Genomic DNA, 121,173 nt, shown 5'->3' with positions numbered 1-121,173 from the left:
TTCTCTCAACACATATATAGCCATGTGCAAAATTTGAAAGAAATCCATTTTTTTGAGTCTGCCACTCTTTTTGATATTTCTTTGATTCTTACAGACAACGGCTCTTAATACTTTGATCAAAAATTGGAAAATTATTTACATGCATACTGCAGGGAGTTGTTATTAACAACTCCCTGCATACTGTAAATCATGCAAGGTTGGTTAATATGCAAAATAATTTACCAGTTAATTGAAATTCAACTAACAATTTATTTCATCAAACATTTTACTTTACATTTTATTTGTGAATTTTTTTAGTTGGGTTCTATCTGCAGAACCATTAAAATTACAGTAGAAATTTATCATAAATTGTCAGTGTTTTTTTATTTTTCCTGATTATGTTATTTTAATACTATTATTAATGTTAATATCTCAATTAATTTATTAATTAACAATTTGTGGTACAGTATCTGCTCTTTTGGGGAAAATAATCCATATCTTTGTTCAATCAGGTCTACAGGCATGACCTCAAATCTTGTTTAATTTACTGGATACCAGAGGATCCTGTTTAATCGGAAATTCAGAAATATGTAAATAATCATTAGTAGGCATATTGAGTACAGGTGTTACTGATATAGGTGTTACTTATACATCAAGATGGAACCCACTTCAAAGTGAGAGAAAGGAAGCAGGAAGAACGAACCTAAACATTTTTAGTCATAACATGCATCGTCACATCATGACTTTGTCATTATACTGGTTAAGTTAGTAAGGAAAAGGTGGAAGTATTTTTACCTGTGGCATGTGGACAGGGAAACAGATGTAGGTTAAAGGGTCTTCTATCACCTCCCATAAATTTTAAAGTGAGCTATAAAGTTTATCACAACTAAATTGACTGGCAAATTGCTTTTGGCAGAATCATTTACCCACCCACAATAGAATCAATAATCCCACCCAAAAGAGTATGGCGTTCAAACTGATGTTTTTTTTATTATTGTATGTCATATTATTTAAGTCGGCATTAAGTTCACACAGTACTCAGAAGTTTGGTCAAGTAAGGTAATGATTCTATTTCACCATAAACACTTTTACAAATAGATATACAACTATAATAATAATATAATAGTTCATTCTTATATAGCGCATATAAGCAATCTCTCAATGCGCTGAACATTATTACCCCTGTCATTTTTTTTAATCAAACACGTATGGAAACATGCTTCCATAATGCAGCTAGTAATCAGCGCAAAGTTGTGTCTAATTGATCTATAATAATATACTTTTGGTTACACTTCAAGGTGTTTTCAAACAACGCTATAAAAAAACTTTCTAAATATATGGAAAAAATATGCTAAAAAAGTAATAAAAAAAAAAACAGTAGGCCACTAGATCACAAATATATAATACACAAAAAAGTAAAAATACTTTATCATATGAAAGTTAATATACAAATATGAGTATTCAAACTCACTTAAATAAAGATAGTTTGGAACACATATAAGATGAGGGACGTATTTGATGATAATACTGTATGATTTAATTGAAAAATAATTTATGTTTTTAGGTCATTACCCAATTTTTTTTCCATAATTTAGAATAACACAGTTTCAAGAAAAATGGTAATTTTTTGTTTTACCATATTTAATGAGGATGATCCATCCAGCAATTGCTGATCAGTAGGGACGCTCAGAGGTTCACAAGACAAACATATACACAAGATGTTCTTGAACCCAGGACCCTTGGAGTGGTAGCCAAGCATCATTACCACCAAGCCACAACTCCACTCCTTAATGAAGATTATTGTAAAAGTTGTGTTTTTAATTTCAAGCACATTATGATGTCATCACTTTAGCTCAAACTTCGCAGCCCTAAAAAAATGTATAAACCTAATGCTGTAGTAATAATAGCAGTAGAACATAGTGGATAGCAAACAAACTATTAGCAGCCTAGAACTTGTGACCACACAGTCAAGAACCCTATATCTTTACAGCGAAAAGGGAAAGAAATAAAAAAAGGAAAACAAATATTGACTAATTAACAACAACTGATTTAAAGCCAGGCTGTCAACAGGGGATTTCCTAAAAACAGCAGTTTAATATCCATCCATCAACAGCTAGCAACTGTGTACACTAAAATAAGTAAAAGTTGTGCATTTTTAAAGAAACGATTAAGATATTTTATTTTGGCAAAAAGGCCTATAGACGCTATCAAGCTATCATCAAGAACTGGACAAAAAACATGATACTTGTTGCATTAAATAAATTTGTTTTAAAATGTTTGATTTCTGTTCTGTTCTTTTACTTTTTTTAAAATTGTTTCTCACTAATCTATTGTAATTATTTGTTCCTCAAGATCTTTATTATCATTCCAGCCTCATTTGATTCATTATCGAAAATCTCTAATTTTGTTGGTAGTGGTTTTTTTTTCTATCCTTTATTTGATGTATCATCAGTGATTTTCTATTTCCATCTTATTGAAACTATTAAAATTAAGAATTACTCGTCGTTTTCCCCATTTAGAGTAGTGTCAGCAGCATCTCTATACAAAGTTTACTCATTAGGCTATTATCTAACTACTGTAACTAAGTAAGTAACTAACTACTGCAACTAACTAACTTGAAACTAAATTTGTATATATAAATATTTGTTGATGGATTCAAACATGTACTACAAATGGATAGAGGCATTTAATACCAATAGATAAAAGTGTTGGTCCTCTCTCCTTCATCTTTTTTTTTGTGTGTAATGTATTATACCATATGGACAATTTTCTGAAATAAAAGTTGAATTGAATTGAAAATACCTAACACTATCTAATCTAATTGTGTATCAGAATAAGATTCTAAAAATTAGATTATTTAAAATTAGAAGAAAACTTGTGCTGTGAAAAAGATGAGGAAGCCGACAATCATCTATTAATTCATTTTATTTGACCTAACACTCTTTAGTTCATTGGACAAGTGGATAACAGTTTGACATTGGACAGGACAAACTCAAGTGGATCTTACTACTGTACATATGTTCACAGTCTGTTTGTCAACATTGCAAAATATATCTATAAAAACGAAACACGTTTCTTGGAAAAATGTCTTTCTTACTTTAGCGTGTGGGAAAATCTGTAGGTTTTACTATGCTTTACAAAAAGATAAAATATTATGCGTCTAAAGATAAAAATGTTATCATTTTGTAAGGATAAAAAAGTATATAATAAGCATCTTTATAAAAAAGATAACTACAGTATTTTGTGAATTAATCAATTTAAAAGTAATACTAATAAACTTGAAAAAATCATAAAATGCATGTTATGAACAAAATTAAATGTTACATTTATGTGTAAACCAACTGACAATAGCAATTTCCCATTCCTATCCAAATTTTTACAAAACATATCTTTCAAATAATAAGAATTTTACAATGAAATTACCTTTAAGTGGCAACTTTCGTTGCTGTTGGTTTTGATGAAATAAAATAAAATAAAGTAATTGCAAATTGAATAATAAAAATGTTACATTGTGACACTGGACATTTAAATACTAAGACATTGTGCAGATGAATATATAATACCAAAGCATGAGTTTCTAATGTTCTTCCATATATAATTAAATTTCAAATTCTCAAGCCAATTTCCATTCAGAAAATCCCTCTAATTTTCTCAGTCACTTTTTTTTATTTAAAAGACTGTAATTTGAGGTGTGATAAAAAGTCTTTGGGATAATCAATAGGAATTTAAACATGAGGCAATAAAAACATCAAATTTCACATGAAATGCTGTTTTTTCAACTGATGCTAATCATAGTTCAGTCATTACTAATTATAATGACAAATTATGATTGGCCGTACAATATCCGGTGATTAAACAGCCTAGTTGAGATAATATTAGCCTCAGGGTGTCTGAACAGATATGCCATCATTACGCAGTGAACAATTTGGTTATTTGTGTGAAAAGGCGATAATAGATTGATACGGTTCAGGCTTGATGAATTAAAAAATGGATGGGGGGTCAGGTTGGAATGTCCGCATCCTTAAAGATGATCGTTTGATGTTTGTTCAGGACCTGCTATTTAGGCATTCACTATGGGAAAGCTTTGATAGCATGCTGTGTATGTTTGAATTGCTCAAAGTAGAGGGCAACCCCGCCAGCGATAGACAAATTGCTCCAATTAATGACTTGTCAGCTTTTAACTTGAATGATTTCCAATTGTCTCATCTCTATTAGTTTATCGCTGCCAAAATCTCGGAGTTTCTTTTATCCGAACGTGATTGCATTTTCACAACTGATTCAATCTATTAATCAAGATGGCCTTAAGAATTGAGAATTTAAAATGAAAACTAAACGGACTTCTCAAACACACAAACATATCATAAACTGAAATCTCTCTGTGATATTATTGCTCAACATGCTCCTATATCAAAAGATGTCCTTGGAAATAGAATTTGTAAAATAATGATAGTTATGTGGATTATAGAATGAAATTTAACCTTGTATTGGACATACAATTTGTGATATCTTTAAAAACAGATCTAAAGTTAAATTTCAGGAAATATATAATTTTAGGAATTACTGATTTCAGTTCATTTTCAGGAATGCGACATCTATTACTTTGCTGTAAATAAACGGTTGTAATGGTTCAAATTTGTTGTAAGGGAAATTCTCTTTTTGTAAGTATCATACCAATGTAGGAGAGTACTGTAATAGGTTTTTACTCGGTAAGTTGTGACCTAAACAACGAATCAACTTCTGGTTAGTAATGTTCGAATGGCAAGGCTAAAACAAAAATGAATACGAACAAATTTATTCATAAAATGATAAAAAATATTTAAAAGTACAACAAAAGAAATTTACCGCTATTTCTCACAAATACTTATTTTTATTATTTATTAATACAACAAAATTTAAAGAAATTATACTTCAATTCAAATTTGAGTTAAAATATTCCTTAATTTCCTTTTAATCTTAGATTCAAACAATTTTAATTATCGCAATATTTTCTTAAAGTTTCCCTTTGACTAATAGTCATTGGGGCTGTTACTTTTTAACAAATATTAAATAAAAAAAGGAATAATTTTAACAAAGACTAGTAAAAATTAGAAAAAGAAAATACAGCATGAATTTGAAGTGAAAAAGAAAATAGGAGTTTCTAATTCAGACAAAAGCATTTATGAATGAGTCAAATATTTTAATTAATTTCTGGACATTAAGAACAGTTTACCTGACAAAAAAAATAAGCAGATTTAAACAAATAAGAAATGACCTTATGTTATCAAAAGTTAATTTTAGGCCTGAAGCAAAGTGACTTTTGATGTTGGTGACATCCCCCTGCGAGGTGTACCTGAATAATGCACTCCTAAATATTTGCTGACAAGTACGGCCTAAGGGCAACTTGTACTCTCATACGACCTAACTTCCTTTACAAATTTTTAATATTTACCTCATAAGGATCTAAGCAAAAACAATAAAATATTTGATGAATCAAAATAATGAATTGCACTATTTAAAACGACTTAAAATCTAACTATTAAAACAACTCAAGAAGTCAATGGTTACGCATCAAAAACAAGATTTCAATTGTTTTTTCTTTATTCAGATTTTATTTTATTTTTTTTTATTTCATTTAATTTAATAATCATCTAACCACTGCACAAAGAGCTATGGAAAGGCAGATGCTTGGAGTGACAATTAGGGATAAAATCAAAAACACAGTAATAAGCAAATTGACTAAAGTCAAAGATATAATGAACAAAATAAAAGAAGCAAAATGGCGTTGGGCGGGACACCTGGCAAGAAGGGATGACAACAGGTGGACAAAACGTATGACGGAATGGCAACCAAGAACCGGCACAAGAAAAAGGGGAAGGCAGAAACGGCGATGGAGGGACGACATTACAAAGTATGCAGGCATCACGTGGGCGAGGACAGCACAGAACAGACGGGATTGGCAGAAGCATGAGGAGGGCTACATCCGACAGAGGATGATACAGCTAAACTGTAGTGTCAAAACAGATGAATCATTTAAAATATATATATATATTATTTGCAGTTAAAATGGTTCATATGTGCAAAAAATTAAATTATACCGTATCAATTAGAATTTAATCAATAAAAATAGGATTCCAATAATTAAAGTGTTTGTACAGTTCAATATTTCATGATAAATACAGTAGGAACCTTATATGTTGCTTTATAGCATTTTCTCTATTACAGCCCTTCACAGTGGATAATGCACTTTATACAAACTAGATGATATCACATACAACACTTTCCTTCTCCCCATATGGTCCATTCATTCTGAACAGCAACCAAATCAGTCCATGATGGAGGCTGAGATGGACCAGTGCACTCGTGTAACCCCCTACTCTTCCGAAAGGTGCACTAAGTTCTTAAAGTACACACAAGTCAGATGTGTACACTAGACTTCCAGTAAGTCTGGAGGAGAGTCTTTATAATTTTTGACAATGGCTTCTTACAATTTGACATGACATGTGGCAGTTTGTTTATAAATTCATGAAGTGGTGTTTTTCTAATTAATTGATCAGAAATAAGCAAATGGAGTAATTATTTAGAATCTGCCACAAACAGGAAATGGTTTATTTTTGTTTAGCTTTACCTGCGTGCAAGACGTTAACAGTTTAGAATGCAATATCCATTTTGATTTCAACCTTTCCATTTGCCGGTCTATAGATTTTAGTGACCCTTAACCATGGAGGATTTTTTCCTCCATGCCTTAACCTTGTGGATTTGACTGAGAGAAGAGGCAATTTTTTAAACGAATTACTCAGCCAAACCAATTTGTTATTTTGTGTGTTTATGTAAATCAATAATAAAAATTCAAGTTTCGAATTAATTTGTATATTATTGTCAGGACATAACGACTCATCGGTTTGCTAAATGAATTGTCAGTATTTGAATTGTAATCAACTTATAGGTTTGTTAAAATAAGTTATTGCAAAAATGTTCAATTGTTTATTAAAGATCATCATCCACTTATTTTACATATATATAAGCATATTTATTTTACTGCTATTTACTCTTTTTTGCTGTTATTAGAGTGTGATGGTCAAAACCTGGCCTATTTAATATTTAATCAAATGTTATAGGTTTTTTTTTTTAAAAGACACACATACAGTCTCTGCTGACTAACATTGGAAAACAAAATCTCCAAATATCTTTTCATTTGATCATAGAGTAGTGTTTATTTACATTTACAATTTTTCTATGTTGATATAAAGTTTGAATTGAAATGTTGATTTTCTCAACGTTTCGCTCAATAGACTTCGTCATGCAAACCTTCAAACAAATTTTTCTATGAATATCAATACGAATGTTAGACCAAAAGAGAGGGAGTAATAATAATTTGGTAACATCACCTTAAACACTTCGGTGAAGGACTTAAAAAACTCTTGAAAAAATCTGTAAAAGCAGCAGCTGATATAAACTACTTTAAAAATTGCGGCATGTTTCCAAAATGAATAAGAAAATAATATTGAAAGCAATTGTACTTAGTTCTGATTAACTGTTCACTTCCTAATGGCATGATACGTGGGCGTTTACCTATAACTTATCCTATCACACAGACTAGGAAAATAATTTCCTTAAAGATTATTTTACAGAGAATCAGCCTGAAATCCTACTTTTCATTTTAAACAAAATATATATATTTTTTTCTTCTTCCGCTGAAACTTTTTTCTTGCATGTAAAGGTTAACACAACTTGCTATGTCTTTCTTCAAATGTGAATGTTTTTTTTTTAATAAATAAAGTACAATAATATAATACATAATTTTGCTAAAATGTGTTTTGTTGTCAATTTACAACTGTACTTAATATCAAGTTTGAATATACTTATTACATGGGTCAAGTAAATAGTTTTAAAGTTCATGCTTATTAAACTATAGAGGGAGTACTCACATTTGTACATTTAGTTCCTTATGGTTTGTGTAAATATTACTGATACAAATTGTTGTGACATTTACCTTTTATATTGGTAGCACACAGGAAAGTGGTGCATTCAACCTTTTAGTTTAAAAAAAAAGATAAGAAATTTTAATGTTAATGTAGTCACTTTCAATACACACTGATACAAACATGTGGAGATTGAAGTTTTGTATTGTAGTTGAACAAATATCTAATTAGATGTATTAAGTATATGCCTATGAAAAAGTAGTCTTTAAAGCTCTGTCTACATTATAAAACTTTATGTGACAAAAAAATATAAATGTTCCTATATGTGGACACGATGACATAATATCGCCACCATATTTGGGCACATTACATATTTTTTGTCAAACTAGTTTGTATGGATAGAGCTTAAAATATATCAAATAAAGCCTCAAATAATAAATAAATCAAAGATAATTTTCAGGATATCATAACGACATACCAATTATTTACTAATATAATAACCAATGGGATGTGAATAAATTACATGCAGCATTTCTAAACCGTTTAAATATACATGGCATTGTCAAAATAATGGTTAAAAAATCTATCAATTTTGTTGGAACACCATTTTGTATGTAACGCAAAATAATGTCAGAAGTGGTCGAAGATTTTACTATTTTTTTCTTACAAAGACCACACATATGATTTTGAATAATACCACTTATTTAGAAAGAAAAAGGTGAAAAAAAGTAAAAATGTAGCTGTTAGTATCTAAATTAAACAAACTCCAACAGCAGACAGTGATCAATCTCTGTTCAAGCCACTGGGTTGTCGAAGGTGAAAAAGTGGTCAGGTTGAAACCTTACCAACTGTACTGGTGGCTATGGCCCTGGCTGCTGGAGGGTAGTACAGAAGGGTAGAACAGAAGGGTAGAGCAGAAGGGTAGTACAGAAGGGTAGAGCAGAAGGGTAGTGCAGAAGGGTAGATCAGAAGGGTAGTGCAAAAGTTAGGCCAAGCACCTTCTTGAAAAACTGTTTGGGGAGTCAGCTATATGAAAGTTTTTGTACTATGTGGTCCTGCAGGACACTGTGACAGTCTCCACAGACACCGGGATAGTTTTAAAGAACTTCTCCATAGAGTGGCAAACTCAGGGTTTTTAAACAGAAGTTTGTAAAAGTAGACTAAAGCATAAACAGCCTTTATAATGATAATGGCCATGATCTGATTTCTTTACACAGTATAATTTAAAAGGGAACTGGGTTTATGATTTAATTATGTATTCCTAGGTTTTTTAAGTTAAAGTAATACTAAACAACGCTTGTGATGACAGTTACAATTTAGCCTTTCAACCCTCAGTCCACCTCCCATTTGAACCCAGCGCAACTCTTATCTCAAATTAGGTAACCACACGAAGGTAAGGAGTTCACACCACTGTCAAAATAAATAAATTATTGTTAGCTTTTAATTAACACAGGATAATTTGAAAGGGATTTGGGCTTCACTGTTTAATTACGTTCCTCTGGTATTTGTACAAAATAGTTGGCATTAGTATAACCAATCACATTGAACAATCAAGTGTCTGTTATCTTTTAAAAATGTAACGTATGATTTTACTACAGTATTTTATATTATTTGTTTGTACTGCTATTTCTTTTTATGCAATATTCAATATATTTTGATTCATTAATTAAATGATATTTTGTTTATGGTGTATTAATAATGAAATTAAAATAATTTGAAACTGTGAATTGTTAACAAACGATGTACACTAATTAAATTAGGGTCATATCATTAATATTGCATGTTTGATGTGTTGATTGATTTGAGGGCAACGTGCTATCATTGATCTGGGCTACTGTTTGTAACAGTATAAAGAAAGAATAAATATATCTACCGGTACTCTAAATCATTTCAAAGGCAAACTACTAACAAAAAAAATGAGACAATGCTGTGGGTATCAGTGGCTAGATCTCAATAGAGATATACATAAAATAAGCTAAACAAAATACATAAGTAAAACAGTCGGAAAGAACATTCAAGCTTTAGGAAAACAGTGTTCCTTCACCAGGGCTAATGGTTTGTTACGTTGTCTTCTGGTTTGGTTAACCCCTCACAGAAAGTTCACACTACTGTCACTATAGATCAGCAATGGTTGGTAATAATCAACACAGGATAATTAAACTGGTCTGTATTTCATTATCTCATTAATGTGTTCCTACTTTAGGTATCATAGTACAGAGACACTTTACAGTAGTAGTAAGGCTTCCTTGGGAGACCTTTGTTCAGGGGACACCCCTAATTAGGGGACACTTTGATTGACTCTAATCATAAAGTAAAGCTCTGTCTACACTATTAAACTAGTTTGATGTGTGATGTACCCAAATATGGTAGTGATATCCCCAAATATGGTAATGATATGACATCATCATGTCCATGAGCACATCACATTAAGTTTGATAGTATATGCAGAGCTTTAAACACTATACCGTCTATTTGCATGTTTTTTAAACATTTATTTGTAAACAGAAAGTATTTTTACTGATATGAAATGACATGTATGTATGTAATGACATATGAGATAATTTCCATCTCATTATTATTAATAAACAGTTAATAGAATTATAAATAAGGAATGTTTAAATTAAAATGCCAGGCCTTCTCGATAACTTTAATGTCCCATGGTGGCATATGTTTATAAGATGAATTCCTGTGATAGTAAATTAATATACATATCCTGTCACTCAAAAATATGATTTCTACTTTCTGTATCATTTCTTTTTATGTAAGTATTTTACATTATTTAAATTACCATTGCATTTCATCCTAACTCCTACTAAGGGGACACTTTTGGGACTCAATAAATCTCATTAATAAGGGTGTCTAACGACTAAGGTTGGCTAACCCCTACAAGGTGTCTACTTTATAAAAGATGTCCACGGAAAATGTTGGCTACCCTTACTAAGAGGACACCTTAGGGAGCCAGAAACAAACCCTCTTCTTAATAAGGGTGTCCTCTGAATAGGGATAATAAAACCTCATTAAATAGTGGTGTCCCCTGCATAGGGGTGTCCCAAATTAAGTGTTCTACTGAGATCAATGAGATAAAGTTCCCTTTTTTTATTGTGTATTTTTTTTCTTCAGATCATTAAAACTGACAACACTGCCTACTATTCATTCTTTTAAATAATAACAAAGTTGGCTTCACTACCCTTAGGCCACAAAAATGCACCCAAATAAGCAACAGTTGTCTGTCACTGTCATATACAACAGGAACACAATTGCATGTGTCGACACCAAGTCTATCAAGGGTGATATCGACAACAGATTGGTTAAATACTGAACTCATCATCATCATTAAAAGTTAAACAGAGAGGCAACATTTTATCTGTTAACAAAACTATTTATTTCCAGAAAAATATATATTTAATAGAGTGCTTTAGATTCTTTGCTTTTGGGTAAAAAAAATTTTTTTTAAATCATTTTCATCAAACGTTCCAATTGTTACATTTCACAATTTTCATAGAGTTTTGACCCTTTCACGGCTGAATGCATGGCTTTTGGTCATCCTTCAAACCCTTGCACGTATACCACCATGATTAATTCATTCCAAGCGATCCTAACGTAGTTTCACAACAATAGTGTATTGAAGCTCGCCTTTCCTGAATTTCCATGTATGGTATGATTTTCAGCAAATGCCTTGTGGACACACAGAATGTAAACATTATCAGAGACATAGCCACCACACAACTTAAAGTGGTGTGGTTGCGAGATTCATTACAATAAAAACCCCTCCCACCCCACAACCCTTTCACTCCCTCCCTTCAAAACAGCAATTAAATATTACTAACATTTTTCAGCTGCCAACGATATTCTTAAATAGAAATTGAAAAAATGTATCAATTAATCTCTAGCAGCATAATCAATGTGCCCTTTCAAAAAGTGGTCAGGTTGAAACCAGACCAACCATACTGGTGACTACTGTCCGGGATAGGCATATACTGTATTCCCAGATGAATGCACGACTTCACATTAAAATACTCGTGTATGACCCTGAATTTTTCTCCAGAGTAATTGAACATAAACTATGACTTCCAGAATCAAAAATTACATGTCTAAAGCAGGAATTATGATTCATGTTGTAAATGCGAAATAGGATGTGTGGATGTTTAATATTCACCAAGAAGGAGAACCAAATTATTAAATATGTAAACATTAAATTATTATTAAATTAATACTCTATATCAAATTAAATTAGCATTGGTTTTAAATCATTTCAATGTGTACATGCATTGCAGACTTGCTTACTAGAAAAAGAGAAATTGTTAGGGAGGTAATTACTTCATACATAACACATGGACTTGTATGTAGGAATTGCTAACAGATCTGGGTGTGGATGTGTCTACATATATGTCCAAAAAAAATTGTTCTGAACAAGCTTATTTGCAAGGATATGAACATAAATTTTCACAATATGATTGATATTTCATTATATCATTTAAAATAACCGATTTAATTCAATGGTTTTCAGATCTTTGGAGAATAAAATGGGTTTGGTACTTATTTCTTCACGAAGAACATTTTTTGACAACATCTAGAAGACTTGTTTTCCTTTAGCTAGCTAACGTTTAATTGTTAATAATACATCACAATATAGACATCCACAAATGACACTGGCGACATATCACTACATTAGATTTAACAATGTATACAGTAAAGAAAACATTAGCTTGGTATTCATGACTTGAATATATACAATGGCTACTCATTTATCAAAGATTCTAAAAAATTCCTAGCAGAATCAATGCATCATGATTCGTTAGCTTTTCCTGAAACCAATTGCTGAAAAAATAAAACTGAGGAAACTACTTGGCAAAATACAAAGAGCAACAAAGATTTTAGGATTGATTTACTCAAGATTTAATAAAGCTTTTGTGTTGTCATCAACAAATCAAATGTCTTTAGGATGATAACTTGAAAATTGTGGATGTTATCTTGCAAAAATCTCTAAAAATACAAAGCAAGAATACGGTATACTTCTTCTTAGCATTTGAAATGTAAAAAGCAACCAAATAAAATAAAAGGGTGAAGAAAAATTAAAGCATTAATTCAAATGTAAATACGAACTATACTATAGTGAAAGTTAATGTAAATAAGACATTATTATATGAGTGAGTGAGTGGCCGAGCGGTTAAGACAGTGGAACCGTAATTACCTAGCCATAACAACGGCAGGGGTTTGAGGCTCACTCATCGCTCCATGGTTCTGGTGGTAGAACGAGTCTTCTCGGATAAGGACTATAAACCGTAGGTCCAGTGTACACATCTAGCTCATGTGCACTTTAAAGAACCTAGTACATCTTACGAGACAAATAGGGGGTTACCCCGGTGTATTAGTACATCACAGCCACTGATCACCAACTGGGCCCTCTGGGAAACCAGTCATTGACTGAAGAGGTTACCCAGTATAAATATATATTTCAATTTGTTCTGGGGAAAAAAAAGCAAAAAAAATAAACAGATCTAATTTTTACAAATTTAAAAACGAAATATGTTTTAGATTATAGCTCCCTTTCTTAAAATATTTTAAATATTCTTATAATTTCTTTTTTAATTCTAAAAGGAAATCATTAATTTTTACACATATCAGAAATGACAGACGTTTGGGCATTACATTAGAATTAGAGAGTTTAACTTTCAGTTTTATTGTGTTTGTGTAGCTAAAAAAATGTAATAAAATGAAGTAACAGACGACATATGATTCATATACAAATCTATTAAAATATTTAATATTATTAAAGGTTTCTTCTTAATGACAGATTCAAATCTGACATCACATTGCATGACATGTACAAAGTATTTCAATTATACAATATCTTTGAATGTATATAGCTCTGCAGAAAAAATTCTGCCGCTTTTAGTCTTGCTGATAATATACGAATGTATTGAAATTTGAGTGTTGCAATAAATTAATACTAAAGCTTGGTACACTTGGATGCAAAGCAACGACGTAAGCATAACACAAGAGATTTGAAAATCGTGCTCCATTTTGGTAAGGTACACTTCTCAACATGCTCACATGCTACAACATTTTTCTTTATTTATTCTCAAATCTATATAACACTTGTGAAATTTAAATGTTATATTTAAGCTGATAGCAAAAATCAACTCAAAACGAATTAGATACAGATGTAATGTTCTTTTTAAAATACGACAGCTGTAAATTGGCCAATCAGATGCAAGATTGAAACTTCAAACTCTGCTACAGGTCATGTACCACTATGCCTGCACTCTGCGCCTACCAAGTTACAAGAATGTAATACCACAATAGTACTAAATTCTAAACTGATCCTCTGTGCAAATAAGTTTTACCAAGAAAATATTCATGTAATTGTCATTCTAGAAAAAAAATTAATCTGCAAAAAGTGTATTGTATTGTCATGATTTATGTGGTTTGTTTATAATACTCATTTTGGAATTTACAACAATCTTTGTTGACACCATCTTCTAATTTTCTGCTTCCACTAGAGCTCTTTCGGATATTATAACGCCACCCGTAATATTTCAGATTCAGACAACAAATAGCTCTTCATAATATAAAACCACATCATGGAATTTTTAAATCTCAATTTTAGTGGTTGATGAATTTTAATACTATGATTTAGCAGTACAAATTTCACACTCAAGGTGGTAGTTTCAAAGCATAACCAGTACCATATAAGCCTTGTACAAGGACTTGTCATTCTGCAGTTGGCAAGTATCAAGCAAAACCACCACAATCAGAGTTTTGTACCAAGAGTTTAGTAAACTTTGCCATCTTGCAGTTTGAATGTTATGTAAATAAATAAGTACAAAAGATTCATTCAAAAACATTGAGTACCAATATCATTATGACATCATAGGCATTCCATACATCTCACCTGGACAGATGAGAGGACAGCTTCTCATCTCACTGCACATGCTCCAACTTCAGTTTATTAATAGCCTGATTTTTCACATTTTTTTTCAGAAGACAAGTTTCTTAACCATATGTCCTACTGAACCTAAATTGGAGAATAATTAATTAAGAAAAAGATAATTCTTGGATAAAAATTATAGTTGTCATAATGTAAAAAGTTATTTTCAGTGCAGTGGGGTGGAAGGAGAGAGGTTTGGGTGAGGGGGTTGGGGCTTGACTACCCAAGGAATATGGATGTAACAATTGACCATTCCAAACACTAGTAATGTCCCCTATACAATCACGCACTACTAAATCTGTATTACAATGTGTAGAATGATAGTTATAGCAAATTTATTTTATAGATTTAAAACTAAAAGTACATTTCTACATTTTGATTTGTACAACTATGTCCTGTTTTAGAAAAAAAAATATATTGTTTAAAGTGAAAAGAATCATATTATAGATAATCAAATGAAAACCAAAGTAAACAGTTACTAAAAAATATTGAGGATATTTATTTACAGATATTAATTCCATTTAATTAATTCATTTAAAATATGTCACTTTCACCTATACAAAGGTCTTGTTAAAGATACAAAACATGACCTTTAACACCTGCCTCTCCTGGCTTTGAGCCTCCCTTCATTTATCCTCAAGGCTTTTCTCTCCCAATGGACCTAACGTCTATCAGGTGGTAGACATGTAGACTATCATTATCCCCGGAATCTATAATTATCCCTTCTCCATCCAGAACGAGACTCAGCGTACTTTAAAAGTACTGATATCAATTAATTTCCTTGAGTGTAAATTTAATTATTAAGTACTGAGTAACATCTAGATCGCATGGCAATAACCTGAATGACAAAATTGTTTGTACTTTAAACAATTTTATCATTATCAAGAATAATCTCCTTTAAATGCCCTTGCTTCCTACTAGCAACTCATTTTTTTCTTGCAGTAGTGTTAGATTCTTTTTTTTGTCGGTATAGATATTTAACAGCACATTTTAAAAAAAAAGTTTCTTTTGCTCTTAAGTTTAGCTCCAAGTTTAAACATTTCTATGATTTATTAAAAAAAGATTTTTCATCAGTAGTAAGTAAAATGATGATAAACATGATAATGTACAAAAATATAAAAAATTATTTTTCATCAGTGGTAAAGATATTTAACAGTACATTAAAAAAAGAATTTTGTTTTGCTTTAAAGTGTAGCTCCAAGTTTCAAAATTTTTATTATTAATTTGTTAGAAAAAATCTATTTTCGTCAGTGATAAAGCAGAACAAGATAGACAATTTAACAAAACCAAGCAAGAGAAACTTCATTCATAGAGCTAACCTAACCTTTTTTATCTAGTTTTTCATTATCTATTAACAATACACCAATTTAATTGTCGTAAACTTTTATGGTATTTTAACTTGCTTTCTAAAATTGTTTCAATTCTTATAATGGTTTATACATGTATGTACTGTGCCTATGAGCAATCATTGATTGGATATATAGAGTATCCTGGTGTGACGTCACAACGATAGAGGGCGCAGCATAGTTGCTAGCCAACCAAAAAATGTGTTCAGCGCTACTATGTTGATAAACAGTAAAGATATGTATTTCTATCAAAATTATGTATCTTAGCTTGATTTTTTTAAACTTAAACTGTAGTTGAAGAATCTTTTGAAATTTTAGTTTGTTTTTATAAAAAATTATTAAGTTTTAAAATGACTACTTCAATAAGCCTATTCCAAACCATTGGTGACCTTGGAGTCAATCAGGCAGGCTGAACGCATTTTTGGTTGCGCTATAGCAACCACGCAGCGCCACCTACCGTTATGACTTCAGCACCGTGATACACTATGCATTATTATTATTATTATAACATTTCAGAACAACATCAAAACGGCCTTGATAGACAAATTGTAAGTTTTTTTTCTTCAATCAAGATAACATTACTGTTGATGACCTATGGTCAAAAGTACTAGCAAAATAAATATTTTATTTTGAGGCAGAAACAATAACTTTTTCTGTTTTATTTTTATACATGATCCTGCCTATGCAGCACCTATTTCTTTCCTAACATTACTGTAGGATACAAACGCAAGAAAAACTATTTATTGGCAAAAGGCATCAGCAACCCGCATTGACAAATAAATGTAATTACATTTTTGTAAAGAATATTATGAGTGTTATATTCTCCAGGGAATGGTGATACAATGATGAAGCAAATATTTCATATCTTCAAGTTCTTAACAGCAAAAAAATTGTTTGAAATATAACAAGTTAATTGCTGTCTGTCTGTTTTATTTTTATCTTTCTGTTTCAATGAATCATCAGTTATAACTATTGTTATCATCTATTTTATACACTCGATCCATATATTCATATATCTCTATTTTATTTCAATTGTCTGTGAAAATGTAGTATTTGTAACTTCTTTGTAATTTCTTTATGTAAAACGGTAAGCCTGAATATTGCGGAACAGGAAGGCCACCTGAAGAGTGCACCGCTCTGCTTTCATGGCCATAATCCATGTGCAATTTTTGCAGAGCTTTTGACAATCAATTCCAAAATGGAAGCCGATTATTAGTGTTTACTCTAGAACAGTAGATGTGTTAAAAAGACTTTTATCTAATTAAATCGCCTCTTCCATCTTTAATCAAAATCTAGGCACACTGAATTCATAAACAATAACACTTTTTATAATAAATTCAATTACCTGCTTCTTCCATAACCTTCCTCTAATCAAAATCTAGGCACACTGAATTCATAAACTATAACACTTTTTATAATAAATTCAATTACCTGCTTCTTCCATAACCTTCCTTTTAAGTGAGGGTCTTTTATTGTCTTCTTCTTTGATGACTGCTATTGGTTGTCCAGGTCTAGGCAACTTATGCCCTGGTGTTGGACCAGGTTCATTGCTAAAAAACGCCATCTGTAAGGCCTTTAAATACAAAATTATTTTAAATATACAGTTATTGAGATTATATTATATTATTCATATTTAGAGTGGCACATTGTCTGTTGAAATTGGTAAGGAATTCCACAGGATTGGAGCTGCCACAGAAAAAAAAATGTCACCAGGAAATTAACTAATTTTTTTAATTTTTTTTAAATTTTATTTTATTAAATCGAAACCAACAATACCGCCACTAACAGGTTTGATACAAACAAAGCCAGGACTGTTTAAAGCACCTTGATTGGTCCTAACATTGATCAAGGGCTTCTTTTGTCCAGTGTCCACCTTGACAAGAGGAAAGGAATAAGCCAATACGTCTGAGGCACTTACTAGATGCAGGGGCTGCCACAAGAGTCAGCAATGCTGATTTCAATGCCTAACGGGACCCTAGCTCCATATACAGCAATACACCGATATTCCCAGATGGTCTCCCATCCAAGCTCTAACCAGGCCTAACGTCGCTTAAATTCGGTGATCTGACGAAAACCGGTATTTTAACGTGGTAAAACCGTATTAAATAAAAACTTAATGACTTTCACTTCTTAACTATTTGACTTAAGCAAAATAATTGATAAATGCTAGTTATTATTCAACTTACCTGGGTGGCAGTGCATCTTTGCGAAGGATCAAGCTTTAACAGTTTATGTAGTAAATCCAGCAGGGCATCATCGGCCGCAGTAAATATATCTCTTAATGGCGTACCCGGGAACGACTTGTATGTAATGTAATCTGGTAGTAAAGACATTCCCTTGAAAGTAAAATTTTAATATAATAATAATGAGAAACATTTTAAAAAATAAGCAATAAAATATACACTAATTTCAACACTATGAAATGTCATCATCATGTTTTAAAGACCTATTTATTTTGTCATACAGCTAAAGATTCTAAAATGTTGACATACTGAACCCTAATTAAAGATTAAATGAATGTAGAGCGTAATTCACAAACAGATGTCATAACGATAAAATGGATTAGTTGGGAGCAGGAATGCTAGTAGACCAAACCCACAATCACTTGGGAAATTATCTGATACAAATTCAATGTACTGTATCAACATATTTAATAATAATAATACCTGAAGATGACATAATTAATGTTGAAATAGTGACTCTTATTTTTGATGACATAATTAAAGATTAAAGTGAAGATTTAAAGTTAATGTGCTTGCCTTCCAATCCTGACCTAGTGCCATGAGGGTTCAATCCTGACCTAGTGCCAGGGTTGTAACTCATGACTCTTTCACCTCCACTCTCTAATCCTCAAACGACTTAGTTTATAAGCAAGATAAATTATAAAATAGTTTATCCATCCTGTAATTGGTGAATTACTCGCTGTTGGATGCGTATGAAAAAAAAGAAAAACTCACAGGCCAGTCTTGCTCTGTTGGTGTACCTAAAGCCTCAAATATTTTACCAAGTTGATCAATGTCTGTTTCACCTGCAAGGAATGGTACTCGTAGAAGCAGTTCAGCTAAAATACATCCAGCTGACCAGATATCAACTCCAGTACCATATATCCTGGCACCAAACAGCAGTTCTGGACATCTGTACCACCTGTAATATGGTAATTAACTGATTTGATTATTGACCTCTCTGCAAACATTGAATGCTTATGAGTTAAATGATGAGAATATTTCGGAATAAGAAGGTACTCCCACACCAAACGGTGAAATTATAAAATCAACCCCATGGTTTACACTACGAGAAAAGTACAAATGGCCAAGAAATTAAATGTAGATGTATAGGTGTTCAAACAATGCAATAAAATATTCTTAAAAATTCAAGTAGATCACACACCTAGTAACAACTTGATGTGTGTAAACTCTATTTGGGCTACCAAACGTTTTGGCAAGTCCAAAATCAGCTAACTTCAGGACTCCAGCCTCATTCACAAGTAAATTATTGGGCTTCATGTCCTGTGGTTGAAAAAAAAACACTAAAAGAATTAAAATATGACAAAAATAATGGAAAATATGATATATATATATTGTTTAAAGGTTTGCATGACGAAATCAATTTGTTGATAAAAACTTTGGCCATTTTATATTTCACAACCCTTTCTAAACACATGGTTTTTGTTTCAGCCAGTCTCCACTCGGTGAACTTAACTTATAAATAGATTGATCCATTGGTGTTTAGTATTTAGCCAATAGATAACCATCATAAATTTGTATATTACAAACACCATGAACCAACTCTGTATGTACAATACTACCACCATCTTCTGGAGACAACTCGGTCATTATTAAAATGGAATAATCTAAGTTCTGTCTACACTATCAAATTAGTTTGACAAAAACGTGAGATGTGCCCAAATATGGTAGTTATATGCCCAAACATGCTAATGATATGACATCACCATGTCCATGGGCACAGTGTGTAGCTTAAAGTTCTCTTAAATTAATGTCAGAGTTCCATATTACTAAACACATTATTACTGGCTGGAGATATTGTTGATTGTCAAAATAAAACTTATTAGATAGAATTTATTATTTTGGAAAAGACTCACCCTATGCAATATCCAATTATTATGCAGATATTCCAGTCCCTTAAATGTCATTAACATATAAGCTTTTATATGTGCTGGAGTGAGAATAAGTGTAGTGTCTTTAATCAAAACCTAAATAAATAGGAGAATATGAGAATGACTGTACTACATCAATTTAAACAAACTTTAATTCATTCAACACAATAGTATGCAAATAATGAATGGTGAGAATATTTCCTGATTTGAACGATTGACTGCTCTATTTAATGAGGCAGAGTTAAGTTCTTATTTTTGTGTTATTGTTACCATATCGGTTTCCAAAAAAGGACTATATCAAGTGCCATTTTGAATGTTAATTGACAAGCAAAATAGGGGACGCTATAACAAAAATTTTGGCTGTGGAAAAAGAACAGTTGAGGAAAAGAACATGTTATAGTCGATAGTTTTTTATGCATGCGAGAGAAACTTTTTTTTACAAAAAGCTGAATGTTCAGTTCATTTATCATCATCATTATATTTTATTATCATTTCCTTTTGAACAATAGAACCAGGAAAGAGTGAAATTACTGTAATAATAGTAATTTAACTCTTCCCTGGTACAACTAATACCAAACAGCATGTGATAAATAATTAAGTAATCATTAATGGTAATGAATACCAAAGAACTTATAACACAAGAATCTCCTGAATTGAAGAAGAATGTGCAAAAAAACTGAAAATATAGGCCAAGAAAACTACTTTGCTTTTTTTTACTTTCAATAATTAATTAATTTCACCTTAAGCTCTGCCCACACTATCAAACTAGTTTGACAAAAAAGTGTGATGTGCCCAAATATGGTAGTGATATGTCCAAATATGGGCACATTACATTTTGTATGATAGTGTAGACAGAGCTTTATTCACTTACCTCTAAATCTACATCCATGAAATCCATTACAAGACTTATATTAGACTTGTGTCCAAACACATCTACAAGCTGTAAAATAAAATTACGCAAAATAACATACACATTTGAAATTATCTAATAAATTTAACTGAACAAATTTGTTGAACCAAGGAAATCTATCAACAGATTTCTGGCAGTGACAATTACCAACAGTACTGTACTATGTACATATTCTCTGTGGTGAGCAGTGTCTGTTAAGGGGCATGGAACTGATCGTGTTGCAGCCACAGATAAACCCTTAGATTTCAGGAGCTCATCATCCTGTTGTTAGATAGCCTTGGTTAAAAACACGTTCTCTACGTTTTTTCCATCTACTTTAAGATCAAACAAACTGCATTTTATGTAAAATCAAATACTATTGTAGGCATATTGTGATAATTGTTTTCATATTTAAATCTTAAAAATGTGTAAGCCGATTCAAATAATTTAAGTTGCCCGCTATAAATACCAGCATGCAGCACGCAGATAGATTGATATTTTAGTTTTGCTTAGTGTGATGCACCTACTTTTGATCAATAGTTAAAGGAAAACAAATAAAAGCACCACATTTTTTTAGCAATTTAATTTTTTTAAAGTAATATTTATTACATACATAATTTTTACAAAACGACAAAATTGCAGGTAAAGTGTTTTGAAATTGATTCTGAAAAACATGCCAATATACTTATATTAAAGTTATCATCTCATGCATAAAATCTAAATTGGCAATTACTTACACCAATAATGTTTTCATGATGCAGTTCTTGTAGAAGTTTAATTTCTCTTAGAGCTGTTCGGTTCACTCCATCTTTTGCTTCTGACCTATGACCTAATTTAATCTGTGTAATAATATTGAACAAAAGATTTAACTCTCAGTGTACAGTATGGCAAATCAGACAACTTAAAAACTTCCGCCAGAATGGCGTTTGTTTCTGTCTATATCTGTTAGTTACCAGGATTACTCAAAAAGTTATTAACCGATTTTCATATGATTTTAAAGGATGGTTTCATAGCTGTATGGGAACACGTCATTACATTTTCATATGCCTAGGCAAAGGTTTGCACTCTCTGTGTGCCCTTCTAGTTTAATAATGAATTTTATGAATAAAGGTAACTTTCCTCAACTAAACTGAAACAAATTGTTCGAGCGGTAAAAGTAGGTGTGCCCCAAATCATAAATTCGGCACAAGTTCAAGGCTCTTCTTGACCATAGTTCTTGTGGTAGAAGAATTCTTCTCGGATAAGGACTTAGATTAGAAACCAGAGGTTTGTCTGGCTTGTGTGTTTCAAAGAACAGTTTTGAGAAAGGTTAGCCCGGTGTACTGTACTTCTCCATCTCAGTTCTTATCATCAACTATGAACAAATGAATGGTGCAGTTTGGTGGCATTGTATGACACAAAAAGAAACTTGAGGGCTGGGGGATGAAGAAGTTGTTGTATTTGTCATCCACACTTGTGCGTAATTCAGATCAGAAGGCTACAAGTCACAGGATATTCTCCCGCATTTTATTAATTTTATTTATATAAAACATACTTTTTTAACAGCAACTATATTGTCTGTTTCTACATCTCGGGCTTTGTATACTGTAGCAAACTTTAAAAAAAAGAAGAAATAATTCATTAAAAAATGAGTAAAAAGGGTGAAGATTATGACAATTAAATAATGGCCAAATAACAAAAAGTGTTAGATTTGTCTAGGCCTACTACGCAGCATAGTTTCACAATGATTGTTGTTATCTAGCTTTTGTAACTTAAAATAAACTTTTATTTAGGCCCTAGGGTAGTTAGTATACCTAGTGCTATTAATAATAACATTATTCATTATTAATAATATAATAGCTAGGCAGGCCTAGCCTATTCTATACGAATTACGATCATCGCGGTCGCGTTTCATTTCGGTCGCGTGTCAATTAAGGTCAATTTTCAACAATATCGATCGTGGTGTATGGCGCGTCAATTATGCATAAAGCATACGAAAATGGATGCTATTGTAGGATTGAGACTTAACTGTCCGATTTAACTCTCTTTCAGCACTCGGTACGTGTAGCAGTTCGAATTTATAAACCTGTTTGCATTTGTAACGATTTTTATCTATATTTAAGGACACAACAAGTAGCTTACGAAGACGACTCCAATATGTTAATAATTATGAATGAGTAAAATGGGAACACCCAACTTTTATCGCAAAAATCGTGAATTTATGTTTATTTATTTATCAATTTTTTAATTTTTTTTTAATTCATTTCTTTTTTAAGGCTCGCCCAACACAATATATTTGTCTTCATCCTCCAGTCTGCCTCAAAGTCTGACCTCATATCATTTTGTTATTGCATTGTACGTTATTATCTTTTATGCTTGTAAATAAATGTTACGAAACTAGTGTCAGCTTTTTAAATAATCTCCCGCTTTTTAGCTTCTAAAAGGCACCGCATGCATTTATACATCTTACTTCTAGGACGTCGACCTTGTATTCCAAAATGACAGTCTTTTCACACGCGTTCAAGAATTCATCAATCTCTTCTTATCGTTGCGGCATGTTCTTTGATCGGCATATCAGTTACCGTTTATTACTGATACGTCATTCTTGAGACGTTTTAGTGGGGACTCCACCCCCACTAAAACGTCTAAATAATACGTTATAGGGGGTCTCTGTTTTCGAGTTTTTCTCGAAAATAGAGACCCCCTATATAATGTAATATTGAGACGCTTTAGTGGGGGTCTCTGTTAAACAGAGACCGCCTATATAACGTATTATTTAGACGTTTTAGTGGGGGTCTCTGTTTTCGAGATTTTCTCGAAAACAGAGACCCTGGGTCTCGGGTCTCTGGTCTCTGTTTTCGAGGTCTCTGTTTTCGAGACACCCGTATCACAACAGACTGAATCGAAAAGGACGACGTGGTAAGAAAATTACTTTTCAATTATAATATTATGTATTATGTTGTTAAAATGGACCTGAAATGGAATTTCGATTTTCAAGAAATTCACACATGTTATTTAAATGTATCAAATTAACACAAACCCACACAAATAAAAACAAAATGTAAAGTATTTTGAGTGAAAACGAAATTTTAAGATACCATGGTAAATTAGCGAAAATTACTCACGCCATTGCAATATTCTATTTCAACGGCCGTCGGAAGCCTCTATATTCACGACGTCACATATACATACGATGATATCGAGAGCGTGTATGCCGCCCGATAGTCAGTGAATGATCGACGGCCTGGAAAGATACGCGAAGCGTTGACACTAATACTAATTTATTCAATATCTAATGTTGTTGAAATATAGGTCCCTAAAATGTACTTCGTTTGTTCTAAAACCCGAATTTAGAAGGCCTACCTCCCAAACCTTTACTAGGCCTAGGCCCCCAATAATCCAGAGCGCGGAGTCGATCCACCACCCATTCATGCGGCGAGGCTCCGTTTCATGTGTATCCAAGGACCAAAGCGATATCAACAACTTGCTGCGCTCATTGTCAAGCCAAAGTAAAATAAGAATAAAATTCGTTTTCGAACTGCCTGATTCGTGAAAAATAAATTATCATCTCATATTACTAATTTAATTCTGCTAAACTAAAAACTAAAGAAACTAACAAATTTTAGCAGTACTGTATAAATTACGAACGATATACAAAATACACGAACGGAAAATATGGATACGCATCATTGCGCACGGAGCTGTATCCCGGACAACGTTGCCAGGCCAACTTCGGTATTGCCAGAAAAAAACCGTTGATTTTAAGATTTTAAATCGTCATTTACTCGATGAATAACCGTTTATACGGTAATAATTTTATCTAAAAAAATTCTAAATACGTTTCTGCAAATGCACAAGCATTTTTTAGAAAATACTCTATAGATTTCAAGAGTTATAGCCAAAAAACTGCAAATTTTCCATTGGAGGGATAGGAATATATTCGCAAAGTGACGTCACCCGCGAATTTTTTTGATTTTCAAATGGGGCTTTCCCCAAAAGGGCCAATTTATATTTTGTAACAATATACATTCTAGCAACACCTAATAGCCCCCAAAACATCATTCTAAAATGAAAAAAATCGAAAATCCATTTCAGGTCCATTTTAACTTGCTCATGATAATTATAGTATATCGTTATTTTTGTTATTTCAGCAAAACTTCAACTCTACCTCTTAATCGGGCTGCTGCATGAAGAGAGTCAGAATGTTCACATCACAATGGAATTAGTTCATCGCGAAGATGTTGACCGGCTTCAGCGACAAGCTTACCGACGTGCAACTAGAACGCTCTTACGCCTCTGGGACGAGTATCGCGCAGGCCAACGATCAGAGAGATCGCTCCTTACGCTGGATCGCGCGTTATATCAAATGATGTTCGCGATTTGTAGATGAGATAGATGTAAATATTGCTAATAAATAAAAGATTAAATAAATAGATAAATTAAATAACGTCTGTAGATGTAAATAGAGGTAAACATTGTTAATGAATAAAATATTAATACATAGATAAATTAAATAACGTTTGTAGATGTATTGTAAATAAAAAGGTTTCAATTTGAATGATGAATGTAAACATTTGTATATGCGTTTTTGTTTTAAAAATAAAAGGATTGAATTGAAAAACAGTGTGAAACGAGTTTGTTTTGCATTACATTAACGTATCTATGTTTTGTTTTTAAATATATGTAAATATTTGTGTATATGTTTTTGTTTTAAAAATAAAAAGATTGAATGATCATTGACAAAAGTTTAAAGTGAGTTTGTATGTTATTTATCCCGTCAGAAACAAATAGAATATTTACAAAATATATCAAAATATAATGCTTATAAAAACATTTAAAAAAAAGTTAAACTAATATTAATAACATACTGTTTTTACAATATTTATTTAAATATAATGATTATTATATAAAATCATTTTTAAATAAACACATAAAAAATAATAGAGACTACACTTCGATCTTTAATTAGAGCTACAGTGTACAGTACTGCATTGATCGGCGTTCCATAGAAATCGCCGGAAGTTCGATTTACCGGCGGAAGCGCGACCGAAATGAAACGCGACCGAGATGATCCGATACCTTCTATACTATAGTTTATACTAACTAGGCCTAGGCTAGCTAGGCCTACTACTATAATAGAATACTGAATAGGCCTAGGCCTAGGCTATTTTTAATTTCCTCATAATCCCATTGAATTCAGTAATAAAATTACAAGTATAAATTTTCCATCTAAATTGGCGTTATAACACTTGGCCTGACGTATCCTCCTCATAGTCCGGCCCTAGCTAGGCCTAGTTACTTAGGCCCTTCCTAGGCCTAAAGGGCTAGTAGGGGTCCTTCCGTCTGCTGATTGCTGCCCGCGGCTGGCTAAAAAGGCACACCATTAGGCCTAGCTATATAGAGGTTAGCCTTAGTTATATATTTTTATAGAGAGCTAATTGTATTTAAAAAATAATAATAATTTCACTACTTTGCTTTACAACTTTACCTGCCCTTCTCCGAGAAATTTAATTTTTTCGTAGCGATCTGAACGATCCACACCGCGCATGGAAGCCGCCATGTTGTTGCTGAGGCAGCGTTGCCAGCTATAAAATTTAATCTCAAATATGACAGATTTGGCGAATAATGACAAATCCACAAAATATGGCAATAAATAGCGCCACCGACGACGGTTGTATGCTTGTAAAACGTATTCTACATCCAAAATGACCCAATATAAGGCCTAATATTCCCATGTTGTTAAAAATTTATATTTTTAGTTTTGCGTGTAAGCCGAACGAGGGCGACATCCCGATACTAGCTTGATTTGCATACACGGGGTATGCAAATGTTAACGTGGGACCTCGACGCCGCCCGAACTGAACCGGTCCTTGCGTTACGTTCTAGGGGAACCAAGCTTAAAGCGTGGTTCCCACTAGCGACGCAACACAAGGACGTAACGCAACGCAAGTGAATTGACCAATCACAAGCGAAGTTATAGACAGTTTGCAATCACAAGCGAATAAGCCATCGCCTGTGATTGGTCAATTCACTTGCTTTGCGTTACGTCCTTGCGTTGCGTCGCTAGTGGGAACCACGCTTTAGAACGTAACGCAAGGACGTAAACGCAACGCAAGCGTTTTAGCCAATGACAAGCAAAGTTATAGACAGTTAGCAATAACAAGCGAATAAGCCATCGCTTGTGATTGGTCAATTCACTTGCGTTGCGTTACGTCCTTGTGTTGCGCTGCGTCGTCGCTAGTGGGAACGAACCACGCTTAAAGCTTGGTTCCCACTATATACTAGAACGTAACGCAAGGACGGAAACGCAACGCAAGCGTTTTAACCAATGACAAGCGAAGTTATAGACAGTTAGCAATAACAAGCGAATAAGCCATCGCTTGTGATTGGTCAATTCACTTGCGTTGCGTTACATCCTTGTGTTGCGTCGGTAGTGGGAACCACCACGCTTAAATGGCTAATTTACCTACTTTTTCTTCACCTCTACAGATGATGGTGCGGGACCGTTGTATTGTTTATGTCGCCAGCCCTGGGCCGGTTTATGATACAATGTGACTATTGCAATGTGTTGTATCACGGGGAATGTGTGAAAATATTGCACCATCTGAGGCCTTGGACGACATCGATCTGTATCGATGTGCGAACTGCAAGTCCTGAGTTAGCAATTAAGTACTAACGTTTATGTTCTCTTCTTCCTAAGATATGGATCATCAGCTAATACTTTTTGACCTCCACGCCACAGATGGAGGAAGAGGTGCTCCTGGCCAGTCCAAAGGAGTCCGCAGTGGCTGGGGAGAAGGGAGAGGCTTGCCCGGTGGCGATACCCCGGCCGTGCGGAAGACGTCATGCCCTCTGGAATGCGGTCCCCGGCCCAGAGTGGACAATATGCGGGCCCACGTGATAAGGACGCATGCTCCGGCTTGCTTCAAACCACACAAGAGCGGAGCACCCGAGGAGGGCTCGAGTGCAATGACGGGCACACGGAGAAGGGAGGACACCGGAAGACATCAGACGGAACCTAAACGTCCAGGAAATGATGGGTGATAGCACCGACGTATTACCAATAGATAGGAAAACTCGTGGTGCTATCCAGATGATGGCATATCATGGGTGTGATTAGTAGGGGAAAGAGGCCCGCGCCGCCTCTCACGATAGCTCCGGCTATCAGTCACTCGTCGGCGGCCCTCATAATACACTGGCATCGTGTGGTGAGCCTCGTCGCCTCGTTTGGTAAATATGTGGTAAAGGAGTGGTTGTCGGGATGAGGAGGAGCCGGCCAGTGGACCAGACTTCGACCGCAAAGCAGCCGACGAAAAGGGAAAGCAGCAGCCACCACTGGCACACAGAACACGGAGAGTGACCGACCAAGCTCGATGCCCCGGCAGCGATTTTTTTTTTCGTACATAAGTTGGGGACCCCATCATGAAACGTCACAGAATAAACATGAATAATTCATCAGTTAAATTTTCTTGTTCCGTGTGCACCCAAGCGTATAGCAACAAGAAGTGCGGTACGATTCTAGGCCTATCTCCGCTGATTTCATAATAGAATAGCGGAGTTTTGTGTGGATTGTCGAAATAATCAGCCTTTAGTTTATGGTGTTTTTAATATAGTTTATTACTAAAGAATTACGTGTTAAAATTATAGTTTCTATTGATACTATTAGGCCTAATTACTAGTCTCTAAACCCCTGTATATTCTAGTAGTAGCTGTGTGGGTGTGTGTGACTTGTGTCTTTGGGCTATGTCCAATTACTACTTAGTTTAATGTTTTGCCTAGCTGTCGATTAGCCTCGACACATTTTGCATAGTGGACGTGTGTGTGAAGAAGAGTGCGCGAAGGCAATCACGTGAATTGACCTAGAATCCTAGGCCTATTATTGTAGAAAGAATCGTATCGCAGTTGTTGTTCCGTGTGCACCCAAGCGTTCTTGGACATAGCCCAAAGAAATAGTCTGGGAGCCCAGAAGGTTTTAATTAGCAATTTGAGTACAAAAGGTTTGAGGTGTGGAGTGTGTAGATATGGTCTATGTGACCCAGAAATGGCAATTCTTAAGTGACGGGTCCTGTTCAATTTTAGGGGGGAACCACCCAAATGACCCCTAAAATTGAATTTAATTAGCATATCGAGTACATCGATCAAACCAATCCTAAAATGTTCTCCTAACTATCAGGAATCAAGATCCATAATTCTTAAGTGACCATTCCTGTGCTAAATTAACTTAAGAACGCACTTAATTAGTGCTACAGTAATTAGACATTTAATTAGCATTTTGAGTACATCAACGAAATTCACATGACATATACTTATGAACATACTGATTAAGGATTCATCATTCTTAAGTTTGAAATCCGGGGCCAAATCCACTTAAGAATGGGTCAAAGGTTAAAATAATTAAAATTCAAATTTAATTAGCATATCGAGTACATCGACCAAACCAATTCTAAAATGTTCTCTGACCTATCAGGAACCAAGATCCATAATTCTTATGTGACCATTCCTGTGCTAAATTAACTTAAGAACGCACTTAATTAGTGCTAATTAGACATTTAATTAGCATTTTGAGTACATCAACGAAATTCACATGACATATACTTATGAACATACTGATTAAGGATTCATCATTCTTAAGTTTGAAATCCGGGGCCAAATCCACTTAAGAATGGGTCAAAGGTTAAAATAATTAAAATTCAAATTTAATTAGAATATCGACCACACCAATTCTAAAATGTTCTCTGACCTATCAGAAACCAAGATCCATAATTCTTAAGTGACCATTCCTGTGCTAAATTAACTTAAGAATGCACTTAATTAGTGCTAATTAGACATTTAATTAACATTTTGAGAAATTATGAACATACTCAAAGAACATTAGTTCACTTAAGAATGGGTAAAATATCAAATAGAGTATTCTCTGATATATTCAGATCCAAAACCAAATGTGATTTGTGGGCTGTCTGGAATTAGGACAGGTCCTTTGCATCATCATATTTTATCTTATTGTTTAAGTGAATGTCTCTGGAATATATCAGATACAGGAATTTGTCTCCATGGATACATCTATCTAGGCTTGGGTGTCCAGCAGGAATTCCATCCCCATGTGCTATTCCATTATTTCAAAATCATTGAACCAACATTACCATTTGCTAATTTTACTCTATAGTATAGATTAGTAGAGTTAACACAACAGGATCATCTTTTCTCAGTATTATAATTGCTATATGTTTATGTTGTGCGTGAAGACATCAAATTGTAATGGAAAGCTTTACGGACCCAGATCAGACTCTTGAAAGTAGTGCTGAAACTCAGATGAAATCGTCCAACGTTTGCATTCTCCACATTGAAAAGCCCAAGCAAAAGTCAAAGTGGGGAAATATCCTCTCATTCAGTGATAAACATTGGAAAGCGGTTTTACTGGCAGCAGAAAGTAGACGTAAAAAGTGTAATTTTGTGGAATCTGTATATCACAACATTGTGCAAAAATTACCGTCATCTCCTGACGAAAATGAAGGTTATCATGTGATGTGTTACAAGAATTTTACTGCTATACCGTCAGAAACTGCATCCACGGATAAGGCACCACATACACACAAGTTAGGAAGCACTGCTGAGAGTCCACATTTACGTTCAGCTACACCCGAAAGCGATAGGTCGCTGTCATCAACATCTGGTATTTTCCCTCCTCAATGTATATTTTGTGGGAATGCAAGAAAACGCAAGAAAGGTCAGTATGAAGTAGCTGGTAGTTGTGAGACAATTGAAGCTGGTCAGAGCATCCATGAGGCAGCTTCTGCTTTAAATGATTCCAAACTGTTATCCAAAATAAGTGGTATTGACTTAGTAGCCAAAGAAGCAAAATATCACCACTCTTGTAAAAGTGCATATTTGATGTCGGCCAAAAGGGTTTCAAGTCAGAGCGAATTGGATTCAAATGAGTCATCCAAACTAACCATGATACAAAATATCCATAACTATGTAGAAAAAGCAATCATCTGCAACAAAAGACCTGAGCTTTTGACATCAGTGTATGCCAGATATACTGATATGTGTACACTTTCTGAAACAACACCCATAAATAGTGCACAGAGTCTTATGCGTAATTTGATAAACAAATTTGGTAAGAAACTACGTTTCCACACAGAAACAAAGAAACTGGGAATTATTATTTACAATTCTGACACTGCCGATAAATCTGTACGTGTTGCATATGACTATGCATCGGATGATGAACACATTGTTACCAAGGCAGCTTTTCTACTTCGTAAAAACATATTTGGCATTCAAAAGAAAGACCTTCCTGAAAATCCTACCCTGGATGATTTAAAGGAAGGGGATGCTTTTCCCCCCAAGTTGTTATCCACATTTTTCACTGCATTGTACAGTGGAGCAGAACAAACTAAGTGTTCTGAGCAGGTGAAGCGACGTGTTAAATCATCTTGTGATGATGCACTTTTCATTGTCAAAAGAGGTAAAGTGAAACCAGCAAAGCAAGTGGCATTGGGTATGGCTGTAAAGACTGTTACAGGTAGCAAAAAGTTAGTACAGGTTCTAAATAGGTTTGGACATAGCCTAAATTACAACTGCCTTGAAGAACTTGAAACAAATACGGCTGAGAAAATACAAGAGAGGATGCTGGCATGCCCCATTGGAACCGTTAAACACATACCAATGGGACTTGCATTTGATAATTTTGATGAAATGACTCAGACACTTTCGGGTGCCAACACACTTCATGACACAATGGGAATACTATACCAAAATATATCAGACGAGCAAGAAACTAATGAAACAAATGTCACAGAAGGCCATTCCTGTGTAACTAACAAACAACAGAAAGGTAGAAAGCGATCACTAGCGCCACAGATGTCTGCTCTAGAGCCATATCGTAAGAAACCAAAAATGACCGAATTTAACTACAATGTTACAGATATTTCTAGTCTCCCTGATGTCAGCGCAGTGGCATGGAATATGGACTTCCTTTGGGTGTTAAAACATGCCTTGAAAGAGAATTACATTCCTATGTGGGTCGGTTACAATGCTGCATCATATTCAGACAATTTGCCAAAACAGGCAGTTCTATATATGCCAAATTTGCAACAACCAATCACTAGGTTAGATGTCATACAAGAGACACTCTTGATAACCCAAAGATGCACTAATGAATGTGAGCAGAAATTCGGAATCGTGACTTACGATTTAAATGCAGCAAAGCCAGCTATGCAAATACAAGCAACAGAAAAACCAAGGTTTGATGACATATTTATTATGTTAGGTGCTTTCCATGTGGAAATGGCCTTTTTTAAAGCTGTTGGAAAGCTTCTTTCTAATTCAGGAGGTCCTGATATGCTTACCAATACTGATGTGCTTGCTCCCGGGTCACTTAACGGTTTTCTAAGTGGAAAACATTTCAATAGATGTAAACGTTTACACCCCATATTGGCTCTTGCTTTTGAAATTCTACATTTTCGGGAATTCATGAAAGACTATAGCAACAGAGAACAGCTAACGGAATTAACCAATGAACCAAGTCATGAAGAAGCCATCAACTCCGCTACATTTAGTCATGCATGTACAGCATACAAACAGTTTGCAGATTTGACACGTTCGGGAGCACATGGATTCACTGCTCAATTTTGGCTTATGTACATTGACTATATCCGTAGCTATCATAACCTAGAGAGGTCAATCCGAACCAATAACATCAGTCTTTACATCTACTCTCTTACTCCCATTATTGGTCTGTTTTTTGCCACAAATCACATCAACTATGCACGATGGTTAACAAAATTCCAACTCGATCTCGCCAATATTGATAACTCGCATCCTGGACTCCGGAGTATATTAGAGAAAGGTGCATTCAGTATCCGGCGTACAGACAATGCTTTTAGTCGAATACCAGTAGATCTGACACTTGAGCAAACAGTAAATGCCGATGCTGCTTCTAGACTTAGTGGAATAACATCTGCAACTAACAACTATGGTGCTCGTCTACGATGGATGATTACAAGATCCACCCGTGCGTCATTTGTTAGCATTGTTCATGAAATGGCAGGACTGCTTTCAAAAGACGACATTGCTTCAGAGATTAAACCTGCACGAATACATCGTGACAACCGGGATCTAACTGCTGTAATAAAACACATAGAGGATACACATAATCCTTTTGATAGAGTGATAGACACATCTACTAAACTATTTAATATCAACACAGGCAAAGCCGTCAGTACTGTGGTAAAGGAAAGCTTACTGAACATACCTCAATGCGGACAGTCTAGACATCAGGAGTTTGTACAGTCTTGTGTCAAAGATCCTAGCAGATTTGAGCAAAGAATCAAGAAGACGCCAATAAAGACATTTGCATATGATTGTGCCAGCAACAAGAGCACAAAAGATAAACGCATAGCAGAGCTCAAGTGTAGCAGAGATCTAATGGGTCGACTAGTGTTGTTAGCGACCAAACGCAACCTTGACCTGCCATATATATTTAGCTACCCCTTGACGCCTGTTCCGCTTTCTCTTTGTAATGCAGATGGAACTATGACCAAAACACCAAAAAGTTCACTGCTTGGTGTACTTGAGTCAAAAGTGAAAGATGGGAATATTAATCCTCAATATCCATGTGCCTACATAATAGATGGCCAATTCTTATTACATACGTTACCACCATACATTCCACCAAACTATGGAGGACTAGCCAGAAGTGTGTTGATTCAGGCTTTATCAGCAAACACACAAACCAAGGAAGTCCACCTGCTCTTTGATGATTATCCACAACCATCACTGAAAGATTTTGAGAGAGGTAGAAGAGGAGTTGAAGAAAGAGAGTATCTAATAACAGGACCAGAACAAGTTAGACCAAAACATATCAATGATGCCTTGAAATCCAGATCATTTAAATCTCAATTGCCTCAATTTCTCGCAAAAGAATGGCAGGACCAGACTTATGCTGACATATTCCGGGATAAAAAGGTGTTTCTTGATGTACCTGGAGAGTGCTACCTTTTTCGAGTTTTTGATGGTGTAGTTACTCGAGAAGATGTTGCAGCCCTCAGAAGCAACCATGAAGAAGCAGATACCAAAATATGTCTGCATGCTAAGTTTATTGAAAGTATTGGTCTGAGAGGAGATATAGTCATACGAGCATCGGACACCGACATAGCAGTTATAATGTTGTATCATTGCAATAAGTTTGCCTCTAAATTGTGGATGGATGTTGGTATATCTGCTAAAAATAGTCGTAGATACATCTGTTTGTCGAGTATACATCAGATACTTGGTTTGCAGTTATGTTTATCACTACCAGCATTTCATGCTTTTACTGGGTGTGATTATACCTCTTCATTTGTACGGAAAGGCAAAGTGCAACCATTTGCTAAACTGTTGAAGAATATTGAAGCCCAAAAAGCATTCAATGAAATTACATGTGAAGGTTCATTAAGTGGAGATGCACAAACTACTCTTCAAACGTTTACCGCTCAAGTATATGGTGCCAAAAACTCATATAAAGGCACACTGAATGAATTCCGGTACAGCATATTTGAACGAGGCTATAGTCCAAGTGCAACGTCAAAGAATCCACTTGAGAAACTGAAAGGCATTAATGCAAGTGTCATTCCACCATGCGAAGCTGAACTTAATTGCCATATTAAACGTGTATCTTTCATTGCTAAAATGTGGGCAGATGCTGACCAGACAACAATCCAACAACATCCAATTATTTCAAATGGCTGGGACTTTCAAAGTGGTCTTTATCAACCTATTTGGCATGAAGGGGCTCAGCTTCCAGATTCATTAATTCCAGAGAATAAAGACATAGATTCAGATTCAGATGATGATGACGAGGAGGATGATATGACTGTATCATCAGACGATGAATCTGCATCAGAGAATGAAGATGATCAACAGTAATGTTATTACAATATCGACACTAGAAGAAAAAAACTGTTGTTGTGGATTTTATCTGAAGTTTATGTAGACTTTTATGATAGATTTTTTTACATTTTGACATTTAGTGAAATATTCATTTAGAGAAATATTCTTAAGTGGATTTTGTGATATACCAAATAAAGAAACCGTATTCAAACAATCCAGTCAAGTGTAATTAAGTGCGTTCTTAAGTTAATTTAGCACAGGAATGGTCACTTAAGAACTATGGATCTTGGTTCCTGATAGATCAGAGAACATTTTAGAATTGGTTTGGTCGATGTACTCGATATGCTAATTAAATTTGAATTTTAATTATTTTAACCTTTGACCCATTCTTAAGTGGATTTGGCCCCGGATTTCAAACTTAAGAATGATGAATCCTTAATCAGAATGTTCATAAGTATATGCCATGTGAATTTCGTTGATGTACTCAAAATGCTAATTAAATGTCTAATTAGCACTAATTAAGTGCGTTCTTAAGTTAATTTAGCACAGGAATGGTCACTTAAGAATTATGGATCTTGGTTCCTGATAGGTCAGAGAACATTTTAGAATTGGTTTGGTCGATGTACTCGATATGCTAATTAAATTTGAATTTTAATTATTTTAACCTTTGACCCATTCTTAAGTGGATTTGGCCCCGGATTTCAAACTTAAGAATGATGAATCCTTAATCAGTATGTTCATAAGTATATGTCATGTGAATTTCGTTGATGTACTCAAAATGCTAATTAAATGTCTAATCAGCACTAATTAAGTGCGTTCTTAAGTTAATTTAGCACAGGAATGGTCACTTAAGAATTATGGATCTTGATTCCTGATAGTTAGGAGAACATTTTAGGATTGGTTTGATCGATGTACTCGATATGCTAATTAAATTCAATTTTAGGGGTCATTTGGGTGGTTCCCCCCTAAAATTGAACAGGACCCGTCACTTAAGAATTGCCATTTCTGGGTCCCATAGACCATATCTACACACTCCACACCTCAAACCTTTTGTACTCAAATTGCTAATTAAAACCTTCTGGGCTCCCAGACTAAAAGCTTAGACCCACAAGAATAAAGAATGTGTATAATTTGTGTACTGTATTTTTTTAATTCTGCTATCAATTATCAAACAATATGCAATGTACTCAAAGGAACTTTAAAAATGCGCGTATATGAACACATGAGATGGGAAGATTTGACCCACGAGAATAAAAAATGTAATTTTGTGTAATGTTTATTGTTTAATTTTGCTGACTTATTACTCGGATTGTGTCATACCAAAGATAGTGTAACTATCTTTGGTCATACCTAACGCACACACACGTCACACACAGCTACTACTAGAATAGACATGGGTTTAGAGACTAATAATTAGGCCTAATAGTATTAATAGAAACTATAATTTTAACACGTAATTCTTTAGTAATAAATTATATTAAAAACACCATAAACTAAAGGCCGATTATTTCGACAATCCACACAAAACGCCGCTATTCTTCAACAGCGGAGATAGGCCTAGAATCGTACCGCACTTGTGTAATCACTTCTTGTTGCTATACGCTTGGGTGCACACGGAACGGTTCTAGGACACCTACCCCCTAGACAGTTACCCCCCGGATATTTACCACCCGGACAACTACCCCCTTAGGACAACTACCCCCCGGACAACTACCCCCCGGACAACTACCCCCTTAGGACAACTACCCCCTTAGGATAACAACCCCCCGGATAACAACCCCCCGGACAACTACCCCCCGGACAACTACCCCCTTAGGATAACTACCCCCTTAGGATAACTACCCCCCGGTCAACTACCCCCCGGTCAACTACCCCCCCCCCCCCAATCCAAAAGTAGACAAACGGTTTCTGTAAAAATGAAATCATATGTTTTTAACGGGTGTTTCGAAACTAGAGACCCGAGACCCAATACGAAAAGGGAGACCTATATTTGGGTCTCCCTTTTCGTATATTAGGGTCTCCCTTTTCGTATAGTGTGGTCTCTCTTTTCGTATAGTGGGGTCTCCCTTTTCGTATAATTTGGGTCTCCCTTTTCGTATATTTAGGTCTCCCTTTTCGTATATTAGGGTCTCTCTTTTCGTATAGTAGGGTCTCCCTTTTCGTACGTGGGTCTCTCTTTTCGTATATTTAGGTCTCCCTTTTCGTATTGGGTCTCGGGTCTCTGGTCTCGGGTCTCTAGTTTCGAAACACCCGTTTTTAACCGATTATTCTGTTTAACAGCACGCTAGACCCTAGATGTGCTAGATTTAAAGTACCGTATTTATTGACAAAACGGCCTGGGCTGTTTATTGTTTAGGTGGTTTTTAGGTGGACATTTATTGGAAGAAAGTTGTTTATTCAATGGGAGGGGGTATAATCTAATGGAAATAGACGCCGATTATTAATTCCATATGATGTTTCATGGGAGTGACATGATCACCGTTTATTTGAGGGGAATTTATTTAAAGATCGCCGTTTATTCGGTGAGTGAACATTGAGGTCAAATATCAAAAGTGATATTATTCTTCAAGTGTACAAAAATACATATATGACAAATTTGAGACAAAAATTAATTCTTTTAAAACCAGTGGTTATCGAAGCATTGTCCTGACGCAAACATTATTATTATTATTAGCGAACCCAGTCTTTACAGTAAATACAGGGAGTACTATATAATACGTTCGACTATCCTATGATCATGTGTGACAATCTTCAGTTTAAACCAGGCTATATTTATGTTCAATCTTTTACTTTTGTTTACAATAATGAATAGTAATTCGTCAAAGTAACGAATTAAAATATAGTTATTAATTCCTATTATACACTGTTGCAGAGTCAGGTTGTTGAATGGTCTGGGTGGTAGTTGTCCGTCCGGGGGGTAGTTGTTCTAAAGGGATAGTTTTCTGGGTGGTAGTTGTCCAGGGGTTAGTTGTCCTACGGAGGTAGTTGTCCTAAAATATTATTTGCCCTCGGAGTATTGTCCAGGTCCAGGAGGTAGTTGTCCTACCCGGTATTGTGTCAGAGGTAGTTGTCCGCGGGGTAATTACCCGGGTGGGGGGGGGGGGAGGGGGTTGTCAGGGCGTAATTGTTCCTAGGGGGTAATTGTCCGGGGGTAATTGTTCCTAGGGGGTAATTGTCCGGGGGGTAGTTGTCCAGGGGTTAGTTGTCCTACGGAGGTAGTTGTCCTAAAAGATTATTTTCCCTCGGAGTATTGTCCAGGAAGTAGTTGTCCTACGGGGAGTATTGTGTCAGAGGTAGTTGTCCGGGGGGTAATTGTCCGGGGGGTAATTGTCCGGGGGGTAAATGTCCGGGGGGTAATTGTTCCTAGGGGGTAATTGTCCGGGGGGTAGTTGTCCGGGGGGTAGTTGTCCTAAGGGGGTAGTTGTCCTAAGGGGGTAGTTGTCCGGGGGGTATTTGTCCGGGGGGTAGTTGTCCTAAAGGGGTAGTTGTCCTAAGGGGGTAGTGGTCCAGGTGGTGGTTGTCCGGGGGGTAGTTTTCCGGGTGGTAAATGTCCAGGGGGTGAATATCCGGATACGCACGGAACAAGAAAATTTAACTGATGAATTATTCATGTTTATTTTGTGACGTTTCATGAGGGGGTCCCCAACTTATGTACGAAAAAAAAAATCGCGCCCCGGCACCAAAGGTGTAGTAGTAAATCAGTGGCGGCGCCACTAGTTGCGCAGGGGACGTCAGCATCGTTTGGTTCGGCATCCAAGGTGTTCGACGCCTTTTTACATCTCGACCGCTTGCAGAGAGATCTGCAACTATCTCAACCTTTATTCACGACGCTCAGTCTGATGAATTACGCATTATGAAGCACGTATACATATATTGTCATTTGTTTTTGTCATGTACTTTGTGGCTTAACGGGTAATGTTCTATTTGAGTACTCTTGAGTGCCAGCTTGCTTTCTAATCTTTTTTTTAAATATAAAAATTAATATTTTCTTTTATTTTAAAAGAGAGATATTTCGAGGGTTAAGTTAATTTAGGAAATAATATTTAACTTAACTATTTTAAAAATAAAAGCTATCTTTACCATTACCGTCAATACAGTAATCGCTCTCTATTATAGGGAATACCTCTTTTTTTTTTTTACCGTATGTATTTTGCCACCCGCAGCAGGTTGCCGCCTTCTGTCACATAAAAAACACAAATTACTCAATTTTTAGGATATAGGATTTTTCATGATGCATACATAATCACTATCACAGTAATTGTTTTCTATTATAGATAGGGGATACCTCTTGACAACGTATGTCTTTTACAACCCGCGGCAGGTTCCAGCCCCCTTCTGTCACATAAAAAATGGCACAAATTAGCCTCAAATTGGAGTTTGGTTCATTTCAGCCAATTAGCAGTTAAAACAAATTTTAACTTTTTAACACATATTTTCTTGCAAGACGTTCAAACACATAAAAATGAACAAATTAGCCTCAAATCGTTACGTCATAAATATGCATTATATTGTATAATATGCAATCATGAACGTCATTTTGATTGAATGAAAGTATAGTATTAATCTAGCTATATTATGCTAAACGAGAAGATGATCGGTTATCTCAGTCGATACCGTACTGCAATTGGGCTCGCCTTTGTTCTGTTGAATTACCGTCATGATGACTGCATGAATAATGCATGAATTGCATGCCTCGCTGATAAAACTTTGAAAAATATAAATCTAGGCCTAAACAAGTTGACCTTTTTGTCTGCATCTTCACTCCCAGCTTGTCCCTGATTACATAACGTCCAATATTGTCTCAATTTAAAATACTATATTTATTTTTGATTAGCATCTAGATCCAAAATATCTCTATGTAATTACTGTATGCCCACTTTAGTAAAAGTGGATTCAGCTCTTAGTACTATAATACAAGTATTGTTACAAAATATCTTAAACATTGTCGTCATATTAGATTCTGTGACATTGCAATATTCTCAGCAGCAGAAATGGGTAACTTATTTATTCATGAAAAGCTTCTTTCTTTTTATAAGTTGACTGTTTCATTTCATATGCGATGAAACCTTATCATCCACCTGGTTAGTGTATCTCCCGGCGAAAGCAGTGCCAGTATGCACCAATCCCTCTTCTTGAATGTCGTCCTGGATTTCATCTTGATTAGACCTAGAAATCGTTGTGTTGCACCCATCCCTTTCAACTTGTAAACACTCAACATTTTCTTCGTTAATGAGAGAAATATCCTGCAGAGCATCGTCTAGTAGTCGTATCTGTTCTTCGGTCGTATGATTGACTTGTTTATCTTCTGAAACGCTACTGTAAATTCTTTTCTTTACCTCCATGTTCCCACCACCGCCAATGCATCTTTTTTCCACCATCAGAATATCCTCAATGGAGTCATCAGCCAATGAGTTTATGCTGTATTGTGAACACGGTTCCTGTAACGAAACTTTTCGCGATAGGTATGATTTACACTGCACATCTTCATTCCCTGACATGTCACATTTTGTTGTCACATGTGTCAATACGGTGTCACTTCTAACGTTAAGATGATGTCTTTTTAACACAGGTTTTTCGCTATTCTTAACATGATTTGAATATGCTGCAGGTACGTCGTCTGCAGATGTCTGTTGAACATTCAATTTTGACTTCATTTCACCTGTTTCACAGTCTATGACACGCGACGAGGCGACCAGAGGAAGAGGTTGATAGTCAAGAGAAGATGTTTCTGATTCTAATATAAAATTTCCATTACCAAATAAAATGTGATCGCTTTCGGGCAAGTTATCGAACTTTTTTTCTGAAGCAAAAACTCCGATGTGGAGATTGTTGACGTCGTAAGTTTCTTCAACATTATTCTCCTTATTTATTTCTCCAGAGTCATCAGCAGCACTTTCTGTTACAGCTGACGTTCTGTTGATTGGTCTTTGGTAAACATCGATTAATGTAACATCGTCTTCCGATTCAACTTCTTCAACAGCGCTTCTATTGGTATTGCAGGGGATTATCTCATCCCAATGTCGATCATCAGAGTATATCATATTGTAGAATTCCTCTACATTCCTAGTTGCTGAATGTTCAAACCATTGGTCGTCGACATTTTCAAATTTCTGTTCAGTAGTCTGTGCATTCTTGCGGTTGTATTTGGAGAAATCTTCCTTTAACATATCATCGCTTTCTGTGTCTGTGGGATGAGTGTGTCCAAAACTAGGATAAATATTTAAGATATCATTGGTATCTATGTGCGTCAGGTTCGTAGGTGCAGAAAATAGTGTTGGATCTACGTTACTTTGACCGATACGTTCTCGTGTATATTCTTCCGAAGTTACCTGTTTGGTGTCTTCGATACGAAACACATCATCTTGATCACAAGGTACGGTTCCGCAAACGGGTATAAAGGCCGAAGTCAGAGTTTCTAATTTCGGCAAGGTTTCGTCATTCAGCAGACTATCGGCTAAAGTGGGCCCACCACCGAAATACCAGGATTCGTCAACAGCCATAATTTCTGCAGGTAGCGGTGGAGTCGGCGTAGTAGAATCTGAATCGATACTTTTAGAAACAACTTGTTTGCAAGTATCTAGCATACCTGCTAAAGACATTGTTATATCTTCAAGCCACCTGACTGGAACTGGCGGGAGGGAAGATGCCGGCGGAGGACTCCTATCTTTCCCACGTTCTTCGATAGGTTCTAATCTAACAGTGTTTGCATCCTTATATTTGTCTCTTCGTTTCTTCTTTTGACTTATTGATGATGATTCTCTGACAATGCTATTATGAGAGGTTACATGATTGTTCACCGTGAGAACATTATCATCAGACGACGAGTGCTTGTAGGGTCGACAATGTGCAGCAATTGGTACTAAGTAGTCTTGTACGCCTGAAAGCAGGTAGTTTGTGAAGTTTAACGGTGTTGTGCGTTGTTTCTCATCACTTGCCAGATTCTCGATGTTCGTCTCCTCGACAATGGTCAGTTCATCATCGTTAAGTACAGTAGTACAATGATCACTAGGCCTATATGACCTATTATTACTGGTGCCACACAAGCCTACTATCTGAATATTGCCCTCATTTTCGGCCATATTAATCATTATATCCGAGTCTGCTTTCGTTTCTTTAAAACCATTAGACGCTATCCTCTGATTGACGTTGTCTTCTATACAAATGTAATTATCTTCCTTTTGCTCGGTCGGTAAGTCATCTACAGGCGTCGCTTGTGAAGAACTGCGTAGCGATAAACTGTTGTCTTCAAGATCTGATGAGAACATGGCGTCATCATAGATTACGTTATCAGGAAAACTGTATTCTGGAGACTGATGAGCAATTTCATACAAAGATCTAGGGTTAGGTCTAGGCCTAGGCCAAAGTTTTTCAAATTCGAAAGAGCTCGTTTCTTCTGTACAACCTCTAAAATCGAGAAAACAACGATACGATTGAATATAATATATTATTAATTTAGGCGTAAGCCTAGGCCTATAGGCCTATCAATATTTATATTTTTGTGCATCTTTTTAAACTTTTTAGCATGCAGGTAAGGCCTAGCCTAGGCTGAGTTTTCTTAATTAGCATGTAGGTATCTAGAACATTCTCTCAACATTAACAATGATGTGAACGGTCAAAAATTACATTTAGGCCAACCACAGTATAAAGCTAACCTTGTTGTGTGTTCACATGCTTCACTAGGCCTAGATACTTGTTTTTGTCCATTAGAACTAGGTCTAGGCTTAAGCACTTCTCTTGTAATTACCCTGTCAAGTTCTGTTTCGTTCGATTTGTCTTCGTTAGCAATATTTTCTTCTTGCTGAGGTGGTTGTTGGTTTTTATAAGAATGTGCCATATTAATTATTACCAAAGATATTCTATAGCCAGCGCCGCTACATTATATTTCATATTACCTTGTTGAAATTATGATGTAACATCTTTTTAAAAATAATAATTTACCAAATGCATGTTTCGAACGATGGTTCCAATGTTGAGGAGTTCGTTCTTACGAAGTTTCTATAACGCACGGTGAGTAGTATAGAATGAGTAGAATATCTACGCAACGTATTGTTGATGGATACATCTTAGTTTCCTAGGGCACAACGCAAGGACGCCATGCAACGCAAGTCATTTGGCTAATCACAAATGACAATTTGTGCTGCGCGTACATTCTTGCGTTCCTTTTGTTTGGGAAGCTTAACATAGCAACTGTTGATAAACAGATCAATAATAATCGTTTACAACTTAATATAAATGTTCTCGTAATAATATATAAATAATATAGGCTATTAACATATATGAATAAAAGACAATATAATTATATTAAATTTTAGTACAAAACCCTCTGTTATCCAATCTAATTTGACTGACCAAGATGAGTGTCGCGTTGCACATTGCGTTCTTAGTAGCGTTGTTACCAAGCATTGCTAGGTAACTAGTGCGCCGCGTTATTTAGTTAAAGAAGAGTTTGTAGGCCATACCACACACGACGTTTATCCACTTTGAGAAAAAAAATCGTCTTCAATTAGTAGCTAGTTGCTCGACACATTACTCTAAAAACAGTGATAAGGTACTTATGAATAACAGGCATGGTAGTCCTCTAAAACTTCGCTAAGCACGCACGCGCCCAGGCCATGGTGATATACACTACTGTCGATAAAACCAGTTATATCATTGTTTTATTGTGTTGTTGAGCTTGTATTGTAAATTAATACATAAATACATATATAATTGTTAAAATGTTTACTTTTGAAGGTTTAGGCTTTGTTAGGCCGACATGTTTAAGTGGAAGAAGAAGACCGTGTGTGATAAGATGGATCCAAAAATATCATTCGAGAAGCCACCATCTCCAAGGCCATTAAAATGCTACAAAAACCGAGCTCCAAAACAAACAAAAAGACCTCCAACAAGAACTCACATTAAAATGTGGGTCAGTAGGATGGACGACAACAGAAAGTAACGATTTCATGAAAGAACAAATTAATAATAACATTCTTATAAAATAAACCGTTGTATGAGAAAGGCGCTGTAAAAATGGATAGGATATGATATGCCTAAATGTACTTGTTTGTTATATACACGTAACCATCATGTGTAGATATTATTTTCGGAAATTGATAGAACATTACAAATTATATACAAACTATATAATACCAACACGTCGTATTTTATTTTGAGTTGTTTAACTTTATATTTGTTGTTTATTGCGATGTATTTTTCGTGACATTTTGCTGCACCCTTTAGTTTTTTATATCATTGTTCAATTAAAAAAGTTTGGACTTTTTAGTATTGTAGAGGGCGCCGTTACATTTGGACTGACCTCTTTTCTTGTTTTTCTCGCTGCTGCGAAAAAAAGAAGTGTGTGATTATCCCACTTTCAGTTGTCAGTGAAAAAATGGAAGAAAAAGAAAAAAGAAACGTTTCTAAACCAGATATTGAGAAGCTACAGCAGACAAAACGTATTTGTCGGTAGGTTATATAAGGCCTCTAGCAGGCCCTGGGCCAGGCTAGCTAGCTAGGCCTAGCTAGGCAACTAGGCCTAGCCTAGGTAGGCCTAGCCCTAGGCCACTTACTACTACTACACTACTAGCCTAGGCCTAGTACTACTACTACTACTAAGGCCAGGCTATTAGTATTATCCAGGGGACCAACAAGCCTACTACTAGCCTAGGGTACTAGGTAGGCCTAGCCTAGCATAGATGGGCCAGGAGATCACGCAGAGCAGATGTTTGATCCTAGTCCTCCTGGCCTACAGTAGTAGAAATTATAAATGTTTATACATTATAATATATCGCCATGGCTAAAGATACGGTACCGTCCCCCGTATCCAACCCTTTGCTAAATAAAGGTACGGTAAAATTGCATTGCGTCATGATCAGAATGGGGGTGCTGGTACGTGTGTAACGTCATCGTATAAGGAAGAGCCGAACGTAATGGTAATGGGCCGAAAAAAAAAGAGCCGAATGCTGAAAGAGCCGAACGTAGTGGTAAATGGGCCGAATAAAAAAGAGCCGAATGCTGAAAGAGCCAAACATAATGGTAAATGGGCCGAATAGAAATGCGCCGAATGCAGAAAGAGCCGAACGTAATGGTAAATGGGCCGAATAGAAATGCGCTGAATGCTAAAAGAGCCGAACGTAATAGTAAACGAGCCGAATAGAATTAAAATTTGCTGCCGGAGGCAGCGATGGCGTTCCATACTGACTACTGTACTTTAATTGTGCGAGGTACTGTCGAATTTGTTGCGGACTTCTTTAATTGTGCGAGGAGCTTTCAAATTTGTTGCGCACTTCTTTAATTGTGCGAGGAGCTTTCGAATTTGTTGCGGACGTCTTTAATTGTGCTTAGCTCTTCTTTATTTGCGCGTGTCTTTTTTATTTGTGCATTTCGTTTTATATTTTCATGCTTTCTTTTGTTTATATGCGATTTCTTCTTTAATTGTGCGATTTCTTCTTTAATTTTGTGATTCCTTCTTTAATTGTGTAATTCCTTCTTTAATTGTGTGATTCTGTGTTATAGTGTGCGTGACAGTTGTGGGCCACCGTATAGATCAAGTTCATGTGGTTGATTTAAAACATGCACTTAATCACAAATATTATTTCATTATACAACATACAGTAGTAGTATTATAATCTGATATTGTTGATAACCAAATTAGAAGTAAAGGAATTGTAATTCAATGTTAAAATACTATGATTTAGACAGTAGCTGGCCCCAGCCTGGCACCGCTTTCCCTACACAAACTCATATAATTTAATAAATCAACATGTTTTGGCTTTTCAATAATAACAGACGTAGGCTACATTTAGTTTTGTCACAGACGGCGATAATAGCGATAAATGAAGCATAAAGAAAATGTTAAGCGGTTGATCAAAGTCCTAGACGATGACACATACACATACCAGCACCCCATTGGCTGATTATGACGTAATGCAATTTTACCATACTTTTAGCAAACGGAAGTTAGGATACAGTACCGTATCTTTGTCTAGGTAAGGCCTCCTAGGGCCTAGACAAAAAATCGAGATGACACAAATATGAAAAAAATATAGGCCTAGGCCTAATGTTATTTACAACACAACTTGCATGGGTATAGGCCTATCTGAGTTATTTTGGTTGTTCGTAATAAATGGAGGTATAAATACCTCCATAATGATCAGTACAAATACCTCCATAATGATCAGTACTTCAATGATTAATTCTGTTTTTTTAATTTGTTTATTACTGAATTAGGGGAGCTCAAGACATAATTAAGAAGTTAAGCAATATAACAAAGATAAAGCAGGCATACAGGGCAGTGTTTGACCGAGATACAATTGAGTTACGTATGAGGTATAGTATTGGATTTTTTTTAACTTGATTGCAATTATCTTCAGGGAATGTATTATACTTTAGTTATTTTACACAACGTTATTAAAACTATAAAGGCTTGACATATTATATATATCACTGCTACATGTTCAACTAATTATTATATTGTGCTGGCTAAATAATTTGCATAAAATTATTGATACCAATATGAATGATAAAGGATGCACTCTCTAACATAAGCATGGTTTAATTTATATTTGTTTTATATTGATATAAGGTTGAAAGATTTGTCTGAGAGATTGATGTTTCTTCAACCTGAATCATTTGGAAGAAAAGCAGAAGAGTTTTTATGGTGGAAAGTGTACTATGATGTTATCAATGTAATCAAGAAAAATAGGAAGGTATAATTTCAACTAATAATGATTATTTTTTACAATGTTTGTCAAGTATTTAACGACTATTTTTATTCGGTGTTCAGTACACCAAAGATTTACAATGTTCTACCCAAAGCCAGCAACACAAAAGAAAATATGCCTGATCTAAGTAACATTATTATTAATAAAACTGATGTTTGTGAAATTCTTTCGAGCTTGGATACTTCTAAGGCTGTCGGTCTTGACGAGATCTCACCACGGGTCCTTAAAGAGTGCGCTAAACAACTCAGTCCACCACTGTGTCACATTTTCAAAATGTCAATGTCAACTGGACAACTGCCTGATATTTGGCTTAAAGCTAACGTGGTTCCCGTATTTAAAAAGGGCGACAAACACAAAGCCTCTAATTACAGACCCATATCCTTACTATGTATCTCAAACAAAGTTTTCGAAAGATTAATTTACAACGCTATTTTTCCGCACTTAAAGAATTATTTGTATAACCTACAACACGGATTCATTAAGGGCCGTTCTACTGTTTCACAATTACTAACCATTTTTCACACAGTAAGTAAGTGCTGGTCAGGTCGACCTCGTATATCTAGATTTTTCTAAAGCGTTTGACAGTGTGTCCCACCATTTACTTCTGCACAAATTAAAATCATACGGTATTAGTGGTAATCGCCATCATTGGTTTACGGCCTATCTTTCCAACAGAACGCAAAGGGTTGTTATCGAAGGATCGTTTTTCCGATTGGCTACCTGTGATTTCAGGGGTGCCACAAGGTTCAATCCTAGGTCCCCTACTCTTCTTATTATACATAAACGACTTGCCCACGTCTACCAAGAATGCAACAATTGCTCTTTTTGCAGACGATGCTAAAGGCTTGAAATCTATTAATCAAGTGACCGATTGTAATCTTTTACAAGAAGATATCAATTCGTTGTACAAATGGAGCAAAACATGGGATCTATGTTTTAATCCATCTAAATGTCAAATTATATCTATTACTAGAAAACGAAACCCTGTAATATATGACTACAGGATGAATGGTATTTCTCTCGCTAGATCTGATTGAATCAATGATCTGGGGATCGAAATATCTAATCATCTGAAATGGAATGAGCACGTCACCAAAGTTGTCTCTAAATGTAATTGCAAACTTGGTATGATTAAACGGGCTATGGGTTACAATTCCCCTATCAGTATTACTATAACACTATTCACCTCCATGATTAGAACCGACCTTGAGTATGCTAGCTCATTGTGGAGTGGCACATCCAAATGTAACATGCAACGTTTGGAAAGTGTACAGCGTAAAGCTACCAAATACATTTTGAATTACCCCGATCAAGATTACAAAGAACGTTTAACATTGCTCAATTTACTGCCCCTTTCATATAAAAGAGAATATATGGATGTTAACTTCTTCCATCAATGCTTGCTTAACATGAATGATCTTAATATCAAAGATTTCATTACATTTTCCGGAGACAATAATGGTCGTGCAACAAGATCATCTGTAGATGACTTCAATCTTACTGTTAGAATTGGTCATACTGAATCACATAAATTGATGTATTTCCAACGCATTGTTCCCATGTGGAATCAGTTAGACCAAGATACTAGAAAAGCACCTACGTCTTACAGGTTTAAGCTAGGGGCTAAGAAATATTTCAACGACTTATTTACCAATACGTATGAAACTGGCAATATGTGCACATGGGTGTCCTGTTGTCGCTGCTGTAAATGTCGACCAACTTAGTTTTATCCTAAATTATACAAATTTATATATTACTATTATATTAAAATATTTATTATAATGTTTTTAACTTTTTTACTCATTGTGCAATTTGGGATTGGACCGTCCTAGAGGTGTTTACCACCTGTTGGTCCCATCCTTCACTGAATGTACTCTGTTCTTTTTATATGTTTTGTCTTTTTCTTGCTTTGTTTGTACATTTTTGTGAGAATTTGAATAAATAAAAGATAAAAATAAAAAGTACAAAACAAGGAAATACCAAATTACTGTACTTATTGTTTAAAAGCAGTTTTGACAGACTTTCAGGGTGCATTGCAATAAAGGAAAAGGATTTAAACCATTCCTAGACTATGCAGCTGTCATTCTGCACACACACAAACATGTAGAATGACTGTAGTCGTGTGGTGTGTTATTGGTATAAAGTTGCTATTATGATAGCCTTTTCCAGCACAAAGCAGTCATCTCTGTTCTCTTAACAGTCTTAAGCTCTGCCTGCAATATCAAACTAGTTTGACAGCAAAAGTGTAATGTGGCCAAATATGGTAGTGATATGCCCAAATATGGTAGTGATATGACATCATCATGTCCATATATAAAATGGGCACATTACAATTTCTTGTCAAATAAAGTTTGATGGTGTAGACAGAGCTTTAGCGCTGATTTTGTGATTTGTAAGCAATATTAAAGAATAATTTTTTTATATTTCAAAGCATGTTAGACGAGGATCTTCATTGGAGTGTGCCTATCGTACACATCTCATTTCGGCTATTGGCTTCTATCATCATTTATTGCTCAGGCTTCAGAAGGAGTTTAACTTGAATCTAAAAGGCATTGTGGATCTTATTGATATATCAGAAATGATCTCTGAAAAAGGTATGTTTATGTTATAATCGTTAATACTTGAATATACTAATCTTTAGGTTATGTTCCATAAATTTCATAATCAGATGTTTATTTTTATAAAAACAATAAAAATTAAAGTACATTTCTAGGTTTATTAACATAGATTAAACCAATAATTGTGTGTGCATTTGTATTATGTCATTTTTAAAAGTTTTATTTTTTATCTAGATAAAGCAGAAGCCACTGAGAAACCAAGTGAAAAGGCAAAACAATGGGCTGAGAAAGCATGTCATCGATGCCTTATTTATCTTGGAGACTTGGGTAAGTTTGTGTCTTGATAGTAAACTTGCAAATTATCCCAAATGAAATATAGTGATTAAAACGAAATAGGATTAGTCGTTTTTCCACAAAAAAATATATTATAAAAATTACAAAAAGTTTGTATTTTACATACTTTTTTCATTGGATAAATCTATATATTTTTTCCATTTTTAACATTTACTTATAGCCCGTTACCATCAGGATTTTGATGGTTACCGCAGCCAAGTCTTGGCTCAACGTTATTATCACCAGGCCTTGCTTTATAATCCAGATGTGGGAATGCCTCACAATCAACTTGGAACCCTTGCTGGTATCAGGCATCAGAGTGTTGATGCAACATATCACTATATTAGATGGTAAGCAGTAATAAACTAATAAAGTATTATAACATGGGTTCAAGAATGTAGTCAATAAAACGCACTGATATGTGTGTGCTCTTTATTGATTTACTATCATGCACTGGAGTGCAAAAAGTGTGCAGCAAAAAAGTACTCTGCATGTAAATCGTAGGGCAGAATACCAATCGCGCTAGCGCTGCACGATTTATGAGTAGAACCAATCGTCTTCCAGGTTGTCTGTCCTGCGGCCCCATTTAAAAAAAGAAAACAAACACACACCACTTGTATATCTTGTCGATTCTGGTACATGACTGTTTTGCTAGGAATTGGTCGCCAAGTAGAGTGGTGTTTGCCACGGTAGGCCTAGGTGTATTCACCCAAAATAGTAAGTCAAAATAGTTCATAGACCCATGTTATAAAACAAATAACAGTACACACTAGTCTAAATTTGTATGTTAGTGGAGATGCGGCTCACTCTTGGGTATTCACAATGTCTCCACTTAAGCTTGGTTCCCACTAGAACGTAACACAAGGACGTAAACGCAACGCAAGCGTTTTAACCAATGACAAGCGAAGTTATAGACAGTTAGCAATCACAAGCGAATAAGCCATCGCTTGTGATTGGTCAATTCACTTGCGTTGCGTTACGTCCTTTCGTTGCGTCGCTAGTGGGAACCACGCTTAACGCACTCTGACATGCATTATTTGTACAATAAACTGTATAGTGTACACTGTGTACACAACAACATGTTTACTATCAGTGAAAAGTAAACTCTGTCTACACTATCAAACTTTATGTGACAAACAATGTGATGTGCCCATATATGGACAAGAGGATGTCATAAAACTACCATATTTGGGCATATCACTACCATATTTGGGCACATCACACTTTTTTGTCAAACTAGTTTGATAGTGTAGACAGAGCTTTAGGTAAAATAGTAATTATTTATGTATCTCTACCCTCTTTCGTTTACTTATAATTATTAGAAATCAGATTATTTTTGGAAACAGTATTTTATAAAAAAATTTTTTATGTTATATAGCATGCTGGCTGATATACCATTCGAAGGCGCTAGTGATAATCTTGCCAAAATATTTCAAAGAAATCGAAAGAAGTTTAGAGATCTTCCAGAGATAAATAATCGTGACTTGCCACCAGACATCCAAAGGTAAACATTGTCTCTTTGTGACAAGTATAAATGACACTTCTTGTTTTGATCTATGAATCATATTCACCAATCGTACTTAAATGAAATACACACTATTAAGTAAGTAAGTATTACACTTAAGTCAATATATATTGTCTAAAATAAAGATTACCGAAATATTTAATGAATGAAAGGAATGATGATCAAATAAAGATCAAAACGTTGAATCATGGCTTGCCTCTCGTTATTTGGAGTCGGTTTTATACTATGTTATTTAAACACAGTGCATCTATTGGTTTTTTAACTATTTAATAAATTACTGTTTTTCAGACCTAAAGATATCAAGCATCTCTTGATAAAATTCCTACGTCTTCAAGACCTCCTGCAGCCTGAGTCAAACCCCACAAGTGCAGAATTGTCTAATCTTTGCCAGGCTGTGCTTCATGACTTTAATCTGTGCATGTACTATCCACCCAACCATAAGGTCCATCTTGCACCAGTTGTGCTGAAGAATCTTGATGACATCAGAGAGCAGCATGTATCAGCAGATGTTGTTTTCAAGGTAGTCATGATGGCGCTGATGACAATTTACAAACTTCAGAAAGCAGGTAACATAAGGAGTTTAGCTTAGTGGTTAGGATGCTTGGATACCTATCCCGGTCCTGAGTTCAAATCCTGCCAGATGTCCACTCCCAAAAACTTGTTTATATGTTTGTCTTGTGAATAGGATTGCCACCATTGAGATGGATAGTGAATGCATTCACTTATGGTTATCTTTAGCAACTTGCCTAAATAATAGAAAAGAAGAATGATGATATGAATATAGTACTTTACTTTATTGCCAACAAAACCAACATAAACAATCATCATTGACAAAAGGTGATAAGATTTAGTTCAAAGAAACAAATCACAGCTTAACACCAGCTTGCAAAAGAAATAGTATAATTATGAAATATGCCATATGTTGAATAATTCATTTAATGTAATGTGAAGAAAAAGAAGATTAATTCAAAGCTTTAAGTCACGAAAACTGTAAATGGCAAATAATAAAAATAATGTGATAAACTGAAACCGTAAATAATAATTAAACAGTATTATTAAAAAATACGTTTTAAATATGACACACCCCAAACCTCAATTCCATATGTTAAAATAGGAAATATAAATTAGTTATAAAGTGTAACTAAAGTATCTCTAGGAACAAAATGCCTTCTTTTTCACAAACATCAATATAATGATACAGTAAACACTGACTCAAAGTCTATGGTTTTCTGAAAAGTCCAGTTTTTAGAATTTTTGATAGTAAAAACAAATTCAAGATTCAAGAAATTTTATTTGTCCATAAAAATGGAAATTCACTTTGCTTGGTAGATTAAAACAACAATATTGCAACACTTTAAAACGTGCAGTATTATAACAGATTAAAAATACAAGATAAAAAGTTAAAAATGTAAAACTATTTAAAAATTGCATTAACGTCTTACATTAGAATTAAAAATATGAATGCTATTTACAACGAAGGATTTTCTAGTTCTACAAAGATTTGCTCTTGGAGGTCGTAGCCTAATACGACCTTAATTTAATATTAATTTAATATTAATTTGATATGTATGTAATTAGTATATCTCATTAATGTGTCCATTTTTCAAAATCTAGGCTCAAAGCATGTGTCTGCTGCCATTGCATTTACGTTAGCACTTTTCTCACATCTTTTAAATCACGTGAATATGAGAATCCAGGGGGCGCTGTATGATGTACAACATCCTAGTTCACCTAGTGCTTATGACAGTAATGTACACATTTCAGGTAACTATTTGTTTGTAATTAGTAAAAAATTACATAGGCTTGGTGGAAATTCACTTTTGTTAAAATTATGAATTAAAATGAATGAATTCAAGTAAGAAATAAACCTAGACTTAAGCTTATTTTGTTTTATCGTTAGTGACTTCTAATGTATCTATTTGGTAGTAACCTGTTTAATTTGAATAATTATTTATAGTATTAAAATTAATTTGATAAATTTTTTAAATCATTGAATTTTCTTGATATGCATATGGGATGAAACTAACAAAAATAAATGTTAATTTATTGTATGTTTATTTTTATTACTCAATTTTGAGCTTTGACATTGAATCAATTCATTGGAATTGGAAAATTGGAATGATGTGATTTGCTAAATTAATTAATGAATGTAAGTAATTTGATTCAATTATGAAGTTAATATTTTCAGATGCAACTGATGAGGATGACGAGGATGATGAAATTGTGAAGTCTGGGCCTGCAAGCCCAACCAATACATTAACTCCATCACAAAGCCAAGACGGTAGCCCAACTAAAGCCATTCCTAGAGATGGCAAAAAACAAGTGAGTAAGTCCTTACGCAGACGCCGTGCACGATCCATGCAATCAAGCAAGCCATCTAGTGACCAATTTGATCTCAGCGAGGGAGAGCTCAGTATCAGCAGTCAATCAGATTTCAGTACTTCGGATGGCGATGTGGCAAGTGAGGGCGCTCCATTTTCATCTGGTTCTGATAGTGATTTTCTGATGGACAGTCAAGATTTTGAGATATCTAAATCAAAGGAAAATAAGAGCCCTGATGTGAAGATGACCTCTCAGATTACTGTGGAGCAGATGCCTGCAGGTGCTAGAGGGAGTCCTGCCACTATTGCACAGAACCTTAAAGATCTGTCATCACAGCTTTTCTCTCAGAATCCAAGCACTAGCTTCTTAAAACGCAACATCCGTCTTGCTCCATCCTTTGAAGCTTATGAGAATGACAGGTCAGAAGTCGAAGGTAAAAGTGAACCAGTTGATGTCAAGGAAGATGATCCTAAAGAGAAACCTCTGAATGAAGGTCTGTTTAAACTAAAATATATGGTGCATTTAAAAAAAATTTGAGAATAGCATCTTTTAGGTGGTATGAACTTGTTTAGGTCATTTCTCAAATGTTTTACACTGAAACCTCTAGCCACAGTACCACATGTGCAGTAGTTATTAGTAGTTAGTTATGAAATTTGTGTTTCTTTTTTTCAACAAATCCACTCTCAGGGCTCTTTAAGTAGTAGTAGCAAAAGTAGTTAGTACAAATCATGAAATTTCTCACCGTTCGAATGAATGTGTGTTTTTACTGTTAGATAAAGAAGATTCTGTCCAGAAATTGATATCTGTATTAGCAAATGAGGAGTTGTTACCAATAGTAAAGCTGTTTTGTGATTGGCTGAGAGGACATTCAGATATTATTACCACAACTGCTCAGGTAATACATATTTATTGTTTTTCATGTTATTGGTAAAATTTATATATAGATATAATATAATGTATGAGGACCACTACTGATGCATAATCATCCTTTTTGATGATCATGATCTTTATTTACTGTAGTGTCCTACACGCTACATGCAACCATCGCCATCATAAACTAACATAACATCATATTTGAAATATTACCCTAAAGAGTGGAGTTGTGGCTTGGTGGTTATGATGCTTGGCTACCACTCAAGTCCCGTCACATGTCAGGATTTTTTCTAAGGACAAAATTACAAATCCACTCCCAAAGACGTGTAATAAGACTTTGTTTATGTAGAGCATCTTGTGCATATGTTGGTCTTGTGAACCTCTGAGGGTCCCTCAATAAATATGGTAAAAAAAAAAAATACATTGTTTCTTATTTCTTGTCCTCTTTCCACTATTTTAAAAGATTTTGAGACCATGATTAAAGTAATTTTTTTATTTTTTCTTTAACAAATTAGAGTTCACATACATTGTGGGCTCGCTTGGCACTTCTTCTTAACCAGCTTCCTCGAGAGAAACAAATCTGTGAACCAGGTATGTCGATTTATCTTACCTTTTCTTTCCAATATTTGTAATTATAGAGTGATAGATGATTGGTTAGGGTGGATAAAGCTAGTGACAAACATATGATAATTATTTATCCTAAGACAGGACATGTGACAACAGGCATCATAGATTGTTATCTTGAAATGCGTTCATCATTATTGATTCTCTTGTTAAGTAATAGGTGATGATGCATGAAAACCAGATAAAAAAGACAACTGTTTTTGTATGATTTACATATTGTTATCTTTAGATCTTAAGTGGTTTATTGATAGGCGATTGAGGTCAGGCAGCCATGTAATAGAATCAGCCTGTATCACAGGTGTACCAATGTCAGGTGTTTGTTGATGCATAGAGAAAATAGACAATGTCATTTGCATACAGTACTGACTACATATCATATACCAAGCCCACACATTTTACACGGGTGTGAAAAACGCGTGACTCGCGTGTAATTAGGTACTAACAATACTGTCCATATTCACTCATGCATTACTGCATTGAGTAATTCAACTGCAGCGAACTGTATTTATAATTTGTTGATGTTTTGTTCATATATATTATTATTATCAAACAGACAATAACTGGAATTACAGTACAGGATAACAGCATTTTATATAACAAAATATAGGCCTATTTGAAATAAAAAATCGATTTATTTATCATACTGCAATAATGAAGGTAAAAACCTCCATGATGCAATTAAGCTATGTCTGTGATTGAAAATACTAGGCCTAGTTAGTAGGCCTACTACCGGGAGTACAGTACTACTATTCTAGGCCTAGTTTGCTTTCAGGGTTTGTTTATATATATTTTTAAGTCATATTTATTAAGTATTTGAGAAAACTCATTAAAAAAACAAGGTAGAAAAGACCCAACAATATCTTTCAAAACACGATCGTCACTGGTGGCCGAATGACGTACTTTCTGTACACACCACGTTGTAGAGTTCATCCATGGAGTTCACACAGGTACACACAGTTGCTAGGCCAAATAATAACATAAAGATTTTACCATTCCCAGTCGGGGAGGAAAACATTTATATAGTATTACAACGCCAGTATTGACATGCATGTATTTAGCGCGGTAAACAATGTACACCCCTGTTACGGACTGGACCATTAATCGCTCCACGAAACCACGTTGGAGCGATCCTCCGCACACAGCCAGAGCGAGAGAGAAGCGAGGTCGAATAAATACAAGTTTTTACCATTTCCCGTCCAGGGGAAATCAGTTCTCTTATAATTACAGCCCTGATACCGTGCGCATGTTTACGTTGATATTATTTAATTGCACACCCCATTTTGGACTGTACCATTTTCGGAACCTTGTTTTGTTTTCATTATAAACATGGGCTGATGTCAGACAAATATCGGCTTTATAAACGTCAATTGAGCAACTTATTAAGTCGTTACATAAGCAGAGAATTCATAAAGCAAGTATACAATGCAGACATGTTAGATAGAAATATACTAAAAGACATTTAATAAACGTGTTAGAAGAACGTAATCATTTAACTTTCTACACCGAGCGGCGGAAAACCCATTCACAGTCACAGTTATTTGAGCGAATACATACTGTACTTCTTGGCCTAAAATAAACACTAGCTCTGTATTTTAATTTAAATATTTGGCTTACGGTTAGGAAAATACAAGGAAACATCATTTTTTAATATTACTATTATTAGGCTATTTATTGACCTATTAAAGATCGCTAAATATGTTTTTTTGTTGTCGGGGGCTTAGTAGGTATACGGTATAGTATTAGTAGCTCTCTATTCTAGCCTCCCTGTTGTACACTTCTCTGTAAGCCTCACATTATATAAAATGATACGACGTGAACTCTAAACAAAACCCCGATGAAAAACAATTTACATGAATTCTATAAACTTTCTTATTTATTGTTTGCCTAACAATAGAGAAAAAATAAACTTTGTTGCATACAGTAACGGGCGGGTTCAGATTACATATGATGGTAGGCCTAAACAATAGAAACAAACAGATACCCACGTGTGTGTTGTCGCGGGCGTCGTACCGGGAGTTCCATATTTTACCAGTAAAAAGCTACAAAGTGATGACGTCATGGTCCACACGGTAAATACAGGCACGCGGCAATTACACATATTTTACACGCGCGACAAACGCGGGTTATGGTACATGATTTGTAGTCAGTACTGTACATTATGTATAAGTTATAAGGTGTATCTGCAGTTATTTTAGATGGAATATGGTTGTTATTTACTAGTAGAATTAGTATGTGTATAGATTGGTATTAGATTGTACATCATGTTCATTATCTCTAAAAGTTTAACAACCTCAGTGATTGCATATAAATACATAGAAGAACAAAGGGTAGACAGTAGAAGTTAAATACATGTCCTAATATCAATAATAGTTTTCTATTTTTTCTTGCCGATCCACGCATCAACACATGATGTTTTGTCTAAACACCCTTTTTTAGTGACTTATTCTGTTTATATAGTTACATTAATTAGTATAAATTCCAGATCAATGACATGTATTTAAAGACATTTTTATACTAAATATTATGCTCGTAGTACTCTTGCATATAAACTCAATTCACACGTACAACACAAATGTAACAAAATGTAACAATTGATGTATATCTTCTGAATATCTCTAACCTATTTAAAATGCTTTCACACGTTAGTTAGACTTATATGCGCATTCAGCAGATACCACTGTGTTACATCGATGTTAATTCTGTAAGACCTCACTGAAGATGCCTGAAAAGATTATTCCATCATTTTTGTATTTGTCAATCAAGTATAAGACCAACATTTAATATTTCAGGAGTATTATTTCAAAATAGTGTAATGTAAAGTACTTTATAAACAATTTTAAACACATTTTTGAGAATAGTATTAGTACATGGCTAAAAGGGTCAATTAATTGGAGTATGTACGTTTGAGGTTATTGTCAGCTATCCTCAACTTCCATCATAATTTAGATGAGACATCTAAAGGAAGTCTAGAATTAATCTAATTATTTTGGTCACTGTATAATTTCCATAAATCACATCGTATAACAACCTGTCATGTTTCAACTAGTTCATCTGACCTCGCTTGACCTTCTTTTGTCTCAAGGAAACAATACGGGTTCTAATGACTAAATATAAATCACAATTTCCTCAGGCTGACTGTGGTAGGATCAAACCAGGCTGTTTTAATTTGTGGATTCCTTGTAACCTCTGTTGTCCCCATAGTAAGCTCAGCCTAAGCCTGCGGTATTAACTGTAAACATTTGTGTTCGAAGCTGATTTCGGTTTTGTTCAGTTCATTAAAATCGACAACAAGTTTTTGTGCCAACTTTGTGGCAAGCAAGTAATAGATAGAAAATAGTTTGAGCTCAAGTTTCTTATGTTCTGTGAAATTTAAAACGATGTTTTCATAGAAATTATGGTTAATTGTGTTCACTCTCCTTTCATACCTACTAAAGTTGTATCTTAAAATACTAATTTTAGAGAGCGATATTGTGTAATGGTATGGTATATCAGTGATATGATGGTATTATCAGTTTGAGATCTGTCTTTGTCATATTGCTTGTATCATAGGCAAATACTTCTTCTCACATTCTTTCATCCTTCAGATAGGATGTACAGCTACTGGTACCGTGTACATTAATTTATTAATTATTAATATGCTAATCAATGCTCTCTCTCATGGTAGGTGGTGTATTGTGGTTGACCATAATGACGTAATAAGAATCTGTTTATGATCATCAATACTGTACATTAATTTTTTAATATTATTATAATAAGCACCTCATGAAAGACTAATGTATTATTTGTGTGTACTTAATAAAAGTGGCTTGTCAACAAACTTAAAGTCATACTTTCTTAACACAATTATTTGGCCATCAATAATGTTTCTAGGCTAGGCAGTACATCCTGTGTGAAAGTATCATCAACTATGAATTCTATTCATAATTTATGCTCCTCTGCATTTCATGCTCTTGAATTGGCTTTGATTTAAAATTCTGTCTACACTATCAAATTAGTTTTACCAAAAAAGTGTGATGTGCTCAAATATGGTAGTGATGTGTCCAAATATGGTAGTGATATGACATCGTCGTTTCCATATATGGGCACATCACATTTTTTTTCATATAAAGTTTGATAGTTTCATAAGGCAAAATCTTAACATATTTGATTTAAATGAACTTCTATTTAGTTAGCTCCTCTGGGCCAATCAATCTAGAGTGCTTCAGGTTTGTACGTAATTGAATTGTAGTGCCGGAGGACATTTTCCAGGTTCAAAAATTGATTAATTAAGTCACTGTCTTTTAATTGGAAGAATGTGGATAACCACGGAACATGCTAGCGGGACAAAAGAACCAGAATATCCTCAAATCTAATCAACAGTTGCACAAAAACTGAACGGAACCAGATAACAATTTGAATTTGTGCGCGAAAGTTGCATGATTTGCATAGAATTCTCATAAAACTCTTTCTTTTATATAATGTTCACTCACTAAGAAATGATTTGTACCCTTTAATTTGCCGGGTCAATTTCGACTTCAAAAGCTGCAAAATCTAGACTAACAGTCATTAAAAACTAGTTATAAAGGAATGATTAATTGCTGTATTATCCGGAGATATCCTGGGAAATTTTTAAGCCCACTCTGATACAATTTTCAATGATGACATCTTATGAATGTGAGTCAATTATTATGCCTATCAAATGTGACTTAAAGCCTAAATGTCTGCCTTGTAAAATTCTTTAAACCTAAATTTGATTTGAAATTGGAAATATATGCAAGAGAGAAAAATGTAACTGAGACATTCTGCTTGATATTGCACCCCTAGGGGCTTTTATGGTATGTTCAGGTACAGTAACGTACATCATTTTACTCTTAAAGTAAAACAGCACTACTTCTTAAGTATAATAACAAAATTGCTATTCTGAATAAATAATAGGTTTGTTTACACCTATGTTGTAAAAATAGCACTTGATTTATAACATTCAGAAAGACATTCTGAAATGTCTTTTGTAAGAAATCCAATGGAAATGTAGAAAATGTATTCGTCAAATGTATGAATTATGTTTGAGAAAGCAGGAAACTGATTTCTCATAAATGTCTTAAAAGACATTCCAATATAAATTGATTTGTGGCAGGATTGATACCTCATAGCTGACTGCATTGGGCTTTTAAGCTTTCTACGTGACTGTTGGTGGTTCTGGTTTAAAATACATTGTGCTTGCAGTTGGTACCTAGCAGTAGTAGTTCATAAAGAGGATTTTTGTTTTAATTGGATGTGGAATTCTATAGTACTACTATTTCAATGTCAGTCAATAACATACCCACCCCTCCTGTTTGTTTGTGTGAATGTATTCCATTTAAAAATGATGTTTTGCTACTCAGCAGATATAGGGCTTCCCCCCCCCCCCCCCCCCATAAAATCAGCAAAAATCGTTTTTTAATCTATTTTTAAAGTAGTTTACCATCACTTTTTATGCTGCTAATATCTAGATAGAAAAGAAAAACAGAATTTCAGAAATGGTGTTTGTTTAGAATACCCTACTTTGGAAATGTTATTGAAAAGAAATTGTTTTCTTACCAAAAAAAAAAAACAGTTTTTTTTTTCAATATCAAGGTGACTGTTACAAGTTGACAAACCAGCTTTGATTATTTCATAATTCCTTCAGTTGATTTGGTTTTATAGTAAACTGGGTGTAACCAACTTAATGTTTACGTAGATTGCCAACAGTTGTCTACACAGCTTACACCACCTCACCTGTTATAATATTCTCAAACATCATCTGTTCATTTTCCTGTCTATGTCAATAAAAGGTGCAAATTCTGATGCGTTTCGTGACAGAGAAACAATTTCTGTTTGCTGTCTGTGGTGTTTAAAAATTTATTAAAATATACAACTGGTGGTATGTCATATTTGTACAAAGAAGACAAAAATAAAGCAGCATATTAAACTCTACATTCCGTGAATGGCAATGAACATTCAATCAAAGGCATCGGAACAAAAGACGGCACCAAGCATCTTCTTGAGAATGTGCTTAAATTTTCTCCCAAGTCCATTTCCTAACTTAAAATGATGTGTACTGCCCTCTGTTGGTTTTTGAATGTTTTTCTCATTTAATGTTAAACATTTTTTCCTTTACTGCAGATATTGCAATCACTACTGATTTTTGAATCACATAATGCCATTCAGTATTAGTTTTACCATGGAGGTATAAAAAAGAAGGAGATTCAACTAGCTTGTCTCCTTTGATGTATTCATTGCAGCCGCCGAATGTTTAACAGATAAGGGAGTAATTATAAACGGTATCGCACATAAGCACTGCGTGGCGTACAAGGTCAATATGTCACGAAAAGGTCGTATAATTAATTGTAAAACCGGAAGCAAACCGCTTGACCTCGAGCACATGAGCGTTGTGTGTGAGTCGAGTAGCTAGCGCGCGCGGCCGGCAGTGCAAAAAAGCAACACTGTATTCTTTTATTCTACAAAAATTGATGTGATGGAGTTTGATGAGTTGTTAACAAAAGAATTATTAGCAGAATTTGAAGAAATAAATACCGAAGTAGGCACCGAAAAAGTGAAAAATATCTGTATATGTAACTGTCCATCGACGGAAGAGACAATAGCCTGCAACGGTAAAGATTGCGAAGTCAGATGGTTCCATACGAATTGCGCGAGTTCAGGCCTAGCCGCCGAAGAAACGTGGAAGTGCGAAGTGGGCCAAGCAATTATACGAACGCTAGTAGGCCCAGCGAATCAACTACTAACAATAAACCGGAAAAAGGTGAGTATTAACATGGAGGTATACCTCCATGGTATTAATGAGCATAGATGGTATATATAGGCCTAACTAATTAATTACTCTAATAGAAAATAAAGCTATTTACTACTACTGTACATTTTATAATTCATGCATGGATTTTGCTGTTGACACATTTTCCAAATAATTAAATTTAAAATTACCGAAATACAGGGAATAGATATTTCAGCCCTACGTCGCCCACTACATTGTATTTTGCACAGGAAATTAAAATATTAGGGATGGTCAGATTGAATTTAACTTTTTAATTTTATGGGAAAGACATTTTAATTTATGATTTATTTTAAAATAATTCACAGCTGCAAAAAAGAAGCCGATAAAATGGAAGAGCCAATATCTACTTGAAAATGCATTAGCTGATTCTTTGGAAATTGTTAATCACTCATTTAACAAAGTTCTTGGAAGACCCTATGCTGCAGTTAAATCCAAAGATGGCAACAGCAATAAACAATGCAGTGGTCGAGTTGCGGTCAAAAGATATTCAGGATGTTGCAAACAAACTTGTCAATACTTTATGGGAGACAGCAACTGTAGCGAACACTAAAAGAACTGCATCAGAAGGGTTAGACGCAGCGTGTAGAAACTTTCAAACTTTTCGCATAAATGAAAACTCAAATCAATTTTTAGGTTTAGTTGACTGTGATATTGCTGCAAATTTTTTATTCCAAATGGCAAGCGAGGCAATTGTAGAAGAGTTGTTGTTAAGGCAAATTGGGCCGTATGAGAATGCTGCTGCAAATGAACCGCCACAGGTAGAGGTAACCAAGGAAGAGCAACAAACATTAAGATACATGGCTGGCTATATTCCGCATAAATTATTACGCTTTTAGAGAAGATTTCCAAATAACAATCTAGTTAATTTATCTATTGATGTATTAAGGAAATTAGAAATTGAAGACAACAATGATAAAATGTCATTTTTAGATTATAGTAAAGACTGGATTACAAAAATTAACAGAGGAGGCCTATTTCAAATAAATAATGATTCATTTTTATTTTTTAGGTGGCTGGAATGCGAGGTAAAACCCATTTTGTCCTCCACAAAAATTACAGAACTTTGTGGTTTAAATTTAAAGGACAAACTTACTTCAGCCCTTGATTCGCCTGTCATTAAATTAGCATGGGAACGGTTGATTGGGGATAATGTTAATGAGGTAGTAGTGTCTACTTTATTTAACAAAGTTATTGGATGTTATATAGACATCAGATGCAAGGCTTTTACCACCGTATATATGATGGAAAGAAAAAAGAAAGATGCATCAGTCGGAAAGAAGGGTGAAAAACCCTTAAGAAAGAAACTTAAAAATAATGACTAACTTAAAGAAAGAATTTCCAATTTATTCACAATATAAATATTTTCTATACAGTTCAGTAAATACATAAAAGGTGTTCATGAAATTATTATTATATTTGTACTTTATTAATATTATTTATGGTTTTCGTTCTTTTTGGGAATGGGGTACTGTCTATGCTAAAACGCGACTTCCTGGTGTTGGAGTGGATTGAACCAGTTACACTTCTGGCTCCTGCAACTTGTAGAGTGTCAATGCATTATGTTGGAATTGATGAACTGTTGGGTTTTCATTTCTTCCTCCACATCCTCTCTGTTTGCTAAAGTATTCCTCAAGAGGATCTTGGTTTAGTTTTTCACTCAACACATAGTCCACACCATCAGTAGCAAGCAATTCCTTTTGTAAGTTTTACAAAAGAGTTAACTGTAGAGGAACACAATAAACATTAATTGTACTGTATTAACATTTGCTTTAATATAGTTTTTAACAATACAACCATTAATTAGGTTCACCATTGTATTAATTATAATATAAATTAGCCTATAACTATAATTTATATTAATAACATTGTTGAATAGGTTCACGAATCATAATATCAAACAAGGATACTCTAGGCCTAGCCCCAGCATAATCTTCCTAACCCGTTGATTACGTCACACTTGATGAACCAACAAGCGACTCGCCGAGAGAAAAAAGCCCTATGTTGCAATGCATGTAGAGAAAATATACACGCGTGTACACGGTCGGGATTTTCACGGTTTGAAACCTAAATTATTAAATAATATTTACTAAAAAAAATCATTTTCCGAGGTTATCGTGTTATCGATATATAATATAAAAACCATAAAAACTTAAACTTACGGTTATTTTGGTAAATATTACTCGATTTTCTTCTAATAAAATGTAATGGCTTTCTAAATTCAATATGGTTTCGGATATGTTAAACTCTGACCCCACAAGCCCTCTCTAGAAGCTAATACAACCAAAAAAGTGTTTAAAATACATGTTCAGGGCGACTTAAATGCTAAGGGGCCTTGTAACAAGCGATGAACGACCGGCTGCACTGACAACGATGAAAGGCGACGTCCCGCGTGGCAGAGCGGAAGGCGGCTTTTTTGAACTCATCTAAGCGAGCCAATCAGCGTCCGAGGAAGTCAGTCATAGTTCATATAGCACACAGCATTTTAATCTCTATTAGCTAGTTGAATCTCCTTCTTTTTTATACCTCCATGGTTTTACCATGGAGGTATAAAATACCTCCATGGTTTTACTGCATGGGAATTGTCTGCAACACAAGGCTGGTGACTTTTTTTCTTTTAAAATCAGCCTATAGTGTGCTGCCTATATGTACTCCACAATCAAAATCCAAGCCTGCTTTTTTTTTAAAACGATATAGCCTCTTACCTAGTATTGAACATGTGATTCAACTTGCAGATTAATTGAATAAAAGTTTACTTTCGAATAATAATGAATGTTTTGTATTCATTGAATAGGCAGAATGTTTAAATTCATTGGAAGCCTGAATGATCTATTAAACCCATAAAATATAGTCCCTATTCAATTCACAAACATTCATTATTTGTATGCTATGTTAATTTATGTACTGAGGACTGTATCATCTATCATCACATTTAGTTAGGTTTCAATGAAATACATTTAAGTCGTAAATCAAGCCTTCTGGCATTGCAAAGTTTATATAACATTAGGTCAAAAAAAAAAAGGTGCTAGTTTCAGGTTCTGAATTTCAAATGAGGAGCTTTAGACAAAACTGAATGGAGGATATTTATTTCACAGTGTTCAATAGTATAGTATTTTGGCCGACGTCTGTAGCGAACGACAATGTCAATTACTGTAGTCTAACATTCATTTGAAATGATGGATGAAACTAAGCCAGGACTGTTTAAAGCACCTGGGTTGATTAATCAAGGGCTTTTATCTCCAGTGCCCACCTTAACCAGAGGAGAGGCATGAGCCAATTCTGAGGCAGATTCTAGATGCATGGGCTGCCATAAGAGTCAAATTTCAAATGCCTAATAGGACCCCAGCTCTATATATATAGCACCCAACATTCCCAGATGGTCTCCCATTGAAACTCTAACTGGGCCCAACGTTGCTTAACTTTGGTGATGTGACATGAACCGATAGAAGTAATAAAATATTGAAAATCTTTATTTGATAAACATGCATTTATTTTGAGAAGATTGATACCCATTGAGAGATTTATTTGTACATATAAATACAGTAGATTTATTTTTTGAACAAATAACAGTTAACAATATGATGTGGCTTTATTTAACATTTGTTGAACCGATCTTAAATGTAAAGCCTCACCTACATCTTGTGTTATTTCAATACAACATGCAAATGTTATAAACTGCAGAAATGCTTTAAAATATCAATATATCATGAATAAATTGACATTTACAAGTCTTGTGGTTACACATGCTGATTGACAAATATATTTTCAAACTCAAATGTATCAGTTAATTTCCGTTTTGAATATATTCGTCATTATACACTGATAACTATTTTGTAAGGTTAATTAAAAGCATATCAAAATTAATTTTAGCATGGAGTATTAATATACCCAATGATAGGGCTAAATTGAATTAACTGTAAAGGCATAGGCCTATTATAAGGGGTAAATTTTTCTGAAAAAGAAAACAATTATTTGAAAAATGTATCTGTTATCAAACTTATAAATTTGGTTTCTCTTTAACATTTAACCTTCCTTTTGAATGTTGCAGTAACATCAGTGTGGAAGGTGGATAAGAATATCTAGGTAAACAACAAGCTTAAAAACATCCTCTCATGTCCTGCTGCCCCAGGTTGACTTTTATATGCCAGCCCTGTCGCTCAGTTGGGCAGTCAATCAAAAATAGTGGGGCAGCAGCGCTTGGCCAATATACCACTGTTCTCTAAGGACATTTTATTACTGTCTGAGAAGATTGTGTCACATTTTGGCGTTGTTTTGATGTCTGAAAAATGTCAACTGTATTATTTTATAAGTGAAATATATGAGTACGAAAACTGTAAGGAAAAATGTTAATTTAATTAAATTTAACTTGATAAATTTGGACAGTTTTGTATAGCTAAATCATGTCATGTCATACAGGGTTGTTGAGTAACAGAAATACTTTTTGTTACTATTGTTTCACATTTTTTTTCTTAGAGTCATTCTTTTCCCTTATATTGTCGGTTCTATTAGAATAGGAAAGTTTTCAAACAAAGCCATGTAAACATTTTGCGCTCGGAATTTGGCCGTTGGGAGCTCTCATGCCGTATACTACCTACAGATCATGGATATTTCTTTTTAAGCATTTATCAAAAACATAACATAACATAATCTGTTTTACTATTATAGATACCTGCAGGGCACCTGTTGAAACAATCATCAATGAAGCTAACCAGAATGTGCAATGGCATCAGGAACTGCCAATCACAGAAGACATCATGGTCTGGAAGATTCCACCACTAAGAGACGTTCAGAAGTGGATGAAGTTTGACCTCTGTCACCAGCTCTGTCTCTCATGCCATGAGGAGGTAAAAATGGAATCAAAATATGTTTTCCATCTCACAATTGCAAACTTTTTATACCTGTCTCGGTTAACAAAGAGATTGAGGACAACAGTTAACTAGGATACAACAAAAAAAGATAATCCTACACAATATAAATAAATTAAATAAAAAGTGGGAATTGTGAGGTGGAAACATATTTGTTATGTTTGCAAGGTGAGTCTTATCATTCACTTCAGCTCTGTCTACACTATCAAACAGAAAATGTCATCACTACTATCTTTAGGCACATCACACTTTTTTGTCAAACTAGTTTGATAATGTAGACAGAGCTTTATCCAACTTCCCCCATCCAATTATTAATATTACTTAATATGCAGGTACTGATTCGTGTTGCATGTCTTCGTCAATTTGGACACTCCCTCAGCAAGGTGCGCGGTTTCACGTTCACGTATGACAGCAAGAACATGGTATTCCTAGCTCCATCACAAAGTGCAAGTGGAGAAGTCGGGCAAGTAACAGGTGACTCCATGGACAGAATTCAAGCACAGAAGAAGATGGTAAGTGAAGGAATGAAGCAATTTTATTTATTTCTAATTTTCAGCATTATTATAATTTGAGAGGAACTATTGTTTGAAACATACCTTAACTGGTAGAATCAGAACAGAAAGATTGAAAGGTAGGTAGGAATTGTTTTTGAAAATGTCCAGGCTTTAGTTTCATTGCTGTATTGATATTAAATCTCACAATACCAGACACCACTGGGCTGGCTTAAGACAGTATGTCTTGTTTTCCAGAAATTATGGTATTTGAATTTGAGTTAACATGTTACGAAAATTTATTATTTTCCAATCATAATTATGCCTTCATCATCATGGGACAATTTTATTATAAAAAATTACACTTAGTAAAGTTGGTTTTAGCATTGTGATTGAAAACCACAACATTTGGCGAGTGGTTCAGAAACTATCGCCGAATAATTGCACAGGTTCACCCCACTTTTTAATAACCTATGTACTTTCAGTAAACATGTAAGCTTACAAAACTTTATCTGTTGATACATAAACATACTCAACTACCGAACCCTGGTAAAATATTTATTCAGATATTAACTGTGTTTTCAAAAATGATATTGATGTTTATCTTGATTCATAACAAGTTAAAAGGTCGATGTTTTTGCTGCGATTGTTTGGTTATTACAAAATAGGTATTATTAAACAAACAAGTTAACCTGGATTATAGGATACCAAAGATAATAATATTAAGTACATATATAGCTTTTATGTAATAGTAAGGAGGTAGACCTGCTAAATTGCAGACAATTTTCTTTTTAAATGTTAAGTTTCATTGTGCACATGCAGTGACATTCGAGCATCATTCTCTTTACTCAATTTCTCGACACACTTTGGAAGATTGTAGGTTTATGTGACGACACACAATACATGCTGCTCCGTGGTCACACTGAGTAGTCGCATATTGAAACTGTCCTATTCTGTTCGTAGCACAAGCATTGCATGATCAATCTGCCTAAACATAACTTGATTAATAATTGATTTATTCTTACGCTCTGTCTACACTCCTATTGATCTCTATGTGAAAACAAAATATGATGTACCCATATATGGATATGATAACGACCATATTTGGGCATACTACGTTTTTCTGTCAAACTAGTTTGAAAGTGTAGACAAGGTTTATGTAGCGAATCTCACTGTTCAATACACATCCCCGTATAATTGATGAAAAAGTTAAAATGTGAAAAATACAAAACCAAAACACCATTATTATGTTGGTCATACTAAACCATGAGATCCATCATATACTAAACAATTAACAACATCTGGTAGGCTTTTATGACAAACAACGAGAATAAAGTATACACCTATTTGTCTGTGAGCAGTACAAAAGTGAATAAGGCCATAAAAATCCTCTCTATACAAACAAATGCATGATATAATAGATTAAAATGTAAACGATCATCAACAAACAAACAGTAATATATCAGAAAATAGAGGCTAGTATAATAACATTGTTAGCTTAGTTATGATGGTACAGTGTTTACCAATAAATATCATTAGATTTCAACATGTTTGTTCTAATCTATATCAACAGTTTACTCTGTACACTACTGAAAATGTCATTTATTTTGTAGTTCCAAACCGGTATTTGTATAGTGATTAATTGTTTGCCTACTGTGTATACAGTCACTCAGGTTATTTACAATGTAAATATCACATGTTAGACCAAAATTATAATTTCAGATGCATTCTGCTGATGATAAGCTTAATATTTGTATAAGAGATTGAACAGCCATGTTGATAAGATGTAATTGTATGGCGATAACATATTATATCATTAGTTATCAGTGTGAAGAGATTGAAGTTAATATAGCCCATCAGCAAATTGGGTCGTTTAGACTAATTCAGTAAATCAGTAACCATAAACATTATGAAAAGTTGTTGTTTTATAGGAGGAGTAATTCCTCCATGTTAATAGCAACAAACCCTGATGGATTACGTGGATAACAATGACAATATTTTTGTAATTCAAATCTTCACGTCTGACATTTGGACTTTGTACTTTCTATCATTGTTTCACGTTGTTGAATAGGACTAGAATGACTCTCAGTTGATATATGTACGAAACGGAAACGAGATTGGGGTTATAGAAAACTGTAATCTGATCTGAAGCATAGTCTGTCAGTTATCTGTTGTCAACACAGTCTTTATGCCATATGCCTTCCTCTTTTAAAAGTACAACACTTAGTAGTTTATTCATGAAAATGACTACTGTGTCTACTGTATTTTTAAATCCATCCCATTGAAAGCCATAACACCTCTTCCACTTTTTACTCCTTCCTCTCCATCTAGTATTCTTTCCCTCCCTTCTTCCTTTCCATCCCCTCCCTTTCCCTCCATTCCCTCTCTTTTCCTTCCCTTAGTCCCTTTCCCTCCATTCCCTCCCTTCTCCCTTTCCCTCCCTCCCCTTTCCCTCCCTTTTCCTTTTCCCCCTCTTTTTCCCTCCATCCCCTTTCCCTCCATTCCCTCTCTTTTCCTTCCCTTAGTTCCTTTCCCTCTATTCCCTCCCTTCTCCCTTTCCCTCCCTCCCCTTTCCCTCCCTTTTCCTTTTCCCCCTCTTTTTCCCTCCATCCCCTTTCCCTCCATTCCCTCTCTTTTCCTTCCCTTAGTTCCTTTCCCTCTATTCCCTCCCTTCTCCCTTTCCCTCCCTCCCCTTTCCCTCCCTTTTCCTTTTCTCCCTCCCTTTTCCTTTTCTCCCTCCCTTTTCCTTTTCTCCCTCCCTTTCCCTCCCTCCGCTTTCCCTCCCTTTTCCTTTTCTCCCTCCCTTTTCCTTTTCCCCCTCTCTTTCCCTCCCTCCCCTTTCTCTCCCTTTTCCTTTTCTCCCTCCCTTTTCCTTTTCCCCCTCTCTTTCCCTCCCTCCCCTTTCCCTCCCTTTTCCTTTTCTCCCTCCCTTTTCCTTTTCTCCCTCCCTTTTCCTTTTCTCCCTCTCTTTCCCTCCCTCCCCTTTCCCTCCCTTTTCCTTTTCTCCCTCCCTTTTCCTTTTCTCCCTCCCTTTTCCTTTTCTCCCTCCCTTTTCCTTTTCCCCCTCTCTTTCCCTCCCTCCCCTTTCCCTCCCTTTTCCTTTTCTCCCTCCCTTTTCCTTTTCTCCCTCCCTTTTCCTTTTCTCCCTCCCTTTTCCTTTCCCCCCTCTCTTTCCCTTCCTCCCCTTTCCCTCCCTTTTCCTTTTCTCCCTCCCTTTTCCTTTTCCCCCTCCATTTCCCTCCCTCCTCCTTTCTTCCATTTCCCCATTCCCTTCTTTCTCACTCCCTCATTTATTTTTGACTGGTCTCAAGTTGGTACTAAATTAATTCATTCATATGGTAAAATCCAGTTATTTTTTCGCAGCAAAAACAGGACGTAATGTTAATTAACTTGACTTTACACTTTTTTATATTAATATTGTTACATTTTTTTTAATGTCACCAACACATATTGTTTACAAAGTGATAATATATTGTCTTTTCTGTGCTAATATTTAGATAGGCAAACAACTTTATCTTATTTACTCAAAGACATCAAATATACCATACTAAAATAAACATCAATTTATCAAATGCTTAACCTTTGCCTATTTAATCTGAACTGCACTAGTTAGGCATACAGTAATTTGGTTTAAATAAATGATTTTTTATTCATTTTTATTATATAATTTTCCTTGTATATAAATATACAACTTAGTCACCACTGATTAAAACTAATAAAAGGGCATACTGTACATGAATGTTGCATTTGGCAGATTACCTAACTGGTCCAAATTGATGAGAAGTAGTCAAATGTTAAATATATATTTAAAATATTACATAAGTTATTACATAACCAATATAGGCATATTTAGAGTAACATAGGCATAAAAGCAGTCAATTAGGCACATAGAACACACAGTCTATACATTAAAATAGAAGTAACACTATATATAAAGCAGTTAGTCTAGCACTACAGGCAATACTATTGGGAATAAATAGTGCACTTAGCACTCGGTCTATACGTATTTAGAAGTAACAAATGAGTCTATAAGGCTATACTATTTGGAAATAACACTAGGCACAAAAGCAATGAGTCTATTAGTACTCAGTCTAGACATATTCAGTAAAACAGGCTATAAAAACATGAATTTTAATTGTAGTCAGTCTTAAAAATATATTACAACAGTCATATTAATTAATAATAAGTCTATTGCAAACATATTTAGATTACAGTAGACACTGCCCCCAATTATGATCAGGGTAACAAGTGCTCAGAGATTAATCAAACACATTTTTTTCATTTCTTTTTCTTATGTTAATCAGGTACACAAATATCTCCAATTTAGAGTTGTCTGTCTGTTGCTGAGAGATCTTAAGTGGTTCATGATTTCGGTACCTGGTAGTTAGCATGTTAGTGTTTTTAACACATTTGAATTGGGGCTTTATAGATAGGCCACATCCTGTTATCACTGCCCCAGAAATCTTTGTGTGCATATTCTGATTATGAAATGGAATGTATAGTAAATATTGCTTCTATCTATGTCATATTATGTTGATGACACTGTGATTATGCAATAAAAGTTCACCCTGTTACCAGGTGACAGTAACAGTTGGTAAGGAGCATAAATGTAAAAGTGCATTTATCAAATATAGGGTAAATATTTGTTTTTGTTTAATTAAACAAAACTACTATCTGCCTGTATAATATAAGTGACTGAGCTTAAACCCAGGGCCTGTTTCTGCTGAGCAGGAATAATCAGTTATTAACCAATTATTTTTTTAATTGATTATTTTTGGGCAGCAGAAATGGTGAAAAATGAAATAACCGATTAAAAAATAACCGATTAAAAACACTCAATCCATTGCATGTTTTAACCGATTATTTCTTGTTTAACCAATTATTGCGGATCAGTTTTAAGCTGCAACACAAATAGCGATTATTGACCACACTTTGACCTCTAGAGTATGGCAACCCTCATTCACAAAGCATACTATTTATTTGCGCGATTGACAACGATCAGCAAAAAAACGATGAGGACCGATGAGATAACATTTGATTGTTATTATTTTGTGGGGGAAAATTATACAGAGTACACCATTACATCCCACCAGTCCAGTTCTACTCTAGGGCCTAGCCTAGCTAGAGTAGAACCAACGGCGAAACAAACTTTTCTTGCCGACGTGCCCTTATTAATATAACATCATTATTATGTTGTATGTGGTACGGTAGTAGGCCTAGATGTTTATTTTACAAATAATATAGCTTTTCGTAAGAGTTCAGTTTTTAATCCTGCATGTGAGAGTTTTAGACAGCGATAGGATGTAAACAAACTACCAACTCTCATTGGTCTTTCATAACTTGAACTGCATTGTGGGTATGGATGGCGTGATTTTTAAAATGCGTTTACTATATTCGATTAATGTCGGAGAAAATTTTCAGTTGCAACGCGGTCAATTCTGTGGTTTGTGATATCGATTATTTTTCCAGCAGAAACAGACCCTTAGTAATCTTAGTGCCCTACTGACAACCGAAATTATGAAAATTAAAACTATTACTATTAGTGATATTAGGGGTACTTCATGAATGTATATAATGGCCTAGTGGTAAACTGATTATGAGTGTGTTATTGTATTCCAGTTTGGTTGATACGTAAATCACTGGACTGGATTCGAACCAGTGTCAGTGGACATGCAGGCACATTTTAGCAGCGCATTGCAGCCTGGCTCTATATATAAATTTGTGACTTTCAAACATTCTCAGCATTAAACATTACTACACCCACAGAGCTAACTACTGTAAATACTCATGGTATACCATACCATTGAATTCTTTATATCAGAACTTGCTTGATTGATACCAAATTATGCAATTTTCCATTTCATTTTTTATAAGAAAAATAATGAACCAACCTGTGGTTTTCCTATTTAACCTTCAATATGTTGAATGACACATTATAGGACAATTCAAATCTTTATTTACATAATTGATTTCTGTTTTTATGTTAATAATTCTATATATTGACATAGCTCTTGTTGGCTATCAGCTTGGCCTCTAATTCCAACATAATTTGTCACTTTGTTTGCGAAGTGGCAATTGTCTATTGTACTAGTCTTCTCTTTATGTAAATATTTTAGATAGGTAACCAAGTTTATCTTATTTACTTGAGAAGAATAAATATACCATCATAAACAGATATTATATTCTTTGCTTTTAGTTCCCTATTGACCTGACAATGTATTCTACATCAACTTTTAAACTGCAGATCATCTAGGTAAACACGTCTGCTCTGTTTTGTCAAATTATTCACTAACTTTTGCACAGAGCCGCAGTGCCGCTAATTCACATGTACAACAAATGATGGCTTAAAAAAAGTGAAAGGGTCTAAATACTATCTCTTGAACTATTCAAATTCTGATAATATTTAATACTTGTACCATCAGTGCTAACTAAGCCTAATCTGTATTAAAGGGGACCGCACTAAAATGTTAAAACAAAGATCAAAGTTGAATCCTCTTCTGTTTTTTAAAATATGCAAATTTTTCGCCTTTTGCTTGGATTCTGTTCACACAGAAAACAGTAAATATACCTTCCAGGTGCGGATTTAGGCGAGAGCTAAACAGGCTTTAGATTCTCAAACATACTTTATTCCTTTTGGAAAAACATGATGTAAACCTAACTTTAGTAGTGTTTATTCGCCATGCAAACTTTTAAACAAAGATTTTTTACAATAGACATCCAAAATTTATATCTTGAGATACTTCTTTGTCATCCAACAATTGATAAATGTAAAAAGGCATCTGAACAAGCAGAGCCCAAAAGTTACACTCAATGTCTGTATGATTTGATTTATGATTTAGCCAACATACTTTGTTTGGTTACTGAGCATGCTCCATATTGGGTAATGTTCTGTAAATTGTTATACTATTTCTTGTGATTGTGTTGCTGTGTTGTTTGCAGTCTAAAGGAACTGGACAAATATAATATCATTTCTTAGATAGAAAAAGAGTATGAAACATATAAAGGATTTGGGTTTAGTGTTATAATGTAGATGTGGAAAATAATTGTGTAGGTTGTAGGAAATAACCTATCTATAAAATGGAACATAACTTTCTTTAGACATTTCCCTATTGTGAAATAGTTTGTTCCATTGTTGGGAGGTTTTTCTGATTTCAGTTTCGTAGACATTAACTGAATGACAAACACAATTGTTCGTCAATTATATAGTGCTTATTCATTGTTTATAATAGTATCAGTAACAGCTTTATTCCTGTTGTTTATGCACCACTGCAACAGCAGGCACTTATGAAAGAGATAAAGGAAGTACAGGTTGGCCAACGACTTCCAGGTACTGCTATTAGACGTATCTTGATTAGGTCTTGTTATGCCTTCTCAACTATACACAAGAGAGATGGTGGAAATTGTTGAAACAATCTCTGAACCACTCCTGGAAATCACAGGAAGTGAACAGACCGCGTCCAATTGCCTATCATTTCCTTACAGATTATATACAGCTTAATTGGTTCCCTTTGTCTTGAGACTTTCTTAGTGTTTTGACTCAAAGTTAGTAATATCCCCGATTCATTTTTTAAAGTGCAGTACCCCCTCTAGAGTGAACAACATAGTCTATTGTTTGAGAATGATAACAAAATTTATTTATAAATTACTGTAATAATCATCATTATCTTCAGTGTACACAGTTTTTACAGGGCCTGTTTCTGCTTCATAAAAATAACTGGTTAAAAACGGTGTCAATAAATTAATTCCATTTTCTTGAGAGCAGAAACGGGACAATTTTGTGGTAACCGTTTAAAGGACAGTGCAAAATAACAGGTTATAAACACCCATTCAATTCGGTTTTAGAACAGAATTTAACCGGTTATTGTTGAGCAATTTATAGCTGCAACACGAAATAACGGTTATTTTATTGACAGCTGTTAACTTTGAGTCAACTTCACTGCAGTAACGTTTAAATAAACCGCAAGGACCAATTGCATTTTGGGTAATTCTAACGACCAGCCACTGATTTAAATGGTTATTTTGGAGCAAAAATTGAGAAGAAATGTAATCAATATGAAAATTACATTTTTTAAATAATCGGTTTATTCAACACTATGCAGCAGAAACAGACCAAGAGTTTTGTTCGATGATATTGCACAATAATATTTGTTTGTTCTTTCCTGCCTCCAGAATCCATTTATGCTTCACTTTTGCACAATTATATGCATGGTGATTCTTACATCTAATTATGTAAAAAATACCTAGCTACACCATTTTGTTGGATCCTCGAAATTTATTTTCTTTTATGCATATTTTTTTTTTTTTTTAAATTGAGAAAAAATAGGATCTTACATTTTTTTAGACCTTGTCAAAAAAAATCAGTTGACAGCTATATCAATATCATACAAAAAATCCAAAATGAGAAATTTAATTAGTAAAAGTAGAGATTTAATAATTTGTTTTTAAAGCCTGGTTTCTGCAAATTCTATTTTCCATGAACTTTGCTTAGAATTAACCATTTGTTTATTTTTTTTGGTCAGTTGAGTATGTCATATAATCTAGGAATTTAGCACTATAGTCTGTCATAATATCTTGCATTTACAAATTGTTTACACTTAGTAGTGAGTGTGAGACCTCTTGAACATCAGGTAATGTGTACAGTATAGAATAAAAATAGCATGCTACAGACTGAATAGCCCTCATAATATGTTATATTTTTTCCCCTTTATTGTTATGTATTTCATTTCCTATATCATGCATTATTTTTGTTTCTAATGTACAATACCAGCAAAATTGCAGGTGAGCATGAACATAAAAAGTCATTTAATAATGATATAAATGGTCTTAAAATTATAAGTTTAAAGTCATAAGAAATAATTATCATCAGAACTATAATCAAAAGCCTAGACTTTACTTTTTCCGCGATACGATTCTGAGGAAATACGAAATCTATATTTACTGTATTATGAACTGAACATAATTTTATCATATTCATATTAAATATTTCACTACTTGTAATGTATTACATTTATTATAAATATTATATTCAGAAATTGCGTTTTCTTGGAAATGGAAGTTTCTTGAGAGGTTTATTGGCATGAATTTAACAAGGCGTTTAATAACGATACAATACAAGTCCACAACTCTATTCATGTTTCCAACACAACATTCCAAAGATAGTTTGTTTACTTGTTTACTACTGTATATAGTTTTAATGTATTGTATTGATATTTTTAATGTTTTATATATTGTATGTGTTTTTAAGCATCAAGGAAAACCAATTTCATGTTCGCCTTGTTGTGTTCATGACAATAAAGATTTATCTTATCTTATCTTATCTTATTACAAATGTTCTCTGTATTTTTGGGGTGTTTATATACAATTTTGTTTTATAAAAACCAAAACAGATCTTTTTTGTAACGATAAGATAAGAATAAATAAATAATTTGAATTCAATTGTAGTTTTTTATAAACATATTGTTTGGAATTAAAGACACACCTTGTTATTAGTACTACATATTAGATGATACTGTAGTTTATTTTTTAATATTTTTTTCTGTCTAATAACGAAACTGTTACTGTTCACCAAATGTCAATAAATCTACTTGAAAAGAACGGAATATTAAACAGCATGTCGCCTTCCTTCAATAATGATCCTGGTGGGAAGAAAGAGCAAAACATAGATATCGAAAATACTAAATTCAGTTCATTGGCAACAAAATTGCTAGATCATTCCTCATGGCTATTAAAACATCAGTAAATTGTTTCCACCCTGCCTCAGATTGTAAAGGATAGGCTGTATACCCGAGAGAATTATATTAAGAGTTTCCTTTTCATATATATAAGATCGTGCTGGTTCATGTTCCATGTTTTGATTATAGCCTAACGCCTGAGTCATTTGATCTTGCCTAGCTGTTGTGTTTTTTATCACTATAGTGTCTGTTATTTTAATGAGGCCAGATAACTTCTCCCTGGAGAGATGAATATCAACTGCTCAGTTTTCTGTCTGTCAACTGCGCAACTGGAGTGAAGCCAAGCCCCCCTGCATACAGAATGCCTTGCTAGCCAAAGTCACCACAGCCCCATCAACAACTGCAAAAGACTAGTAATAATAACATAAACACTCCTGAAGACAAATTATATTCATGCTAGGCTGTGGAATGCTGTGTTCTCCGCAGGGGCTTATATATCTTGACAGTTGCTATTTTCTGTGAAGGCTAGGCTATGTTTGGTCAGGTTTGCCTGCAGGTGTCTGTCTATGGGAATGTGTATATCTGTGTGATGTTGATGATAGGTGTGTAAATTTAATTTACATCACACATATGATTGGGCTCCTTTGATAATTTAATGATCAATATTCATTGGACTATTCCATTATTATTAGGGGTCATTTGAAACTATAAAACTGTATGTGCATATAGTTACCAGGACAAAGGTACTTGCAGTGATTTCAAACATAACTGAAAATTATCTGATTAATGTATTTAATTTACAAAAATCATATCGCCAACGCAAAGTGTACTGTTCTTGTAAAATTGAAAACCTATAATATATTTGATGTTTAGCTAATGCTCGGTCATAAGCCTAGGGTACAGGTATGCTGTTGGTCTAATATTCATATTCGTAGTCATGTCTTTTTATTGGTGGCGTTCAACTGAAGGGTAAAATCACAGATTTAGCATCATTATATGCTTTGTGCTGCTAGCTTTAGATGTCTAACACTAATCAGCAGTCTATTTCAGACCATGGAGTAAAGAATTATTCTTTACTCAATGTTCAGACACAAAAATGTGTACGCCGCATATAAAATGCTACTTAAAATACAGTGAGTCTGAACATACCCCATAACGAGGGTGTACAGAATTTGATGTTTGAAAATGGAAGAAATATATGTCTATCTATGTGGTCAGATATCGTAAACACAGATAAAAAAAATTTTTGATGGGAAGTGAGTGAATCAACCTCAGCCCCACCCTAATTGGAAGGAAATTAAACCAACAATAATAAAAAAAAATACATTTTTGACCATATAAAATGTCTTCTTATAATAAACACTCTAAAAAGCTAAAAGAGTCAATAAGATCTTGATATCAGTATATTATTGTACATCACATAGAAATCTATTGTTCACAAAGATGTCTCCAAATGTATTTTTAAAATGAGACATGTCAGTCAATCAAAATGATAAAATTGACATTGTCTCAGATTTTATTTGATAAACTGTTAGTCATCTGGTTATATTATCAATTTGGCGACAAAATATACTTTTTTTATAAAAATGTAAGAATACATTTTATAAGAACACTTGACCCCAATTTTCAAAAACAATTTGAGACGAATAATATTATATTAATGACATTATGAACAAATGATAAAAATAGTAAATTTAAATCCCATAAAATGTATTTATAGGATAATATAAATACTAGAATGTTACTGATATTTTATTTATTATGCGGATGAGGTCTGTTCAAAATATAATCACTGTAGGCCATAATTTCAAGACATACATAATAAACTATATTAACAACTATTTTAGTGCACTATGGAGATTATTTAAAGTTAAATAATTTCAATATGATACGATAGAATTTATTGTCATTTTAACAACAAGGTACAAGTGAAATTTGGTTAGTTGATCTACATTTGATATACAATAACAAAGAAATTACAGAGATCTAACAAATTCAATTTAATTCATTAACTGTAAATCTATAGTACTATAGGACCCCTAATAATTAAAGGGACCCAACAAAGCATTCCCTATTAAGGGTGTCCTCTAGCAGGGGTTGGTCGTAGTTATTTTGTCATCATCCAATTCAGATTCACAAGAAAGTGTCGCCTTAATAGGGGTTAGTCGTAGCGTTAAAACATATATTTCTTCTTGTTTGTTTCATGTGAAGTGTCCACTAAATAGGGGTTCTATTTTATTTGTACTGTATCAATATATGAGCATCTGGTTTACTATTGTTGCAGTTGTGTATCCTTCTATTAACCCAATGCTTCAAACTAAATAAATAGATCTTTCTAAATTAAATACTGTAAATGAAATTAAATAACAACTTTAAGTAAAGTTAATTTTTTATTTTATTTAATCAAAACCAACAGCGATAATTACCGCCACTAACAGGTTTGATACAAACAAAGCCAGGACTGTTTAAAGCACCTTGATTGGTCCTAACATTGATCAAGGGCTTCTCTCGTCCAGTACCCACCTTGACCAGAGGTCTGAGGCAGATACTAGATGCAGAGGCTGCCATAAGAGTCAGCAGTGCTGATTTCAAATGCCTAACGGGACCCCAGCTCCGTATACAGCACCCGTTATTCCCAGATGGTCTCCCATCCAAGCTCTAACCAGGCCCAACGTCGCTTAACTTCGGTCGCTTAACTAGCATACTCTTGAAACGTTGAGTAAATCATTGAACCCATATACAGGCACGTAAGATCCTTCACAATTAATTCAAAGGAAGCTAATTTTGTTGTCGTTCTGTCCATTCTTCTGCCACTATACCTTCCTGTTGATACTGGTTGGCTACGATCTGTCTGTGACAGTAAAGTCCTGCGAACCATTACACGTTTTTGATCATGTCATTGCCTCGACCGCAATCCATTCACCGCTTGATTAGCTTCACACTTTGAATGCTGGATTATTTCATAACAAGTTTGATAACTAACGCTAGATTGTTTAATCTGACCAGACTAATTATTCTCACTGGAGTGACATACAAATTTGGATGTCATAAAACTTCCCTCCCGAGTATTACTATTGACCCATTCTAATTTGATATTTAGTTAAAAACACATGTTGTATTATCCAAAAAAATATTGATGTTCTAAAATTATGGCAAAATGTTCATAATAATTATATTATTTGAAATGTGATTTTGTATCAAAAGTCCCATGGTGCTTAGATATAGTCTTCTTTTTATTAGAAAGGATAAATAAGCAAGTGTACACCGGTAATCATTTTTCCCATGGGAGGGCTGCTATTACTGTTAAATGATTAAAAGTCGTGTATATTCTTGCATCTTAGGCAAGGTGTTAACTCAAAATGGTTTGGTCATTTTACACTTCCCTTACAAAATATCAATCACAGAGACAGATTTTGAGAGGTGGATCAGTCAACCCCCACCCTCCCTCCTATATTTCAGTTGAACAAAATTAAAAATACACAAACCAGTCCACAGGCTATTGTTTGTTGTTATTGTCTTATATAAAAAATGCTAGATCCACCCCTGAATCAAAGCGATTACTGTATAACACAAAACAGTCAGAGCCTTTTTAACAAAAAAATTATCAAAGCAGTATTACGATAATAACTGAATAATTGGAAAAACCTTGATGGCAATTTAAAACAAGAAAATTAACCTCCGTATTTCCCCTGCAAAACAATCAATTGAGCAGTTAATGCTCTTCTTAAGCCTGAATCATCAACAAATTATTAACTGCAATTCTTAAAATCAAATATTAAAATTATAATGTGTTGTTTTTCTGTATGACTCAAACGAAACATCAGTGTATCTGGCATAAAATTGTTTAATAATGCAGTGATTCATCCCAATACAAACCCATTACTATTGTCTATTAGTATTCGTTTGTTGCAGTATGGAGGTAAAAATACCACCATGGTTGCAGTAAATATGGAAAAATTAATAGTGGTATGGAATGAAAAGATTTATTGGTGATGATAGAGATTGTGAAAGTGCTTGGGGATTTGTTTTGAGTATTGGTGGGAGGTCAGAAAAAAAACCTAAATAAAACAGGATTGCTTTTATACAAAATTGTGGTTTTGCAGATGACCAAACACCCACCCCATCCAAGGATCTGCATCAGTGTGCATTGCTATATTAGAACCAGCATTGCTTAAAAATCAATAAATGAATGTTTGTTGTTATGCAAAATCAGAATGTGACCTCACATAATATGATACAAACACTTCAATCATATTTGTAACTCGTCATAAAATTGAAGGTTAGATTTTAATATTGTTAGACTCACTAATTTCATCAAGATCAAAAGCTTACAAGTAAATAAAAAGTAGCTAATTATGCCTACTACAGTAATGACATCATAGTTATTTTAGATAGCAATTATTGGTACTTTTTTCAATTAACATACTATTTCCGCACTTTTGTTGTTTGTTATGTTTGCGAAAACATGTTTGCTTTTTTTTTGTTCATAATCATTCCTTTCATTTTGTTCATGCAAATTTAATGTCATAAGCAGCACATCCGGATTCAAGTTCCCTGATCGAGTACCGTTTATTTCACTTCGCATGTATTTCAACCGAAACATGACATGAAAATTAAGATATTTAAAAACAGAATGTTAGAGCTGAAATGTAATTACATTATCAGCACTTTCAAATCTACCTCAAGACCTTGACCTTTCCGATTCAATGAATTATAACATACTATTGACAAAAACCATACTTGTGTTTAGAAGTCACTTTCTGTTAACAAGACTGGTGATTCTGAAGCAAGCAAGCAAAGTCATATAAAAAGAGAAAACTATTAAGACTAGAGTAGGCCTACATCAAAATAATAATGGAAAACTCATTAAATACTTATTTCATTTCGCTAATTGATAACCTTGTCAAATTAAGTATTTATATCCTGAATAAAAACTTGTTTTTCCTGTGATGCAGTAATGCATTTATATATTAATTTGCATAATGAGGTCAAAGGTTGACTTATTATGTCTTGTATTGACTAATTTGCATCATGTTCCATCATATCGATCCTAAGTGGATTTTCAACAACCTTAACCAGATCCTATGACAAAGTTTAAATCTTAACACAAGCATGATCAATCTACATCGCGTCTTTCATAAAGTAAAAAACACTTAAAACACCAGCAATTCAAGTAACTTACAAGTTGCAATAGGTATAGTATATAGGACATTAAATACTGCATTAAATACATCCTTGCTATAATAGTTGATCATACAAAATTGCATTTGACCCATTCAATCTTTAAAGTGATATTGAATGATTCCATTCAACAGTCTGCTCAATACACTGTGTCCCTATTCAAAATCAATTTGCCAAAACCTTCTCAACAATAGTACAGAGAACATTAAACCTGTAAACTGTAGGCACCAGAGGTCTGGGTTTGTCTTGCAATAGCCCCATAATACGTAATATACTGTACAGTATATGAAACCTAAAACCAACCTAGATATCGCTGCCTCTAGTTGCTCGGCCCAGCTGCCAAAATCTGAGGGCCAACTTTTTTGTCATAGCAAGTTTTTATGCTGATTGCCAAAACTGAAATAGAAATTATTGATTCAATTTAAATTCAAATTAAAAACAGTTTACTGTAGTAGGGTAGTTTTTAAGCCTTTATACATACTCTTTATCTTATTAGTTTCCCTGTACTCTGGTAATGTTTCACAGCCCAGCAGCACCATGGTGTTGCCCTTACTGATTGATACTATGTCATTTGAAAGGAAACTACCTGACAACTACCACAAAAGGTCCACTATAGTTATACTTCTTGGTAATTATAACTGTGATTTTTAACTTGTGATGAAAGAGAAATGTCATGTTATGTTGGGGCCAATTAAAGATACCAATTCATACAGGAGGAAAATATGCTTTAGACTGCGTAGAGTATGTACTTGAACTCCCCACGGTAGTTTGTTAGTAGTTTTATGATTGGCAGTTTAACTTTAATACATCCGATTTCAGCACACACTCCAATATTTTAACTATTAAAGTTGGTCACCGGTAATTTGTTTTTACAAGGAGAAAATTCAGATATCTTTTCTTTTCTTTTTTTATCTCTATTCCTAATTTGTCTTGTTGAAGTTATAAATAATGTACTTGGATAAAGATCATAAACATCTTTAATTGTTTGTTTTAATGTAGAATCAAAGAATTCAGAAGTTTAAAAAAATCTGCCGCGGTTCTTCAACATGCATTTTGCTACTGAACGTCTGTGTAGCAGGAAATGCTAAAGTTTTGGTAAATGACAAATTTGTTTAAGAATAATCAGCATTTGTGTGGCAGTCCAAAATCTGCTAGTCATTTGCTAAATATAAACTTAGTTTTGGCTCCACAGATACTGAGTATTTCTAGCTCAGTTCTCTCAAACATAGAACAGATAGAAAGACGTTGAGTGAAACACTAGGCCCATTGCTTGTACTGTGTAAAGTTTACTTGGGAGTGACTGTAAGAATACAATTTTTATGCAAGTTTTGTGATTTTTGGTAAAGCTTTGACTTAAGAATCCCCATTGTTTAGGATTATCAATAAACTTGATTTTTTTTTGAACTGCAATTTTAGAATTTAAATAGAGTAAGACTTTCTATAAGATCTTTAAGATTATTCAATTAGAACTGAAATGACTGAAAAAAAATGAATGTACAGTACTTGCTATAGGCCTAATAGGCCTATTTATTGAATTGATTGTTTTGATGAGATGAGATTCATAATACTGTACTAATTAATAACAGATACCGTGAATAAAACACGATAATTGTTTTTAAAATACAAAAAAATAAAAATACTCAGAAACTGAGTGAAGTACTTGGCAAAATATATTTCAGAGAAAACTATATTTGGAGAGAGTCGTCTCGCTACTTGATATTTCGGTCCATGTTAAAAGAATACAGAGAGCGTGCTATTTAATTTTGCATATGGAAGATGCAAGTCAGATTTGAATATAATAAGTTTTTGTGATGTGACCAATATATCAATTTTCCTGAAAATCAATAAGCATGTTCTTAAAGTATATACACCCAAACATTCAGGGCGATAATTTGATAATTCTGGACGCTATCGTGCTAACAAACAAAGCAAGTAATACTTAGCAAAATTCTATTTTGCCAAGTAACAAAACAAAAAACAAACCAATTAAATATAATTAAGATTTAGCATTGACTAAATAAGTTAGAGGGAGAAAAATACAATATGTGTTTTCTAATCATTATTCTACTAATATGTAAAGTGAATTAAAAAGTGAGCATCCTTTAAAAAGATAATTTATAATCTTTGTAAAAACTTGGTGTTAATATAAAAAGTAATTATTATTAATACCTTTTTTTAAATAATAGTTATAATATCCATTTATTTTGTGATTTTAATTGTTATTGAAGTTTTTAAAATGTGTAAATTTAAACAGGAAATAGTTAATTATTAATTTATCACATCATAAATCACATGTCACTTTAATTACTTAATTAGTAATTTTTGATTGAAAATGATAATTAAACAGTAAATACAACATCCTTTGTTGATATGATTCAATGTTTTATGGTAAGTCAACCCTTTTGCCTTGTCTACACTATTAAACCTTATGTGACAAAAAAAAATGTGGTGTGCCCATAATGGACATGATGGTGTCATATCACTACCATATTTGGGCACATCACAAATTAGTTTGATAGTGTAGACCGAGCTTTAGTCATCAGTTTGAATATTGGTATTAATCTTGGTTGATAACTTTACTTCTCAAACAATATTAATACAATTGTTTTCATAATAAACCTATTGGAGCCTTATTATGTGTCAAAGTGTTTGAATTAAAAGAACCTCTATGTCTTTACTTAAGATGGAAAATAAAAGTTGGCAGGATCTAATACATCCTTCCCAATTTATTAATACATGAACAGATCATCCAAATTATATGCAAAGCTCATAATGCATCCTGTACATTGCCCTTACAACCCAGTTTTAGTTGCTGGCCAGTTTTTTTTTCCAAGTTACAGTATAGATTTACAATAGACTCCATGCTCATCATCTTGTTTCGTTTGTTGGACATAGTGCCTCCTACTACCAAATTGAGCCATCCAAATGTTTTTAATCTTGTTTTTTCAAAAGTCACATTCCCATGTCTTTAGCTTCGTTATATGCACTAGCTTAAGTTGAGTAATATTTGTGGTATACTGTAGGTGCTTGACCATTTCTTGCCAGAATCTGATAGGTTTCCGAGGTACATCAAATGTTAACTCTGATCATAGAGTAATAATTAGTAATAATTATTACTCCATGCTCTGATAGGTTAGTTACCTCCATGGTTAGACAACCGCTTTTTATTTAGGGATGCATGCACATCACGACCACTAATGCCTTTTATAATGAATTAACTCGTCTGATAAATTCATCTGGTTTCTAATGATAATTTTTGTGAATTTTTCATTGGTGTGGTAAATTTAACACCAAAGAAAAATTCTCTCTCTCTCTATGTAGCCTACCTATAGGTTAACATTTTAAAAGCTAAGTAAGAATTAAGATGGTCAATGTGCACTTTAGCTTTCTTTGTCAAAGCCGATTATATCCTAGTTTAAGTGTGTTTAATGCCTACAATTTCAGTCGCTCATGCACAATATAAGGAACATTAGAAGCTCATTTTGTTTGAAGTTCTTAAACTGTGACTGCAAAGTAACGCAAATCCAAAAGGATAACTTGGGAGAAGAAAAACAAGCAAAACACAAGAAAAGGAGTTCAGATCCTGTTGTAGGAACCTAGATAAAAATTGTTATTTATATATCATGAATGCTACTGTATCTGCTGTATAATAGTGGGACAAGTGTATACTGTAAAGAGCAAATCAAATCATTATACGCTCTATGAGAACAAAGTGTAAACAGAATAATATCAGCCTGAGGCTCCTATTTGTTGAAAGTGTGAATGAGGTTCAAAACAATACCAGCTCAAGTACAGTGCCACCCCGGGCGGCCCTCGGGGCCAGCTAAAGTTGAATAAGTGTAAATGGGCCTCACTTTTGGACAAGTGGAGTAATTATATCCCCTCTCATTATAGTTCACTAAACTTACAAACCTTTCCTAGAAAAAAATTGATCAAATTTATTTTTAGTCACTGACACATTAAGCTCTTTTGTCTCGATTGTTCATAGTTTCCTGTCCATCTTTTTCTTAATCAAGTTTTCATGTTATTTTGTAAAATCAGTAATAAGCATTAGATCAACTTATATTGTTCATGACACTCTTGAAACCCTTCCTTTCGTGTCATAAAAGATAAATGTTGTTTTCTGTTTTGTTTGAGGTTTTTGTTCTTGAGGTTGTTTTAAACAGCTAAAGTTTCATCCATATTCTTATAAAACCATTTTGTGTTAAAAGGACTGGTGTGTTCCCTGCAAAGTTGCTGGGTCACTTTGAAGCTCTATAAATAAAATCGAGACGGACAGCGAGAAATGTGTTAAATGATTACCTAGTTATCCAAGGACATCCCCGGAACTTCAGGTTTTGTTAACGAACCCTCAGATATTAGGTGCCTTTATTTTGCTCTTTCTTTCAGTAAGAATAATACAGAATAGCGCTTAGAATTATAGCAATAGCTAGTTTTTGCTTCCCCAATTAAATTACTCGCAACATTTCCTTTACTCATTTGAGTGTAATTTGTGTTGAAAACTTAAGAAAGTTTTTTTTAAAGGAAATTGGATCAGCGTTGGAGCAGATAATCAAGCAAAAATTACAGTTACGTGTCCACATATGGAACGGTATAGGTAGTTGACCTCCCAGTAATCATTGGAAAATTGATCCAAGTTTCAAATTAACTGGGCTCTTGCAATAAGCAGAACGTGTTATGAAAAGTGGATTTGACAAGTTTTATATTAATATTCAGTGGGTGTATATGCCACCTTGTTTAACTCTTTATTATATTTAGGTAGACACAGTTTAAGAACCTTGTCAAGTGGATAAAATATCAAAACTAATGCATCGTCTAATTTTTTGCTTGATTGATCAAGTGAAGCGTAATCTATATGCTCGACTTGTGTCCTACTTCATGTTATTAAAGATTACTATTAAACATTATGCTGTGCCACTGTTTTAATAATATTCTTTCGCACTAGTTCTAATCTTAGCATTAAATATTAAGAAAATTTACCAGATAATTTTGCTTATTATATAATATATACTGAACAGAATATTTTTCTGTTCTGTAGGAACAATTTAGAAGGAATGCTATATTATTTTTTGGAATATTTGATTAAATTTTATGCGTGAGTATTTATATAATAACTATATGAAATTAATATTATAAGTTTAAAATATATAATTATTATAGATAATATTTTAAAAATAAAACATTGTAATATTTTACATATCCAGTAGAGTGACAACCTGTTATTAAAGGGACATTTCCCCAGGCACTACACACTATGGAAAACATCCACTAAAGGGACATTTTGTAAATTGTAATAGGGGTTTTGTAAAGAATGTTTAAAATCAATACTTTCATTATCCATTCTTTTACCAAACTTTGATTGAGTTGATGAAAGTTTAATTGCATGATAATTTAAAATAAATTTAACTAATTCATTTTAAAAACTTTTTACTACTATTTACTACCCAGAAAATATTTTATCACAATTTCTGAAAATCCAAGCTCCCTTTATATTCTATCAAAATGTCTTTATCTCTGCACCAAACATGGCAGGAGTGAGGTGGTGTAGTCTCTCAACCATATTAGATTTTTTTTTGGACAAAACCACCTGAACCAAATATCTGGATTTATTCCCAGAACTGGCCTGTCTTATTCATCAAGCTGATAAACTTTAAATTTTTTTATAGCAATAAAGCTAACAACAATGTTTTTTGATTTATGATATTTAAGAGGTTCTACTTCAACATTTTGTCATCAAACTGTACACTGAATACTTGATGTAGTGTCCCCTTTTGAAATATCTAGGCTAAATAAGGACATTCAATATCTCATAATTGTTCAGTACATTAATTGCTAGTGACATATCTTTGCTGTTTTATAGCAATGGGAAGCCTCACTCCACTCATCGTAGATGTCCTTATGACTCTCACCATAATAAAACACAACAATATTCATTAAGATGCCAAATTGTATGTAATCAAGATTGAAATGCCAATATTGGTTATGTTTATTTAAGCAAATATATCATGACATTATTTGACCATTAATATGCTGAAAGTTTATGTTAATATTCAAATCTATTTCAACTGTCAAGAATTAACCAACTACTAATCAATTTTTGGGCTATTATTTTGAGGAACCATGCAAACATGGAAAATTTAAATAGTTTTTTATGTATTACCAATGTGTGAATTTCATTTACGTGGAATACAATACTGCCCATACTTTTGGACATCCCTATTAAGGGACACTTCTTAGTGTGAAATAACCAAGGAGCAATATTTTAATATTACCGCCAACCTCATGATTCAGTGACACTTTTTTGGGTCCTAAAAGTGTCCCCATTTCGTACTTGTAGTTCATAGTACTTGAATTGAGTGATGTCAATGATAGATAGTGAATGGTAGATTTATCAATATTTATAGCACAACATATGTTAATGTTTTCTTTGATGTAAGTAATTCTGCTTTACATGGGTAGATGAAAGCAACACAAAATTTTGTGTACAAATATTTTTAGTAAAAAAAAGATGTCTGTGGGCCTGTTTCTTTTAAAAAATCGCAGGATTAAATGAGAATTTATATATTGTGAACACTTGAATTACATTTACTTCACTTTGTCCCCAGATAAGTGAAGCCTCAACAATCCTTTTATTATTCTTAAATTTTCCTTTTCCCTAGAGTGCATATTCACTTTCTTTCCTGAAAAAAATCAAGCTACAGAAAGATGTAGTAATGTTTACTGGTTTAATTTCTTCAGCTTCCCTTGGGCAGTGTTCATTTCTTTTCCTATTATTGAGTTTTTAATAGTCTTCCTGAATTAATTGCTAAATCTGGCAGACGTGGCCATACAGCTGTTTATCATTCTAGATTTTTAGACCCACCAATAAAATTGTTCTCTTGATTCAGCCTTGATTTATGCTCTTAAACCTGTGATTACAAGTTTCTTGCAAAAAAATAAAACCTTTTGTTTGACAAGGATCCAGTTACACCACAAGATGTGAATTATTTACCTACTCAAAGATATCAATTACTATTGGTTTAGAGTTATCACATGACTAATATTTATTAAGTAGGTGTGGTTAGCTCTGGTGGGCAAGAATTGATAATAAGGTGGGTGTGTTTACATTAAATTGGATAGTCACTGATGTTAGACTGCATTATGGGAAGATTTTCTAGTCCGACTGTACACATCTTCAGCATGGTGGAACTATTTATATAGTTAATTCCATGCTGTGAGTAACTATTTGTGGTGAGACATTGCATGTGGTTTTTCTTTTCCAATGAAACCCTGTCAAATGGTTCTAGATCCTATCTGCATATTTTGTTGTATTTACACCTGTACTAAATAACTATTGATTATGATTTTCTGCAGACAGAATCCAAACCTTCTGGGAAATTTTCAAATGTAGAATGATTTTGTAACAATTCAGTTAGAGGATTTAAACATTCATGTAGTATAACAATTTTTATTTGAAAATGTTTAGGTAGACGGATTTTAATTTTATTATGTAATTTAACTATCAAACTTATTGAAACAAACCACATTAATATTATGAGTTAATAGTTGTAAATGAAAATAGATATAACATATTATATTAATCATGTTATTGGTCATTTTATGATCAATTTAGTCAAACCATGGTTAAAAAGCTATGAGATATTTTCTCAATTGATTATAAAATCAAAATTGTAGGCGTAATTCTGCTTGATCAAAGACTTTTTCTGTCATCCATTCATAGAGGTACAATCTGATCAAGAAAGTCTATCTGGTGACTATCATAGAATTGCACTGTTTTGATTTTACTGAAAATTATCTCACACAATACAGTGACAAATGTGAAAACATTTATAACCATCGTTCATGAGAAACACTGCTCTTCTATAGCTAGTTTCAATCCTTCCCACTGTGAACCTTGCTATTGTTTTAGCTTTCACACCGGTCCCACCCAATATCACTTATATTCTCAGTTTACTGGACTTTCTGCATTCTCACTCGGAAGGGCGAGATCAAAGTATATCGATCGAAACGTCGAGAAACTCGAGTTCTTTTCAGAACTATGTGGTGAACCGCAAACATTATATCAACATTTGATTTCACCATGCAAACCTTCAAACATTTATGAACCTCATGCTGATGAGAAAACATTATAAGCCTTGGAATTAATGTCTTACTCAGACATGAGCACATAGATTTCATTATTCCTATTCAAAAACTATCAATGTTGATTAAACATGCTGATATTTTGAAGCTGTAGAATTATATTTTACTGAATTGGCCATGTTAGGTTTAGGTTCTAGATGGCAATTTGCTTAATACTAATAGTAATATTTAGTTAAAACATGCATGTTTCATACCTTTTATTTGTGTTAGGTACATATGTTATTGTTTGATTTTGGTCGAAATAAATGTTGAATTGAATTGAATACTTGAAGAAAAATTAAAACACTCGGTCGTAAAGAACACTATTATAACTTAAACTAGACTAGAGACTTTAGGTAACAGGAAATGGTATAGTGCCCTCTATTTGTTCCTGCTCACAAAACTTTCCCTAAATTGTTGTATTGAATTGTATGTTGTGTTATCCTCATATTAAATGTATAGCGGTCGTATTCACCATTAATACACTAAGGGAAACACTCTAGCTTCAAATGTTAAAAGCAGCTCATACCAAAATCATTTATAGCTGTGTTTTACCGTATATTTCGGTGTATAAGTCGCACTTTTGACACGAAAATTTGACCTCTAAATTAAGGGTGCGTCTTATACACCGAACATAAATGCCTCACCACACAGATTGTACATATCGTCACCTCGTTTGCTAGGCCTGAGTAGGCTAAACTAGCTACATTATACTAACACAACGGCAACCTGCTTCTGCCTAGTTTTCAAGGCATTTTAGATGATGTTATACTAAATATGATGAAAAGATTTGTTCATTATGGAGCTGTTGTAGGCGCTCCTATAAAATTTCATTTGTAAACGTTTACGATTGGAATAGCCTAGGCTAGTATTTATTTATAGTTATACGCACGATCACCGTACTCCCAGCGCAAGCCCTTCTTGGCGGCCACATGGTGTACGGTATTCGACTAGTATATTCTCCAGGTAATTATAGCATGGACCTAGCGTACACACTTCTCGGAAACATAGATACTAATCGAATACGATTGTCCGTGAAAACGTGCGCCCTCTCGAAATGATCGAGCGAGGCTAGCCCACACGTACGTACGTGTTACACACACGGTCATGCACTCGATGTTGCGGGTGCGAAACTCTTGAATAACAAGTTAGAAAGAACTTGTTGAGGCTGGGCGAGGCCGAGCCTAGGTAAGAAAAAACATAAATAAAGGACGCCGTTGTAGATATAACAAAATATATTATTACAATAATATTGATTACAATTTAAAAAAAAATTGTTTTGATGGAAATATAAGGTGCGTCTTATACATCGACGATATAAAAAATACCTATATTTTACTCTCAGTTAGGGGGTGCGTCTTATAGACAGGTGCGACTTATACACCGAAATATACGGTAGATGTTTTTATGCTACTGGTTGATATGCTTTTACACACTGAAATAACAAAATAAAGATAAGAAAACAAATTTTGTTTTTGGTGTCATTACATATTCTGTAAATTGTTTATACAGTGTGTAGGACAATATTTAATGTTTTTGGTTGTTGACGGTCAAGTTATTACACTCAAAACATTTATTTTCCTTTTATCCATTATTACAATTAATTAATGGACAATGATGATGACATAGTTAGTGTCAAAATATTGAATGCCAACATGATGGCGTGTATTTATTATAATTGCTTGGAGTATTTTATTGTGTACGTTATTATGTACATAATTCTGCATAAATTGACAGTTTCTAAGGGGTAATTTCCAGGGACCTATTTATTTACTGACAATTCACATCTAATCCCTAGTTCCTTTTGATAATTAAGCAAGATTATTACAGTTCCGTTTTGAATGTTTTGTTTAATCTTGAATCACAAAATTCAACACATTTGTATCTGTATGCACAGCTTTAATTGCCTTAACGCCTATACATTGCTTTCTTGAATTGAAATAATTATATTCATATTTCAATCTTTTATACTTATTTATACTACATTAGTTTGAACTTAAATTTCTATTCATAATTGAATACGGTTGAAAATGCCTCACATATTTGCAATGAACATGGAAGCTAATTTCAATCACTTATTGCTGTAAAGATATTTTTTTAAGTTAGTCACCCTACATGGCTTGTTTAGAATTTATAGAATAGGATAGAGTTTATGAAATTGAATTTATTTGTTTATACAATAAAAGCTTCTTCAGGAGATATCCCTCCTCCAAAGCCTCCATTTACTTACTCTCTTTTGCAATTCTCAATCAATTGTTTTCATTTTGTCTTCAGATCATATCACCATCTAATTTTGGTTTTGCCTCAATTTCTTTTCCCTATCCTTGGTTGCCAAATAAACATTTACAATATTAAATGTTGACATTTGTTAATTGTAATGATGTTCATATTTGTGTTAATGTATCTGTTTCAAACAAACTTACACCTACAATTAGTTGAAATAAAGAAATGCAATTGCATTCATTAACGCCTTTAATTAATTTCTTTTAAGAATTTTGTAGAAGTAATGTTATACTATTGCTTTTTTTTTTATTTAAGTGTTTTGTTTTTTCTAAACAAAGGGACTGTTAAAAATGTGATTTGCCCGAACAATAAAACCCAACCGACTACTTACAAGGCTACTTTTCTAAAGCGTTGTATACACTATCAAACTAGTTTGACAAAAAAGTGTGATGTGCTAAAATAAGGTAGTGATATGCCAAAATATGGTAGTGATGACATCATTATGTCCATATATGGGCACATCATATTTTTTTGTCACATAAACTTTGATTGTGCAGCTAGAGCTTTATGTAAAAAATATCCTCACACAAATGACATGAATGAATTATACAACATTTATCCTGTCTACTCATGACAAACACATTGATTGACATAAAACAGAACACGGAACTTTATGATATGTCCAATCGAAATGGTTATATAAAAGTAATAATAATTGGTTAGATACATTGGATTGATGTTGCATTGACCTTTGAAAGTAATTCATTAAACTAGTTGCAATGGTCATGTTATGTAAGGATGTGACTCAACTCATCTAACTTTAATTCAAATTATCATTTGAAGGGCGAATTGCACAAACTTTTCAACTTAAAAGTGTCTAAAATGTTAAATAATAATAATTATTAAATCATGTAGATGATTTGGTTTATATAAAAAATAAACGTTTTTGTATTGGTGTTGTGCAATATGGTAATTATTTTGGAATTTACCATGTTGATTTTAACAAAATCCAAACATGCTGATGTATTATATTATTTTTACTGATCAATGTTTGATTTATTCATTTTTCACTGTCTTAAAAATGATTGTAATTGTAAAGAAACAGCATAAGCTACACTGGCTGTATGTCAGTACAAAGAGATAGATAGAGTCTAATAATGATACAAAGTGTCCCCTTGAATAGGGGTTGGCAGTATAGTTTTTAATTTATATTGCCCCTCATTTATTTCTAGGGAAAGTGTTTTACAGGAAAGTCCCTCTTATAGTAGGGGTGACCCTTTATAGTGATGTCCCAAAAGAGGGATTCAGCTGTAGTAGATAGCACATTTTTAAATTGGGTATATTTGTTTTTCCTTCCAGGCTGAAGAAGAAACGAGAAGAAATCAACTTATGAGAGATATGGCTCAACTAAGGCTTCAGGTAAATAAATTATTTCATAATAAAAATATTCTGATCACCCTTAAAAATAATATATGACCCTAACTACTGCATTGTTTAATATTTAGCTATCAGGAATCATTGAGACTACATAAATTCAATAAATTAAGCATTTAATTATAAATAAAATTTAACGATTAATCTTTTCCTTGAAATTACAGTTTATGTTTTTCTACTTGGAAACTAATTAATTTTCGTATCAGATAAAATTGCGGTAAATATATCCTTATCTCCAACATTCAGAATCAACTGTAGCATATTAAGTAAGGTGCATTTTTTAAACTATGACTTATATTAGGGAAACTGATCAATTTGTGTCAGAACTATTTTGTTTTTAAGTTGATCGATTAAGAGTGAGTATTTAGATGACATCCTGAACATTATCTATTTTAATCGAAGAGATTTACAGCCTACGGGGTGCCATATTTATGGTGCCTGTTATCTATAATGTTCTGGTTAACTTGTGAAATAATGAGGAGTGTTTGAAGGTATTAGATGTCCATCAAGGACTGATTTAAAAGGTTCATAAGCATGCTTAAATGATCATTTCTTCACTTTTGTCTTAGTCTTACGATAAAATGTGTTGAAGCTGAAACCTTCGTACAATAGCGTGTACTTTTTTTATGCCTTCATAAAACGTTTTAACAACAGAATGTGTAGACACGCATTTTAAAGTGGAGCCTTGGTACGGAAGTACTGTATATAATACTGTTTCTGGTAGTTTATAGATAAAGATTGTTTTGCAGTCAAAACGTTTTACTGAATATAACATGTTCCCTCAGGTATTAATGATTGTGGAATGATGTAATTATTACCTCCAACACTGTTAGAAGGAAGTGCGAAACACTTTACATGCCACTTTTCTGGTAAATATGCATTTACGGTCAAGTAATTGCACTGACACAACTTTGTTGGGTTGACATTATCTTGATCTAATTGAGGTCAAATTAAGAAAGCTTTATACATAGTTTTAACAATTGTATCCAGTAGAATAAGTAAAACTGTTTCATTGTAAATTGTAAGTTAAGAGTTTTGAAACAAAGTTTGCAGAAGAGGTCTCTAATTGTGTGCTGGGTCTTCTTCCTATGTCCTGCCCTTTAAGAACGATGACTATGGCAGGTCTGAAGATTAGTTGCAACCCCTGTAAATATCTATTGTAAATAGTCTATGATCTTTAACATTGCAATCAGTTTGCATGTTTTTGGACTCTTTACCTCTACACTTCTTGCCATCAATTTTGTTTTGTGCCACTTTCGAAATACCTATACCCCATTTCAAATACGTGCCCATATTAAAAAAAGCAGACTATTCAAATAAACTATTACAATAAACTCTTTGTGAGTATATTTTAAACATATCTTTTCACCATGTTTTGTCTACTCCATTGGGATTGACAAAATTATTGGTGAAAATGAAAGAAATGATAATCAATGAATTCACAGCAAAATTGACAGGTGATCCTAAGGCTAATGTTGTTTATCATAGTTTTTATGATCATTTTGTTACTTTCTTTTTAATCTAGCATGCCAGTATCAAGATAAAAGAGAAAAAAGGGGGAGACCATTTCTTATGCCTCAAGCCTATAGGCCTAGACCAAAATATCATCTAGATTAAAAAATAGACAACATAGCTACTTCTCTGACTTAACAAAAACATAGTTTGCCATAAGAAGAGATGCTTTCTTCAAATTTTTTTGGTAATTGATGGATATTTATTTCATAATGTACAATGAATTAAACAACTATAAAAATAAAAACTATATACCTATTTAATAATTATTATATTGAATTACAACACAAATGATTGCATTAATTAGAGTAAATAATTTCAAACACCACTGAAGAGAGGAAACATTCTTATACAGTTAACATAAAATGTTGTTGAACATTTAATTGAACATTACTTTTAAACCTAATAAAAGTCTGTCAAGAAATAAGCACCCAATAGGGCACCTTAATCAATGTTGTAGGAACTTTGAAAAGACAAGCAAGGAAATAAAATAAGGATATTTTCACAAGAATAAAATACACAACTTTAAAACTTGTATTCAAATGATAGTGCATGTTGACTAATTATCTTCGACACATTTTCTTCGTAATTGTATTGCCCTGTCCATGTTAATCAGATTGAACAAGTTCTTCTTGGCTCAGAGGAGGAAATGCTGGTTCGAAAATAACAGTAATTTTCTATTGGTTGTGTTTGCGTATCAGTTTGCGGAGTAGCGCCAGTCTGTCTCTAAAAATCTCCAAAATTGACAATTACGATTTACCCACAAGGCTAACATAGTCATCATTTTTTGTCAGGGTTAATAAGAATCTTTTTTCTTTCTTTGGATTTAAAACAAATATCAGTTTGTTTTGTATATAATTTTCAATTATTATAATCATTTGAGCTTACTTTAGTGATTCTTCAGACATGACGTAAAATATTCATAATCATTAGCTCCTTTCCAACAGATTTTGGCAGTACTGCGGTAAGAAAGCATGAGTTATATTGCTGGTTGAGACAAAATTCAAGAAGGTGAATTATGGCAATTATATTGTTTTCTGTATGAAAAGGGTCCAAGTTAGAATACAGTAAATCCTTCTATTGTTGCACCCAATAATTTCAATGTTTTAACAAAAGTTATTAATTTCAACTTTGAAGTATTATTTAGCTAGCTAGCAGGTTATTATAAAATACATTGTTTTGAAGGGTCTAGGCAATTAATGTGACCAATTTCCAAATACATTTGTTTGTATATGCTTGTTTTGTTTATATGTGTTTATCCACGCATTTAATTGTTTTTGACATTGAAATGTTACAGCTTATAATCTGGAGAAACACACAAAAAGAAAACAATTCAAACTTCTCAATTACTTTTTATTTTCCAACATAAAATTAACTTATATTAAATGGTATACCTGTCAACAGAAAAAAATCAATTTATATTACTCTATTGTACATTGCCTCGTCCTTCAGATTGGACTTAAAGTACTGTACAAGTCTTCCTGTACAATGCACATGTTCACAATAAAGAACTTGGTACACTATTTGATAATTGGGGTTCATTTCTCAGTGTGATGATCATGGTAATGAGCTTTATGGCAAACCTTCTTGTAATAAAGAGGGCACCAAGAAATACATCAATTGCATATTAAGTCTAAGAACTTTATACCATGCACCCCCACCACCACCCCCCCCCCTTTTTTTAAATTAAACATAAAACTGGATCCTTATTTTTGTTATTCTCAAATTCCTTTCTGTCAAATACTGTCATCATTCAATTCTACAGGCTTCTGATACTCTCCATTCATCTTCGGTTTTCTAAGTTGTCTTCGTCTAATACCCTTCAACAAATCCTTCCCATCAATCTTCACATTCACATTTCTAAGCCTCTGTACGTCTAACCTCAGTAGACCAATCCCGATCTAAGTCTAACAAATTCTATTCATCTAATCTCTTCCATCAATTCTCACCATTATAGCCTCTACCATAGCTTTCCAATCTTTCATCCGGCATCCCACAATGTGATGCCGAACATTACTTTTAATCATACCATATATCCCAGGCCATCCAGCTTAGAGTGCAAAATGTCATATTCTTCTGACATGTGGTGCAACTGATGAGAAAAGCACAAAGAAAAGAAAAATAGAAGAGAGAAGAAAATAGCAATTTATTTATTACATTATAAATAATACAGTACATCAACTGATAAAGGTTTTACAAAATCTTAATATATTGTTAAATTATAAAGTTTTAATAGCCTCCCCTTCATCCAATTCTGTCTCACCAAAATATGCTTCATTGAAAACCTTCTCATCCGTTTTACATACTACTGCTCACACAAGATTGACTCATTATTCGAGTACCCTACTGGATCCCCTCATCTAAGCCATGACTCAGGGGAATTCTAAGTTGTAGTTGTAGTACTTAGTTTGACACTGTGCTTAGATTTAGCCAAACCGCCCACTTAAATAATCCTAATTTAGCTGTCAGTGTAATAAGTTGATGATTTGTATTGAAGTAGCTATTTTAAGAATAAAATAATTTTCAATAAAAATATGTTTATTAAAATTTTGTTTAGGTGCCATATAATCAACATGATTATTTTTAAATTGATATAACTTAGTTAATTTGTATCCAACTTGGCAGATAATTTGCTTGTCTTTAGTTAAAAAACATAATAATATGAAATACTTAAATATTTAAACTTGAAACTTAAAGTAGCAATGAAAGAAAAATCAGTTGTACAAACTTGTGAAAACTTTTTGACCTACTACTAGTTTATGTAAACTTTGCTGCCCTTTTTCCTGTGCCAAACATCTTATTCATGGAGTCCCTTGTCTACAATGCAACTCCAAAGTGACAGTTTATATTTCATCATATCCCCACTGTCATTCTGTAGAATTGATACGTTTTGGTAATGTCGGGAATAAACTGACCTACTACAATTGCGGTTTGCATGTTAACCGCTTGAAGAAACCACGTATCTGCCCCAGTGTTGTCACATCTCCAGGGAAAAGGATGATATAGAATTTCCGTTTGTTTGCTATCAAACGAGGGATTACAATCTCTAGATAATGTCAGCCAATACAACCCAACTGATTTGTTCTTGTTAATAGATGAGTCAATTCTTGAATAGCCACTTGCAGGAATCTAGTCCGCATGTGCTGAGTGACTGCCACACCAATCAATCTGTGCTTCTTGATATAATTTAATAATCATTACTTTGATAGCGATGATTTGTTTGGTTAGTTTTTGAATTTGGCGTCTAAGATATGTTACTTGCGATGTTTACTAATAACAATAATCGTTTTGAGTATTAATTTGGCTGTCAAAATAGGTGAGGAGTAACAGGGGCTCAGTATTTTCTTGCTAGATGGCCTTGTGAATTTAATATTCAGAACAACTGCAAGATTGGTTTTGAATTTGTATCCTGTTGTCAAAACTTTTTTCTGTTTCAGCATAATCCAACAATTCACTTTATCCTTGAATCGCAATTATCCTGTCGATCTCTTTATCTCACATTTTTTTTTGTTATTTCTGTTTTAATTACATTTACTTCTGAATGAAACAATTAATTAATAATTATATATAACTATCGGTTTACGTTGCAATGAATGGCCACTATCTAATTAATTAGTAACTTTATAACGAACTCTTTGCAGCTTGACTGTGATAGAGAATATGGCTGACAATTACCAAATGCAGCATTCACCCATTGTATAAAAATTGGTCTAAAAAACACATTTTTCACAAACATTTGCCATTCTACCATAGCTAGATAGATAAAAAGAAATAGCTTGAGTAGTTTATAAGTTTGGTTAAAAGGTACTGTAATGTATGAACAGTTGTAACAAAATCTTTTCAAAAACAGAAGTCTATCTGTCAGGTTTTCCTTCTAAATTCAACTAAATGTCAAAACAATTTGTTGAAATTGAACTGAAAAGAATTAATTCATAGAGTGAAAATGATTGTCATGACATGCGTTTCTTGAAGAAGATGATAAGGATATATTTATAGATATTTTCTATTGTTATTCACATTTTTTTTTATATAATCCCTGTTGTTTCAAATACAAAAGTCTCAACTCAACTACTGATATCATGCAATATGAAATTGTTACAAAAAGTTTAATAATATTTTCAATGTTTATGAATTGCTAAATGTTTTTCCATTTTCTCATATACCCCTTCTCTACCCCTGAAGATTGCAAAAAAAAAACATTATAAAGATTAATGATTGCAGTAATTGTTTATAAACAATAACCATGTTTATAAACATTAAGGGTATGTTCAGACTCGCACTTAAATTTAACACCACAGATTACCACATTACGTTATATACGAAATACAGTAGAAACAAATGCTGTAAGTCTGAACATCCCTATATACTGTGGTGTTATAGGGCCTGTTTCTGCTGCAACTGCTCAAAATACGGTATAAAAATACGGTATAAAATACGGTATTTTTTATACCGTATTTTTTAGTACCCCGTTTCTGCTAACAATACTTCTTGGGTGGTCGTGTTAAATTTCATCTTTTTTACCCAAATTGCCATTCATTTATTTGGTCGATAATTAAAAGTCGCAATAAAGGAAGTTTTACGTCTCACTTTCAACAGCCTAGCCCTAGTGATAGAGATGTTGTGAGAGCACAGAAAACATCGTAATGGGGACAATTAATTCGTTCCCTCCCTGAGTTATTGTATTTTGCAATGTTGTATTGCTTTCGCAGGCTCTTCAGCTTTGAGTTTACTTGCTTTGGAGACAAGTCTATTCCATACTCCTGCTTTATTTTTTTAGAAATGTCTTTATAAATGTGGTTGTCCCTTTTATTAGTTGGCCAGACATTTTAGCTTCCCCACACACATTTATTTAGTAAAACTGTGACGTCTTCGCTCCACATTTTCGCCGAATATATCTATACACGTGTGTAAAGCAGCTGACAGCGACAGAAAATAAAAACACGAATGTTGACCTTTTGTCATGTAAAAAAAAAAATACGGTATTTTTTATTGGCAGCAGAAACGGGTACAAAAAATACGGTATAAATTTGTAAATACCGTATTTTATCCACAAATTTTGTGGGGAAAATACGGTATACAAAATACGGTATATTTTTTATGAGCGCAGTTTCTGCTGCCAAAAATATACCGTATATATACGGTATTCAAAAAATACCGTATAATATACGGTATTTAGTTGGCAGCAGAAACAGGGCCTTAGAAGCAGTTTTTTTGCATAATAAGGTTGTGTTGATTTGTTTGTGCTCAAAAATTAGATACCGTAATATGATATTGAGACTGCTATTTAGTTGCTGCTGAAAAACACTCCTTTAAAAACAGTTATGCCGATACTACTGCAATATACACACACTTTCTGACCCCCCTCCTAAACATTTTACACAATTAGAGTTAGATTAAAATTAGTATTGTGGCAAAGAAAATTGGTGAAAGTGACATTAAATGAGAAAACAATATTATCATGACTGACTAAGAAAGCGTTTGAACATTTCTTTTCTATTACATTTGGGAAACATGACATAAACGTTACACGAATATTAATTTAGATTTATTTCCAGTCGTGTAACCTACAAAATCAAAAACATATGGCATTGAAGCAAAATCAATTACGAGTAATTTCCAATTTCAAATATTACGATATGAATTTGTCAATGTAAATTGCAGTTCAGTGTGATGATGAATTCCATGTTCTGCGTATGATGTTTTAGCTTCCATGCAAGCTTATATGATATAACAGGAAAATTTCTTTTTTAAGGTTATTTAAAAGTTTTTTCTATTATTATTTAATTATATTATTGTTTAAGTGGCAACAAATATGATGATAATTAATTAATAATGATTATTTCATAAGAACATAACTTCACGTATATTAGAACTGTTAAGTTTCTCTTGAGAAACGCAACAGTTTTTTTTTCAGAACTAATATATGTGGTGTACCGCAGACTTTATATCAACATTTGATTTCGCCATGCAAACCTTCAACAAACAATACAACTTAACTTCAATAGTTAAAAGGTTCATCTTGATCATTAGATTTTATTAGCTATTTTAAGGATTTCTTTTTGATTATCCAATAACAAATATTTGAATAGATTATGTTATTCAACCCAGCTTATTTATGAGTCCAGGCACCTTAGCAGGGAATAATTTCGCCATTGTAGCATAGCAAAAAGCTATACAAAAGAACCTTATTGCTACACATTTCTAAAATTGTGTAGCAAAAAAAGACAATACAAAACTATGTTTCTCGACTAAAAAATCAGTTTGATTTAATAGCAATAATTGCTAAACAAAATTTTAAAATGAAATTTTTCCCTGCTTAGAAACATTTTCAGGTAAAATTGCGGTTGCAGCTGTACAGTAGCTCTATTGACCATTCATTCTCTTATTATATAATATAATAAGCCAAGTGAAAATTAGGGAGATGCCTTAATACCTCTCAGGAAAATTTTCTCTCATACAGCCAAACAGTTTCTTTTGTCAAAATATGATTTATAAAATGTTGTTTATACCATCCTCAGTTTTTATATCACATGATCGTTTGTTCCTTTTTTCTCTTTTTTCTTGCCCTGTCCTGTCTGTGTGTTTGTGTACGCTAATTAATTTGTAATTTTTATTTATATTTATAATTTAGGGCTTGCTCGTCACAAGGTCTTTTGATTAATAGTTTTCTGTTTTTCATCTGGCGTTACTTTTTGAGTTTTGCCCTCTTCCTTCATTTCACAATTTATATTGGATATTTGTTGTTATTTTACTGCGGAAGAAAATAAATGTTAATTTGATTGATTGATTGATTGATTGATTTAATTAAATTATTGAAATTGAGTATTTTGTCCATATTTAGCCTAAATTATTTGGTGGGATTAAATACTAGAACACAAGATTATACTTGATCATATAGTACTAATTGTGTGAGGAATTAATGCAACTTATAGCTTCTAGTATAATATTGTGTGTACAAAATTTAATTCCATTTAATATGATACATAAAGTGAAAAGTAATGTTAAAACTGTTTTAGATTTGATTTTAATTGAGTTTATAAATGATTTCACCTCTATATACTAAAATGAAAGTGTCCACATTTCCTCTGAGCTTGTCATGTCGATCATATGAAACACATTTTTTTTTTTCAATGTTGTTTTGCTTCGGGATTAGTTCTATACACTCAACTGATTACATTTGGAGACTTGCACCTTTATCACTAATAACAGCAAATTATTAAAAATTGCGGGGGAATTTTTCTTGCCATATTTACTAACAAATTTAACTTCATAGGACTGATCAATTTATTGCCAGAATTAACTTGTCACATTTTTAATTTGTAATAAATACAGTGAAAGTTTGTGTAAACACTGTACATACCTCACTTATGAGATTTGGCCAAATGCCCCAAGAGATATTCAAGCTACACATTGAATCATAAGTCCTGCCTAAATTAAAATTGATAAATTGGCTGTAAAAACCTATGAAACTATTATGTTATGATTACAAATTTAATTTGGCTAATTATCACAGGCTATTAATGAATGCTAAAGCCCCTTGTGGATTTCTTGTTGTTTACTTTATCCTTCTTGTTGTCTCAAATTTAATCCCAGACAAATAAAATAGAAAATATCTTACTTATTATTTAACTTTGTGAGAATGAGAAAAATCTGCTCCAGCCGAGAATCGACCTGGAACCTTCTGCTTGATATGCAGACATCCTACCATTAGACCACTGAAACTCTTAATATCCTAGAACAACAAACATGTTGCCTAAAATACCTCTACCAGATCAAGACTCAATACAAGAGATCAAAACAATGATGATTGCTTTTCAAAATCACTTAGATTTACACTTTTTTATTCAGTTTTATTTAAATAACATTTATGATTAAATAAACCATGGTTTTCCTTAGTTATAATTTATTACATTTTGAATATAAATCTATAAATTTGTTATGGGTTTTCCATATTGTTGGTTTAAGATTAAAATGTTTCCAAAAAGTAGAAAGCAATTACAGATAAAACTATTAAAACAATATAAACGCTGATTGCAAAATAATGCACTATACTGAATTTAAATTGGATTCAGAAATTAAAGTATCTGTTTTACGATATTGAATGTTCATCTGTAACATTCTTTGGTCGCACTGGACCATTTTTCATATTTTTTTAATATATATCCCTTTAAGATTGTATGACAGGTCTGCTTATCTGGTTTGTATACGTCAGGGTACACGCACATGGATGAGGTTACGAGTATAGGCTTTAAAGCCCCTGGGAAATCAAGATATTTAATTGGTTAATCCACCCTGTACGGTGCTAAACTGCATAGTCAGCCTACATTGAGGGTCACCAGACACTTTCCACTAAGTCCCCAATCCACAGCGTTTTTACTATATAATTACGCACACTCTGCGGTTTCTTTCCGGGGCGGGTAAAAGGAAAAAGCCAATTTTAATCGAGACCTGAATTTTGTTGAGCTTTTAGAAAGTGAATGAGTGAATATCATAATAGAATTGTGTTGTGTAGTGGCCTCGTTTAACTTTGCCAATTACTGTTTGTATCAATTTCTCGACGCAACTTGTCAAACGAGATAGGATAAAGATTGTGAAAAAAATTCCCTTATCACTGTTCACGTCAATAAAAAATATGCTAGCGTCATTTGGCAGTTAATGTCAAGATGGTTTGACATTTTTCATATCGCTTTGAAATTTTTATGTAATTGTATATTTTTATTTAATTTAATGTAACATGTTCTAATTTTTTGTCTTCTGATAGTTCGTCCTACTTTTATTAATAATTGTATTATAGACATGTTTTGTTCGTGATGTTAAATACATTTTTAATATTTTTAACTCTATAAATGGCAAAGTAAAATTCCATGCTTAAGAGCATAAACGCACCTCTGAATTTAGATTAAATTTGGACATAAGACTTTGTAAATGTTTTATTTTCCACAAAGCATTTACACTTATAGAATTTCTTGGTATCAAAATGTTATGTCTACTTACAGACTGAAGTACAACAACTTGAGGGAAGCATTCAACCGAGTGAGGGCAGTCTCTCTCCATACATTGTACCTGATGCTGAGACTTTAACTAATCACCTGAATCTTGTCAAACAGCTTGCTTCAAGTGCACGTTTCATCGTTGTCATTCCTAAAGCAGGTAATGATTACCATACCATATCAATTCCGTACTGGTACCTCACAAACTTTACCATACCCAGAAAAATGAAATAACATGAGGTTTTTTAATTCTATAATATTTTCATAAATGCTTCTAACCATAGTGGACACTATCTAAAGGTATACTAGTACGTCACATGTCCCAAAGGCAGAAAATATGGTGCCAACTCATTCTTTCACTTATTAACCAATGCATGAATTGGAAAGTAGTAGAAATTATAAGTATTATGATATTTTTTTCGGTAAAATTCTATTTTAGCAATAGAGTGAGAGAACTTTCAGAAGACTCTTGCCGTCATCAGGAGAGTTGGGAGGTCTGCCATACCTACCTCACATCAATTACCATACCGTGCCAATTGCATCATTATTATACCTCATACCTTGCATGCATTACTATATGTATATTTCCCTGTCCATTTTTAACTCCTTGATAGATTATTAATTACGTTCAATTCAATACAGTGTGCAAAAATAATGATATCAGCACAATTTCTAACTGCTACTAGAGGCAATTCCTTAATAACTTCAACCTGCTATTAACAAAGGAACTAATTAGAAATTAACTTTTCTGGCCTCAAGTGTTGGCAAAAAAAAGTTATAATTTAAGATGGATAATTACCCAGATCCTATCAACTTATCTTTTTCTGATGCAATATTGTAGAAGTTGCGATTTCCTGATCTAATTATACTACCTACTGTATTATACTTATATTGTTTCTTAATGTCGACAGGTAAGTTTATTAAGACAATAGTGAATAAGGCTCTAATGTCATTGCATTGATAATTGCATTGATAATATCTCATACCGCTATTAAATCATTTCTATTGTTTGTAAGATAATAGCTTCTGGGTTTTTTTAATCAATTGCTAATAAAGAAAAAATGATCTTGTATTAATTAATAAAATAACCTTCCGAAATGTTAACTTGATTATAAAAGTTTTCAACAGAGAAACCTGAACTTGGTTCATACATTATATCATAATGCCTATTCTGTAGTATGTTTTGCTACCTATGCTACAACCATTCTCAATTTCAATGCCTATTCTGTAGCATGTTTTGCTACCTATGCTACAACCATTCTCAATTTCATTTATCAAAACCAACACCACTGGGATTACTACTGTTGTATTTTGTGCTTAAAAAAACATGTTGCAGTGCCTATTGAATTCCTATGTGATGAAGCAGTCTGAACATGTTTCCTAAAACATTTCATCATCATTTCATCCATTTTTAGCCCACTATAGGGTGAAGGCCTCCCCAAGCTGAGCCGGTCCCTTCCTGTCCTGTGCTGCCCTCATCCAAGATACACCTGCAAATGCAACAATATCATCTCTCCACCTCTTTTTTGGTCTTCCTCGGCCTTGTGTGCCTGTTCTTGGAGTCCATTCCATGATATATTTGTCCATCTCCAATTCTTGATTTTTTTGTCCTGAAATAAGATTCTGTTCTGAAACAAATTCTGTTCTGAAACAAATTCTGTTCAACTTTCTTTCCATACTTTTTTTTTTTATTAAACTATAAATTGTAGGCTAGTTATCAAGATTTATATATTCAGTATTGTATTATTTGTGTAAATCTAATTACATAAAAAACCTATAATATCAATTTCACTTCTTTTGGTCAACTCTCTGTAGATTTTTTGCTGTTTGATTTTACAACTTTTTTTTTCTAATTTGTCAGTTTTAATTTTACATTTTGGACATTTACCAAAAAAATCTCCAGTTTTGGTAGAGATTCCCGACATGGTGATATACAGTAAATATTTTAACTTGGCAAATAGAGAATATCGTTGGTGTCAGCATTAAGACAAAAATGAAAGTTTGTTTTTATAAGTGGTGAGTAATAAAATATAAATCACCACTCAATCTGCATACACATTATAAACACGAAGCAGTTTCCATGTCTGACACCATAATGAAATTGTAATTAAAAGCTCCTAATTGGTTAATTATAGTCAGTATTACTGCTACAGCTCGGAAATAATGAACCAATCAAAATTACATCTGACCTTTAATTGATTCAATTGGTCATGCTTCGTTTAACGCCTATACTGAGTGCATTTGCCAAAGTTTAATCAAATATTATACAGTTGTGAGAGGCTGTACATTAATACCAAGGTTTAGATAGTAATTTGTCACAGTCGTCTATAAGAAACTCTTTTTCCTTTTTTCAAGGTTGTGTTTAAAAGCTATTTATAATGAAATTATGTTTTAATACAAAGTTTTGGTGTGTTTTTTTCTCTTGAATTTGAGAATTACAGTTTGCATCCTGTACAGTGACTATAAGGGGTAAAAGCATTTCCCCTTGATGTTAAAGTATTTGTATGTTGAGGATTGGATTTAAAATGGAAATCAAAGTGTTAGAAGAGTTTAACCTTTTTTAGTGAGAATTACTACAGGAGGAAAGGCATAGCCTGATTCAGGGTGGAGAGCCAACCAGGACCTCCCTCAATTTCAATACGCAAAAAATTGGACATAAGTTTAAGTTTTTCATTTTACAATTTTTAGGCCATGGGAAGAAATTCATTCATTCATTCAATCTTTTATTTCGGAATCTCTGGTCCATAGAAAGTAAAAATTACATATAAATGAAATAAAATAAACAAGACTAATTACTACTACTCATCTCATAAATATTTTAACAAATAAAAGCGAATATGAATAATAAATAAAGAATTAAAGAATAGAATAGAAAAGGGAAATATTTTTTTAGTGAGTTCTGCTGCCCCCAGTGGGCTCAAGGGAAATTAAGGTGTCAGAAATTATGTACAAATAATCAAATTTCTGTAGTTCAACTGTCATAAAATTGGAGTTTTGATAACAACTGTTTAATAATACACTAATAAAAACAGATTCTTAAACGAAGTTTTATTTTGAAGCTTGGTTTCTGATTTGATTTGTGTCAGAAATGTCAACATGGAGAAACGCATAGTAACAGCCCTGCTAGTTTGTTCCTTTCAAATTTAATTTAAAGACATCTTAAGGCTCTCTTGGGTAAAAGTTAGTTTAATAAACATGGAAAGTGTATCTTTCTACAGACTTAAAACTAAAGATTTTGTAAAGTAATATATTTTCTTTATTAAATTTGTTAAGTTTCAAGGTTTAAGGTACCCTTGTTTTTCCTCACATCTCATTCAAAGTGTATATATTTTTGCACATCTTGGCTGCAACCTTTAGATGTTTTGCTCTGATGTAATTGTACTGATGTTTTCAATGTATCATCCAGACGTACAATTAACATCAGAGGAGAGCAAACATCTGACCTATTAACTTTGCTCCCTGATGCAAATCTACTTTGTATTAGTTAGCAATTGTTATCATTGTTAATACTATTTTCAATTTTTGAAATAAAGAAATACATTTTGTAATAGAAAATAAGATGCTGTTGTTTTTTTATTCTCTGAAATTTCTAAAAAAAATGTATTGGCATATAAACAGGTTTTGTAGTTGTTGTTTGTATGTGTGTCAATTTTTACCTTTTAGATAGATTGAATAATATTAAGATTATGTTACAATAATGAAAAATAAAGGGTTTTTAAAAGTTAAAACACTACTTCTTTACTCATTTTAGTTTTGGTCTTTTATTTTTTGGGCCTAAATCTAACCAGCTTTCTTAAATCTTTAAAGTTTCATCACTTTTCCATAAATGGTATTTCTAAGGTTTCCTAGCTGTTTTCTACCATGATTTGCAAATATTAAAGACAATTTGTTAGAATTGAATAAATAGACCTTTCAAAAAAAACTTCTAAAAATCTGTCAAAATGAATCATTCCATCTATCAATTATTATATCTGTCAATCATTTAATAAAATTGGTATTAACAGAAAAAAAAAAATCTGATTTCAAATTAAGCTTTCATTTTCAAATGTGGCATCACAAACGGTGTCGCTTTTGATAGGCAAGTGATATGCTTTTTTATTTGTCGTTTTAGTGATTGATACTTTGGACATGAGCAAGAAAACTCAGCAGGGCGCCCGAGACACGATCAAGTACCTCGAGAGAGAGTTCCACAAAGGAAACAGGTTCGTCACCTTAATAACTTTCTTTCTGTTTTTTGTAGGAATTTTGAAGTTAGTTTATATTTGGTCCATCCCCTGAGTAAAAATAAAAATCATCGGATGAGACGGTCAACTTGTGCTCACTTCTAATACCATAAAAACTTTTTTTTTCTTATGTTATTAAAAAATGTACTTACAGTTTTAAAATGATTGTAAATTTTCATCTTGTTTGTAATCACAAATGAATCACAATTTTTTTTTTATTGTTACCATTGGTTTGATAAAAAGAGTTGTATTTCATTATGTATTTAAGGTTGTAGAATAAGAGTAAACAAGACTAGAACTAATAAAAGCAATTGATTTACTAACATTCAGTTCAGACTTATAACAAAAAACTAAAATCTGTCCGAAATAAAAATAAGTAAGTCTTAGGGTAGACTTAAGTGTGCAGCTTGTTACCATTTCTCACAAATATGTTATACTTTAAAGAAATCAATTCAAACAAGTAAATGCTTTAATTTACCTATTTTTAGAAAACTCATGTTGTCCTGATTCTTTGATTTCTCTGTGGTATGTTGGATGAATTCAACAAATGAAAAAGCTTATTTACATTGAATTATGTCTAAAACAAAATCGCTTCGTCTGTGTTTCATTTTTTTATGCAACTGATTGACTTTTAAATTGCATTCTGAATCTATCTAATACTGCCTGACTTGTATACAATTTCTTTGCCAATTTCTTTTTCTTGTCTTTTGCCTTACACAAGCTACATGCTATACTGCAATACCTTTACCTACCTCCTGTCAACTCTAGTATCATCTTCATTTTCGTAATTAAGCACTTTTGAAAAGGAAATTATTAAGACATACATTTTAGCAGAGGCTATGATATGTACAGATGTTATGAAAGTTTCTCAAATTACATTATGAATCATCAAAATGGTTTGTTCATTGCTTTTCATTTTAAAGCATTTCTGAAGTTAATAACAATCTTTGTAGGTACCTGAGAGCTCAGAAGGAAAATGAGGTTGTTAAATCAGTGAAAAGAAAGAAGACAAAGAATGAGGATAAGCGAGTTTGGTAATATTTGTTTTCTTGATTCATAAATGATGAAAATCAATAATCATAATTTACTGCAATATTGTTATAAGTTAAAGGTTTCTTTTATTTACCCATAAGAAAATATAGTAAAAAACATCAATATATAGAGTGAAATATGGACGAAAAGGCAACTACATGCCTATTGATCTTAACTTCCAATTCTTTTAGAAGATATCAAGCAAATCATGTACAAATTAATTACATAAATATAATACAAAATAAAATCATTAAGATAACATAATAATTAAATTGTAAATCTCTATAGGTCATTCTATGGTATCTTGGACTGTTGCCGATACTTTGCTCATCAGAGTTCCGAGTATGACTCCAGTGGAATGGTTACAATCCTCACCAGCTACAAGATTGAGCAGACCTTGCCAGAGATTTTACACGCTCTCATCCAGAACACAAGATCTGAAGGAATCAATGTTGAGAATGTGACTGTTTTCCATGCTAAATGGAAAACACAGGGATGACGGATATGGAAGCATGGATCCAAGGGAATGATCTGAGTCAAAGAATGCTGCTACTACTACTTCAGCTATGTCTACATATTTTACCTTTACTTTAATTCATGGTAAGGTTAGTGGAAAAGAGCAGAATTAAGGAAGTTTACTCAAAGAGTTGTCCTCACTAAATGGAAGAAACAGAGATGACTGGTAGCAAGAGGATCAACACAGACCATCTGCAAATAGAACACAGAGTGAGCACTAGATATTTTGAAATTGTGTCGAGAAAAAAAATGGACTAGAATATCAACTTAATATGCAAAACCAGAAGATTGAACTCTAAGGATGTTACTGCAAGAAAACATACAAAACAACTACTATGCATGTAACTAAGTATAAAGTCATGATGGTCATACATGAACACATCGAGCAAAGTGAACATACATACATAATTGGCTTCAGATATAAATCTTGTGAGAATAAAAAATAAAGGAGAATTCTAAATTTATTGTATACAGAGTCAGAAAGAATGACCAACTCTAGATAGATTTATTGTAAAATCCAGTGGAAGAAACTTTCAAAGAAGTAAAGAGAATGTTGTGATGTCTAGCAGAAGTTATCAACAAGAATGTTCCTGTAGAAATTATACATCTAAAAGGTTTGTACTTAAAGAAGTTCATTCATATGGTATTTCTATTTCATTATTTTTTCGCGCCGCGTCTTTAGGCAGTTATAGTCCAGGACGGAATCATTACAAAACAGTATCAATGCGGGTGCTATTACTTACGAAGACTAAAAAATGGGAAATTGTAAACTTGGACTGGGCATGCGCACACACTAAATCACGTCTGGGAGAAGAGAGTCTATGAATACATCTGCTGATATTAAATTTTCCGTTGAATGGCCCATGCACATTACACAAACTAACAACGTAACCAAATAGAGCATTTCGGGCGTACACAAAATGTTTACTGATTTTTAAACAAAAATGGTTGATAATTTAATTTATTAAATAGAATATCAATACAAGCATCATTTAATGAAGGAAGAACAATTATAATTAAATCTGTCAATGAGTCGAGCAGCATTTTTCTAGTTAGAAGGCTTCAAATGTCATGGGTTGATGTGCACTTGATGGGATGTTGTTAGAAACTTGTTTGCCTGTTGGCCTGGATTCTAAGAATTCATTACATAACATGGCTTTGTAACAGTTTTTTACTACTACATGGTTTTGTATATGTTAAATTAACTATCATTGATAACCATTGGATTGAACATTTTCTGAACATGGATTGTAGCTTGATGATTAAGATGCCCGGCTTCCGATCAGAGTGTATTGGGTTCAAATCTCATCACATGTCAGGATATTTTCTAAAGGCGTTGTGTGTATGTTTGCTTTGTGAACAGGATGGATTTCGCTTATGGCTATCCTTGGCAGTTTGCCTGAAAAAAGAAAAGAACAAAGAAGGCAGTTTGCCTTAAAAAAAGAAAAGAAAACATGGAAGCCAAATCATAATTGAGGCATTATTTCAACTTAGCCGACAAACCTAAAGTCTTTTCATTTTTGCCCACTGTGGTATTATAACAAATGAAAAGTGTAGTTGATAGGTTACGTAACAGCTCAAAATACACAGCGACAGACTTTTTTCATTGTATTATCTCAAGATATATAGCCAATGACATTTTTTCATTGTGTTTTTTTCTTTTAAAACTTCAATATATAGCCTATTTTCTCTGTTGCATAAAGAAACTCCGTAATAAGAAATTGGCATGGACTGCAAATGGTTTTAGAGGATGTAATACAATTACGCAGACTATTTAACAGTATTACATTTCGTTCGTAATCAATTTTTAATAATCTTAATTTTTTGATTGAGTAAGAATACCAACTGATCAATTTGTGAAAGAATACAAATTTTGAATACTGACTTTCTGGATGTTTTTAGACCACTGGCAAGTTATAACATACATGCATTGATGTCTGTATGTGGTTGGACAGCAGTAGATGTTTATTGAATAATTTTTTAGTTTCTAATAATGATGATCAATATTACAGTTATTATAATACTAGTTTCCATCATCATTCGGGGATGGTGACAACCTCAAATTATCTACATAGATCAGTGTTTATTAAATTTATTTGAAAATAATCATATTAGCAGATACAATTTCTAATTTAAATTGATAATTTAGAGATTGTACTTGATCACAATAAATTGAGTTGAAAGTGGAAATATGAATGCTTGTGTCTTCTGTGCTTATGTATATATATATAGATATAAAACAGACATAGACTGCTACCTATTTTTTTTTATTACATTCTCCACATTCTCTGGAATCTAATTTTGAGGTATGGAAATGGCCTAGAATTACTGAATGTGGGCTGTCCCAAAGACATTTTGAAAAAATGATATTCTAACATAGATGAATGGCAGTTGTGCAGTTTATTTTTTGGAGATAGAGGACGTTTTGAGTAAAAAGCATGAGTGAGAGTACTTTTATTTTGTAAATGCAGTTTGTGAGGATTTTGTTGGATTTGGAACAATTTTGTCAAAATTTCACATTCAAAAATATTTATGAACATTCAGTTTTGAACGTTGATATAGATTCACTATTTTTTTCAGATTACTTTTTCATATTTTATTATTGTGTTTTTCATTTAATGAGAGTTTTAACCCAATCGACAAAACAGATAATTCCTTAAATGAAATATGTAAGACTTAATTTCATTTCTTGTTTTGTTCATCTGAAGTCCCTTCTGAATTGATGAAAGAGTATTAACTTCTTAATGCTGGATTTTTATGGTTTGAATGCCATAATGTTCAATATTACTCTGTTCTTGGAGATGAAAAAAATCAATTTAAACGAAAATACTTATTGCACTTTTTACTGCAAAATATTACTGTTAATAATAGTAATTTATAATATTAGAAACTTGCAAAACGAATTCATTGTTAAGATTGTTTTAGGTTGTGGTGAGAGTGAGTTTTGGCAACTTTAATGTACTTGTCAGTATCTGTTTAATTTGTATGTCTAGACACCACAGGAGTGAAAACTCACTTAAATGTCTGCTTTAAAATTAATTAGAATTGTTTGTTTTTGAAAAATGATGGTATTACCATGGAGTATTACTGTATGAAGTTATTAAATGCAAGAACATAAACAAAAATGGTTCTTAAAATTTGCAATGTGAATGGAAACATTAAAATGGAGGACTAAAAATGTTTCATAAACCATGATATGAAGCTTTGAAAAAGACTAATTGGTGATATTGAGAGCTGGAGGAGGACTTCCAGTGCACTTTACATTTCAAGCAGAAGTTTTGTTTATTCAAAACTACTGAATCAAGTCTGTCGAACACTAAAATGTGACCTAGTATGGTGTAAGATGCAAAAGAACAACTCTTTAATACCCTTTAAAAAGCCTATGGCAAAACTCCAAAGTTTACACACCAGACGTCAACACCGACATTTTGTATGGTGTGTGAGTTGTGTGTAAACTCTAGAAATTTGCTAAGCAATGTAAAATTCTTGTTTCAAAGTTGTATTCAGAACTATATAGGAATCACACTTGTATTAGTCAGATTCATGAAAAGCAATTTTATGAAGTCACAACATAAATGTTATATTTAAGTAATACTTTGATATATATCTCCTCTTATAATGTTAAGCTCATGGGGGCCCTTGCGATGTTTGATGTCAGTCCTACTTGATTTTTACAAGTTAGCACAGACAACCTTGTAACGCGTTTCTGTCTCGTAAAAGAAAAATCATTTAAAAGATTAAGATTAATAATCTATAACCAAAATATTAAACATGAGTCAAAGAAGAGACTTAAGAATTGGCATAATTACAGTTGATTTTACCTTGAATCATACGGGTGACTTATAGTATAGCAAATGCTAGTAGAGATTACAAAATTTAGTCTAATATGATTTCGATTTCCATATTTAACATCCTAGAGGGTTTTACCTAGACAAGTGTAGATCTTGTGATATTTCTTAAAATTAAGGAGGAGGGGAGCTTGAAATCTTTCTTTCAGTTTCTTGTCACAATTTTTGTTTAAAAGAAGTACATAATTGTTTGTAATTTTGCTCAGAACTGGCCTTATAATTGTGCTTTTTTATTAGATAAAATAATTTTAATTTATGCCTAATTATTACAATTATAGGGTGGGGAAGCGAGTCTGGCACATACCCTTCCTTCCTCCCATAAATTGTTTTAATTGCAATGCAAAAGATAAAACATTTAGGCCCTGGACTCAACTCTATTTCAGAATCCTGGATCAAGCATTTATATAAATTTAATATAACAACATTTTCTAATTTCACAGATTGTTTTATGTAATACTAATAGAATGTGAAAATGTTCTATGCATGAGTTGACAATAAAATGAAGGTTAATTTAATTGCTCTATTTCCTTTGTTTACTTAGATAGATCTATATTAGTCAGGAAGTTTCACTTTTGCCTCTGTGTTTATATCTCATTTGATACAAACAATTCTTTTAACCAACTCATTAGAGAACATGAAATTGTACTTTTACAGAAATGAAACCACCAAACAGAGATTATTATTAGGTCAAACTTAATCAGATAATTGCCTCATTGTTCTTTCTCTTGATAACAAAACATATTCAGAAAAGTGTTTTCTGCTATTGAATAAAGAGGGACGGAGAAGTAGAGATTGCAGTACTGTATTTTCTTTCCAACATGTTAAGGCAGAAATCATGAATGCAAAATGATATCAATATGGCATAAATGAATGATGTGTGACGTAAGCATAGATAAGAATCTTCAATCAATGCAGCGTTATTTTTCGATCCATTGTTTTTAGGCAGAGATCATATATATGCATGAAATTAATTATATATGGCATAAATTAAGACCTTGGAGATGGCACTCTGCAAGTTAGTTCTCTGGCTGAATGCTTAGTGTTAAGCTTTCCATTTGGTAGACCAGGGTTCTAAACACCTTGTTGTTTGTTTTTCTTTTTTAATGAAAGTGATGTTGGCAAAAAAATAAATAAAGCAAGTTCAGCATGTATACATGGCAGAATATATATACATACCCTTAGTTCCTTCATCTAATTTTTCACTTGATTACCAGGCACTTAATGGAGCATTTATTTAGCTACCCAGAACAGTTGAACCAATGCCCTTTTCTATTCCCCTGATCCGCATCAGAGATCAGCTCCAAGAAGAAACTGAAATGCTCTTTTTTCCAATTTGTCTTCAATTTATTGGGTATAACTACTACTAGTAAACAACATTTAGAAATTTAATTTGCTATTTGTTTGTGTATTATGTTTAAGTTATTGTGGTTTTCCTTGTTTATTCTGTTATATTTGTTTAGGACCACAATGGAAATAAGTTTGCCGTCTCGGTACTTTTTGTGTTTTTTATCCTATTGATTTTGTATCAGAATAAAGAAAAAAAAAAAACAAAAAAAAAAAAACAAACCATAATAATTATTATACGGTATTAAATACTAAATATAAATGAATTTAAGAATTTATTTTTAACAAATCAATCACAATTAACTAAATATATATATATTGTATTAATTTTAGTAGTATTTTAAATTTATTTTGAAATGTTGGTTTTAATTTTTAGAATATAGATTGTTGTAGGTAAACAATTCCAAGGTAACTCTGATTTCTCAACAGGTTGAAATATGCCCCTGTCAGTTTACAGGTTCTGTCAGTATTACATCGCACATACCAATAAAAGCAGGTGTATTCATGGGATGTGAAACATCTAACGTCCCAGAGGTTTCCCACGGATGTGAGTCGGTTTCCTACGTACATTTCTGATCACCGCAACTTGTTAGAAAACTGAACAGTCAAGAACAGCCGTTAGACAAACACTTGTTCACTCATTCTAGTAACAGTGTACCTTGACCTGTTAAGATGATTCTCAAGACAAATCGAACTTCGTTTACTCACCATTTATACCCAAAGGACAACATTGTTGAAAATAATATGATTATACTTAACCTATGTTAAGCAACTTTAAACTTGTATTGCTTGCACATAGTTTTGATGGTAATGGTAATTAGAATAAGTAACATTGTAATGAGAGTTGGCAGGTTATTACCTTCCTCGTTTAGACAAGAAATCCAATACGAAGAGGAAATCATTTTTGTCCTTCACACTAAAATACATGAAATTTTACATGAAATGTTGGCATTTATTACTAAATTACTTCTGGAATATTATTGTAAAGATCCGAAGGAAGATTTTCACTCTGTTTATTTTGTTTTAGTAAATTTTAAAGATGCTATTTCTATCATTTCTAATCAATAATTTATAGCCTACAGATTCACTAATGGTTGTCCTATGCAATATTAATATCTTAAAACTACATAAAAATTTATTTATTTTCACTTTGTAGAATTTATAATTATTGCAACAAAATCTGTTGCATCAATTGGGCCACTCCAATATTTATATTATAGAACTACAGTACTATAATCTTTGGCCACTCCCACCTCTCCTATTCACTTAAACTAACGCTTACATTATATTTAATGTAAGGCTGCCCTCTGTTGGTAACATCTTTCCCAATAACATGCTTGAGTGCACATGAGTTCATCTTCTAGTCAATAAAAGGCTTTTATTTTGTGTATTTGAAGTGTTTGCTTATACAATTTGCATACATAATTTACAATGTCAATTATGCTAAAAGGGTCGTTGGATTGCAGTCGATTATCATCTTAATAATAAAAGAAGGTCTGTTTTTCTACTAAGGTTAATAATTAATTATGTAGAATATAGACCACACTGTTATAGGCTACTGTTAATGTTTTGTTCGCTTTATAAAGCTGAATATTGTATGGAATCCCAAAAGGTAATATGCTATCAATCCCAGTGATTGGCTATCACTCTCCGTGTATCACCCTGCCGATCATCTATCACTACTTGTGGGAGCCAATCCATTGTTTTCCTTTTCTCATTCCATATGAACATGAAATTTTCAATATTATAAGGAAGTGGTTTTTTAAAGAACCTATAAGATATAGACATTTATTAATTTTTTAATTTAAATAAGGGGGAACTTTTTGAATTTTCCAATTCCATCATGTTACATGTTTGCAAAATGATATACACTAGTAACAATACTGGTTAACCGTGTGTTTTTCAGACGCCACAAGTATAAAGCTTTGTTTGTTCATGGTTGCCATTTCCATTCCATATCTTTTAGTTTTAGTTATAAAAAAAGATTTAACTCATTCTGTAAAATCTTGATCAAAATTTGAGATAATCTCAGATTATCATTATAATAAAATAATTTTTGATACATAATGTAAATCAACACTTTCCATAATAAAAGCATACCATTCCATACCATACTATTAGCTATTTTTTTCGACAATCTATAACATAGCATTCATTTTATTCAATTTAGTTCCATAATTAAAGTATAAGCAATTGCTCTGCATATATTGATTACATCATGGGTGGATTGCTATAAAACAGTCTTAACTCCCCGATTAAAGCCGGCTTTATCAGATAGACGGTTTTACTAAAGCCACCCCTGTTAGACCATTGCTATAAAACAGTCTTAAATAAGACCACGTAAAGTAACAAATTGAGGGCGTACTTTGCGCGTAGAATACCAAATAAGGTAATGTTCGTCACGCTTGTTCAATTCACAATCATAACAGTACGTACATTTATACGCGAGAAAATCTATTCTAGGCCTATATAAGAATAAAATCACCGTTATTATTTGATTTAACACTTAAAACTCGTTTAATTGGTTATCTTTGACGATAAATCATACGTAAAAGCAACAAAAAAAGAGGTTTAAGACTGTTTTAAGACTCCTTCGAGTAGGCTTTAATTTTAAAGACCATTTACAGGTTAGACCGCGGTATAGCAATGGTCTATAATATAAGACTACTTGCTACGTCACGAATTATAGCCGGCTAAGCGCTAAGACCGGTTATAGACCGCTTATAGCAATCCACCCCATAGCTTTTATTTGTTTTAAATCAGTTTAGAAAGGTACAAATTCAAATTATAACAGAATACAACACATTTTTAGGGATGTGAACCTACTGTAGTACATTTTTTTTTTATTTGGCCCATTTTCTGTAATTAATGCTCAAAGCATTTAGGTATATAAAATTAGAAATTAACAATCTATATTCTGAACTATATTCTCCTTTTGTTTTTTTCATCTTAATAAGTAATCCATATAGCTTTGAAGTAATAAACCTCCTTATTAATTTTTTTTTCTTCGTTCTCCAGTTTCATCAACCATTGTGAAAATGTGTTTACAAATCAATCATCACCAGCTAAGCTAGCTTAAATGAGGACAATCAAATAAGACGTTTGATTCTTATGGCGCTAGAAATAGACATAGCTGATACGCTTCATCGGTTTTGATATGATGTGCTAAAAAATGATTATGATTTGTTTGTTATGTCTTATATTATAGTTCCATGGTTATGCACAATAATTATTGTATAAGAACAATGTTAAAGCTGAACTACGTGTATGCATAGAGTGATAATTACTCCAGGTGAGAATTATCAAAGAAAAATCTCCATTCTTTTTTTGTCTAAATTAATTTATTCTATCATAACATTCAAATTTTATAATTTAAGTACCGGTACTAGGGACATCCGTAATTAACCATTCCTTATCCAGTTTTTTAATGCCTGTTCAGGGCGAATGTTTATCTGGTAGTATTTTTTTTTAAATCTTCGATTTGAGGATGTTTCGCTGGTCCCACCAAAATGTTTTGGTGGCCTTTATATGCTTGGTTCCCACTAGGATGCAATGCAAGAACAAAAGTGAAATACAAGAATGATGGCGTGAAGGACCCCTCCAAATTGTTCAACTCACTTGGGTTGCATGTACCCTTGTGTTGCCAAGTGGGAACCAAACTTAAAGCTCTGTCTCTATCAAACTTTATGTGACAACAAAATGCGATTTGCCCATATTTGGGTACATCACACTTTTTTTTCAAACGAGTTTGATAGTGTAGACAGAGCTATTTTAGAATTTTTTTTTTTTTTAATCTGCATATTGCTCTTTGCCGACTCCTGTCATAAGACTGCCACTTAAGTAACATATGTATGGTACATATTAAATGACAAAGCAAACATCACTACAGAATCACCACAAACAGTATTAAAACTGTATTGATGTTTTCCTAAGTAAATGTATAGTCAATAGTACCAAATTACATCCAAGACTAGAGTTGTTTTCTTGTCTGTTAGTCTATGTTTGCTGAACCTTCATTTGCATTTTACTGTAGTGTTTGTTTTGTAAACAGCACTGTTTACCGATATTGAAACGATGATGCATTATTATTACATATGTAGGTGAAGGAATAATTATGCTGATCTGGGAGTAGTGAGAATTTATTTCAATCAACAATAAAATATATAGGTTTACTTGTTTTTGCTGCTTGATGTTTTGTAATTGTGAACCGTTGTTAACTTTTTGTATCTGTATATATATTATAACTACTGTATGACTATATTGTGTAAACATTTTGTATGGGTCGAACCTCTTGTTACGAGAGTGTTCCTCCGTTTTAAAGAAAAGTAACCAATAAATATTATTATTAGTACTTAAATTTCTCTTCTTCCCTCCTTTAAATGAATAATTAGAAATGAAAGCTAATTATATTACAAATGTATTAAAGCAGATAAGGTACAGTATACTGTTCTAGGGTAGTGAGAATTTATTATGTTCAACAATCAAATATACTAGTTTTCTTTACGGGTATATTAAATGAATAATTAATGATATTCAAACAATAGCCTATATTAACATAATGATTTCCATTTTTTTCCATAAACTATTCTGTATAAAGATGATATAGTTACGGTTAGTAAGTATGACAACATTAAAAAATTGCTATTTTTCCTGGATTCCCTATTGTAAAAACAGTGTACAAAATGGGCCCATCAAATGTATCTGTATAACGTTATGTATTCGATATGCAAGTTTTAAAGTGTTGAAAAATTGTCAAATTCATTGAGGCGAAAAGTTGACAGTATGAGCTTCTGGTTTATCATCCCGAACCTGGCTCAGTGAAGTGCATCCAGGCAATTCAGCTTTAATCACCATCGTTCAAAGTAAACTGATGAACCGACAACAAATACAATGCAATCACACTAAACTTGTAACCAGTCTCTGTCTTTGTTACCGTCGATTGACTTTATAGTCTGTTGAGTTTTTTCACCTTTTTGTTTGTTTGAGACAAATAAAATGTACACACTTAAAATACACATACTATATATTTTATCCATTAAAGAATTTATTATCTAGGTTATTTTAAAAATGACATGTTGAAATCACCTGAAAATGTCAACAAAATATATATATCATCCAATTTGTTTTCCTGCGTTGAGAAATCATAGGAAAATAAAATTCATATTACTTCAGATTGTTTAGATTGTTTGAAGGTTTGCATGGCGAAATCAATATGTTAATACCAAGTTTGTGGTACACCATGAAGGAAGGTATGTTTAGTTCTGAAAAGAACTATTGAGTTTCTCAACGTTTCGATCAATATACTAAGATCATCCTCTTTTCAGCACTAAATATACATGGTATACCACAAACTTTATATCAACATATATTTTAGGTTGTAAAAAACATTTGTGTTGTCGTTTTTTGTTGAACATGAATATAATCACTAAAAGTTGTCAATATAAAAACTAGTGTTTTATGACATCATGGGACTGGTCCAGTGACCGAAATAAAATGATGGGAGTGTTTAAGAATAGAACAATTCATACTCATTCCAGATTCTGTACAAAATGTGTGTAATCAAATAATCTAACACTTGACCAAATATGGGTTCAATGTGAACATCGCTTTGAATAATATGTCATAGGATGTTTTTAAGCAGATTAAAATAGATAACATGCTGATAAACGACAAACTAAGGGTATCAGTGACTGGATCTCATTGAAGATACAATTAATCTTATTTATACGGCTTTACCACGTTGAAACACCGGTTCTCGTCAGATCACCGAAGTTAAGCGACGTTGGGCCTGGTTAGAGCTTGGATGGGAGACCATCTGGGAATAACGGGTGCTGTATACGGAGCTGGGGTCCCGTTAGGCATTTGAAATCAGCACTGCTGACTCTTATGGCAGCCCCTGCATCTAGTATCTGCCTCAGACCTCTGGTCAAGGTGGGCACTGGACGAGAGAAGCCCTTGATCAATGTTAGGACCAATCAAGGTGCTTTAAA

The 121,173-nt window shown here is 33.4% G+C and overlaps 2 protein-coding genes and 1 pseudogene across 3 annotated transcripts; 2 read left to right on the top strand and 1 right to left on the bottom strand.

Moving 5' to 3' along the window:
• Positions 1 to 13,543: 13,543 nt before the first annotated feature.
• LOC140062149 (cyclin-dependent kinase 7-like) lies at positions 13,544 to 26,732 on the bottom strand. The gene is made up of 10 exons (XM_072108216.1): positions 26,625 to 26,732; positions 22,692 to 22,751; positions 21,895 to 21,996; positions 21,140 to 21,208; positions 20,254 to 20,364; positions 19,542 to 19,660; positions 19,112 to 19,298; positions 18,341 to 18,490; positions 17,586 to 17,727; positions 13,544 to 14,895 (listed from the first exon to the last, which is right to left on the bottom strand). The coding sequence occupies exons 1-10, from the start codon at positions 26,694 to 26,696 to the stop codon at positions 14,858 to 14,860; spliced, it is 1,050 nt and encodes a 349-aa protein (XP_071964317.1). The 5' UTR covers positions 26,697 to 26,732; the 3' UTR covers positions 13,544 to 14,857.
• A 17,599-nt stretch (positions 26,733 to 44,331) lies between these two features.
• LOC140062488 (nonsense-mediated mRNA decay factor SMG5-like) lies at positions 44,332 to 116,133 on the top strand. 2 transcript variants are annotated; one of them, XR_011847487.1, is made up of 20 exons: positions 44,332 to 44,455; positions 46,220 to 46,318; positions 46,575 to 46,698; positions 49,145 to 49,307; positions 49,506 to 49,598; positions 49,786 to 49,954; positions 50,983 to 51,108; positions 51,418 to 51,695; positions 52,744 to 52,893; positions 53,318 to 53,944; positions 54,225 to 54,346; positions 54,840 to 54,915; positions 66,398 to 66,576; positions 66,930 to 67,109; positions 93,644 to 93,703; positions 104,227 to 104,380; positions 108,332 to 108,422; positions 109,397 to 109,477; positions 109,764 to 110,605; positions 115,613 to 116,133. XR_011847487.1 is itself a non-coding variant. In XM_072108728.1 (19 exons), the coding sequence occupies exons 1-19, from the start codon at positions 44,382 to 44,384 to the stop codon at positions 109,972 to 109,974; spliced, it is 3,057 nt and encodes a 1,018-aa protein (XP_071964829.1). In that variant the 5' UTR covers positions 44,332 to 44,381; the 3' UTR covers positions 109,975 to 112,455. The 2 variants fall into 2 exon arrangements, 1 of the variants encoding a protein (XP_071964829.1); XM_072108728.1 differs by lacking the exon at positions 115,613 to 116,133 and having other exon boundaries at positions 109,764 to 112,455.
• Positions 116,134 to 120,905: 4,772 nt separating this feature from the next.
• LOC140063282 (5S ribosomal RNA) lies at positions 120,906 to 121,023 on the top strand (annotated as a pseudogene).
• Positions 121,024 to 121,173: the final 150 nt, after the last annotated feature.

The sequence above is a fragment of the Antedon mediterranea genome, chromosome 11 (assembly GCF_964355755.1).
Source record: "Antedon mediterranea chromosome 11, ecAntMedi1.1, whole genome shotgun sequence".
Lineage (NCBI taxonomy): Eukaryota > Metazoa > Echinodermata > Crinoidea > Comatulida > Antedonidae > Antedon > Antedon mediterranea.
Note: the sequence above shows the minus strand (reverse complement) of the source record. Positions and strands in the feature narration are given on the sequence as shown.

What these genes read in the sequence shown, in the direction of transcription:
- LOC140062149 (XM_072108216.1), bottom strand. Translation starts at nt 26,696, where the DNA reads ATGGCGGCTTCCATGCGCGGTGTGGATCGTTCAGATCGCTACGAAAAA. An exon ending in ATATAGTTGCTGTTAAAAAA is followed by an intron (nt 21,997 to 22,691) that starts GTATGTTTTATA and finishes ATTATTACACAG; the next exon opens with ATTAAATTAGGTCATAGGTC. An exon ending in GAAGGTTATGGAAGAAGCAG is followed by an intron (nt 14,896 to 17,585) that starts GTAATTGAATTT and finishes TCTCCAATTTAG; the next exon opens with GTTCAGTAGGACATATGGTT.
- LOC140062488 (XM_072108728.1), top strand. Translation starts at nt 44,382, where the DNA reads ATGGAAGAAAAAGAAAAAAGAAACGTTTCTAAACCAGATATTGAGAAG. An exon ending in TTACAAACTTCAGAAAGCAG is followed by an intron (nt 51,696 to 52,743) that starts GTAACATAAGGA and finishes TTCAAAATCTAG; the next exon opens with GCTCAAAGCATGTGTCTGCT. An exon ending in TTATTACCACAACTGCTCAG is followed by an intron (nt 54,347 to 54,839) that starts GTAATACATATT and finishes TTAACAAATTAG; the next exon opens with AGTTCACATACATTGTGGGC.